The sequence below is a fragment of the Neopsephotus bourkii genome, unplaced genomic scaffold, assembly GCF_033783945.1.
Source record: "Neopsephotus bourkii isolate Nb327-2 ecotype Australia unplaced genomic scaffold, CSIRO-AGI_Nbou_v1 NB_281, whole genome shotgun sequence".
Lineage (NCBI taxonomy): Eukaryota > Metazoa > Chordata > Aves > Psittaciformes > Psittacidae > Neopsephotus > Neopsephotus bourkii.
Window position 1 is genome coordinate 2,065,656 of NW_026900790.1, and position 140,185 is coordinate 2,205,840.

At 52.3% G+C, this 140,185-nt stretch overlaps 5 protein-coding genes across 8 annotated transcripts in view; all 5 read right to left on the reverse strand.

Moving 5' to 3' along the window:
• The window catches only part of SMKR1 (small lysine rich protein 1), a 3,173-nt gene extending 689 nt beyond the window's left edge, over positions 1-2,484 (reverse strand). Inside the window, exon 1 of the mRNA XM_061346845.1 lies at positions 2,369-2,484. Within this exon, the coding sequence (XP_061202829.1) occupies positions 2,369-2,371 (3 nt within the window). The 5' untranslated portion in view covers positions 2,372-2,484. The remainder of the gene's footprint in view (positions 1-2,368) is intronic.
• A 7,065-nt stretch (positions 2,485-9,549) lies between these two features.
• On the reverse strand, positions 9,550-33,627 carry STRIP2 (striatin interacting protein 2). The gene is made up of 21 exons (XM_061346854.1): positions 33,469-33,627; positions 32,102-32,171; positions 30,744-30,818; positions 30,536-30,670; positions 30,226-30,346; positions 29,075-29,143; positions 28,871-28,977; positions 28,662-28,789; positions 27,546-27,734; positions 26,230-26,453; positions 24,931-24,996; positions 24,278-24,341; positions 22,891-22,962; positions 22,567-22,641; positions 22,003-22,100; positions 21,473-21,599; positions 19,155-19,255; positions 17,651-17,717; positions 14,445-14,549; positions 13,435-13,639; positions 9,550-10,636 (listed from the first exon to the last, which is right to left on the reverse strand). Exons 1-21 carry the CDS (start codon positions 33,625-33,627, stop codon positions 10,386-10,388), a joined length of 2,508 nt encoding a protein of 835 aa, XP_061202838.1. The 3' UTR covers positions 9,550-10,385.
• A 1,369-nt stretch (positions 33,628-34,996) lies between these two features.
• On the reverse strand, positions 34,997-114,417 carry AHCYL2 (adenosylhomocysteinase like 2). 3 transcript variants are annotated; one of them, XM_061346863.1, is made up of 17 exons: positions 113,979-114,417; positions 64,264-64,372; positions 59,771-59,914; positions 59,255-59,355; positions 58,133-58,235; positions 56,977-57,071; positions 51,896-52,002; positions 50,302-50,418; positions 45,761-45,824; positions 44,634-44,722; positions 43,090-43,160; positions 42,860-42,954; positions 41,331-41,429; positions 40,878-40,946; positions 40,724-40,802; positions 39,193-39,313; positions 34,997-37,611 (listed from the first exon to the last, which is right to left on the reverse strand). In XM_061346863.1, the coding sequence occupies exons 1-17, from the start codon at positions 114,375-114,377 to the stop codon at positions 37,605-37,607; spliced, it is 1,869 nt and encodes a 622-aa protein (XP_061202847.1). In that variant the 5' UTR covers positions 114,378-114,417; the 3' UTR covers positions 34,997-37,604. The 3 variants fall into 3 exon arrangements, with proteins under 3 accessions (XP_061202847.1, XP_061202849.1, XP_061202848.1); XM_061346865.1 differs by lacking the exon at positions 113,979-114,417 and adding an exon at positions 73,429-73,526; XM_061346864.1 differs by lacking the exon at positions 113,979-114,417 and adding an exon at positions 68,619-68,769.
• Positions 114,418-121,226: 6,809 nt separating this feature from the next.
• Positions 121,227-129,158, reverse strand: SMO (smoothened, frizzled class receptor). The gene is made up of 12 exons (XM_061346879.1): positions 128,885-129,158; positions 126,824-127,029; positions 125,816-126,025; positions 125,563-125,735; positions 125,200-125,419; positions 124,985-125,108; positions 124,810-124,902; positions 124,505-124,613; positions 124,115-124,300; positions 123,690-123,838; positions 122,905-123,039; positions 121,227-122,795 (listed from the first exon to the last, which is right to left on the reverse strand). The coding sequence occupies exons 1-12, from the start codon at positions 129,141-129,143 to the stop codon at positions 122,266-122,268; spliced, it is 2,394 nt and encodes a 797-aa protein (XP_061202863.1). The 5' UTR covers positions 129,144-129,158; the 3' UTR covers positions 121,227-122,265.
• Positions 129,159-132,433: 3,275 nt separating this feature from the next.
• TSPAN33 (tetraspanin 33) lies at positions 132,434-135,823 on the reverse strand. Of its 2 annotated transcripts, XM_061346882.1 has the most exons (8): positions 134,928-135,823; positions 134,163-134,220; positions 133,930-134,057; positions 133,754-133,828; positions 133,577-133,672; positions 133,332-133,460; positions 133,078-133,239; positions 132,434-132,889 (listed from the first exon to the last, which is right to left on the reverse strand). In XM_061346882.1, the coding sequence occupies exons 1-8, from the start codon at positions 135,030-135,032 to the stop codon at positions 132,788-132,790; spliced, it is 855 nt and encodes a 284-aa protein (XP_061202866.1). In that variant the 5' UTR covers positions 135,033-135,823; the 3' UTR covers positions 132,434-132,787. The 2 variants fall into 2 exon arrangements, with proteins under 2 accessions (XP_061202866.1, XP_061202865.1); XM_061346881.1 differs by lacking the exon at positions 132,434-132,889 and having other exon boundaries at positions 132,929-133,239.
• Positions 135,824-140,185: the final 4,362 nt, after the last annotated feature.

A 140,185-nucleotide genomic window follows, 5' to 3' on the forward strand; every position in this document is an offset into this window, starting at 1 on the left:
AGCCCGTCACCACAGACTCCTGTATTTTGTGCAATTTTATACACAGACTCACAAGTATTAATACATTTTCACCAAATCCATATTTGCTCTATAGGCTGTAATAATGTTTAAAGGCATCAGACAGAGCTAATAAGTATTGCCTTGTGCTTCTCTCTGGCTAAAAAAAGCCTTTTGCACAATGAAAATCATCCATTCTTCCCAATAGCTTTTGTAATTAATGCATTAAGATACGATCCTGATGCAAACTAAGCCTATATTCATCCATTACTACGTGTCTACTTGTGGCTCTGGATCATAAACCAGAAAAGCAGGTCTCCTTTCCACAGCTGTGGCCTTTCCAAGGCTCTGTGATACAGTTGCTCTGTGCCATTAGCAGTACCACAAATAGTACTCCGCCACTCTATGTAGGAAGGTGTTGCCAAGACTCACCAAAGCCCTAAAGCAGGGCAAAAGAATGCTCCTGTTAACTCCAGGTGATTAGTGCTGGTGCCTGAAAGTCCAGCCTCTTGCTTCCAGTAGGGAATTGCCAGAGCCCAATTCACTCCCTGGATTGTTCTCTCATCCACACTGGACACTCCTCACAACAAGCCCAGAGTGTGTCCATGTGGAAGATGCCGCTGCAGGTACTGAGCAACAGAAAGCAGGGTGAGGGACCCAAAGGGATCTCCCACTGCTGCTGTGATGGCGATGGCAATGGCAACACGGAGCCAGGAGGTGGGCAGCATCCCAGGAATGTTGAGGATGGAGCCAGAGCCCAGAGAAAAGGCTGAACAGGAGTATTTACACACTGTAAGTGACTGGAAGTATTTGATCTCTGGTCCAATGTCAAGAGCACTTTCAATACACACCAAGTCACTCAATGCATCTGCCCAGCTACTGTTGTTACTTGCCTTGTTTGCACACTGTAATTAAACAGATCCAAGCACTTCATTAGGAAGAATTAGCACAGGCACAGCCAGAAAGGCCACAGGTAACTACCAGCTGGGCATGAACTAGGAGAAAGCCATATACATGGCATTTTTCATGGCATCAGTTTTAACAAGTCCCTTACAGCTCAGGAGAGTGCAAAAAGAGACAAACATCTGTGCTATGAAAACAGTCAGGGTACAACCTTCAGAGTCAGCCAGGAACAGAATGCGAAGACACATGTACAGATAAAGAAACAAAGTCAAGATTTCCATATAAAACACATAGAAGCACTATCCACAGGAGGGAAAATGAAGAAAGAAACTAGAGTGTGTGCTGCAGCAGAGGTCAGATTGTTCCCCAAACCTGCAGCCCTCCAGCCTGCAAACCACCTGAACCCAGACATGCACTGGCGAAGGTGACAAGCCTTTTTTGCAGACCTCAACTGGGTAGAATGTGTTGAATACTCCATGTGCTGGAATGTGCACACTTCATAGAGTAGATGCTTATGTCAGATGGTCCAGCCAGTCACCTGAATCCTGTTCATGTGCTTCCAGCAGGGCCTCTGGTGGATTCTGTGAGCACAGGGCTGCTCCTGCTCACAATCTGGTTGCAGCTCATCTTTCCAAAGAATGAAGGTGCTTACAAGTAAGGACAAACTGTCCAAGTCTGCAGTGAGGAGCAGGGAATGCCTTTTGCCTACAGCACCCTCACTACTCCTGCTGCCCCTCTGCAGCAGGTACCTCCAACTTCCAGGCTTGAAATGGTCTCCAGCACTGCCAGCAACTCCCTTGTCTTCCCTTTGCCATCTCCCATGGGATGTGGCATCTGTAAGCTGTAATCTGCAGTCAGCTCACACATGGGAGCAACAACCTAAGAGCAGGGGTTCAAGCAATACAGGAAGCCAACAAGCTACAGCATCACACAGCCTGTCAGAAATAACACCTTGCGGGTGTTCATGCACCTTCAGAGGTGCCAGAGCCAAATTGGTGCTACAGCTCTTTAAGGAATTCCAATTCCATAAGGAATCCCAGTATTCCTTAAGGATTTATCAGGCAGCCAGAGGGTGTGTGATGCTGAACAGAGTGTGGTTCCTTTTCAGTGTATAGAGATGGTAGTCATACATACAAGACTTCTCACCCTGATCTCTTATGAGTTTTAAACTATAGACCAGTGTGACATCTGAACACTCTTCAAATGTACTGGGAAAGCCATGTGTGTGCAGCACCTTCATTCCCATACAAACATTAGGATTTGAGGTTTTACGGGATTTGTGTTACATTTTACAGCCTGTAACCAAGAGCAACAAAAGCTGCTCATTCAGTGCATATTTGCACACAAAAGTGAATCTGGGCAGGTCAGTTTATGCACTGCAGCCCTGGGAAGGAACCTTTTGGATGTTAATTTCCATTTCCTTAAAAAGCAGTATCAATAGTCTTGAGAAGAATCAAACCTGCATTACCATGGCTAAGTCTTTACTGAGTGGTGGGACTCCACATCAAGCTCTGAAGATGGACCCTGCAACACATAATCATGCAGCAGGTTACATCTTGTACAAAGCACTGGTGTCATACCTCTTAAACTTGAAAGAGGGGAAATTAAAACTACTTAAAGCTAGTCGTTACAACAGCAGGTCAAGGTGAGCCACACCATATCAGCTGTGAAACCATAGCATCAGGGAATGGTTTGGGTTGAAGGGAACTTAACTTAAAGCTCATCCAGCTCCAATCCCCTGCCACGGGCAGGGACACCTTCCACTAGAGCAGCTTGCTCCAAGCCCCTGTGTCCAACCTGGCCTTGAACACTGCCAGGGATGGGGCAGCCACAGCTTCTCTGGGCACACTGTGCCAGTGCCTCAGCACCCTCACAGGGAAGAGCTTCTGCCTAAGAGCTCAGCTCAGTCTCCCCTCGGGCAGGTTCAAGCCATTCCCCTTGGCCTGTCCCTACAGGCCCTTGTCCCAAGCCCCTCTCCAGCTTTCCTGCAGCCCCTTTAGGCACTGGAGCTGCTCTAAGGTCTCCCCTTCAGGAGCCTTCTCTTCTCCAGGCTGCCCTAGCCCAGCTCTCTCAGCCTGGCTCCAGAGCAGAGCTGCTCCAGCCCTCTTAACTTTCAGATTCCAGAACCCTGGAGCTTTCCAAGGAAACTGTTGAGATTTCCCTTAACAAAACAAGACACCACAAAAAGCACACCCTGAACCTCAACCCGGTGTCAGGACCTGCCAAAGCCCCACTCTCAGGGCTGCTCCAGGCCCACCTCACCCACCGGCCCCATCCCTGCGGGACACCCCGTGTACCACAGGCAGGACCTTCCCTCCCTTCCACAGCACCCACCGCCGCATCCTCCCCTTTGAGTGGGAAAGCTTCCCCCACGTCCAAATACAACGAATCATCCCTTCCCCTCTCCCCCCTCAGGGCTGCGGCCATTGCGGCCTCACCCTCCTTTACCTCCCGCGTCGCGTTGCCATGGCAGCCACATCCGGGTTCTCACGCAGGCGCAGCGGGAAGCCCGTAAAGGGGCGGGGCTTGCCCCTGACGGACGTCCCCTCTTCCAATCAGCTGCAGGATTGAGCGGAGGGGGCGGTGCTCGCTGTGACTTGGGGGGAAAAGCCTTTCCGGGTTAGACGGGAGCAGAGCCGTGGCCCGGCCGGGTGGGATCAGAGCCGAAAGGGGGTCCCCGGGAGGGCTCCTTGTGGGACCTGACCCAGGGCCCTTTGGAATCATGGAACGGTTTGGTTTGGAGGGGACCTTAAAGTTCCTCCAGGGACACCTTCCACCTGAGCAGCTTGCTCCAAGCCCCTGCGTCCAACCTGGCCTTGAACACCGCCAGGGATGGGGCATAGACCACATTGACATTTCAAACCCAGCTTGTGCTTCCTTTGAGAGCCGCGGTTCTGTACAACAAGCACTGAAAACAACGCGTGGTAGGGCTGGGGTGTTTTCAAATAAGCCCCGTGCAGCGGTTACAGTTCATCTCTATGGTTAGTGCTGGTGGTAGAGGGGTGGGAGGGAGGAAGCAGCCAAAAGGTTCATCCCATTGCCCCTTGTCTTGTTTCAGACACAACCAATGTATTAATGCTTATAAATACCCCTTTAATGGAAGCAAACTTTGGAGAAGGATAGGATATGGGTGTCCTGTCTGCATTCTTCTGTGTCATAGTGAAGAAGCTCTTCCCTGTGAGGGTGCTGAGGCGCTGGCACAGGGTGCCCAGAGAAGCTGTGGCTGCCCCATCCCTGGCAGTGCTCAAGGCCATTGTAAATCTGATCCCCCAAAACACCCAACCATCTTTCCCACTCTCCCTGGCAGCCACAGGGACTGGTTTACTACAAATACTGATTTACATCTAACAGAATTACAACCATTAACAAGGATTCAGCCGTTGCTTTGAACACTGAAGTGATGCAGTGGTGAGAACACATGGACCCTAAAGGAGCTTTCTTAATACTGATGATAAAAGTGTGGATGTAGTTGGCTATGAATGTACAGAAGGGGAATGGAACAACTCTGAAGTGGTGCAAATGTTTGCAGGGGCAGTATTTCAGCATGAAAATATAATTGTATGTAGAGAATAAGTGGGGTCAGTGACTGGGTAAAATGCATTTTAATGAAGAATGAATGGTCAGAAAACCCATAAATGAGAATGAATGAAGAGGTGAGACCAACAAAGAAAACAAGAGCCTCATAAAACATGGAGAGAAATAAAGGTATCAGTGAAAGAAAAAAGGAAACCATTGAAGGAAAATAATTATCACTACATATAGACTAGGTATCAGAAGAAGGCTAAATGGCTGGGATGAGCAACAGCAAAATGTACCACTTGATGTTGCGAGGAGCTCGGGAATAAAGCAAAGAGTAAAGGCATTCCTTGGGAAAATACAGTGTGGGGGTTGGAATGTATCGAAACTGTCAGAGACCATAGGAAGGAAGAACCACAGCAGGCAATTAAGTGTGACCTGTCCCTGACTGGCACTTGGAAGATGTTGGAACTGGCAAGGAACAAGGACGTCGGAACTGGGAGGATGTCGGTAAGAAAATCGGATAGACCTTTCAGCTGATGTAACCGCAAGGCAAACACAGATGTGTTTGGCTAATTGCTTGGAAGCATATAAATACCGTGTAATCTTTGCTATAAATGATCCAGCTTGCACTCTGTCTCTGGGTCCATGCCTCCATCCTCACAATACAGGTCTAATTATTATCTCCTACCAGAAGGGAATGTTGAGCACAGGTTGGATGGAGAAATGAGACCAGGAATATTGGGAATAATACAGTCGGATCATCACCCAACACTGAAGGTGAGTGTGGGTGTTGGTGGGGAGCAGGGTGCTGCTGAGGAGGGTGCTCTGGAACAGAGTGGAAACCATCGGACTTATTTGCCTTGAGCAGAAATGGATTGTGTTCATGGAAACACCATTTTATGTGTCCAAACTCATGTGTCTGAGTGCCTCACCAGCTCAGTGCCGTTACCACCAATACCATGCAGACCTCTCAATCCAGTGGAATATCGGCTGCAGTCGGGACAACTGCCATGTTGTCAGGAGCAAGCGATAAGACGGTAGGAAACACATCCCAGAGGCTTTTGCTTATCATGGATATTTTGGTTTCTGTGGAAGATACCAGCCCTTTCTCTCCTGTTCTCTGCTGCTGTGAGTGGGATCCAGCAGAATGTGCTATATCCAGAGGGAATTGCATTCCAAGCAGTGAGGATCTGAACCTTGCTAAGGCTGGTGAGCACATCAGCTCTCTTCTACACAGAGTAAAGTTGAAGGAAAACAAGGGGGAGTTACCCTGTCCGCAGGCCATTGTCAGGGCCATGGGGAGGAGGAATTATAAAGAGGATTTTGCCATTTGAAAGGGCCTTGATCTCTGGCTGTCCAAGGCACGTCTGTGGTTTGGGTCTTGCTTTTCAGAGGCCAAGTTTACCACAGCAGCTCCTGTTCTTCCTTTCATCTCCCTTCCCTGTCTCTACAAGGCCACAGGCAATGGATTCAGCTATTTGAGATTAAAATAGCCCTCCCAGAAGGACATTCAGTGCCGAGGGAAACCTCCAAGGAATGCTGGTACCTGATCAGAAGGAACCAAAAAAGACAGCGAAAGAAGCAAAAGACAAAGAGAGAATAGGGGAAGCCTTGGTAGTGTAGCTCAGAAAGAAGGTCTGCAGGTTTTCTAACCCCTTTGAACGAGTCTTGGGATGGATAAGGAGCACTGAAATAAAGAATAGCTCATTTCTGTTGTGTTCAGGGAAAAACTGTTTTGCGTGATTTTCATGAACAAGCCACATTGGCATAGAAGGAACAATCCTGATTATAGTCATTATCTCCAGTCAGCAAAAACAACTGGCAAGGGACCGCATTATAGCGACTATGGAGGCTGAAAAGAAGCAACAACAGTGACAAGTGTGTCTCAAATATTAGATCAGTCACGGTTGTATTCTGTAAGGATGCTTGGACCCGGCTACAAAACCAGCCACTGCTTACAGACACAGGGCTTTTGATGAAGAATGAAGGGGGTTTCTCCAAGCTATGAGCATAATAAACCTGGCCTCATAACATCACTGCTGTAGTTACAACGGGGTCAATAATGAGTGCTTTAGCTCTGGCAGTTGTCAGGGCCAGGACATCTCAGTATCAATATGGCAATATTCACATAAGAGAAAGGAGGGATGTTTGGTTATGCTCATCCTTTGCTCAGATTTGTATGAAAGCTTTCTTTTCCTCCTTTCTTCCTTTCTATCTTCCTTCCTTTCCTTTCTTTCTCTTTCCCCTTGAAGTTTGATGTTGCATATAGAGGATGAAGAACATATTAGTGTGATAGCATGTGCCTTTTATCCCTGGAAAACCGGAGCATTCCTGGAATCAACAGGCGTGTTTGGGTAAGATAACACACGTTCCTTCAGCTGCACAGAAACCTTGTTCTGAAGCTTTCTTGCTATGCAGCACAATGATTATTCCCGAATTGCTGACTCCTGCTCCTTTTGTGATTATTCTGTGAAGAAGAAAATCCTCACCATGAAGCAAAGAAGCTTTACACTGTGACCTGCTGCAGCTTGAGAAGTGAAGGCGTAGAACCATGGAGTGCTTTGGGTTGGAAGGGATCTTAAAGCTTCTTCCTTATCACCAACCGGAACTTCCCGTGTTTCAGTTTGAGCCCATCACCCCTTGTCCCATTGTTTATAATGAAGACAGGAGGATGGAGCCTTCTGGCACTGCCAGAGACGCAGCATCTGAGACTGCCCACTACCAGTAAGGGAGTTTCCCACTGGGGCCTCAGTTAATGCACTGCTCACACACCTCGAGGGGAAGTATTTGAGTCCCCCACATCTGTCTGGCAGTGGGACGAGCTCCTTATGAGAGAAGCTCCCTCTGTTCCTGCTCTACTGGCACTGCAACCCCTCAGCTGCTCCACAGAGCACTGGGCTGCCCCACATGGGGCCAGCAGGGTTTATCAGCAAGAACCAAACCCCACGGCTTCTGGATGAAACCCTCACCCAATGTGGCACATCTCACCAGTGCAGACTTGGTGGCAAACAGGTGATGGGACACAAACAGTTTAGGTAAGAGGTGTGCATTTCCTTAGTTACTTTTGCATACAGAGGTTCACACTTTGTATAGAGCTGTATCTAGGAAGCATAACTTGTAGTGGGGGTGGAAATAAGTAGCATTCAGAGGTGACACTTTATACCATCCTCTACCATATACACATTCAGGTATGATTTGTATTTCAAGCTTTACCGCAGTAAAAGCAGCAGGCAATGGAAAGCCACGGAAACCTGTGAAGCACAGGTTCAATATGAAATATAGATACAAGTGCTGGTTATCCTTCTCTGCTTTAAACATAGGGGGAAAAAAGGTTTGAGCCAATTACCAAGGGGTTTCCTAAGTTTCTGAGTCTTTCATCATTCATTCATTCATCATTCGTTCATTCATCATTCATTCATTCATCATTCATTCATTCCCTTTTCCTCTTGAAGAAACACCTCCATGACCTCTGTTTATTAAGATTAACAGGATTTGGATATACTGATGGTACTTCCTTTACATTCACTTGGTTGGTGGGCACTTAGGTTGTTTTCTATGTCACCCTAAACCAGAGGATAGCAGAGGAGTCACAAAGCAAGGGGGGTGATGTGGTTAACCAGAAAAAGACACTCCAGACTCTTGCAGTGTGGGGTCACCATGTGAAGGAAGGAAAGAAAGGAAGGAAAAAATGAACCAACATTCCTCCTATGAAGGATGGTGAGGCACTGGCATGGGTTGCCCAGGGAGGTTGTGAATGCTCCATCCCTGGTGTTGCTCAAGGCCATGGGTGCCATGGTTTAGTGTGAGGTGTCCCTGCACATGACAAGGGGTTGGAACTGGATGATGTTAAGGTCCTTTCCAACCCTAACTGTTCTATGATTCTATGATACTATAAGGAAACAAGGAACCAACAGTGCTGGAGGGGTGTCCCCTGTGCCAGGATGCACGAGAGCACACAGGGATACTGCTACCTTCCCAGGACCCTGGTCTAAAGGGGAAATCATGCATTTGGTAGGGAAATAGGAGACAAAAATAGCACAGAGACAATCCCAAACATTCCAGCCCTTCCTGAGCTCTGGACCCCACAACATGCTGAAAATCACAGTAGTTATACTGTGCTTCTACCACTTCATTACTTCACAGACCCTTCGGGTGGCTGCCATCCTTACCTGGGGTTTGCCAACTTACTTCTCTGTCTTCAGTCTTGACTTCATTTACTCCCAGTGGGCTCTGGGGAGCAGAGGGCAATGCTGGGTGCTGTATGTTAGGGAGCTGAAGTCGATACTGAAATGACCCATCCGGAGCTGCAGAGCTCACCCAGCTCTGGGATCCCCTAAGGGCAGCACCATGCTTCCATTATGGATTATATGTGTGTCTGGTTTCCATATGGGCTTTATTTAGTTTGAAATAACATTTTCCTTTTTAACAAGCACAAGCACTGTGTGAAACACCCACAGCCCATAAACCTGCTCTTCTACAGCTACGTCACAACACAACATCCAGAGTGTGGCAGACAGATGCCCCTCACAGCAGAGGCAGGAGCAGGGGTGAGAGCCGCGTTTATGGGTTGGTTTGTGAGGGATGGGTTTGTCCTTTAGAAACACCAAAAGCAGCAAAGGAAGCACTGAAATTAAGGCACAGGGAGAGAAAACTGAAGTAAATGTGTGTGCTTGAGAAGTTGCTCTGATTGTGAGCAAAAGCACATTTAAAGAGGGAATGGACTTACTAATGCTAAAAACAAAAGCGTCCTCAGTTTAATTCCACAGCAATAAGCACAAATCCTGTCCTAACAAATACTGATGGGCTCATCCCTTGTGTGCTCAATATAGTGATAACCGTAGCCAAAGTGTTTGCCTGCACTGTATTACCACACACGCCTTTGACAAAAGCCAGACTCCTGGTTTCATGGCTGGGGAGGGATGTTTGATCCAGGATTCCCTGTTCTGGACTGATATAAGATTTTGTAGAGAAAGATAGAGTTTTCATAAGGACAAACTACAAAGCCAAACCTCCCATTTCAGTGTGGCCAAGGAGAAGGGAACGTCACCCTGCTCGGTACCAAGGGCTGAGATTCATTCAGCAGGTCAGTCCGTAAGCAATTACCCTTCCAAAACCCTGGAAACCTAATGATCCTTCCAAAACAACCAGGTGGAAAGAAATGTGGCAAGCAACCTCTATCCTAACACTGCCCAACTTCCTGATCCTTTCACTCCAATACAAATGGCAAGTGAATGGAATGGTGGAGGGAAGCGGAGCAGTGGAAAGGTGATGGACTGCTATGAATGATGCATAGACTGTCAGTTGTGGAAGCACAGCTCTGTACACTGGGTTGTGTAATCCCAGCAGCAGCAGCGATGCCAGACTGGGGATGCAAAGCAATGTCATCTCCTTTGGCCATGTCAGCCTGTGGCCTCTGATTGAGCCTTGCAGACAGCACCATGGCTTATTTTCAGCTTCAGTAGGGAGGCAGAGCAGGTTGCTTATGTTTTGGGTGTCTGAAGCACGTTAGCAGACAGCCACGAGTGAATGAACCAAACCAAACTATGCACAGCCAGGGGCATTCAGGAGAGATGAGAACCTTCCACAGCTGAGATGCTCTTAAACCCAACTTACATGCACGAACCAGGCAGAGGCAGACCTGGACTCTGAGCTCTCATACACTGGCATCAATCTGCACTAAAGACCAGAGAAGCTCACTCAACACTGCCACTAGTGTAACCCTGAAACCTGCTCCATGGCCTCTGGGTGGTCTCTGGTCTCCAAGCAGTCACAATGAAGGGGTGACCTCCAAAGAGATGGGAATTGCACACTCTGGAGTAGACACAACGAGGCTTGGTCTCTTTGGAACCACTCTTCTGTTTGACCATCAAGAACGCCCAGGTCCAGAACACTCTTCCCTTCTTCCACAGGCTGTAGCAGCCTGAGTCCTTCCCAAGGTGGGTCTGGGGCAGATGGAGGTGTTGCTCTCACTGATAGTGCAGCAGCTCCTCCCAGCGAATGGGCTGGGAAAACACCTCCCGCTCCAGCCACAGTTCATAGGAGTACTGGAAGTCCCTGGGGAGCTCCAGCCTCTGTCCCAGCACGCTCTGCAGGCAGTTGTCCACCGGCGCAAACTCCGAGTCCTGAGGCTTGTCGTACCTCCGGCTGTTGAAGGCTTCAATGTTGGCTCTCAGGGTGCATTCTTCCGCCTGGAAATCCCATGGTCTTGCATCAATATCTGCCTCGAAGGGGAAACAAGACCAAAGGGTTGTGGAAAAAACAACTCTGGTCAGGTTAGAGCAAAAGTAGTGATAGGACAAGGGGTGATGGGTTCAGACTGAAACAGGGGAGGTTCAGGTTGGAGATAAGGCAGAAGTTCTTCCCTGTGAGGGTGCTGAGGCGCTGGCACAGGGTGCCCAGAGAAGTGGCAAATACCCCATCCCTGGCAGTGTTCAAGGCCAGGTTGGACAGAGCTTTGGACATGGACTAGTGTGAGGCATCCCTGCCCATGCCAGGGCCTTGGAACTGGATGATGTTAAGGTCCTTTCCAACCCAAACCATTCTGTGAGCCTGTGATTCTACCAAAAGAAAGGTTGAAGATTTTACAGCAACCACATGAATTGACCAGAGCATTAGCCAGTTATTCCTAATTATTATTCCTAATCATTCCCATCATGTATACATTATAATTTAAGGTATTTAAATACAATATGTTTAAAATCATCTGTAAATTAAGCAGTCGGAAAGCTTCCTATAGAAATGCAATGATTCCTGCTCTGCTTTAAACACTCTCCATCATTACCAACCTCCTGCTTTTTGCAGGAAAGGCCCCAGCACTATTCCTGAAAATCTCCATAAATATCTGAAGCAGAGACTGGGATTTAATGCTAAAACCTGGTGAGCTCATCATGAGCTACTGACAACACATTTTGCTTAGATTTGGGCAACTAGAACTATGCATGATGCTGAAAAGCTGATAACTGCCTGCAGTAGCCACGATGCCTTAAACCTATAACATTAAGTACATGTACAATGTGGCAACAACATTAGTATTTCCAAAGCTGGCCTTTCTGAGCTCTAAATCTATATGGAACAGTCCTTTGCTCCGTAAAGGCTCAGTACATTCATTGGTAAAGCTCAGCCATGCTCGATAGAGGGGAAGGTCCGAGCTGAATCCAGATACAAATAAATACAGCAGGAAAACCCCTTCCAGCTCATGCCTCTGAGAGCCTGGCAGTGTCCAGCTCAGGAGGCAGTCTCCATGCATTGAGCTGTTCCATTCAGTGCTGCATTACATTGGGGATCAACTCCTTTAGGTGAAGAGGGACACACGGAGCACTTTATGCTTTGCATCTGCCTTAACATCGCAGTATTCCCAGTATCGCCACGTCAGTTCTGTTCAGGCAGACCCTTGCTCCAGGGCAGCTGACGTGGGTGAGTCTTCTCCTGCTGCTTTGGCACATGCAGAGCTCAAGCTATTTAAGTCACAGAGGACAGGTGGGATCCCCTAGCTGTATCCTGTTAGTGGCAAAAAGAAGCCCTTCTGCTGTGCTGTGTCACCAGCATGTGAGAAAGGCAGGACAGAAATCCCAGTAGAAGGACAGAAGGAAGTCCCCAGACTGGTTTGTGCTGGGAGGGACCTTAAAGCTCATCTCAGTCTCCCCTCTGGCAGGTTCAAGCCATTCCCCTTGGCCTGTCCCTACAGGCCCTGGTGCAGAGTTCTTCTCTGGAATCTCCAGAGTCAGTCCCTTCATATGGGGAACTCCACCATCCTGAAAGTGAAATTAAAGATATCAAGTCTAATGTCTAACTCTATTAATCAGTGGTATCATTGGTACCAAAAGCACAGAGGGCTTCAAACACTGATTTCTATCTTTTACAGTTGAGCACCCTAACATAGTGCTTTTCTCTCTTGTAAAGAAGATATGAGGCTTTTAATTCTGCTTTCTTCTGAAGCAGGAATGCTGCCCAAGTTTTCTAGTTAATCCTTATTAAGTAGGAGATACAGAGCAGAAATGTAGGTCTGTCTTATTGAGGTACAAAGATATTTTAATACTTTCTATTCCTGTCTTACAAAATCATAGAACAGTTTGGGTTGGAAAGGACCTTGAGATCACCCAGTTCCAACCCCCCTGCCATGGGCAGGGACACCTCGCTCTAAACCATATCACCCAAGGCCTCATCCAACCTGGCCTTGAACACTGCCAGGGATGGAGCATTCACAACCTCCCTGGGCAACCCATTCCAGTGCCTCACCACCCTAACAGGAAAGAATTTCCTCCTTATATCCAATCTAAACTTCCCCTGTTTCAGTTTTAACCCATCACCCCTTGTCCTATCACTACAGTCCCTAATGAAGAGTTCATCCCCAGCATCCTTGTAGCCCCTTTCAGATACTGGAAGGCTGCTATGAGGTCTCTGCACAGCCTTCTCTTCCTAAATTTGGGTCTATTGTTGCAGCAGTGGGTGTACCTACATGGGGAATACAGGTACGTGGTCTGATGCATCCCATGGATTAATACATGAGGAACATCAGAAACTGCATCGAGCCCCACTGCTTTAGACTAGGTAAGAGCTGTTTAAACAGACCAGCACATCTAGGCTGAGCTCAAGGATTCTGAGTACCCACAGTGCTGGGACACAAACTCTGTTGTTTCTCAGGTGTGATCTGCAGGGCCATCAGTCAGATTATCACCCCATGGCCATCATAAGCACACACACGTGGTGGGAATACCAACGTCATTTAGCATCCTGATGGCCAAAGTGAGTTGGGAATGCAAAAAGCACAGGCCTGGCCTTGGTAGAAACTCATCTTGGAGACCCAAACTGACTGTGTCCATCCTGATCCAATCATTCCCACCTTTCATCATGCCAGCAATTTGTTCCTTCCTGATGGTGCTGAAAGGTGCCTTAAAGCTTCAGAAATCAATCCCCAACATTGACCCAAACACGTTTATGGGATCCAAACCACACCAAAGCCCCTGTGATCCAACTGCAGCTCCACATGCAGGGGGGATGCTCCCCAGCGCTACTCACCGTTGCCGTAAGCCCAGTCATCGTTCATGCGGTGCCGCACCTTCTGGTAGATGGCTGACATGGTTTTCATGTTGCTCTTCCTCCACTGGCGGCCCAGGTATTTGGTCTGGATTTTCAACAGCTTGAGGACATAGAGCTGCATCATGGCCTGCTTCACCTTCAGAGCTCGCTTCAGTATCGGGGCTGACTTAAAGACTACCAGCATCTGTCAACACATCAGCACGGATTGATGCAGTGTGGTCAAGGAAGCCATGGGAGCACTGCCTGGGAGGCTTTGGGCATGAACACCTGGGACACAAATGGTCCAGAGCCCTAGCAGGAGAGGGTTGGAGCAGCTCTGCTCTGGAGCCAGGCTGAGAGAGCTGGGCTGGGGCAGCCTGGAGAAGAGAAGGCTCCTGAAGGGGAGACCTTAGAGCAGCTCCAGTGCCTAAAGGGGCTGCAGGAAAGCTGGAGAGGGGCTTGGGACAAGGGCCTGTAGGGACAGGCCAAGGGGAATGGCTTGAACCTGCCCAAGGGGAGACTGAGCTGAGCTCTTAGGCAGAAGCTCTTCCCTGTGAGGGTGCTGAGGCGCTGGCACAGGGTGCCCAGAGAAGCTGTGGCTGCCCCATCCCTGGCAGTGTTCAAGGCCAGGTTGGACACAGGGGCTTGGAGCAAGCTGCTCCAGTGGAAGGGGTCCCTACTCGTGGCAGGGGTTGGGACTGGAGGAGCTTTAAGGTCCCTTCCAACACAAACCACCCTGGGATTCTATAAACATAACCACCATTTGCTGCCTGCAGCTTACAGGCCATAGAAACCAGTGTTGTCTGCAGACCAAAACCTACTTCTGCATTTACAGCTCAATCTGCGACAGAAAACTGAGCACATGATGAAGCAGCCGAAGCTCCAGCAGTGCCAGAACAAGCTCTCAGCAGGGAGGCTGGGCTGAAGCCCACAGCACAGAGCCAGGACACGCGTGAGGTTCAACACTGGCAGCACAGAGCAGGGCTCAGGAAGGTTGGACATCCCCTCACCATCGTCCTTGAGTGCTTCCACTTGGTCAGCTTGTTGAGAATCCTCAGCAAGTTAATGCAGGAGAATAAGTTTCTCCAGCAGAACTGGTTGTTGTCTCCAGCTTCCTGCAAGAGGAGAAGGAAAAGCTTAACCCTAATGCAGGGTTCAACAAGATGCCCTTGTGCAGAAACCCTTCCTTTTCACTGCCTGCACAAGCCTTGTTTCTGCTGGAGAGGAGCAGAGGAGCTGCCTCCTCGCTTGGCTTCCCATCAGGCTGCTGAGAAGCCAGGAGATTCCAAGGAAACCCATTCAGAAAGGCTGGGATGCAATCAGCGTTGTGGGTCAGAGCTCAGATAAATAGGTATAAATGGAATAGGTTGTCCAGGGAGGTTGTGAATGCTCCATCCCTGGCAGTGTTTAAGGCCAGGTTGGACGAGGCCTTGGGTGATATGGTTTAGAGCGAGGTGTCCCTGCCCATGGTAGGGGGGGTTGGAACTGGATGATCTTAAGCTCCTTTCCAACCCTAACTATTCTATGATTCTATGATTCTAAATCCCATTATCCCAGCATGGGAAACCTCCATTGTGGTACATTTGGATTCCTTGTTCACAGCCACAGGGCACTTTACAGCGCTCAGCACTGCTTAGAGGGCAGGTTTGGTCAATGATATAGCATCAATTCATGAATTACCACATGCTTTGTGGACATGTTACAGCCAAATGGAGTGGAATCACACAACCACACAGGGTGACACAGCAGGACAAGGCTTTGCTGTAACAAAGATCCCCTCCAGCTTGAGGGCAGCTGATGGATTGCTTTAGATACTGGTTTAATAGAAGCACCCCACGCTCCAGCTTGTATTAGAGCCTGTGAGCAGCAGTTCCATCCCTGCAGCAACTCACTTTATATCTGAGCAGCGCCGAGCACAGCACAGGGGTCCCTTCTTTGGGGATGAGGCTGGGGGCAAGTTCCAGCAAGCTCCAGCCCTTAACAACGCATGGCAATCAGCATCCCTCGGGAGGAGCATGGGGATGACCCCCGAGAGCCCCTTCCATCAGTGTCAAACCCAGCTTTGAAACACGATTCACCCACCATAAACCTGCCTGCTTGCTGCCTTTGTTCTTAAGCACCGACCCATCCCTTCAGTGAGCTGGTAAAATGCTTTTGTACCTAGAAGGCTTAGAGGCAAACTAAGGCAGAGGAACCCCTTGTTCGCTTAATGGGAGCTGGTAGAAGCCACTCTGAGCAAGCACCTTCCTGCCAGCAGAGGCTGTGCCTGTGCTGGGGCTCCTGTGCATAGGAGTGGGGATGTCACCGAGGTGCTCATGGGTGCTGCATGGGGCCCTGGGGGCCCAGCTCAGGAGCAGGGGCTGTGCAGTTTCATACCTGTACCCAGCCCTAATCTGCTCCCTCTGCACCAAGTAGGTTTCCAGACAGACCCCAGGAGAACAAGAGGATTCCCATCTCAGGGTTTCTTTCTGTCGCCCGTGTCACGTTGTCTCTATAGCTTCAAGTGAGATCCTTCCCATCTGCTGCCTAAGAGCTCAGCTCAGTCTCCCCTCGGGCAGGTTCAAGCCATTCCCCTTGGCCTGTCCCTACAGGCCCTTGTCCCAAGCCCCTCTCCAGCTTTCCTGCAGCCCCTTTAGGCACTGGAGCTGCTCTAAGGTCTCCCCTTCAGGAGCCTTCTCTTCTCCAGGCTGCCCCAGCCCAGCTCTCTCAGCCTGTTTTAACCATCAGCTAAGAAACGATTTACATTTGTGGTGTTAAAATCGCTGCATCAGTGTTCAAACCCCACTAAAACACCACCTAAAACGCTGGCTGAAGAAACACAAATACATGCACAAGCGCATCCCCCTTCCTAACTCCTGCATCGTTCATGGTCTCCCTTCCCTCTGATCCTCCTCCCTATTAACTCCAAAGCTTGTCCTTGCTTTATGTTTAGCTTTTAATGTCTATTAAATCCTTACATTCATGAGTGTCCTCCCAAAGATGGGCGCAGGAGGTAAAATTCAAGTTGACTTCCTCGTATTTCCTCATTAAATCAGTCTCCCATGAGGCTGACACCTCGGTGAGCCCACGAGGCACTGCCCGTTAATGCCACAGCTCCCAAACTGGGAACCAGGCCCTACTGGGAAGGGAGAACTGGGAATATTTTCCCTAAAAACTTCAGTCCTGCACAGCCATAAAGCTGATTGTAAACGTCAGGGTTAGCGTGGGGCACCGGAGCAGGCAGCGATGTGTCACTAGATGTCCCCATCGGGCCAGGAGAGGGTTGATGGGAGCCTGGGCAGGACACCCAGCCGCTTTGGGGTCCCTTGCAACCCCAACCATTCCGTGGTTCCATGGTCCCACACCTATCCACAGCCACAACGGGGTTCTGTATAAGGCTGATGTGACATAATGAGCTCACAGCAGGGATGTGCATCACAGCGGCACATCAGAAATGCTGGGGTTACCGATCCAATGAAGCCAGTTTGGCTCTGTGGGCTGAGCTCTGCCTTGAAGGGATTCAGGAGTAACTTTGACTCATAGGAACAAGGGAAACTCACTCATTGTAATGATTTTTGCCCTTATGCTGCTAAGGGAAACAGCACAGGATGAAGATGTTTGCAGCCAGGCAAGATGAGAGCATCCCTGTAGAGACTGGCTTGGCCTTTCCTAACGATCCCTGCATCATTTATGCTCTCCTTCCCTCTGCTCCCTCTCCCCATTAACCCCAAAGCTTGTCCTCCTTTCTCTGCACTTGAATTACAGCAGGTAGGAACCTGCCAGCATTAAAGTCTCCTCTGTAGTGTGTCTATCCACACAGCCCATTGCGCTGCCCGGTGTCCATAACACTTAGGCTCTTCTCTATAACACTCACACTCCTCTCCATAGGGAATGTGCTTCATTCCTTAATCTACCGGCCTCTAAGGAGCACTCACAGCAATTTAAACCTGGGAGGCAATGGCCTCTGGGCAAAGCCTTTTCAAAGCTGGTTCTCTCTTGGAGAAGCCGAAGGGGAAACTCTAAACCCAACCATTGCCTGGGGTGCACACCATGGGCACTGCCTCCTCCTCATAGTGAGTGATGGGAGGAACTGTCAGGGATGGAGGGGAAAAAAGTCTAAGTTTGGGGATGTCTGGGATTACAGTAAAAGGACGAGAGAAAAGAGGACGCAGAAATCCTTCCTCACCCTTCCCCATAGAGCAGGGCTAGTTAATAGGACCCTGTCTGTGCCGCTTACCAGGCTTTCTGCAGTGAGCTCGGGCAGATCACAGACTGTGCAATGAGGATAATCCAGGACAGAGATGCTGTGGAAGATGGGAAAGAAGGGACTTGTTAAAACCAGGTACAACTTCTGATGGTCTCCATGACTGTGCCCAGCAATGTGTAACTTCACCGTCCCTGCGGCTGGAATCGCAATGGCAGCGCTGCCTTATGCAGCAAGGAGTTTGGACTGGGAGGAATCCCATCTCCACATGGGGCACGTGAAGCATCCTGAAGCCAACACCATGGATGTGCTTCCCTCCGCATTCCAACGGCACGGATGGCATCCAAATGGGCTCCCAGCCTCACCACTGCCTCGTGGCTCAGCTTAATGGAGCATCTTGATTCCTCCTGGCTCTGATGCGCATCCCGAGTGCATTAATAGGGACTCGAAGGATTCGGATCCATTAAGACATCATCGATCAGTTTTTCATATGCATATTTAACAAAAGGAAGGAAAACCAACAACAAAGCAGATGTTAGGATACCCCGGAGACATCTGGTTTCCAGCAGGAGCAGTTGAACCTCCCTGGATCAGAGCATCCAGCAGCAAACCCAACCTCATTTTCCAGGTGTGTATCCTGCCTGTGCAGCCTCCATCAGGAAGCAGAGGGAGCAAAGCGCTCCTGAGCTATGTCCCCTCATCACTTACATGATGTTAAGGCACAGAACTGAAAGCAGAAGTTATTATTACCAAGTGAATGAATATATTGCTGTCTGTTTTTCATCCCCGCACATACACAGCCGCAGCATGCAGGAGACACACCAGGGTACACAGGCAGCTTGAAAAGCAACCAGAAGAGCATCAAAAAGAAGCAGAAAGGATCTTTTCATCATCCCAATAGCAACATCCCCTGCAGGGCTCCCTTCTGAGCAGGGAAATCCAACCCAGTCCTCCTGAGGTTCATGGAATCCCAGGATGGATCCATACAGAGAATCCCAGAGGGGCAGGATCCCCTTCCTGAGCTGATGCTCACGCTCTGGGGGTGCAGCCCAGCACACACTGAAGCCAGGACCTGCAGTAACCAAGCCAGCCCCTTAACACGGCCAGAGGTAAGAGACATTGCCATGTATGCAAAACCTAAAGAAGCCAGGAAGGAGGAATTATAGGCAGTACAAAGGACCTAGAACACTCCATCCCATCCGGCCTTTTGGAAGCTGTGGCCCACAGATGCCCATTGGCACTGGGCTGCTCTCCAGGAGTCCATGTAAAGACTAAAACAAGCCCCCTGCAGCAAGGGAGATGGGTCTGTGTGTATTGTAATAGTCCAGTGAGAACTGGGAACACCAATCCAGTCCTCCCCATTAAGCAGATGGGATTTGCTCCCCTACAGCACATTCCTGCAGTGGAGAGTGTATGTCCCAAAGCCACGCTAGGGACCAGAGGTCACTTGGTCCCACCACACATGCACACGTTAGGGTTCCTCATGCACAAAGCCCCCCTTCTCCATCACCTCCCTGTTCCCCAGAGGTGGCTGTACCTGTTCTTGGCAGTGATATAAGACATGATGTTTTGGTTGAAGAACTTCAGGATCAGCGGGATGCAGTTGGCAAACACCAGATGTTGGGACACGTACTCAAACTGAGGAGGAGAAGTGAAATGGGTCAACGGTTAGCTAGAATAAGTGGGAGCATCACTTGGGAATGGAAACCTGGGAATGGAAACCCATTTCCAGCCAGGAGTAAAGGAGTCTTGGTGGTTTTCTCTAGAACCTCACAGACCATCTGCCCCTTGCAGAAGCTGCTGTATAAGGTTTGCATCAGGGACAGCAGAGCCAACCAGATGGAAAACTCTTCCTGCAGAGAGTGGGCACACAGACTTTATGGAAGTAGTTTGGAATCCCAGACTGGTTTGGGTTGGAAGGGACCTTAAAGCTGATTCAGTTCCAGCCCCTGCCATGGGCAGGGACCCCTTCCACTGGAGCAGCTTGCTCCAAGCCCCTGTGTCCAACCTGGCCTTGAGCACTGCCAGGGATGGGGCAGCCACAGCTTCTCTGGGCACCCTGTGCCAGCGCCTCAGCACCCTCACAGGGAAGAGCTTCTCCCTTATCTCTAACCTGAACTCCCCTGTTTCAGTGTGAACCCATCACCCCTTGTCCTATCACTGCAGTCCCTGATGAAGAGCCCCTCTCCAGCATCCTTGTAGCCCCCTTCAGACACTGGAAGCTGCTGACAGCTCACCCAAAAGTAGACACAAAAGCAGAATCAGGGGCCCACAGCCTTCTCCAGACTTAGCCACAGACTGCCAGGGTCCTGCCACGGAGGAACAATGAGAGGGGCTGGTTTGGGACTGAAGTGAGACAAATCAGTGAAGGCATCTGGGGCACCCAGAGCCAATGTAGGGTTGTGAAGAAGTGGGGGCTTGTTTCATTTACCCAATTCAATATGTAATATTTATCTATCAATATATAATATTTAAGCAATCCCAGGCACAGCTACAGGCTGGGCAGAGAAGAGATTCAGAGCAGCCCTGCAGAGAAGGACTTGGGGGTGCTGCTCCATGAGAAAATGAACATGAGCCGGCTTCAGTGTGTGCTTGCAGCCCAGGAAGCAACCGTATCCTGGGCTGCATCAAAAGCAGTGTGACCAGCAGGTCGAAGGAGGTGATCCTGCCCCTTTATTCTGCTCTCGTGAGACCTCACCTGGAGTATTGTGTACAGTTCTGGTGTCCTCAACATAAAAAGGACATGGATCTGTTGGAACAAGCCCAGAGGAGGCCACAAGGATGATCAGGGGACTGGAGCACCTCCCATATGAAGATAGGCTGAGAAAGTTGGGGCTGTTCAGCCTGGAGAAGAGAAGGCTGCGTGGAGACCTCATAGCAGCCTTCCAGTATCTGAAGGGGGCCTATAGGGATGCTGGGGAGGGACTCTTCATTAGGGACTGTAGTGATAGGACAAGGGGTAATGGGTTAAAACTTAAACAGGGGAAGTTTAGATTGGATATAAGGAGGAAATTCTTTCCTGTTAGGGTGGTGAGGCACTGGAATGGGTTGCCCAGGGAGGTTGTGAATGCTCCATCCCTGGCAGTGTTCAAGGCCAGGTTGGACGAGGCCTTGGGTGATATGGTTTAGTGTGAGGTGTCCCTGCCCATGGCAGGGGGGTTGGAACTGGATGATCTTAAGGTCCTTTCCAACCCTAACTATTCTATGATTCTATGATTCTATCAATGGGCCTCCCAACACACGTGGGTTTGCACCACACCGGAACCTTTACAAGAAAGGCAAAACCATTAAAAACTCCTTGTTTGACTTGGAAAATGGTGGGAAGTGGGCCCAGGCCACAGCTGCAAGCCCTCATGTGGGTGCAGGTCAATGGGTGCCATGCAGATGAACCAGAAATCAGACTGCACCTCGGAGCCTGTGTTGAAACCGGAGCCCAAGAACTTGATCCCGCCGAGGGACCCAGGACCAGATTAGCTGACCCCATGAGCTCCTGCCCAGCTCTATTTCTGGTCACTGGAGATGACAGAGCAAAAGGCAGCCTCGTCTCACCCCAGTCCCCTTCCCCCTCCATCAGGGTTGTTTGTGCTTGTGGGAGCTCCCAAAGCACCACAGGGTTCTTCCAGAAGCTGGAAAACTCCTTCCATGTGAGTGGAAACAATCCTGTCACAACACAGCCTAAGCTATCCCTGCCTGCAACCCTATCCCTAACACAAACCCTGGCCCACAACCAGGATTCACTGCTATGGAACGTGATCTGCGGCTCCTCATGGAAACCCAGCCCGGAGAGGTCTCTTTAGAACAGGGTCTATCAGGTCCCACTGGCTTCAAGATGACCTGGTGGTGGCTGAGCCTCACCTGGTAGATGTGGTTCAGCTTGAAGTGCTTGAGGAGCAGCAGCAGCAAAGCCGAGATGCTTTTCACGATGATCTCTTTGTGTCTGTTCACGTCGATGCCCAGCTTCATGCTCTGGAGCACGGTGATGCTGGGATGGAGGGGAGAAGGCAACAGCACAGTGGGAAATGGGAGCGAGGAGGACAAAGGGACTGAGAGTTCATATTCATCTGGACAAGCTCCAAGGAAACAGGGACCTTTGCTTCCCCCTTGGAGTCTCATTCCAGAGAATCCCAGACTGGTTTGGGTTGGAAGAGACCTTAAAGCTCATCCAGGGACCCCTTCCACTGGAGCAGCTTGCTCCAAGCCCCTGTGTCCAACCTGGCCTTGAACACTGCCAGGGATGGGGCATTTCCCACTATCCAAGCTTATCCAAAGAGCTATCCCCAGATCTGGAGCCTCCCAAACCTACTGGCAAACCCCAGCTCTCCTGCTGTGCCCAAGACCTGGTGGCAGAGCTGGGATGGATGGTGACCACCCCATCAGGGACTTACGGCATCTCTTCAGGCAACACGTCTGCCAGGATGTTGATGGAGTCAGTCTTGGCTTTGGAGGTGGGAGCTGCAGCCAGGAGGATCTTCAGCAATGCTATCTGTAGGGGAGGGCAGGCAGAGAGGGATGGGACATTCCTTCCTTCTCCTTCCCTTGCTGGACCCACACAGCTTCAACCCAACTCAGTCGGGCTTCACCAGCCCAAGCTCTGCTCACCATGATGGACCAACTAAGCCAAGGTTCATCCTCTCTGTTCATACCCTGCACAGCCAGGTCAGAAAGATCATCTAATACCAGCCCCCTGCCATAGGTCAGCATTGTTCCCACTCCTCTGCACACATCCCATTTTCCAACCACTGACCAGTCTCCAACCATCTGACCGTGTCCCTGTGTATCTGCACCCCTTCACCCTCTGAATCCCTCCTCTTGGCCTGTGCTTTCCACCCAGCTCTGCTCTGGATATGCACCAGAATCCCACCCCTCCAGGCCATTCAGCCCCATGCTAGGCTCTAAATTGCATCATTCCCCATTCAAAAGCTCTTTGCTTGTAAGAACCACGGTCTTACCATATACTGGGGCAGGTTGTACAACATTGCTCGATACAAGACCTCGCAGGGGGTTTCCTGGACTTCCTCTTCCCCCTGTAGCACAGGGGAACATGAGAAACAAGGGAAGATGGAGCACTTCCAGCCCAGACCTGGGGTATGACAGAAACTCCATCAAACCCAGCCTGAGGACTGGACAGGGAGCTCCACTGCTACACTGACCAAGATATGGACCCCTAGAATAAAGAGCATCCAAAGTGTGTCCTAAGGATCATGGAGACATATGGGTTTCTGTGACACCTTGGAAACACATCTATCTAGCGCTGGGGTGCAGCAGATTCTTACCAGAGACATGGGGCACTTCTCCAGCTCCTCCTCGTTCTTGATCTGGATGTCTGAGATGGAAACGTATTTGTGCTGGCAAAACACACAGACAGGGGCAGAGGAACACCACAGGTGAGGGATGGGACACAGGCAGTGAGGACAAGAGTTGCTCATTCACCTATATCTTGAGGTAGGTGTGTGAAGAACTCATCTTTGTGTGGACATCCCTGTCCCTGAAGCCCCTCACACGATGCCTTTGATTACTTCCACCTACTCCTAGCATCTCCCTGTAAGCAAATGGAGAGGGACAGTCTCCTCCAAAAGGCAAGCCAGAGCTTAGATAGGGCCAGTAGGCAACTGGAGGTGTCTCATTCCATGTGGAGCGCTCCAGGAGCCAAGGCTGGACATGCTTCCCCTTGGGAACAGCACGACTCTGGGAGTGTATGTCCAAAACCAGTCTGTCACCTTCAAAGCACGTGGTGACTGCTCACCAGGACACAGCAATGCTATATCCCTATACAAAGGGGAAGTCCAAGTGCTGGATGATCCACTTGGAATTGCAGTGAGGACTCAAGTTTCCTTTGCCCCAGTTCCTGCAAGAGCTCCAGAAGCTTTTCCTGGGATAATGAACTAGAAGGGATTTTCTTACATGGGATCATGAGGATCCCACACTGCATGTGCTGGGCATCCAGCCCCTCTCAAGCCATTCAGACCTTGACTGGATTCAGATGGACTGCCCAGGGCAGGGAGAGGAAGAGCTCAGACTGAATGAAGAGGAGTAGAAGACTAAATTCCCATGAAATTCCCATGTACTGTGGGCTGAGAACCTGCATCCTCAGAAGATGAAACTCCTTCTAAGTCCTGTATCACTGAGTTGATGTGGGTAAGACCTGATGCCCTACAATTCCCCTAGGAGCTTCGTGACCTTGGCCAACGATCGCCATGGGTCTGATAGAATCATAGAATCATAGAATAGTTAGGGTTGGAAAGGACCTTAAGATCATCCAGTTCCAACCCCCCTGCCATGGGCAGGGACACCTCACACTAAACCATATCACCCAATGCTTCATCCAACCTGGCCTTGAACACTGCCAGGGATGGAGCATTCACAACCTCCCTGGACAACCCATTCCAGTGCCTCACCACCCTAACAGGGAAGAATTTCCTCCTTATATCCAATCTAAACTTCCCCTGTTTCAGTTTTAACCCATTACCCCTTGTCCTATCACTACAGTCCCTAATGAAGAGTCCATCCCCAGCATCCCTATAGGCCCCCTTCAGGCTGCTATGAACATCTCCTCAGAGAGTGCCAGGGAGCACAGCTAGCAGGGAATGGGGTTAGAGAAGCTGAGTGCTGCTCAGCGAGGCTTTTTGTGCTGCTGCACCATGCATGGAGCCACCGGCTCACCTGCTTCAGGGTCTTCACACTCTCATGGATGGGCCGTGGGAGCCCTATGAGGGTCTCAGTGTCTCTGTGGAGGAAGGAAACAGTCAATCCAAGGCTGGGAAGGGGATCTGTGTTCCAACAATCCCATGGCAGGCAGGGTGAAAGAGGGAACCTGGGGTTTACTGAATGCATCCCAGATGGGGCAGGGGATGGGAGAGGTGGCCGGAGCTGCCCAGCCTCCTCCCAGCAAAGCCTGCACTGGAGAAGAGGACATCAGGGTGAAGAACTGGGGTGAAAGCAGCTCTCTGCACAGAGACCTATAAAGGGTCACACCAGGATGATCCAATGCATTCAAACTGGGGTATCTGCCGTGGGTACCGGATTGTCCCGACCCCATCACACATGAAACCAGGCTCAGGCGTGGGCCAGGGGTCACCTATTGTGGGCTAGGCCTCACTTCTAATAGCAAGAGGTGCTTTGGGGACCAACATCTCCAAGAACACGTTTCTATAACCCCAAGTGCATTGCTGCAGTGAACCCAGCTCTGCCTCATCCCACCCGTGCCTTGGGCTGGTTGGGGTCATAAACCCATTGGTGGACACCTCTCACCAGTCACACTGCACTGATGGGAGCCATGGGGCAGCCTTGGCTGGACCCACACATGAAACACTCACTGTCCCAGCGTGAACCCGATGAATTTGTTCCTGCTTGACTCCAGGAAATGCTCGATGTCTTTCTGCCTGATGGAGCAAACACAAGGAGAAGGTTGGACCCGGAGCACATCGCAGCCTCCACTGCTCACAAAGGACAGTGTGGGGCCAGCAAAGAGCCTCGGAGCTGTCTAGGGTTGATTTCTAGAGGTCTTAATAGCAGTGGCACAGAACCCCCATTGCTCTCATGGGTTGGGATCAATGTGAACCGAAACCAGTTGTGTTTGGTGTGCAACCACACGGGAGCTGCACGCAAACTGGGAGGAGCTCTCTACCACCAGCTCCTTCTAATCCACCCTCTCTCCTCCTAGCACATAGAATGAACCAGGCTGGAAGAGACCTTTAAGACCATGGAATCCAAGCTGCCAAGGCCTCCAGTGCATGCACCTCCAAGCAGCATCTGCTCCCTCTGAGTGACCAAATGTTGTCCCTGCAGTGTATCACAGCACGAGCTGCTCCCAGAGCCACCGGGCACCGTGTCCACCTTGAGCATCATTCATGAGACCCAGCCAAGGGCCTCAGCAGGACACAGAACCAGAGCCAAGGCTCCCAAAGGCAGAGAGAACCCAGCTGGGCTTCAGGCACCAAACAAGCATGAAGTTACATGGAGTGACAGCACCACGTGTACGGAGAGCAGCTCTTGCTGTGTCCATGCGAGGAGGGCTCTGGGTGCACACGCTTGACCCCAGCTCTGCTCCCACCTCAGAACGATGCTTTTGTGGGTTAAAGATATTGGATTAAATCCATCCAGGGGTTGGATCAACAGCCAAAAAGCTCACTTGGATCAGAGGGAAAGGGGCAGAGGTTGTCACCTCCTTTTCCCAGTGCGCCCCCATATCATGTGCAGCAGGACTGGTCTTAGGAAGGGGAAGCACCGACTTCTTTATCCTTTAAAGATCCTCTTTATCTTTTCTCTCCCATTTTCCACCTTAGAGCAAGGCCACTTCCCCTGGCAACACAAGAGTGCCCTCAACGAGCAAGAGGCAAAGTCCTGCACCACTTCCCAAGATGAACGGTCCACAACCTTACCCTACCAAAACCCACTGGTGCCGACTGGGAAAGCTGACCCTGCTCCCATAGCGCTCCAGCACAAGGCTCCTTCCCAGTGCAGCTGGGATGCCCAAGGTGGGATTGCCACTTAATGCCTTGGCTTGTAAAACATGGGGAGGAGCTCAGCCAAACCCCATCCTGAAAGGCCACAGTGGTTGGGCCCCACTTGCCACAGCCTGACCCCCACCTCAAGGAGCCCCCAGAGGCTTTCACCTGACTTTGGGGGCCCAGGGGAGCCCTTTGGGGAATGACACCCGTTCCATGGGCAGGCGCTGGGCCGGCATGGCGGGCATCCCCGCATCCCGCTCCATCAGGTCCAGCTCCCCCTCGAGCCCGCTCTCCACGTCATCCGTCTCCTCTTCATCCACCCCTGCTTCATCCTGCTTGAAGGGGTCTCTCTCGTTGTACATGTCCAGGCTGTCCTGCTTCACCAGGGGCTGCAGCACAAGGGGAAGGGGACATTCAGGTCACTCCATGGGTGTTATTTCCCTCCCGGATGATTCCATACTGGAAGGATCTAACCTTGATGAGCTTTCCCTCCGAGCTCTTGCCCCCAGAGCCTGGACAAGGAATAACCCTCTCTGTACCTCTAACATTGCTGTTCTAAGAGCTCTGACCTCATTTTCCACCTTAACTCTTGTATCTACCATCCCACATCTCTCCCCTAGCAGGAGGCCCTTGCATCCTCAGCCCATAGCAGCACAGCAACTCGGAGAGTGGAGCTAAATAAAGACGAGCTTGCTGGGAGCGGTTTGCTTCTTGGTGCTTATCACCCTTTGCCATAAGGTCAGGATGTCCTCTTGCATCCTCTGGATCAAAAGCACCACAGGACTGAGCGGCTGCAACTGAAACTGGGTGAGGAGAGGCTCCCCATGACCCAGCTTCAGTGTGTGCTTGAGCCCAGACCCCCCCCGTGTGCTGGGCTGCACCCCCAGAGCGTGAGCAGCAGCTCAGGGAGGGGATCCTGCCCCTCTGCTGTGCTCTGGGGAGACCCCCCCTGCAGCCCTGATCCAGCTCTGGGGCAGCAGCACAAGAGGGATGTGGAGCTGTTGGAGCGAGTGCAGAGGAGGCCATGGAGATGCTGCGAGGGCTGGAGCAGCTCTGCTCTGGAGCCAGGCTGAGAGAGCTGGGCTGGGGCAGCCTGGAGAAGAGAAGGCTCCTGAAGGGGAGACCTTAGAGCAGCTCCAGTGCCTAAAGGGGCTGCAGGGAAGCTGGAGAGGGGCTTGGGACAAGGGCCTGTAGGGACAGGCCAAGGGGAATGGCTTGAACCTGCCCGAGGGGAGACTGAGCTGAGCTCTTAGGCAGAAGCTCTTCCCTGTGAGGGTGCTGAGGCGCTGGCACAGGGTGCCCAGAGAAGCTGTGGCTGCCCCATCCCTGGCAGTGTTCAAGGCCAGGTTGGACACAGGGGCTTGGAGCAAGCTGCTCCAGTGGAAGGGGTCCCTGCCGGCAGGGGTTGGATGGGGTTTGGTGTTGGTTTTGGGTGGGGGGGGGTGGTTTGTTGGGTGCCAGGAGGCCGCGGCCGCTCTCACCCTCCGGCTGCGGTGTCCTCCGCGCTTGTGCTGCTGCTGCTCCAGCAGCTCCATGGAGCAGGCGGGGGGTGAGGCCGCTCTCATGCTGCGCATCACCTGGATGCTGTCCTCCGGCAGCGGCGCCAGCCCCAGCTCCGCGCGCTTCCGCACCTTCAGCTCCTGCAGGGCTCCAAATCCACCCAGCGTGAACTAGGGACCAAGGGGAGGTGTGAGCGAGCAGGGGCACAGAGAGCCCCCTTGCAGGGCAGCAGCACACCAACACCACTGAAGTAGATGGATGAAACCTGTGCCATAGCTGAGGATGAAGACACCATGCACTGGGTCATGGAATCAACACAACCATAGAAACACATAGGGTGGAAAAGGCCTTCAAGATCTGCCCCCAAAAGTGTTCAATGCCCCATCCCTGGCAGTGCTCAAGGCCAGGTTGGACACAGGGGCTTGGAGCAAGCTGCTCCAGTGGAAGGGGTCCCTGCCCCTGACCTTACATGATCTTAAGGTCTCTTCCAACCCAAACCATTCCATGATTCTATGACTCCAAATCATTGAGGCCAACCATTCATTCTCCACGCTTCTCCCCAGCCCCACATCCCCTGCGTGGTTCATCCCACCCCCATCCCAGAAGAAACCGGTGTCAGCTTCCTGTGCCATCCCAAATAACCTCAGTGGGGTTGCACAGTGGGGAACATCCAAGCTGCATATTCCCAACAGGAGAAGAGAAGGCTGCGTGGAGACCTCATAGCAGCCTTCCAGTATCTGAAGGGGGCCTATAGGGATGCTGGGGAGGGACTCTTCATTAGGGACTGTAGTGATAGGACAAGGGGTAATGGGTTAAAACTGAAACAGGGGAAGTTTAGATTGGATATAAGGAGGAAATTCTTTCCTGTTAGGGTGGTGAGGCACTGGAATGGGTTGCCCAGGGAGGTTGTGAATGCTCCATCCCTGGCAGTGTTCAAGGCCAGGTTGGATGAGGCCTTGGGTGAGATGGTTTAGAGTGAGGTGTCCCTGCCCATGGCAGGGGGTTGGAACTTGATGATCTCAAGGTCCTTTCCAACCCTAACTATTCTATGATTCTATGGTTGGTTTCTGGGAAGAAAAGGAAGGGTTTGCACCCACCAGCAGCACCTTCCAGAGCAGGAGCAGAACCTTCCTCATGGGGAAGTGCGGAGCGTGGCCACTGCAGAACTTGGTCACCATCGTGAAGAGCAGCAGAGCAAAGGGCTCTTCGGTGTGCACCGGGAAACCTGGTGGGGAGAGGGAGCGGGGTCAGAGCGGGTTCCCCATCCCCACTGATCCACACACCCGAGGGCACCCCCAGGGCTCACTCAGCTCCATCCTGAAGGTCTCCCGGCAGGTTTTCCACTCGGGGGGATCCGTGTCCTGCTCCACGCGGATGTTCTCCACCAGCAGGTACATGACGCTGAGCAGCACCCTGCCGGGGCAGCGCCGCACTGGGTGATGCTGCCGGCCCCATGGGGCTCCCTTTGTCCCCACGGCCTCCCCACTTCGTGTGGGGCGGAGGTGGGTACCTGAGCTCCGTGCTGTCGGCCAGTGAGATGGCCGGCTTCCGCAGAGCGCTGCTGCAGGCCTGGCTGTTGCTGCGGGGAAGGGGGCACGGTCAGAGCCGGCCATGGGCACAGGGTGATCCTCACCCCCCCAGGGCCAGTGTGGGTCTGAAGCGGTGGGGACACTGCTGGGGCTGTGGCACCTCCCTGGTCCTCAGTGAGGAGGAGGAAGGGGAAAGAAGAGGGGGAGAGAGGAGCATCAGGAGGATGGAAGGAGTGTGAAGAGGATGGGGAGATGAGAAGGAAGGTGATGAGGATGGGGAGAAAGAAGATGAGGAGAAGGAGGGTGAAGGAGACAGAAGAGGAAGGTGAGGAGTATAGGGAGAAAGATGAAGAGGAGGGCAAAGAGGAAGGGAGAAGATGGTGAGGAGGATGGAGAGAAAGAAGATGAAGGAGGAGGAGGAGAATGGAGAAAGAGGAGGGTGAGAAGATGAAGAAGAGGAGCATCAGGAGGATGGGAGAAGAGGAGCATCAGGAGGATGGGAGAAGAGGAGCATCAGGAGGATGGGGAGAAGATGAGGAGGACGAAAAGGAGAGGCAGAAAGAAGAGGAAGAGGATGAAGAAGAGGACGAGGAGTATAGGGACAAAGAGAATGGAAGAAGAGGGCCAGAAGGATAGGGAGAAAGACAATGAAGAGATGAGGGTGAGGAAGACAGAAGAAGAAGGTGAGGAGTATAGGGAGAAAGAAGATGAAGAGGAGGGCAAAGAGGAAGGGAGAAGAGGATGAGGAGGATGGGGAGAAAGAAGATGAAGGAAGAGGAGGAGAATGGAGAAAGAGGAGGGTGAGAAGATGAAGGAGCATCAGGAGGATGGAAGGGAAGGTGAGGAGTATAGGGAGAAGGATGAAGAGGAGGGCAAAGAGGAAGGGGGGGGGGGGGTGGAAGATGAAGACGAGGAGCATCAAGAGGTTGGGGAGAAGATGAGGAGGGTGGAGAGGCAGAAAGAAGAGGAAGAAGATGAAGAAGAGGGTGAGGAGTATAGGGACAAAGAGAATGGAAGAAGAGGGCCAGAAGGATAGGGAGAAAGACAATGAAGAGATGAGGGTGAGGAGAAAGAGTGAGATGAAGCAGAGGACAGGGAGGGTGAGGAGAGCACGGGCAATGGGGCCTCTCACTCGATCTCCATGTTGAGGAGCTCCAGGAAGGCAGTGAAGGTTCCCAGCTGGTACAGGAGGAAGCAGTTGTGCCGAGACCAGTGCAGGACATCACCTTCCTTATCGCAGTCTCCAAAGACCCCTGGGGAGGCCCAAAGGGAGATGCTGGTAAGGGGAAAGCTGCCTTTGAGCCCCTGGAGCACACGGGACCACCATGAAGGGGCTTCATTGCAATGACCAAACCCAACAGAAGGCTTCTCCCAAGCCCCCATGCCAAAGGGGCAGGGAGTGGATACCCATCGCATCCAGACCGGGGCAATGCGGTCCTTACCCTGTGCCAGGTACAGGATGGCTCGCGCCACCTTGAGCCTCTTGTCCCTGTTGACCACCTCCAGCCCGTCCAGCAGGCGCATCACATAGGCCCTCTGCTGAGCCCCAGTCAGCTCCAGCCACCTCCTGCCCTGCACTGGGAAAGGGACACCACAACCAGGGGTGCCCCCTGCGGGTCCCCTCGCACCCCGAGCCCCCCGAGCTGGTACCTTGGCCATGGAAATCCTCCTCGAAGCATCTCCTGTTGCTGCCGAGCTCGGGCTCCTCGGTGTAGCTGTAGAGCTCTGGTGGAGGGAGGGCTCAGCAGGGACCGGGAGGAGCTTCACCCTCCTCCTCATGGCCAAGCTCCTTGGGGGGCCCTGAAGCACCCAAGGAGATGGGGGGCAGAGACCTGAGCTGATCCCTGAGCCCTTCTGCAGATCCAAAGGGGAACCTGGGGCACCCAGTGCTGCCAAACCCCTCGTTTTCATCCCTGTCTCCTCCTTAGAATCATGGAATCAGCCAGGCTGGAAAAGCCCTTTAAGCTCATCCAGCCCAACCGTTCCCAGCACTGCCAAGGCCACCACTGACCCATGGCACTGAGGCCTCGTCTCCACGCTGTGTGAACACTTGCAGGGATGGTGCCTGCAGCCCTGCCCTGGGCAGCCTGTTCCAATGCCTGAGCACCCTCTGGGGCAGGAATTGTTCCTCAGCTCCATCTAAACCTGCCCTGGTGCAGCTTGAGGCCGGTTCCTCTTGTCCCATCCCTTGTTCCTTGGGAGCAGAGCCCAGCCCCTCCTGGCTCCATCCTCCTGTCAGGCAGTTGGAGGCAGCCATCAGGTCCCCCCTGAGCCTTCTCTTCTCCACACTGAACCCCCAGGTCCCTCAGCCCTTCCCCATCACCCCTGTGCTCCAGGCCCTGCACCAGCTCCGTGCCCTTCTCTGGCCCCACTCCAGCCCCTCAATGTCTCTCTTGGCCCCACAGTGATGATGCTTGAGCTGCATCTCCAAGGGGATTTTTAGGGGGCACTTTTCTGTCCCAGTTTGCACAGGGAGGGACCACAGGAGCCCCCAGGCTCCCATTTCACATCCACCGACTTGGACATTTTGGGGCTGGACTTGGAGGGCCCCAACACTGTGCCTGTTCCTATAAATTCCTATACAATCCCCATAGTCCTACAGCGCTGAGCAGCACCGGAACGGTCCCAAAACAGCAGAGGAAGGATCCCTCATAGAGCAAGGCCAGGGAGCACAGCCCCGACACTCCCAGCTATAAATAACCCTTTGCTGGGGGGGGCACAGGGTGATGGGGCAGTCCCACAGCGCGAGGATGCAGGATGAGGCCTCTGCCCATCGCGACACCCACGATAACGGGTGACATTCCCCAGCCTGGACACGTCACCCCTGCAGCATCCCCATGCGTCCCTTGTGCTCATTCCCTCTATTAATAAACGCCTCCTGCTCTGTTATCACCAGGATGGTACCACCCCGCATCCAGCCCCCATCCCGGGAGCCCAATTCCCTATGGGAACCCTCCCTCCCCAGCAGGCACCTATTAACAGCAGCACGGCACCAAAGCCCATCTCACCTCCTAACTCGGCGCCGTGGCCGTCAGCATCCCCGTATTCAAACTCCAGGTTGGGACAATCCACGGAACCCTGCGGAGATTGGGAACAGCACGGGGGGGGCTGGCACATCCCTATGGGTATTTCGGGAGGGGGATGGCTGCTGATGCTCCCTGCTCTGCGGTAAAGCTCCTCCAGCCTCTGGAGCAGCCGCTGGGGCAGGGATGATCCCGATCTGGGTGCTTAAAACCCAGTGTGAATCTGGGATGCGAGTGGAAAACCAGCGCTGGGCAAACCCCCAGGGAAGCAGAGGCAGGGTCCAAAGGGGATCCGTGGGGTGTTTCAGAGCCTTAAAAGCAAAGCCTGGGGCTGGGTGGATGCAGCAGTGCCCCACGGACACCACCCGTGCTCTGTCGTCGGCATCCCACATCCAACAGCTTTCCAGCCCTTTCCCAGCCCATGGAATGGTTTGGGTTGGAAGGGACCTTAAAGCTCCTCCAGTCCCAACGCTGCCACTAGAGCACGAAGCGTGTTGGGGATCTCTCCCCCCTTTCCCTGCGGAGGAGGAACTGGAGCATGAAACTTCACCGGAGGATGAAGCGGGGCCAGGAGCAGCCGCAGCACCGGGAGCCCATGAATGGGTGATCACGGAATGAGCATCATTCCTCAGCCTGAATCCCTGCATCCCCCCCCCCGGGCAGCCCGGCAGGGAGCGATGCGCATCGGCCCCATTAATATTGATGACCCCGGGCTCCGGCTCGCTCAGAAGCGCTGGTTTCTGAGCCCCGTTCTTGCAGCCGGGCCCGTGGGGAGCTGAAGCCGGTGAGGAATTCGGTGCTAACCCGCTTGGAGAGCCGGGGCCAGGGGAAACAACCCCGCAATTCCCGGGCAGGGCGCAGGGGCCGCCGCTCGGACATCGCCCCCTGGGGAAACGGGACCCGTTTGGGGACACGGAGCCCCTCGGTGGGGGGGGTAACATCTTCCCATCCCCGTGGCCTCACGGCGGCCGCGGCATCAGCCCGGGGTTGGGTCCTTATGACCCGAGCCCGGTCCTGCTTCCAGAGCCGGGCACCAAGAGGCCGGTGCGGGGCAGTGGCAGCGAGCAGCGGGGCGGAGAGGTTGGAGGGATGAGGGGTGGCGGGGACCCCAGACCCTGAAGGGGGGCAGTGGGTGCCTGGAGCAGCCCAGGACCTGTTGGGACCCCAAACCCTGCTGCAGGCTCTGGGAGTGGGGCAGGGAGGTGCCTGTGACAGCGGCGGGGATAGGGAACCCGTTAGCCCCGCACCGGGCTTCTTCCAACCACGGCAACGCAGGGACCCGAGCACTGAGCAGGGACCCCCCGCACCCCCTCCCGCCCGATCACGGTGGCACCGCCGCCTCCAGCCCTCACCTCGGACTCCTTGCGCTGGCTCCTGAAGAGGTCCCGGCTCTTGGGCTGGGGCTGGGGCTGGGGCTGGGGCTGGGGCTGGGGCTGGGGCTGGGGCTGGGGCTGGGCCGGCAGAGCCCGGACCGGGACCGGGGCCGGGCCCCCGCCTGCCGCCGCCTCCATCCGCCGCAGCGCCGCCGAGCACGTGTGTGACGGAACCCCGCGGCCCGGCCACGCCCCTCCCCGCCGCGCCCATTGGTCTGCAGCGACAGGGGGCGTGGCCTGAGGACACACCCCCGGCTCGCCATTGGGCGAGGGGCGGGGCCAGACGGGGGCTTGGTGGGGGGGGGGCGAGCTCATGGGGTGCTGGGACGGGGGGTGTTGGGGTACCCTCGGGATGGGGGGGTGCTGGGAACAGGGGGATTTGGGGTGGGAATGTGGAGGTGGCAGGTTTTGGGGGGGTCCCTGGGGGTGCTGGGAGCTAGAAATGCAACAAAGGGGGGTTATGGGGTGTCCTTAGGGATGATGGGAACAGGGGGGTCCCATGGAGGGTGAGGGGTGTCCCTAGGGGTGATGGGTTGGGGATTATGGGGGTGGTGGATGTAAGAGCTGCCCATGGGGCACATGAGGGGGTCCTGCTGGCATCAGGGGGTGCCCAGCATCACCCACTGAGTTGGTTTGTCCAAATCCTGGGTGAAAGCAGCTCCTGGGGGCCTGGAAACTGGGAAGCGGCAGAAACTGGGAGTCCCAATCCCCCCTGCTCCTCCCTCTGCACCCCATACAGGGAGCAATTGCTTTGGGGGTCACTGTGTGGATGGGGGGGAATGGACATCCCAGTTCAGTGTCACTCGTGTCCTTCACCACCACTGGACAGTGTTTGGGTGTTTCCCTCCCAGCACCCAGCGAGGAACCGCGTCAGGAGCAGGGCAGATAACGGGATGGTTTCCCAACCCCGCTCATCCCACTTCCCCCAAGGACACATCGGCAGCAAGAGCTCAAAGAGCAGCCCCAAGGACACCCAGCCCCAGAGCAGCGCTCCCCGATGAATTCACACGGCAGCAGTGGGAGCTGTTGGAGCGAGTGCAGAGGAGGCCATGGAGATGCTGCGAGGGCTGGAGCAGCTCTGCTCTGGAGCCAGGCTGAGAGAGCTGGGCTGGGGCAGCCTGGAGAAGAGAAGGCTCCTGAAGGGGAGACCTTAGAGCAGCTCCAGTGCCTAAAGGGGCTGCAGGAAACCTGGAGAGGGGCTTGGGACAAGGGCCTGTAGGGACAGGCCAAGGGGAATGGCTTGAACCTGCCCGAGGGGAGACTGAGCTGAGCTCTTAGGCAGAAGCTCTTCCCTGTGAGGGTGCTGAGGCGCTGGCACAGGGTGCCCAGAGAAGCTGTGGCTGCCCCATCCCTGGCAGTGTTCAAGGCCAGGTTGGACACAGGGGCTTGGAGCAAGCTGCTCCAGTGGAAGGGGTCCCTGCCCATGGCAGGGGTTGGGACTGGGGGAGCTTTAAGGTCCCTCTCAACCCCGTCATCCCATGGCTCTATGCAAAGACCCCACAGAGCCGCCGAGTTTCCCACTGTTTTATTGGTGGTTTGGGATTATAGTTTATTGCTGATCTAATACAATCACTCAGACATGAATAATTCAAACATCCTTTGAACATGTGACGCTGGCGAAGGTCTCGTCTCGCCGATGGCGGCTTCGGTCTCACTGTTTCCCATGTTCAGAACCGTTTCCTTACACAATTTTGCTGGTGTTGCCTAAATCTCCTTTTCTTTTTAATTCCTATTTCTTTAAAAACGTGTTACATTAAAAAAAGACAATCTTCCCAACCCAACCCCGACACGCTTAATTTCGAGATGATCATGGAATCCGATTCCACATTGATCAGGAATAAGCCAAGCAAGGCCAACAGCTTACAGAAGAAGCAGGACATGGAGGAGAGCGTTGAAATCGAGGTGGGAAAAGCCACTTGGGAGCTTCTTATTCTGATGATGATTTCCCGTTCCTCCTATCAGCTACCTGGAAGATAAACTGGGATTAAAATGGGCACAAAGGACTTCACGGATGGGTCAGCACCAGCGAATGCTGCACAAGCGATGGGCACAGGGTAGGTCAAGCACTGCGTGAGCGGTTCCAAAGGGTCTTGTGGCTGCAAAGGGATGTTCCCGGGGGCAGGAGTGGCTGTGGTTGGGATGAGCCTGTTTTCCAACGGCTGCTCTGCTCCAGGGGATCCCACAACCGTGTTCCACCTCGACCAGGAGTGGGATTTCAGGCTGGGGAGCACAACAGGAACCCCAGGTTCAGTGGCTGGTGCAGACAGAGGTCATCCAGTGGCATCTCCAATAGCTCCAGGGACTCATCCCAAAATCTCAGGATCTGGGTGAAATTGATGAGTGAGAGATGATTTCCGGTTTGTGGTTAGTGATGGATGATGAAGTCTTCTTGAAGCCCTACCAAATCCTGAAGGCCTTAAGGTCGTCTTGAGATCTTCTCAAGGTCCTTTCTCAAAGCCCTAAGGTCTTCCCAAAGCCCTGAGGTCTCCCAAAGGTCTTCCCAAGGTTTTCCTTCCAGGCTTTGAGAAATGTCAAAGAGAAACTTGGAAGAAGTGAGCAGACGAGAACATCTGCTCTGCACATGAGCAGCTTCCAGTCAAGCTGAGCAGCCCTCAGCAGCAACAGCTCTGAGGACGTGGCTTCCAAGACCATAATCCCCCAGTTTTCCTTTCTTGTGCGTGAAGGAGCTGCCACTAAAGAGCTTTTTCCATGATGGCCAAGTCCATGAGGACAAAACAAGAACCTGCAGCTGATGAGGGACTCGGGTACCAACGCAGCCACCATAGGATAAAGGCTTTTGCGCTCACGGGGGTTGGGTGATTCTATTTTAGAAGGACCATGTTCTCCATGTGAACCATTAAAGTGACTCTGATGGGACACAAGAGACTTGGAAAGTCACCTTGGGAAGTGTTCCAGTGGGACAGCCTGGGCTAAACCAGGTAACTCTGGCAGATCTGCTCTCCATTGGGTCTGATGCATCAAGAGCCGAGTCAACTGAAGGGGCTCAGTGATGCTGAACCCTTCCCCAGGCAGAAGATCAGTGTGGGGTTACTCTGGTGTTCATCTCATACACTCAAAGGGGGGTTCCAGATTTTATCCTAGAAATATGACTGGAAAATAAAACTCCTAAGATTCCCATTAAGGGCTGAAATTCAGCTGGAGAAAGACCTCACATGGACACGGGTCCTCCCAGCGGGATGGCTGACGAGCTCTGCTTGGGTTGGGAAGAGCTCCCCGACACGTGAGCAGCATTTGTTGGGTGAGGATCCAGGGCTCTTCCAGCAGCACCCCGTAGCCCCACCGGGATCATGACTTTGGTTGCACCATGGGAGGTTGGCACTGGTTAACGTGAGCAGCAGGAGAACACTGTGGAGCTGGGATGGAGGGAGAAGTGATGGGTCCTACCCCACCACCACCATGGCTACCTCCAAGTGGGCACCGCTCCTGTCCTCCCAGCTCCTGCTATGGGCTGACACTGACAACCAGACCCTTCGTTACAGCTTTCAGCAGTGCTAAGGCAAAGTTCATCCACTCGCTGATGGAACCATCCCTTGGGAAGCTCAGTGGAACTAGGAGAGGTTCCTCCAGTGAGGCGGCACCCGGCTGGTCGGCAGCGCTTGGAGCATGGATTAAGCTGTGTTGGCATGAGAAACACAAACCCAGCCCCCTTTCATCCAACCCTCGTGGCTTGTGAGATCCTGGAAGAAGCATTGGGATGTGAAGGAACCCGCAAGCAACAACCTCCAAGTGGGATCCCTGTTGCATGTGTCGGACGGATGAAGGGTGCGTACAGGCTGTTCCAAGTCCATCACAGCCATCCCATTGCAACAGCTTCTTCCTCACCTCCTTCCTCATCCTCTCAGCCCCGAAAAGAAGAACAACCCAAAAGAGTAAAATGAAAGAAATGGAAAGAAATCCAGCGTCTCCCTCAGTGCGGCGGCAGAGCCCGCATGGAGAGTGTTCTATTCAATAAATAAATAACCTAACACACTGTCTACTACGAGAGCAAGCCCGGCTCTAGCTTAGGGAGCTGGAGCTGATTAATCCTGTACAGTAGTTGAGAAAAGACTTGGGGTCTTGTTCCTCACAATTCTCCGGGATACAGCGGCACGAACTTAGTATCTGGGGAAGAGAAGAGAAAAGGAGGTTTGTGGGAGGTGCTGTGGAAGAGACACGGAGCTGCCCCAGCACTGACATGGTGTGTTCTGGGAAGGGTAGACACCAAGGAAGGAAATGGTTTAGAAAAGGACACAGTCTTTTATCTCCCACCCCATAAATACCACATATAGGGACAGGCTGAGAGAGCTGGGCTGGGGCAGCCTGGAGAAGAGAAGGCTCCTGAAGGGGAGACCTTAGAGCAGCTCCAGTGCCTAAAGGGGCTGCAGGAAAGCTGGAGAGGGGCTTGGGACAAGGGCCTGTAGGGACAGGCCAAGGGGAATGGCTTGAACCTGCCCGAGGGGAGACTGAGCTGAGCTCTTAGGCAGAAGCTCTTCCCTGTGAGGGTGCTGAGGCGCTGGCACAGGGTGCCCAGAGAAGCTGTGGCTGCCCCATCCCTGGCAGTGTTCAAGGCCAGGTTGGACACAGGGGCTTGGAGCAGCCTGGAACTGGATGAGCTTTAAGGTCCCTTTTAACCTAAACCAGTCTTGGATTCCATGATATTTACATATCAAAATACAAAACTTGGGAAAACTCAAGTCTCCTTTTTGTATCTGGAGGCTTCAGTTCCTGCAGGACACCAAGCTGAAGCTGTCTGAGTACATCTCCACCCCATGGTGCATGGGAGGGTGTTTGAGTCATCGTGGCTCTTCCTCAATGCAGGGAATTTGCTATGACCCTCAACTTATCCCAGCTTCCCCACATGTGGGATGAACCACCCTCCCCACGGGGTTGTAACTACAGCCAGGCACTGAAACTGGGCAATGAGAATGGGACTGGAGGAGATTCCTCCACAGGAATGGTGACTGCACATCACACAGGGCAGGAACAAGAAATAAAGCTCAGGATCTGTCCAATCCCACTGCACCCCCCAAATCTGAGCTCTTGTGTGAGTGCTGAACAATCTGCACACCAAAATACCTTTTCCTGCAAGAAATGGATCACTGAATCATGGAATGGGGTTGGAAAGGCCCTTAAAGCTCATCCAGTTCCAACACCCTGCCACAGGCAGGGACACCTCCTATTAAAGCAGGTTGCGAAAGGATCTGGGCTTCAACCCCCCAAAAGCTGATGTGTGCTTGTGCAAATTCACTTTCAGGATAAAAAATGCTTTGGAGTGCTGGCTGCAAACGTAAGCCTGGAAAGGGAAGTGATCCAGGGGCTCAGACTGGGAATTAGTGTTGGGTTTTGGGATCAGCCCGTGCTGAGGGATGAGAACCATGGAGCTGAGCCCGTCCCAGCAGCTCCCAGGGCTCGGAGCCATCTCGTCCTTCATTCCCCTGTTAAAAATAAAGCTGTCACCTGAGTAGGGGGTGGCATCTCTGCCATTTGTCACCTCCAGTGACAGCTGCTGCCATGTACAAAGGGCTCGTGTCCTGCCAAGGGCTCCGTGGCACAGCTCCAAACACGCTGACCCCTTCCCGCTTTCCACGTGGCAATGGGAATGAGCAGGGTATCTTCCCAGTGGGATTAAACCCCATCCCCTCAGCACCCCTAATGTGTACCCCTCCTCCTGGCAGAAGAAGGGGAGAGGGTGAGGAGCAGCACCTGTAGTAGTTTGGTTTGAAAGGTCCGTTCTTATTCAGTCCCAGGTATTTTGCTTGTTCATCCGTGAGCTCTGTCAGGTGGGCATCAAACGTTGGGAGGTGGAGGCTTGCCACGTACTCATCTGGAATCACAGAATCCCAAGGGTTGGAAGGGACCTCAAGAGATCATCTGGTCCAACCCCCCTGCAAGAGCAGGGTAACCTAGAGTACATCACACAGGAACTTGTCCAGGCCTTGAATATCTCCAATGTGGGAGACTCCACAACCCCCTGGGCAACCTGTTCCAGTGCTCTGGCACTCTCACAGTAAAGAAGTTCTTCCTGATGTTCACATGGAACCTCCTATGCTCCAGTTTACACCCATTGCCCCTTGTCCTATCACTGGACATCACTGAAAAAAGCCTAGCTCCATCATCCTGACACCCACCCTTTACATATTTGTAACCATTGATGAGGTCACCCCTCAGTCTCCTCTTCTCCAAGCTGAAGAGACCCAGCTCCTTCAGCCTCTCCTCATAAGGGAGGTGTTCCACTCCCTTCATCATCTTTGTGGCTCTGCTCTGGACTCTTTCAAGCAGTTCCCTGTCCTTCTTGAACTGAGGGGCCCAGAACTAGATGTAATATTCCAGATGTGGCCTCACCAAGGCAGAATAGAGGGGGAGGAGAACCTCTCTTGACCTACAAACCACCCCCTTTCTAATGCACCCCAGGATGACATTTGCCTTCTTGGCCACAAGGGCACATTGCTGGCTCATGGTCATCCTCCTATCCACCAGGACCCCCAGGTCCCTTTCCCCTTCACTACTTTCCAGCAGGTCAGTCCCCAACCTGCACTGGTACATGGGGTTGCTCTTCCCCAGATGCAAGACTCTACACTTAGTATGGGTGAGGAGAAGGCAACGAGTGCCCTCTGTGCAGCAGGTCCTCCTGTGCAGCACTCCTCTGGTCTTTGCTGCTAAACTGATTTCACCCTGAGTGAGGAAAACCAAAGTCTCTCGCGTGTTTGGGGCAAACCTTCCTCAAATACCCTTCTAGAGGGGTCCTGGACCTGCTGCTGTGCCCAGGAGCCAGTGGACATTCCTGGTAGGTGACATCTACCACCCAAGCTAGGGATGAGCTGCGCCTTGTTCCATAAAAATACAATTAACACCAATAAGTCTCAGTTTTGCAGCAAAAAAACTGTGGTCATTGCAGCCTGTGTCCTCAGCAGGGGGGTTCTGCTGGCAGAGCTGTTGGGCAGGGATGTCTTCAGAGCCATCAGAGGCAGCTCTGCTGGCAGAAGCCCTGCATCAGCACAGGCAGACTGCTGTGGTCAGCCACATGCTTCAGCCTGTTTCCCCTGTTGGGATGGAGAAACAACACATCCAGCCTATTGAAGAGCCCAGACCCAGTGGGAAGAACTTGCTGGAAGTGACTGAGCGTGGCAGAGCCCAGGAGGCTGCAATGCCCCCTTGTCCCCAACCCAGCCCAGCAAAACCTCCCTTCTGTTCAATCTCAACACCAAGGAAGAGAAGACAAGGAGAGCATTTTTACCCATCTTCTTAGGCAGCAGGTACACGTCTTGCTTGTAGCGGCCTTCAGGAGCGTTGTACAGCTCTATCAAAGCCAAAGCCTGGACAGAGAAGACACTGAGGTAAGTGACTGCTGCCCACTATGGAGCTTTAGGCTCAGCCCAAACCCTACTCACCTGCGTGGTGGCAGTGATGGAGAGCACAAAGGTGGGGACAGTGGAGCAGCTCAGGTTCAGCAGGCGGCCCTGGGAAGCAAAGACTGGTGTTATCTCAATGTGGCACCAAAACCAGCTCACAACCCTTGAGAAGGTACAAGAACCACTAGAAGATACAAAACCCACAAGTGAAGTGTGTCCCTTTATCATATGCACTTGAAGCCCAAGATGTTGGTTGGTTTTATAACTCTGTAAAACTATTTAGAAGGGAGAAATCTGATAAAATACCCTGGAGTAATTCATGAACCAAACCAGGGCTACACTAAGCCCTTCAACCAGACACTCTTGAGCTGCTGAGGGCCCAAGGAGGTGATGTCTGGATCCTCTTCAGCTCCATCGCTCATCCAGCCCTTGGTTTCCTCCTCCATAAGCAGAGAACAGGCTGCAGTTCCTGCTCCTTCACCCTCAACTCACCTCTGCCAGAAGGACTATTCTCTTCCCATCTGGCCAGATGACATGGTCCACCTGGGACCTCACCCTCTCCCATGTCAGCTCAGGTGTGCGCAGGCTGGCCTGAAACATGATGTTAAAGCAGTTAAAGCACTGGTAAAAGACCATAAACCAAAAGCTACATAACAGGAATGAAAAGAGGAAGCACTCTCACTGACATCATCATGGAATCCCAGCCTGGTCTGTGTTGGAAGGGGCCTTAAACTCACCCAGTCCCAACCCCTGCCACAGGCAGGGACCCCTTCCACTGGAGCAGCTTGCTCCAAGCCCCTGTGTCCAACCTGGCCTTGAACACTGCCAGGGATGGGGCAGCCACAGCTTCTCTGGGCACCCTGTGCCAGCGCCTCAGCACCCTCACAGGGAAGAGCTTCTGCCTAAGAGCTCAGCTCAGTCTCCCCTCTGGCAGGTTCAAGCCATTCCCCTTGCCCTGTCCCTACAGGCCCTTGTCCCAAGCCCCTCTCCAGGTTTCCTGCAGCCCCTTTAGGCACTGGAGCTGCTCTAAGGTCTCCCCTTCAGGAGCCTTCTCTTCTCCAGGCTGCCCCAGCCCAGCTCTCTCAGCCTGGCTCCAGAGCAGAGCTGCTCCAGCCCTCGCAGCATCTCCGTGGCCTCCTCTGGCCTCCCTCCAGCAGTGTCCAACATGTTCCTGGGTTTGTATCTTCCTTTGGATCTGGTCACAGTCCCAGACCAACAAAACCTTTATGAATCATAGCCTGGAACTATTTTTATGATTACAATACATCAAAGCTCCAGCATCAGCTATTGTGGTTCAAGGTCTTCTGGCTGAAGAGGATTCAGTCACCAACTCTGCATGGCTGGGATCACTTCTTTAAATGGCTTTAAACCCACGGGTCTGGTGAAGCAATTCTCCACTGACCTTGAGACAAGATTCTCTTGTTTTTCTACTCATGTCAAACCACGGAGGAGCAGATTTTGGTGCTGCTCCACAAAGCATAAGCTGTTGCGCTGCACCAAGCTGAACTCCTGGTTGGGTTGGACTGGGCTGGAGAGGGCAATCCACTGACTCTCAAGGGGGAGTAATAATGCTGGTGGGCACCAAACACTATGCTGGAGGCTGGAGCAGTTCTTCTGTCTCACTGGCATGCTTTGGGACTACAGGAATGATGGAGGCATGTCTGACAATGTCTACTGAGACAGAGGCAGGCAGTTATTTGGTCTCCCCCACATGCTTGCTAAGACAACCCAGGTCACACAGAGCTGCTGAAGGGGAGACTGAGCTGAGCTCTTAGGCAGAAGCTCTTCCCTGTGAGGGTGCTGAGGCGCTGGCACAGGGTGCCCAGAGAAGCTGTGGCTGCCCCATCCCTGGCAGTGTTCAAGGCCAGGTTGGACACAGGGGCTTGGAGCAAGCTGCTCCAGTGGAAGGGGTCCCTGACCATGGCAGGGGTTGGAGCTGGAGGAGCTTTGAGGTCCCTTCCAACCCAAACCACTCTGTGACTCTATCACCCACCATCATCCCATGCCCATCCTGCACTCACCACGTCGATCTCGGTGTTGGAGTGCCCCATGTTGCAGACGATGCAACTGTTCTTCATCCGATCCAAGTGTTCCCTGGTCACCACATTCTTGTTGCCTGCCAGACAGCAAAAGCCATAACAAACACCCTGTTTGCCTTCCCCAGCCTTCCACCTTCTCCTTTGGGAACAGATGGACCCAGTTATGGGTGTGCATCCCTGAGGACCCATCCCCAGCATTGGGGACCACGTACCTGTGCAGGTGATGACAATGTCAACCTGTCTGATGACCTCATTGAGCTTCACCAGCCGGAATCCATCCATGCTAGGAGAAGAGGGAGGAAAAAGTAGACTGAGAAACAGCAAAGCCATGCCCAAAATAGAAAACCACCCCATTAAGTCATTCTTAGATACTCCCTTGAACTTTCTAATGCCACAAACAGCAAGGCAGAACTTGAACAGCCACTTCCCCCACAGCATTAGGAGGGGTTTTGGAGGATTTGGGACTGTTGTGGGGAGAAGTGAAAAGAGATTTGGGGGAGTTCACATTTTCTGTCCGGGCCCCCACAACTGCAAAGAGAGATTTTCCATCGAGATGGCTTTTTTAATGCTGCAAAGTACATCCAGAAGCTGCAGATCCCCCTCCTGCTGCAGGAGCCTTTCTGATACGGATTTAGAGCATCTTCAGAAACATAAAACCCAAACAGCCCCAGCCCACAGATGTCTGTCATCCACGCTGCAGTCCAGATTTAGGCACTTACAGCATCTTTAGGCGTGCTGGGTGCTCAGCAGGTCTCTCCTGACTTCACCCAGCAAGGTGTGTTCAGCACATAACAGGGGCAGGAGGGGTGTTTTTTAGGGTTTGTTGACATTGCTCCTGAGAACTGATTCCTGTGGCTCTCACAAGCTGCAGAATTGTAGGTGCTAGAAAAGGAGTCCTTTTTCCTGCTTTATGCCCCATTTATTGTGTTTTTCCTCCCTCCCACTGTACAATCCTTATGAGCAGGGCTGCACGGTGCTGCCTTGGGCAGAGGCAGGGCTGGGGTTGTTGCAACCACCAAAGTCACCATGAAAGCTTTGGGACCAGTTGTGGAGGTCACAAAGCAAACTGGAAGTTGATCAGCCCTGCTCGTGAGCTTCCTCACTGTGACAGGCCTTCGAAAGCTGGCTGTGAGGAAGAGGTTGAAGGTTTAATAAGGCTCTGTGTGGTTTTGGGACTCTGCCTTCATGTCCCTTTTCACACCTTGAGCTGCAGAAGCAGCATCTCTGCACCAGAACAACCTTTACCTGGAAGAAATGAGGTTGGGTTTAACCCCAGTGTGCCCATGTGAGGGGGCAGCCACGTGCTTTCAGCCCTGTGTTGGGGTACCAGTGTTAGCAAGGAGAGGCTTGTGAGGGGTGGGTGATCACAGGACCCCAAATATCCCTTGGGTGAGGTGTGTGCACAGCCCAGTAAAGCCTGAGTTTGCGCTCCAAAGGTTGCAGTTCACTCCCAACATCCTTCCAAGCCATTATCATTAAACTCTTTCAAGCCATTATCATTAAACTCTTGGCCACTGTAGTGATGATCATGCAAGTTGGCACATGGGATACAGATAAACTGGGTGAGGCTTTAGTGCAGGAACTCTTTTCTGCTGTAGGACAGAGCTGTGGGTCCCTCCAAGGGTATGGAGAAGCCACAAACCCCCCCACCAGTGTCTCCCTGGGTAAGGAGCACTGCTGAGTGGTTTCTGGCCATGGTTTTCCTGGGGGAATAAAAGAAGCTAAAGAAGCAGCTGGGCTCAGTGCAAGTGCTTACCAGGCCTGGAGGGCACAGATTGGATCGATCTCTGTCACATACACTATGGAGCCCATGGCCTTCAGAGCAGCACAACAGCCCTTTCCAACCTGGGGAGGGAGAAGAGCACAGAGGAAGAGTGAGATGCTGAGGGCTCAGGAGATGCTGAGCATCAATATGGCCAAGGGGGATGTACAACTCCACGTGTCTCCTGCAGCCCCAAGAGCCCTCTGGTTGCATATACTCAGCTTCTGGGTGCATGAAATTCATGGATTTGGAGTCATTTAGGACCCAGCTTAGATACGAGGCACTGAAACATGTAAAAGTGATGTTGATTTTGGCCCCAGGGAGTTGTTTTTCCTTCCCCATATCTAGAAAGTACTATGAAAACAAGAGATTACCCTTATCTCAGGGAAAGTTTGAGTCTCTTGTAACCTTTCCTCTGTTTAGGAAGCTTAATGGTTTAATCTCTGATGGTTAAAGAGCTTTAACCTTTACAGAGCACACAGTGAAGCTCACAGGGGGAATTGAGGGCAATGGTTAAATGACCAAGAGCTCCCAAAAAATGTGATTACACACCAAGAAATAATCCCATTGCATCTTTTGGGGGAAAAAAACAGTCTCAGTGCAGCTCCCACAGCACAGCCCACTATAGCTGGTGTGAACTGGTCCTGACAAGGGTGGTTATTCCCATCCTTCAGAGAGGACCATTCTGTTTGGGGATGAAAGCATGGGGGTAGGTCAAGATTAACTTCCCTATCTTGACCACGTTTCAGCATGCATCACTGTGGCTGCACAGTACAGCTGCAGAACCCAGCCTCCAAATGTCTTAAGATTACATTACAAAGAAGAGAATATAAAAGATATGATCTATTAATGTCTGGATGTGCCAATATTCAGATATTAAAGCTATTCAGAACACTCCATATTCACGTCTCTTAAGATTCAGGTTTGTCATCTGTTGAATAGTAAAGACATACAGTGCAAATGAGGAAAATCTTCCAGTTTGGGCCAACCCAATCAGGTCTGAAGGTGCCTGCAGATGCAGAGACAAGCCCCAAGGATGGGAAAGCCCCGTGGGATAAAGCCATGCAAAGGATGTGCCAGTTTTACATGCAAAACCTGCAGGTAAGCTGCGATCCCCTTACCTCTCCATAGCCACAAACCACTACTTGCTTCCCTCCAAACATCATGTCTGTTGTCCTCTTAAGGCTGAGGAAAAAGAAGACGACTTCATTAAAGGCCAGCAGTAAGATCTATTCCATTGCTGAGGCTGGGAAGGGCAGTGCATTCCTGGTTTGCTCCTCCTAAACACCACAGCTGTACCCTGTATCCCTGAAGACACACAGCAATTCTGGGTGCAGAAGAGGACCCAAAGGGCTCTTAAAACCTGACTTTTTCCTTTGGTCATTGTGGAAACACAACAAAGATGGAAGAATTGGGGGTTGGATCCTTATTTTATTTAGCTCTATTGTTGTATCCCTTTGTTTTGGACTCTAGAAATATTTAAGATTGCATCCAGAAATATTTCCTTCTTCTTTTTGTTGTTTTACATTCCAAACACCCCCAGAAATAGCTCCAGAAGCAGCAGGAAAGTGGTAATTTATTGCCCGAATCCCAGGGCTTTCCACAAATAAAGCTCTCCCTTCCACTCGGATTCCTTCTGCTTTCTCCCTAAGAGTGCCCTACATTGCAGGCTATTTTTAGCACAGCAGTAAATAGGTTAGCAGTGCAGGGAAGGTGAAATTCCCTCACATTTCCAAGAGAAGAGAGATAAAACCCACAGCACCTCTGCTCAGGCTTCCCTTGACCCAGTTTTAGATGCCTAGGCCAGAGTTAGCTCAGATCCCAACTGCCCAGCCCCTGAGGTCCATCATCCATCACAACAGGATAAAGAAGATATAAAGATTTTCATGTTTTTAAGCCATGGAGAGCATCTGGTGGGACATGGAGCTAAAAGCTGTGCCTTTAGCTCAGAAGCTGGGGGTAACTCTTCACTGGGCAGCTGACCCCCATCTTCCAGTGTCTGAAGGGAGCTACAAGGATGCTGGAGAGGGGCTCTTCATCAGGGACTGGAGTGATAGGACAAGGGGTGATGGGTTCAAACTGAAACAGGGGAAGTTCAGGTTGTAGATAAGGCAGAAGCTCTTCCCTGTGAGGGTGCTGAGGCGCTGGCACAGGGTGCCCAGAGAAGCTGTGGCTGCCCCATCCCTGGCAGTGTTCAAGGCCAGGTTGGACACAGGGGCTTGGAGCAAGCTGCTCTAGGGGAAGGGGTCCCTGCCTATGGTAGGGGTTGGAACTGGAGGAGCTTTAAGGTCCCTTCCAACCCAAACCATTCCATGGCTCTATGACGGAGGCTGCCTTGTGCAGCTTGAATCCTGTAACACTGAGCAGAGACATGGCCATGAAAAAGAAGGAAGGGCTATGTAATTAGAAGAATTACTGCATCAAGTTGCTTTTATAGAATCCCAGACTGGTTTGGGTTGGAAGGGACCGTAAAGCTCACCCAGTTCCAACCTCTTGCCACAGGCAGGGACACCTTCCACTAGAGCAGGTTGTTCATAACACAACATCTTGGCAGGGAAGAGCCAGGTTCCATCACTGCTGAGCTCAACAAGGAGCCCAGAAGTTAGTCTTCTAGAACAACACGTGATGGAAACGTGGAGAAGAAATTGCACATGCAGTGGATCATCCTGAGAAGCACATTTGGTGGTTCACTAACCCACATGGCACTTGCACACGTTTTAAAGGTCATCTTCACGCCCCTGTATCTGGACAAACATGAGACTACTTCACTTCTCCTGGTCAAGATGACCACTGCCAGGAAGACTGCTTCAAAGCCAAGGTGATGAGTGAGGCACAAAGATCTGGGAGAAAGATGTTAGAGCAGAGGCTACCATTGACAGGGAAGCATATGGTGGGTGTCTGAGCTCTGGTGCCAGCAGACTGAAGGCAGCAGGAGCCCAGCTGAACACCAAGAGACTGCCAGATGGACTTTGATGAGACAGAAGGAGACACCCCTGCGTTGGTGAGGAGCTGACAACTGCAGCTCAAAGCTTGTTTAAACCATGAAAACAGTCCTTTTGCTTGAAGCAGGCTGTCTTCTCCATGGTGGGTTCCTCCTCTGCACCATACTACGTGGCACAGAGCAGGTGACCTTCCCTCTGTGTCCATCTCAGCAGCATCAGCACCAGCCTGGAAAGACTACTTTGTCCCTGCTCTGTGCTTACTTGTCTACTGGGACCACTACTTGGTGCAGTATCTCATAGCCTTAAGTGTGGGAATAAGCCTTCCTAATGTCACTTGGCTTTGACAAGATTTGGTGCTGGAGGTGGTGGGGACATTGGCACCCAATTCCATCAAAGCAAGGAAAATAAAGGGAGGCAGAGAGGAAAAAATATCCCTGAGATGAGATTTACACTCTCTAGATCACAACTTCAAGCAGCTTGCACTGCATCTCAAGAGCAACAGTCACAGAAGATACATCATGTTCCCGGTGCCCACGTATCCGTCAGCAACTCATTCCCATCCAATCCTGAAAAGAACAGCACCATCAGGTTGCTGCAGAGCTGCTCCCAGTCCCATAGGCTGCCCACTGGGATTCTAGGGGGGAGGGAGCCCCGAGGGAAGCAAACACTCTTCTGCTTGCTTGTATGGCATGTGACTGGAGATCCTGCAGGAGCAAGGAGGGGAGAGGTGGATAAAGGATTCAGAATACCTATTTATGGTCAGATGAACAGAAGGTTCATTGGGGTTGGAAGGGAGCTCTGGAGATCATCCAGTTCAAACCCTTGCCAATGCAGGGCCACCCAGAGCAGGTCACAGAGGAACATGTCCCAGTGGGTTTTGGGTATCTCCAGAGAGGGAGACATCCACAAACCCCCATGGCAGCCTGTGCCACTACTCAAATGTATAGAAGTTTTTCCTTGTGTTGAGGTGACGCTCATGTTTCAGTTGTTGGCCATTGCTCCTCATCCTGTCACTGGGCACCACTGAGAAGAGTTTGGCACCATCCTTCTGGCACCACCTTTGAGCTACTGGCCTGCATTGATGAGATCATAGAATCATAGAATAGTAGGGGTGGTAAGGACCTTAAGATCATCAAGCTCCAAGCCCCCTGCCGTGGGCAGGGACACCTCACACTAAACCATGACACCCAAGGCCTCGTCCAACCTGGCCTTGAACACTGCCAGGGATGGAGCATTCACAACCTCCCTGGGCAACCCATTCCAGTGCCTCACCACCCTAACAGGAAAGAATTTCTTCCTTATATCCAATCTAAACTTCCCCTGTTTAAGTTTTAATCCATTACCCCTTGTCCTAGCACTACAGTCCCTAATGAAGAGTCCATCCCCAGCATCCCTATAGGCCCCCTTCAGATACTGGAAGGCTGCTATGAGGTCTCCATGCAGCCTTCTCTTCTCCAGGCTGAACAGCCTCAACTTTCTCAGCCTGTCTTCATACGGGAGGTGCTCCAGTCCCCTGATCCTCCTCGTGGCCTCCTCTGGGCTTGTTCCAACAGATCCATGTCCTTTTTATGTTAAGGACACCAGAACTGCACACAATGCTCCAAGTGAGGTCTCACGAGAGCAGAATAAAGGGCCAGGATCACCTCCTTCGACCTGCTGGTCACGCTCCTTTTGATGCAGCCCAGGATACGGTTGCTTTCTGGGCTGCAAGTGCACACTGAAGCCGGCTCATGTTCATTTTCTCATCGACCAGCACCCCCAAGTCCTTCTCCTCAGGGTCTGCTCTTCTCCAGACCGACCAGGCCCAGCTCCTGCAGTCTCTCCTCATAAGAGAGATGCTCCAGACTCTGAGCATCCTTGTGGCCTCTGCTGGACCCTCTCCAGTAGCTCCTTGTCTTTCTTGTACTGAGGAGCCCAGCACTGGACACAGTGCTCCAGATGTGGCCTCAGCAGGGTCAAGCAGAGAAAGAAGATGTTGTGATGAAGGAGCTGGATGACTCACACACACCCCTCAGACACAGATGGGTTTTACCCTGATGCCACAAAAGTTAAGAGGAACGAGAAGGAGTATTGTAGCCATACATGAAGACTTCTGAAGTCCTCACACAGGGAAGCTGCAGGGTTTGAACACAGCTCCAGCCACACTCACTGAGAAGGGAAAATGCACACGACTCACCTACATAAAGGGTAACATCACCCTGAGAGCACAAATCATCACCACAGAACTTCTAGAGACCTAAAGTCTTTGTTGCAAGATCATTCTCTTACGCACACAAGATTCAAGGTTGGTTTTCTGTGGTGTGTTTGTAGAGCTTTATGACCAATAGTAAAAGTCCTAGGGTCTTCGGACCCACAGAGACACAGCTGCTGTCTCAAAATGCCTTCCAGGTTCTCATCTTTGATAGGATGGACAAGAGGTAATAAAGGGTCTTTGTTCTCCTTTAACACATCAACTCATAGAATCACAGACTATCAGGTTGGAAGAGACCTCGAGGGTCATCTGGTCCAGACAAAAATGTCCCAGCACCCTGTCCAGCCCAATCTTAGGAGTGTCCAGCATCAGGGAGCCCATCACTTCCCTGGGGACCTTATTCCAACGGCTCATTGTTTTCATTGACCTAAAATGATCTCAAGTGGGATGCAGGACAGACCCATGGACCCAGGGATCCAATGTGACATGAGCAAGGAGCACAGCCCTTTGTTGGTGGCCGTGTACTTACCCATCCAGGATGGACTCTCTGCAGCAGTACAGGTTGTCAAACTTCTGCTTTGTGACCGAGTCGTTGACATTCATGGCTGGCACACAGAGCTTCCCTGCTTTGGACAACTGGTACAGCCTGGAAGGAATACAGGAACAAACAGGTCATCAGTGGAGAAGTCTTTCCCTGTGCTCTACTGTTGTGTGCTCTTGAGGTCTTTGTTTCACTGGGGTGAGCAGTAGACATCTGGGGGGGTCAAAGATAACCTCTTACTGGGAGCTCCTCATTTCAGGAGGAGCTTTCACAGATGTTTGCATCTGTTTTCCTTCCCTACTGCATAACAATGGCAAATAGCAGACTGGAAGGCATTCTGGGCTTAATCTGCCTCATAACCATTGGTATTACAATAATCCTTTGATGTCCTCAACATGACAAAACTTCCAAATCCTGTTTCAGATACTGTAAAATGGGAGCTCCTGTAATTCCTCAAGCTCTTCCAGCTCGTGACAAATAGGAATGGCCACAGGAGAGTAACATCACAGCAGTGTGAAGCTGCTGGGACCAACTCCTGCAGCAAAGCATCAGTTTGAACAGCAGCAGGAGCGTTATCACTGAGTTGTAGAGCAAGAATTACCCAGGGTGGGAACACATCGACCTGACCTCCTGCTCCTGAGAGCAGACTCAACTCCTGACAGCAGCAAAACCACTAGGAAGGGATCTCAGCTCTACACTGTGGCTACAAAGAGAACCTGGACATCACCTCCCTGCTCCAGACCTCGGGAAGGAGAACATGCTCCCTTGCTCAGGCCATCTGGGGGGCCTCAGTCGCCACGTTGTCTGTCCCCTGGAGGTAAGGAGCACGCATGCATCAACACCACCAACCTCAGACACAACCTTGCTCCTGGCACAAGACCATGGGGAGCAGTTTTGACCGTTGCTTTGCTTTTGCACATCTCTTTTGCCCATCTTGGGAAAATTGCCAGTACCAAAAATACGACCGAGTCCTTTTCTTTGACCCCTGTGGCTGCAAAACTGAATCAGTCACTTCCTTACTCCAAACATCCCATTTCTCTGTTCTGAGCAGCCCCTTCTCCCATCACAATTCTGCTTCTGCCACACGATGGATGGATCTCAGTCATTTGTGGTTCTCCCTTCCTGGACTCTCATCTCAACTAGAGACTCACTTCCTCTTCCCAAAACTCACTTCTCTCCATAGATTTAGTTTAGGATGATGCTGTTGACCTTCTCCAGAGCCCTTCTTGTGCAACACCCTCACCCCTTCCTTTTTCCATGCAAAAGGAGGTGAGATAACCATTGCCCCTTGGGAAAACAAGGCCTTGTGCACTTTCTCTACCCAGGCAATGGTCAGCAGATGCTTCTGCTCCTCATCTGGAATTCAGAGCAGTAGTTCCAAGTCTATTGCTTTCACTATATGAGAGTTAAACCACCTCTCAAGGGAAAGCCAAACCCATGCTGAAGGAAAAGCACAGAGCATGTTTTATGAGGTTCAGCACTCATCTCTGGCATCTTAGAGCTTGGAGATCTTGTGTTATGAGTGCCAGAAGATGCTTTGGTCCACTCATCTCCATGCTCAGCGTCCAGCCTGTCCCATTACCTGTGGACACCGGTCACGCTCTCCTCTACTATCCCCTTGATCTTCTTAAACATGTTGGGGTATTTCTTGTAAATCCAGTGAGTGAGATCTCCTCCATCATCCAAGATCTGTAATCAAAGTAACCACAAAGTCACTGCTCTGGAGATCCAGGAAGGTCTGCTGGGACCAAAAAGGGATAAATCACAAACTCAAATCACTCCTAAGCAAGTCCCTGGTTTGGCACATCACATAGCACATCCTGACAGTGTAGGTGAGACTGTTCTGCTTGGCAGTTCAGAGCAGGAGCACTGCTTCGTTGAAGGTGTGCTGGAAAGGCAACGGTCAAACATGGCAGAACTTGAGGTTTATGACACCAGAAGAAACATCAAAGCTAGAAAGCACAGGTGGAAAAGCCTTTGAATCATGAAGAGTCATCAGCTTGTCTAATATAGCTGCTAATGGAGAAGAATGGAGGAGGATAAGGGTGGAGAAGGAAGAAAATGGGGGAGTAGGAAAATGGAAGAGGAGGAAGATGGAGAAAGGAGGAAGATGGAGGAGAATGGAGGAGGAATAGAATGGAGGAGGAGGAGAATGGAAGAGGAAGATGTAGAAGAATGGAGAAAGAGGAGGATGAAGGAGAATGGAGGAGGAGGAGAATGGAGAAAGAAGAGAATGGAGGAGGAAGAGAACGGAGGAGGAAGAGAATGGAGGAGGAGGATGTAGAAGAATGGAGAAAGAGGAGGATGGAGGAGAATGGAGGAGGAGGAGAAGGATGGAGAAGGATGGAGAAGGATGGAGAAGGATGGAGAAGGATGGAGAAGGATGGAGAAGGAGGATCATTCGGGTAATTCCTTCCTGCATCTCAACACACAGCTGTACCCATGGAGGGTGCTGAGCTCTGAATGCTTCAGAGACCCACTGGGGTACCATAAAGAGGTGTCTGGGAAAGAAGGCACAAGGAAAGGAAAAATCCCAAACACGTGTATTTCCCCAGGTCCTTCTGCCATCCAGATGGCCACAGGTGGCCCAAGCAGGTGGGAAGTGTGACACCCCCTGTTAAACCTAGAGTCAAGAAAAGACAGGGAGCAGATTTCAACAAGCGGCTGGTGAAGTGCCAAGGACCTGAGCTTGCTGAGACCACACTGCCCCATATCATCATCATCATCATCATCACCATCATCCTCTTTGACACACAAAGATTTCTGACTGAATCATCACCATCATCATCATTCTACTTACATGTTCCCCATCATCATTAGTGTCTTCTTTGCATATCCCCTCCTCCACCACCAAAGACTTTTGACCATGTCAAAATCATGCTCCTCTTTCCATTATCCCTATATCAACTCCAAGACATCTGACTGAATCATCACCATCCCCTTTCCATGTTCCCTATCATCATTAGCATCTTCTTTGCATATTCCCTACACCAACGTCAAAGACTTCCACACCAGCCCTTATTAACCCACTGGTGTGTTGTGTGTGTCCTAAAATGCAAGTGTCAAACCTGGGCAGAAGCATCTCTGCTCACTGGTTGGTACTGGAGCTCAGCAGGACCTCCTACAGCCCATGCCTGCAGCCCTGCCACCAGCATCTGCAGCCAGCCAGGAAACATTAATACTCTCTCCATGGTCCTGCAGTAGAAGCCCCTTTGTGGGCACAAAGATGATGTTCCTGAGCTTTGGATGCTGGAGAGGGGCTCTTCATCAGGGACTGGAGTGACAGGACAAGGGGTGATGGGTTCAGACTGAAACAGGGGAAGTTCAGGTTGGAGATAAGGCAGAAGCTCTTCCCTGTGAGGGTGCTGAGGCGCTGGCACAGGGTGCCCAGAGAAGCTGTGGCTGCCCCATCCCTGGCAGTGTTCAAGGCCAGGTTGGACACAGGGGCTTGGAGCAAGCTGCTCCAGTGGAAGGGGTCCCTGCCCGTGGCAGGGGTTGGAACTGGGTGAGCTCTAAGCTCCCTTCCAACACAAACCAGTCTGGGATTCTATGATTTGTCACGACATGACATGGTGGTTTCATGGAGCCACCACACTGACATCCATGGGCAAAGATTGAAATGCTTTGTACCATTACAACCCTTTTCTCTCTAAACAGCAGGATTTTCCACTGAAGGCACATGCTATGGTTTCCAGTTGTTCCTCCATGAGTGTCTGAAGACCATGTGCTGTCCTGCCAGAGCAGAGCACACATCTTCCACACAGACCCAACCCCTGAGTCTCCAGGATCCCCCAGATCCACTCCCATTCACAGGTTGGGAAGCGCAGGCAGTGAAGGGTTAAGTGAGCTGAGCAGCTCTCCTGGGCAGGAACACAGCAGCCTGGCTCCCAGGATGTCTTCATTTCATTAATCCCCATTTAATAGGACCCATAATCCTCTTTCCAAGAGAGAATTCAGGGTTGGCAGTTTCCTCTTTCCTAGGAGGGCAGGAGATGAGAAAACCCAGCCCAAATCAGTGCAGGAACCAGTTCTGGATAGGAGGTCACCTTCATGTAGCAGCCCCAAACAGCCAAAGGCAAATCCCCTTCATTCCAGTTCTTCTCATGCAGAGTTTTTTGGGGATAAAGCACTTATTTGATGTGCAAAGAGTATTTTGTGCAGAAAAGCAGCAGTTACAGGCGTGGGCTTTGCTCTGCCTCTGGGTGCTGCTGCCTGACACCCACCCTGAGAGGCACCATCTGCAAACCAATGTTCCCAGTGGTGGTTTATCAACCTCCCTCTTGATTTTGGCACTTCCATCTGGGAGCAGAGCATGCTGGAGTCAGCACACATGTGAAAGCATCCTCCTGTCACCCCAGGGCTGCAGGGACATCTCTGTTTGGAGACGGGACCATGCTCTGACCCACTAGCAGGAGGTATCCACAGCACTACTCACCATGAACTGTTATGACAGATTTGGTGTCTCCCTATCTCCTTGGTAGATGTTTCCCTCAATGCTTTTCTCTCTAAGTCACCAATTTCATGCAGCACAGAAGGGCTGTGATGTTTTCTCCAGCAGAAAATCTCTGGCTCTTCCATGAAAGCAACTGGTGTCCCAAGGTGCCATTTACAACCTCCTTAAACCCATCTAAGACCCAGCTGCCATCAAATGTCTCACCCTGTTCCGCTTCCAGCTCTGTTGGAGCAACAGCCAGCACCGCATGGTTGATCTTCCCAAACCCAAGATCATTGAAATTAGCTGGGATTGGCTCAGCAGCATGGTTGAAAATAACTTGGTATAGAAAATGAACTGGTGGAAACACAGGGAGATGCAGGAAGACCTGGATGGAGGTGGCATCAAAAACCCTCAGTGCTCCTAGATTAGTTTATGCTGCCAAGGAAACCAAACTGATTCCAAGGAATCCAACTCTGAACCATCTCTGTTCACACAGACAGGAATCTGCTTCCTCTGAAGGTCTGTAATCCCATCAGGAAACCCAAGGTGACTTTTAGATTGGATATAAGGAGGAAATTCTTTCCTGTTAGGGTGGTGAGGCACTGGAATGGGTTGCCCAGGGAGGCTGTGAATGCTCCATCCCTGGCAGTGTTCAAGGCCAGGTTGGATGAAGCCTTGGGTGATATGGTTTAGTGTGAGGTGTCCCTGCCCATGGCAGGGGGGTTGGAACTGGATGAGCTTTAAGCTCCCTTCCAACTGAAATTATTCCACGGCTCTATGAAAAGAGATCAGATTTAGGTTTATAGAAAGGACGTGGACTGTCAGGAGCACCAGCTCAGGCTCAGTCCTACAACCTGGGAACATACCTCCTTGATCCAGGATATTTGGGCAAACTCTGTCTCAACAGGAGAGAAAAAATATGATCCATGCTCTATAGAGCTGCCACCAGCACAAGGAGCAGAGCAGGTCCATGGTGCTTCAGCCTTGAGACCAGATGGACAAGAGAGGCAGATTTCCCCTTGCTTCTTTGGCCACGTTTGCCAGCTCCTCTCTTCTGAGGATCCATATGAAGAAGATCCTTTCCACATCTCTTCACCAAGTGTCCAACATCCTATTTCTTAATCTAATAATGTGGGCCTCCAAAAATCCAGTGTGCATATATTCGGGAACTGTTAGATCCAAGGTCTTTGGTGCTCCCCATCTTCTGTGCTCCAGAAGCAGGTCCGAAAATACACTAATGGCTGAAGACACATCCCAGAATCAAGAGGTCCGAAGAGATGCTGTGAATGTATACTATGTGTATTCTGGTACCCTGACCTCTTTAATTACTGTCATTTTTGAGGACAAATCACTCCTCAATAGTAATAAGAAAGCTGTTACTGTGTCTAGGCTCAGAGTTGTAGCTTAGGGGTGCATTTCTTGACATTCCATGAGGAAATGGGCAGGTGGAGAGCAGAAGGGACAGAAAACCCACCTCAAACAAGCTGATTTTGGCAAACAAACCATGCAGATACTCCCCTGTCTTCCACCTTTCAGTACTTGTCATCTAATGTAGGTCATAAGGCTCAAAACCTGTCAGGAAGCATGATGAAAGCAGCACATTTGACTGCTGCAGATTCCTCCACTCACCCTGTTTTCCCTAGAAACAAGGGCAGAATCAAGCAGCAAAATACAGAGTTGGGTATCTGAGGCTTTGGTTTTCTACAGTAAGAGCAGGCTTGAAGTGTAGAAATCACTTCAAAATCCAATTTTTGTTCAGAGAGACCTTAAGGAAAATCACCTCGAGCAAAGCTGTGAATTGAATGGAATATGGTGAAAAAGGTTCGAGCCCTTTTCAGTACACACTGAGTTTGAGTTGCTTGCAGTAAAGTGAGTTTGGTTGTAAACTGGAAGCAAAGCAAGCACCTGATAAGCTTTGCCACTACCACAGCTGTGCTTATGTATAAAGTAGTTCAGCTTATGTATGAAGTAGTTCAGCAAAACCTTGCTTGATAGCAAGATCCACATGCAGCAGTTGTTGAACCCACCTTCTCCATCTGAGGTAAGTTAATCTCTGGCAATGCACAGCTAATTGTAAAGCACTTTGAATGTTAGTGCTGTGTTCGAACCAAGCCTGAACTGCTAAGTGAGGTCTAGATTCACATTTAGACCAGCACTAAACCCTCCTCCTCTTCTTTAGATGAGAGCTACCCATGGTTCAAAGCATCTTACAGCCAGCCTCGTCTCACCATGTTGGGCTGCCATCCTTCCACGTTAACGCAGCGATCGATGCACCACCAGAAGTCATCTTCAGATTCTCCCTTCCAGGCGAAGACAGGGAACCCTGGCACAGAGAAGAAGATGGGTGCTAACACAGCCTTAGCCAATCCCTTGGGATCAGCTCTCCCCTATGTCCATGTGTGAGGAACCAGGCTCCTGACACGACTGCAGTACTTGCTTGCAGTCTGACTTTTCAACATCGGAGACACTGAAGGCAGCAGAGAGGAGCCAGCTTCAGCCTTCCTACATTTCTTCATCTCCCCCAAGGAAAAGCTCTGGCCACCAGCTGGGAGGACAACGTGACCTCAAGGGTAACAGCTGCCCAGAGGAGCTGTGGCTGCCCCATCCCTGGCAGTGTTCAACGCCAGGTTGGACACAGGGGCTTGGAGCAAGCTGCTCCAGTGGAAGGGGTCCCTGCCCATAGCAGGGGTTGGAACTGGAGGAGCTTTAAGGTCCCTTCCAACCCAAACCAGTCTGGGATTCTATCTGTTTGCAATTCAAGCTTCCACTTCAAGTTAGATGTTTTACCTTCCTCTCAGGCACACTGCCCATAGATTAATTTTAATGTATTCTAATTCACAAACAACTGTTATTCAGCTTCAATGAATACATGGAAGCTGGTGGCTTTGGCTTCTTCTGTGTCTCCATCTCTCAGGGTAAAACCCCTACCCTGACCCAGGCAAAACAGGATTTGGATTAAGGCACCTCTGAGGTGAGCAGGAGCAAGGACAACTTGTTTTGTGTATTATATCCCCCCAAAATTCTCTCATTACCCAAAGTTATGACTCAAATGGGCAGAACTGAAATCAAATTGAGCTTTGTTTCTCTTAGCAAAAGAACTCCCAGGTTCATGTAGCACATTCAGCAGATAACGTGCATCAGGATCATTTGTACTATGTATACTCATGCTCCAGAGAAAATTCATTCTAAGATTTCCAGATCAGGATGGTCTGAACGGACCATCTGGAAGGACCGATCTTGAGCTTTCTATCCCCTACAGCTTTATTCAAAATCAATTAAAATGAAAGGAAAAAGAATTTAAGCACTGATAAATGGACTAAATATGATGGGAGACAAAGAAATCCTTTTAAACCCAGAAAGACGCGAGTGGGAGATGTTTCCTACCGCTCTCAGCAAGGGCAGCAGCCACTTCATTGAGGGTAGAGTAGATGTTGCAGGCAGCCCATCGGCACTGAGCACCCAATGCGCCAAGAGTCTCCATCAGGACCTGGATTTGAACAAAAATAACCAGAAAGAACAATGTAAAGAGCAATATATAGTGCACAGAGCATCACACAACTGGGATTTCTACCTGATATTTATGGGAGAGCTCCTGGGGGTATCAAAAGTTGGGTTTAAGGAGCATCAGGGTTGCTGGGAGTTGCACAGCAAACATTTTTGCCATTACTTCCCGTTTTTTTACAGTTTTAACTGGATAAGTAAGTCAGAATTCAAAGTATATTCTCTATACAGCATATATATGTGCATGGGGAAATGTAAGTATACATTTACGTAGATTTCAATCAGCAAAGCTCCAGATCTAGTCAGGGGAAAGCACTCCTGTCCCACATTTGGAAGAGAAACCGCAGCTCTTGAGCTGTGTAAATGCACTGATCATGGACCACAACTTCTTCCTGCTGATGGGATGCAGGTAATTCGATTTCCTTAGTTATCACTACTCCAACAATGCCAACAATGCCTACAGAATCATGGAATGGTTTGGGTTGGAACAGATCATCCAGTCCCAACCCCTGCCATGGGCAGGGACCCCTTCCACTGGAGCAGCTTGCTCCAAGCCCCTGTGTCCAACCTGGCCTTGAGCACTGCCAGGGATGGGGCAGCCACAGCTTCTCTGGGCACCCTGTGCCAGCGCCTCAGCACCCTCACAGGGAAGAGCTTCTGCCTAAGAGCTCAGCTCAGTCTCCCCTCGGGCAGGTTCAAGCCATTCCCCTTGGCCTGTCCCTACAGGCCCTTGTCCCAAGCCCCTCTCCAGCTTTCCTGCAGCCCCTTTAGGCACTGGAGCTGCTCTAAGGTCTCCCCTTAAGCAGTTTTCTCTTCTGCAGGCTGAACATGCTTTACATCACCCTTAAGCTTAGGCTTAGAAACATTCACATAATTGACCATCCTCTTTTAGTTGGTGTAAGCAACTGGACTCAGAGCCCCCATCTCCCTGTGAACCACTTAGGGTCTATTTTGGAGAAGCAGCAGTGGGAAATCCCTGTCTGGAATTCATGGATGGGGTCTTACAGCTGTCTGTGCTGTAATGTGCGTGCAGCCCACAATCTTGGCACCAGACAGTGGCTTCTCTCCCTGAGCTCTCTTCCTCAAAGCCATCAGTGCAGGCATTTCTGAAAGGGAAAACAAAGAAGGAAGTCCATCAGTGGGATGGGAAGAGGGATGAGCAGACAATAAAGACCCAGCATAATTTCTTGCCATCCAACTTCCTCAACGTGCACTGCCTTTGCTATGGATTTCTGGACACTACCATGCTAAATGAAATCTACATGATGGGTTTCATCTTCTCTACTGCTCTTAAGAACATGTATTTGACTATAATGTGTCCTTCAGGAGTTGGTTGTTTGGAGCTACATGACAGAACCCTGCAACTCCTTCCCATCCCACAAAATCCCTTAGAAGCTTCCCATCTCCAACAGGAATGGTGTCAAGGGAATCACCAGTACACTGACCCTCACAAGAAGAGGATATGGGGGAAAGAGGACAAGTGTAGGACAAGGTGGAGCTTGAGGAATGTTCCCCTTTTACCTTGCTCAGCGATTTCAATCTCCCGGCGCCCAAATTCGGCCTGCTTGATGTTCTTCACACAGAAATCACTGCTGCCTTTGGAGTTCTTCTGCTGCTTGTCTCGGGGGGAGGTCTCATCATCAGAGCTGTCTGTGTAGGAGGCAGCTGGAGGAGGAAAAGGAGGTCAGCAACAGAACACAGCATTCCCTAAAGCAGTGGAAGGACACAGAGATCTACTGAATGCATCCATGGATGTGCTTCTCCATGGGCACACTGCAGCTCCCTCCATCCTCAGCTGGGATCTCCCTTTCTCCTTACAATGAATGTATCTCCACAGTCAGCTTTTACCTGTAGCGAGTTCTTCACTCCCATCTACCTCTAGTTCAACACCACACCAGAGGTAATGAGATTGAGCACTGCCCATGTCCTCCACAGGCTCATCTCCTCATGCTTTGCAGCTCTTCTGTGGCCTTCTCCCATCTCCCTTCCCAAATTCGAAGCCTTTACGGCTTTAACATAAGTTATCAAAAATGCCTGTTCCTGTTCTGAGTACTTCCAAAGCACGGTGGCATTCCCAGTTCCTGGATTTGCTCAATTTCAACACTCCTCAATAAGGGCAATGGCTGCTTTGGAGGCTCATGTGGGATGCTGGGAAGAAACTTCTTCATCAGGAGGATAGCACATTATCAGAGGTTACCTGGAGAGGTGGTGGCTCCATCCTTGGAGGACTTCAGGAACTGGTTAGGGAGATCCATGGCTCAGCTGATGCTGTGCTGGCAATGCTCTGCTCTGAGTCGTTCCTTCCAACCAGCATCTCTGCACATCGACAGACAGCTCTATCCAGCCCCCCTTGGATTTTCCACCCCAACTCAAAGCCTCATCCACACAATCACAGAATCACAGAATCATAGAATAGTTAGGGTTGGAAAGGGCCCTAAGATCATCCAGTTCCAACCCCCTGCCATGGGCAGGGACACCTCACACTAAACCATATCACCCAAGGCCTCATCCAACCTGGCCTTGAACACTGCCAGGGATGGAGCATTCACAGCCTCCCTGGGCAACCCATTCCAGTGCCTCACCACCCTAACAGGAAAGAATTTCCTCCTTATATCCAATCTAAACTTCCCCTGTTTCAGTTTTAACCCATTATCCCTTGTCCTATCACTACAGTCCCTAATGAAGAGTCCATCCCCAGCATCCCTATAGGCCCCCTTCAGATACTGGAAGGCTGCTATGAGGTCTCCATGCAGCCTTCTCTTCTCCAGGCTGAACAGCCCCAGCTTTCTCAGCCTATCTCCATACGGGAGGTGCTCCAGTCCCCTGATCATCCTTGTGGCCTCCTCTGGACTTGTTCCAACAGTTCCATGTCCTTTTTATGCTGAGGACACCAGAACTGCACACAATACTCCAGGTGAGGTCTCAGGAGAGCAGAATAAAGGGGCAGGATCACCTCCTTCGACCTGCTGGTCACACTCCTTTTGATGCAGCCCAGGATATGGTTGCTTTCTGGGCTGCAAGCACACACTGAAGCCGGCTCATGTTCATTTTCTCATCATCCCCCATTCCTCCTGAAACTGCCCTGAAGTTTTACTCCAAGTCTTTACTTTCTGCCTCCTGTGGTACTTCTGCACTGGACATGAGAGACCTGGCATCAATTTGTCATAGCTGAAGAGGACCACCTTTGCAGAGCAGCACTATCACTGGAGGTAGCCAATATTACACATCACTACCAAGTGAGGTGCAGATGATGATGAGTTCTCCTTCTTCCACAACACCAGGAAAGAAATGGTTGAAACTTCACTTAGGAAACATTGCAGAGCCAAACTCAACAGCTATTGGATGGAGTTGCTCCATGTGTGAGCTAGCTCCATTCCCAGGCAGTCTCCAAGAGGGAATGATCTACACCAAACACCCAAGGGATTTGTCAGTAGAGATTCCCAACCTTCTACCCCAATTCTGTGCCAAGGGAATTAACAGGAAGGGTGAACATGGGAAAAACAGCATGGACCCATGGATAGGACCTACCATAGGATAGGATCCTATCAACTACCCACCAGCACTCCCAAAGAGCTGCAGCTCTCCAGGGGCATACAGACCTCAGATCTGATACCAAGAGAACCTGGAGTAGAGGCAGACCACCTCTACCCAGCATTTCAACGGCTCTGGTGGCATTTTCACACCAGAGAACCCCAAACCAAGGAGGTAACCTTTCCCCCAGCATGGCCATAGGTTTATCATTCCCACAGCACCCACCAAGCCGATTACTTTCTCCTCTGGCTTGCATGAAGCACTGGAATGATGCCAAGGAACGACAGCATAGCGCTGCTGCTGTCGGTGTGCCAGGCTCCAAGGGACCTGCTCACATCATAATCTGCTCAGGGAGGAGAATAAGACATTGCTGGAATTCCTCTCCAGAGGCTCCATCCTCACCAGCATGGGCAAGTCCAACCCTGCAAACCACACACTCAGTTTGGGTTCAGAGTCCCACAGCACCTTTGGAAGGACCAGGAGCCTGGCTTAAGGACAAAAGAGCACCTTGTATAATACCAAGCTCTTGTCTATTGAGGACTCCAGAGGAAAGGATGAATTAGCTAAAAGAAAATTGTTTCCTTGAAGACAGCTGATCTGGGCAGAGGCTTCTTTAAAACCACAGATCTTGAACCACTGATCTAAGATTCAAACTTAAACATGGGAGATTTAGGTTAGAGATAAGGAGTCAGACTGGAGAAGAGAAGGCTCAGGGGGGACCTGATGGCTGCCTCCAACTGCCTGACAGGAGGATGGAGCCAGGAGGGGCTGGGCTCTGCTCCCAAGGAACAAGGGATGGGACAAGAGGAACCGGCCTCAAGCTGCACCAGGGCAGGTTTAGATGGAGCTGAGGAACAATTCCTGCCCCAGAGGGTGCTCAGGCATTGGAACAGGCTGCCCAGGGCAGGGCTGCAGGCACCGTCCCTGCAAGTGTTCACACAGCGTGGAGACGAGGCCTCAGTGCCATGGGTCAGTGGTGGCCTTGGCACTGCTGGGAATGGTTGGGATGGATGATGTGAGTGTTTATTTCCAATCTAAATGATTCTTCCCCTCCATTATCACCTCTATGCTCTTCCTTCTTCTTTTCCAACCTTTTCCCATCCCAGGAGGGCTTAATGTGTTATTCTGACTGAGCTACTGCTCAGCCCTGAAAGGAGAATGACAAATATCCATGCCAAGAGGTACTAATGGGATTTATCTACCCATCCTACAACTGCTGTGGGGCTGCAGGTCTCCCATCCTGACTGCCAGCCTAGCAGCTTCATTAGGAGGGAGTGATAACACTTTCAGGAGCTAATTAATTGCAATTGCTGATGCTTTAATGGGAGATGTGAAGTATAATGGGTGGAGAACTCCCCCAGGTTGCTCCAAGTTCTTCCAGCTGTGAATTAAGAGCCAACAAGATGACATGAGCCAGGCTAATCCGTCTTCAAACATGACAGTCAGAAACCGTGTCCTGCTGATCAGGTATCAGATGGAGCTGGAAAATCTCCAGGAATGTTATATCAATCCCAGACTTTGTTAAAGAAGTCTAACCATGAACTCCAGCTTGAAGCAGGCTACCCAAGATGACGTTACAAACACAAGCCAAGTAGATTACAAAGTGCATACGAAGCCCATGCTGATGTCTCTATGAAAAGGAGGCTTCTCCTAAAAGCCCTTTGGGTGGGAATGCAGCCAATGTTACCCAGCTTTTCCTCAACCTTAGGGGGTTCTTCTAAGCCTTTGGAGGTTCCTCCAAGCATGCAAGGCAGCGTGAAAGAAGCAGCAACCCAAAAGGTGAGAAAGGAGACAAAGAACAGCCGTATGTTCCACAGGAACCATGGTGAAGACACCAAACTCTGTATGTGGCTTTCAATGTTCCTGTATGATGTTCAATGATCAGATCACAACCTCCAGCAGTTGTATCTAATGGAGACAAGCACCTGCCTCTGCCAGGAGCAGACAAGACCCAATAGTCACAGCTTGCCCCCTTTGCTCTTCTAAACCTGAAAACGTGAGAAGCTTGTTGGTCCTCATCTAGCATGTTCTTCATGTAGCAGGACACACGTGTGGCCTTGAAATGTCACTGCTGCCCTTCCAAAGACTCCAATTTCATGTGCAACGGTTGAGTTTAAGGCTAAACCTGTGTGGGATCCATGTGGGTTTATTCAAGAACAGAAAGGGAAGATAACATGGAAGCATAAAGACAATGGGGAAACTGTTTTGCTGTGCCTGGAAGGAAAAGGAAGGGGAAGAGAGGAGGAAAAGCAGCAGCCAACTGCACTTGAGGGTTATAAGATGTCAGAAGAGTTTAGAGCACCAGAGTAACTCAATTTTCTACCCAACTACACATGAAGATGAGGAATAAAAGCAAAACCCCCATTCCATGCCTTCCCTTTGACATCACTAACCACACCGCAGCGGTGGTTCATCCTGGAGCAAGAGGCAGGACAGGCCCAGAGGCCTGCAGAGGTGGTGTCACCAGAGCCAGCCTCACCCACCTGAGCTGTAGCTGTCTGTGGAGCTCTGGGAGATGGAGCGGGACAGCGAGCGGCGGCCGATCTTCGTCGGGCGCTTGTTGAATTCCTGCTTTTGGTCAGCAAACTGGATCTGGTCAGAGACAGGGATAGATCAGTGAGGGGTGGAAAACACAGCTGAGACACATCCATCTCTAGGTCCCAAAGCCTTGAGCAGACACTGACAATCGCAGTTCCTATAGGGACAGGGTATGCTCAATTGACTCTTTGTTTAATATCAACCCCTCCACAGATGCAGCATCCACAGACTCGGCTTCCAGATACCTTAATGCTCTCTTTTAACCATATAAATCAGAAAGCTTCTCCACACCAACTCAGAATCATAGAATCATAGAATAGTTAGGGTTGGAAAGCACCTTAAGATCATCAAGTTCCAACCCCCCTGCCATGGGCAGGGACACCTCGCTCTAAACTTAGGTTATTCAACACAAGAGAAGCTCCATTAGGGCCACCCAATATCTGCAGAACTGATGCAGACACCAACCCATCTCCCAGTATTTACTGTGGTGACCAGTTTGAGATGTTCCCTAATTGCTGCATGAAACACATAAAGCAAAAACAACACTTCAAGTAACAGATACCACTTCTGTCTTAAGAACCAGCTGAGATTAGGTACATACTCAAGGCTGCTGTGACAGTTGGGAGCATGGATGCCTGGAGAACACAAGTATTTGGGAGTATTGTATTGAAGAGGACACAACTTTATACAACAAGTTAAGACATAAAGTGGGTAAATGAAGTGATACACAGGCTGGCAAAGTGTAACCATCCAAGCTGAAGAGCACCTGCACTATCATTCACCAGCAACACCTACACTAACACCACAGCCATGGTCCTAACACCAATGTTTTGTGTCTATCCTGTTGCAGTGGAGCTCGTTTCACTGCTGTGGGTGACCAACAGCAACCTGCTCAACTGGAGATGAAGACTCAAGCCTGTTTCCATGTCAGTCATCACCAAGGAAGGAAGATTTCAGATTCCACATGAACATCTGGGAAGCCCCAAGACCAGCAGCGGGTTTAGGAGCAGCTGAGCACAACCAAGCTGATGCCCCATATAAAATGCTCTGTGTGAAGGAAAGTAAACCAAGGCACTGCTTGTGCAGGCTGATGAGCTGCCAGACCTTCCCAGCTGAGAACAGGGATCCCCATGAGCATCTGCAGTGAGATGCTACCAGCCCCACCTTCACTTCACCCTGTTTGCTTTGCAGGTAGAAACGTAGTGATGGAATCCCAAAGTGGGCTCAGAAAACAGCCAGAGGTGGCTCATGAATTCCTGAGGGTGGAATCTGTCACCTGAGAGACCTTAGAGCAGCTCCAGTGCCTAAAGGGGCTGCAGGAAAGCTGGAGAGGGGCTTGGGACAAGGGCCTGTAGGGACAGGCCAAGGGGAATGGCTTGAACCTGCCCGAGGGGAGACTGAGCTGAGCTCTTAGGCAGAAGCTCTTCCCTGTGAGGGTGCTGAGGCGCTGGCACAGGGTGCCCAGAGGAGCTGTGGCTGCCCCATCCCTTTAAGGCCCCTTCCAATACAAACCAGCCTGGGATTCTATGATTGATTTTTGGCACATCCCTGCCCGTGGGTCTTGGCTGTGGTAGTACTTTGAGAGCTCTGAATGCAATTACCAATCTTTATGTATCACTTGAAATAATTGCATTGAATGTCCTTGAAGAGGTGATGTTGGAAAGGAAAATGTTAATTATAATAGGAATTATTCCTCTTTTGTTACACTTCCAGCCCATCTCCCTTTGCCAGGAGCATCAGTTCCCACAAATACCCTGATGTTTGCTGAAGCTGCTGAGCTCTCGAGGGATTTGCTTTACATGAAGCAGAACCCAAGCTAAACCCCTCCAAAAGAAGGTGATTTCAGGCCAACAGCTTCTCAGACAAGGGGTATAAAGAAAGCTGGGGTGCGTGTGTGCAAAGACCCAGTTCCACCGGGATCAGAGGTGTTAATCCTCACCACGACTCCTGGCTGTAAGCTGAGTTTGATGTGGGGGTTTTTTTCCCTCCCCTGAGCCAGTGTCCTTCTCTTGTTTGGTTTAAGATTAGCAGGAGCAAGCCCCCATGTGCTGCTGCAAATCCTCTCCCAGGTCCTTGCTCCAGCAGCCTGGAATGGCTGTCCCTGGGCCAGCTTGCATTTGGGTTCACAGGGAACCCTGCCTTAGCCCCTCCTCACCTTTGTCCTTCACTTGGTGGCCTGAAAGCCAGGTATGAACTCTGAGCATCACCAGCCCTGCTCAAGGGCACTGTCAAGTGTCACTGCCTGAGCTTAAATTGGAGTTCCCAGAATGGAATCAAGTTATTTCTGGTTTGATGACTCCTTTAAAAAGAACTGCTCTAAATACCCCCAAGGGGTTGTTAATGGACTCAATTAATGGCTTTAGTGTTTGGGGATGTAAATACTTAACCCTGTTGGACCAGACGGAGTCAGTTTCTACTCACAGCAAAGTCCAAGGAGATTTGCAGTTGGAAGTTGTGTTTCCAATTTCACAGCATCCCAGACTGGTTTGTGTTGGAAGGGACCTTAAGACCATCCAGTCCCAACCCCTGCCACGGGCAGGGACCCCTTCCACTGGAGCAGCTTGCTCCAAGCCCCTGTGTCCAACCTGGCCTTGAACACTGCCAGGGATGGGGCAGCCACAGCTTCTCTGGGCACCCTGTGCCAGCGCCTCAGCACCCTCACAGGGAAGAGCTTCTGCCTAAGAGCTCAGCTCAGTCTCCCCTCGGGCAGGTTCAAGCCATTCCCCTTGGCCTGTCCCTACAGGCCCTTGTCCCAAGCCCCTCTCCAGCTTTCCTGCAGCCCCTTTAGGCACTGGAGCTGCTCTAAGGTCTCCCCTTCAGGAGCCTTCTCTTCTCCAGGCTGCCCCAGCCCAGCTCTCTCAGCCTGGCTCCAGAGCAGAGCTGCTCCAGCCCTCGCAGCATCTCCATGGCCTCCTCTGCACTCGCTCCAACAGCTCCACGTCCCTCTTGTGCTGCTGCCCCAGAGCTGGATCAGGACTGCAGGGGGGGTCTCCCCAGAGCACAGCAGAGGGGCAGGATCCCCTCCCTGAGCTGCTGCTCACGCTCTGGGGGTGCACCCAGCACACGGGGGGGTTCTGGGCTCAAGCTCACACTGAAGCTGGGTCATGGGGAGCCTCTCCTCACCCAGCACCCCCAAGTCCTTCTCCTCTTGAACCAGACTTTACAATAAACCCTGCCCTCACCCCTTTAAGGGTTTCAACCCTTTAAACACTGCCACAGGCCGGGCTGGCTTTAGCTGAACAAGGCACTGACTGCCAAGAGATGGAAGGAAGCCATAGAAGAGAAGGCCAGGTCAAGGCTCAGGTCTGATTTCAGGTCACCACCACCTTTTGCCTTTATCCTCTGAGTAACAAAGACAGCGTCAAGGACAACTGAATTTGATGTGTTTAGGGTCTCTACAGTACCCATGCTGAGTTTCGTCTCCCATGGACATGTGAAGGGAACAAGGTCCCAGGAGGAATAAACCCTTAAGCCAATTCTCACAGCACATCTTTGGTTTGGAGTGGCTATCTCAGCAATGCACACTCCATCCAGCCAGAAGGAGAAAACCAGACCTTGCTTACCCACACCAAAACTCTGGCTTAAATCCCTACCAAACGGCACAGGGCAAGTGATGGCACAACACAACACACCATGTTCCAGCCCTGCTTTAAAGACTGGGGCATCCAAGACACAGACCAGAAGTGTGATTTGGCTCCAGGCTGCACTCACCCAGCTCACACTGAAACATTCTGAAGGTAAAGGCAACTTTGCCCATCTAAAGCTCAAAGGAGAGGCTGCAGCAGCTTGAATTTAGGAGTCCAACCTGTTCTGCAGCTACAGAAGTGCTGCTGCTTTCAGCTTGCAGCAGGAATAAACCCAGTTGAAGCTGCAAAGCTCACCTGCAGAGGCACAAGGGGTTAATGGCTTCTAATTGCAGGTGCTCATTACATTTCACATGAGCTCAGTCTCACTTCCACCCGAGGTTCCTACCACAAAGAGCTGCTCTATGCTCCTTCGAGGCTCTCCAGGTGAGGTTTTCCTGGGTTATTTCCCTACTCACGGACTCCTCCATCACGGTGCTCTGAAGAACAACCCTGCAGCGACCTGTTTGCCTCAACACTTCATCACTTCAACCCTCCTGCTCGCAAGGGAAATGAAGAGGAGTGATGTGGGGATGGGGATTTTCTCTAGGCAGGGGGAAGTCAGCTCCAGAATGGGGGAAATAGGAAGGAAAAGAGGGGGGAAAGAAGGATACAGTGAGAAACAAATGTACTTTTAGATAGAAAAGTGCTATTTTGGTACTAAATAGTGCCCTCACCTGGGCTTTAATCCCTGAGTCCCCGTTCACGTTGTATTTCTTCTTGCTCAACATGACGGCACCAGCGCAGCGCTTCCGCACCGTGTCCCACCAGGACAAGGGCTGTCCCCCCATTTATAGCTCCCAGCCCTGCTGATCCCGATCCTGATCCTGCCCGCTCTGGTTTCAGCTGCGGGGTGGAGGGAAGGAGGGAGAGAAGGAGGGAGGAGGGATGGGGAATTGCTGGGATTTGCAAACAACCTTTCGTTTGGCAGGAAAGGACCCTAAGATGCAATGAGGCGTTACACCAAACAAGCCCTGCTTGTGTTTTAGGGTGAATTACAGAGTTTTCCTGACCTCCAAACACTCAGTGTCCGTGTTCCCGGTGGCCTGGCTGGTGTGTGCATAATAATAGCTGGTTTAGAAGGTTAGAACATTGCCCTGCTCGCTGCAATTTACTTGCTAATCAGGCTCCTTTTAACCTGGGCTCTCCCCCTCCACTTTGATTTTCCCCAATGGCAGATGGTTCCATTAACAGAGACTCATTAGGAGAAAATTAACTAATGAGCAACTAAAACAAGAAGGCATTTGTTAGATAGCAAAAGGAGGGGGAATTATGTTGGTCCCCTGTGGCAACAAGTGCAGAGTCAGTCCTTGGAAGGGTCCAGACTCATCCTGCTGTTCCCATGTTGGACCATTCCTCCTAGAATCCCAGACTGGTTTGGGTTGGAAGGGACCTTAAAGCTCCTCCAGTCCCAACCCCTGCCACGGGCAGGGACCCCTTCCACTGGAGCAGCTTGCTCCAAGCCCCTGTGTCCAACCTGGCCTTGAGCACTGCCAGGGATGGGGCAGCCACAGCTTCTCTGGGCACCCTGTGCCAGCGCCTCAGCACCCTCACAGGGAAGAGCTTCTGCCTAAGAGCTCAGCTCAGTCTCCCCTCGGGCAGGTTCAAGCCATTCCCCTTGGCCTGTCCCTACAGGCCCTTGTCCCAAGCCCCTCTCCAGCTTTCCTGCAGCCCCTTTAGGCACTGGAGCTGCTCTAAGGTCTCCCCTTCAGGAGCCTTCTCTTCTCCAGGCTGCCCCAGCCCAGCTCTCTCAGCCTGGCTCCAGAGCAGAGCTGCTCCAGCCCTCGCAGCATCTCCATGGCCTCCTCTGCACTCGCTCCAACAGCTCCACGTCCCTCTTGTGCTGCTGCCCCAGAGCTGGATCAGGGCTGCAGGGGGGGTCTCCCCAGAGCACAGCAGAGGGGCAGGATCCCCTCCCTGAGCTGCTGCTCATGCTCTGGGAGTGCAGCCCAGCACACGGGGGGGTTCTGGGCTCAAGCTCACACTCCATCACTTGAGCAACGTGCAGGAGGAACCATCTTTCTGAAAGCCTGGATTCCACAAGGCAGTGTTTCAGTAGTGCCAGTGTGTTAAATGTGTTCTTAGCCACGGATATTTGTTTGTGTTGAAGGAACAAAGGGAGAAAAGGAGAGTTTTCTGTGTGATTAAATCCCACGAGCTCTGCAGCCTTGCTTACAACTCCCAAATCCCCCTGCACCAACCTTGGGACAGAAAGGGCAAGCTCTGGAGCTGATTCAGATTTCTCAGTGTACGACAGAGCTGGTCGAGTCTGTGGTCTCCAAGAGCTGTCACTGCTGGAGTCCTCATGTGACAAACTGCCAGGGAAAACATCTCATCCATCCCTGGTGGTGTTCAAGGCCAGGTTGGACAGAGCCTTGGGTGCCATGGTCTAGTGTGAGGCGTCCCTGCCCATGGCAGGGGGGTTGGAGCTGGATGATCTTCAGGTCCTTTCCAACCCAAACCATTTCATAATTCTATGATTCTATGTCAAGTGATAAGGTGAATTTAATTATTATTTTGTTTAAATAAAGAAGCATGAAGATTGTAAGAGAAATGATTTCACAGTGTCTAGAATGGAAAGGACCAACGCAACTATTCTGATGTTCCACCAGGGCTTGCAGCTCTCAAACCAAGCCTCCTCCTGCCTTCTCATCCCTATTCATGAAGGAAAAGCTGGTTTCCTCCAGCATGTGACCTGCCCAAGCCAGATACTGCATCTCCTGCTCCACTTTCCCCTGTGAAACCGAAGATGTGCATGGAGAAATGGGGTGCTGGCATCTCAAAGGCAACTGAGGATGCTCAAGGCCAGGTTGGACACAGGGGCTTGGAGCAAGCTGCTCCAGTGGAAGGGGTCCCTGCCTGTGGTAGGGGGTTGGAATTGGATGAGCTTTAAGGTCCCTTCCAACCCAAATCAACCTGTGATTCCACGATGCTTGAAACAATTGGCAACCATCAGCCTGAACGACACAGGCAGCTCCTGCTCTGCTAATCCACCTCCCAGATCATATCACTTCAAGAAAGGGGCTGTCCCAACTCATTTGTTCTATAGTTCCACATGCCTTAAACTAATACGTAACCCTGACAGTGCTGCTCACTGAGCCAAAACTTTCACTGCAGCTCAAATGTGTTTAAGATTCCAGTTCTGCAGGCAAAAGGTCGCATGGAACCCAACGCTGGGATTAACACAAACACTTAACCCTTTGGCATCTTCCTTCTGGGAAACAGCTTGAGGAGGTGGAGTTAAGGCTGAGTTTTAACCTGCAGAGGGGAGACTGAGCTGAGCTCTTAGGCAGAAGCTCTTCCCTGTGAGGGTGCTGAGGCGCTGGCACAGGGTGCCCAGAGAAGCTGTGGCTGCCCCATCCCTGGCAGTGCTCAAGGCCAGGATCCTTGTAGCCCCCTTCTGAACCCTCTGAGGTCTCCATGCAGCTTCTCTTAGTCAGAAAGCTCAGGGTTTTACCCAAGAAGTGAAACACTCTGAGCCCATATGTGGCTCACAACACATTAAATGACTTCAGCTTGTGCTGTTGCTCAGGTCTGTAAAACCCCAAACCCCTATCACAGCCTTGATGGTGTTCTGAAGACCTAAAAGCAATCAATCTCCTCTCAACCATTAGACCCACAGAACATGGAGAACTCATACTGTATCCTCCTCTTCCAAGAAGCAATGCAGAAGGGATTATTATTATCCTTTAATAATCCGTTTTGTCAATATTTGGTTAATAACAAGAGGTGTCTGCAGTAAATGAGGTCAACCTTGGTGAGAACATCAAAAGTCCATTTGAATAATGACCTTTAAAGATAATGAACATTGTAAAGCTTAAGCTGATTCTTTGCTGCAGTGTGGCTGTTCAGAAACCCCATGAAATGCAAATGTTACAACCCTGATTAAAACCATTGCTGCAGAACATGACCTTAAGGCCTTTGAGATGGAGTTGGATGCCACAGCAGCTTTAAAGCACATATAAAGTCATATATCCATGCTGCAGGAGGAGTGCTGTGGCCATAGGGGCTATTTAATGTCATCTGGTCCTGCCCCAGCAGCGCCAGATCCATAAAGGAAAATATACAGAGGGGGACAGATCCATAGGGACAGGTTTGCTGCTTGTTTTGAAGCAGAACTCCACAGTTTTACTATTAGCACTGAGAAATCCACATTGGAAATAATAAATACGTATTTATTTCTGGGGTTTATGCAAAATGGATCAGTGCTAAGTCTGAAATGCAAAATTAATGTGAAATAAATAGGACTGAAGTTGAGTGAAGCCGCAAGAACTCAGAGAGTCCTGGACTGGTTTGGGGTGGAAGGGACCTTAAAGCTCCTCCAGTTCCAACCCCTGCCATGGGCAGAGACCCCTTCCACTGGAGCAGCTTGCTCCAAGCCCCTGTGTCCAACCTGGCCTTGAACACTGCCAGGGATGGGGCAGCCACAGCTTCTCTGGGCACCCTGTGCCAGCGCCTCAGCACCCTCACAGGGAAGAGCTTCTGCCTTATCCCAACCTGAACTTCCCCTGTTTCAGTTTTAACCCATCACCCCTTGCCCTAATTCAGTCTGTAAAAGATGAATGAAAAGCAGAATAAAGTGTAATCTTACCCAAATAAAGCTTAAAAACATGATGGGGGGGGAGGAATCAATTTGGATATAAAAGGGAATAGCGAAGTTTGAATCCCATCACCTTGCAGACTCTGCAGATAGAGATCAAAGCAGGAACACCTCTCCAGGAGCACCAGAACATCCACTTTTGGAGTGATTTCAGTATTTTTAGAACTACCAAGAGGGATGAGCTCAAAAACAGAAGTGGGAGATGAGAGCAGAGACCTGGGATGGTGCAACAAACCCTGATGGAGGAGTTCAGTGCTCCTCAAGTACCGTGAGCACAGGACACCGCAGAGAGCCTCAGGAGACCCACACAACCTCCTGCTTCCCGAGCAGCACATCCTGCTTTTTGGAGCAATGACATTGTATTTTCAGCTGCTTTGGGAATTCTTGCCACCAGAGGTGCAGAGTGAGGTTTTGTATTTGCTGGTATCTCTCAGTTTAACCACCAAATGGAAGGGAGCAGCACGCAGTGCCCTCATGGGTGTCTTGTTTTAGAGGGTTCACTCCAATGACAGGATGTAAATTGATGATCAAAATGAAAGGAGCTGAAAAAAACCCAGGATCTGCTGTGTTGTTCCTGATGAAATTCACAGTCTCATTGAGCTTTCTCCCTCTCCTGCTCCCTGCTGCTCCTGAACCACTATAAAGACCAGTTCTTAATATGGGTGGTGGGGTGGCCCCTGGGGACCATTCCTCCATCACTCCTTCACCTTCAGCTCATGCTGAAGAACGATGCTGTGCTGGCAGGGGAGGACATCTAAGGGTCCTCATAATACCAGACTTTAAGGACCCTCATTCCAGCTAAACACCACCACATCCCAAGGTGGAGATCTGAAGATCCCTCCTGACATGAAGCAGCCATCAGCTATGTAAGAAGCTAAATAACTCACCATCCACTCAGGCAGATGGAAAGCAGAGGCACTGCTGTCCCACTTCTCCATAGGTGACACCCTCCACGCTCACATTTGTTTGGTAAAGGGGATGCAGCCAAGAAAGCTCCCTGCTCTTGAGCTGCTCACCAGGAATTCACTGGACAGATCTTCCCTCAACTGAGGTCTTCGTTAGGAACCAGCCAAGTGTCCAGGGGGGAGATGAGCAGCTCAGTTCCTCATTTCTGGTCACAGTCCAGCCCTGGATGAAGAGCTCAGATCCAGCCCATTTCTGCAGCCGTCATTTCACTGTCCCCAGCTCTGCTCCATGGTTGAGTTAAGAGAAAACAGGATCAACCTCACCATGGCATGGAGGAGATGTCCATCCATCACCTGCCTCTGTCCCTAGCACTGTGACACCATCATCCTAGTGCCCTGGTCCATTTAGAAGCAAGATCTAAGAGCTATACTTAAGCCTCCTGCAATGAGGACTATCACCATCAAAACTACATGCAACTGCAAATAAAACAGCATTTGGACTCCTCTAATGCTGAAGAGCTTCCAGCTTCAAGCTCCATGGAGTTAGAAATGAACTTCAGAACCCCGTGGCCTCGCAGAGAACCAGATGAAGGATTTTAAGTGGTTCACATTTAGGTCTGAGGGACGGATCAGGGATGGAGCAGGCTGGTGGGGCTGCAGCTCCCTCTGCTGAGCACACTCAGCCCTTGCTCTGCAGAAGGCAAACAGCACAGAAAGGAAGATCTTGGGAGACAAAACGATCGCAAAGGGATCTCCTGCTCCTCCTCCAAAGGTCCAAAGCCAGCAGCTCCGCAACAGCCCGGACTGGGCTATAAACAACATGCTGCTCTTTGCAGTGCTGAAGAGCTGAGCTGAGGTTTGCAATCAACTGACACCTCTCTGGTTTATAGAATCCCAGCCTGGTTTGGGTTGGAAGGGACCTTAAAGCTCCTCCAGCTCCAACCCCTCCCACAGGCAGGGACCCCTTCCACTGGAGCAGCTTGCTCCAAGCCCCTGTGTCCAACCTGGCCTTGAACACTGCCAGGGATGGGGCAGCCACAGCTTCTCTGGGCACCCTGTGCCAGCGCCTCAGCACCCTCACAGGGAAGAGCTTCTGCCTAAGAGCTCAGCTCAGTCTCCCCTCGGGCAGGTTCAAGCCATTCCCCTTGGCCTGTCCCTACAGGCCCTTGTCCCAAGCCCCTCTCCAGCTTTCCTGCAGCCCCTTTAGGCACTGGAGCTGCTCTAAGGTCTCCCAAGTGACAGATTCCACCCTCAGGAATTCATGAGCCACTTCTGGCTGTTTTCTGAGCCCACTTTGGGATTCCATCACTACATTTCCACCTGCAAAGCAAACAGGGTGAAGTGAAGGTGGGGCTGGCAGCATCTCACTGCAGATGCTCACGGAGATCCATCCCCCTTCTGGCAGCCCCTGAGCTTGCACAAACATTGCCTTGGTTTACTTCTCTTCACTAAAAGCATTTCACTTGGGGCACCCGCTGCCACAAACCTCCCTTCAACGGCTTCCTCCTACGCTACAAAGAACTTGCTCACTTGTTTGGGAGCCACCTTCTTGCTCTCCACCAGCAGACACATCCCACTGGCCTCCCTGCACACCTGCAAGGACAGAGGCAGCTCCCAGTTCCCCCCTCACTCTCCTCTCTCATCAACTGAGCTATTCAAACACTGGAGATGTTGGAGTTGCTGCTTCTGGGTACCCAGGGTGGCAGGAGGCTGCAGGTGAGAACAAGTCCAAGAGGGGTGACTCAGCTCTGGAGGCTGAGCAGATCTGCTTTGCCTCCATCACCTCCTCGGCCCATTAGAATAAACTGAGAGGAGTTTGTTATTTTTTAGGGCCATATTTTCACTCCATTGGCAAGCTCACCCCTCCAGACTGAAAGAAGCTTCTGTTCCGTGCTGCCTTCAAGCCTTCAGGCCATGACGTTCCCATCTTCACAATGCACTGAGCTTAACTTGAGCCAGGACAAACTCTCTATGGAGGCACTCAGACAGCAGTTGAGCTGTGGAGGGTGGTAATGTCCCCTCCTGCACCGGGACATGGCACTGAACCCCGGTCCTGCATGGAGCAGACATCTCAGATGTTCCCATCAGACCCAACACACCACCAGGCACCAGATGTACTGGATTTGCACAGCACCCATATTGCCATATAACCAGCGAAGTGATTCCCAGAGCATGAGCTATGCCAGCACAAACATCCCCCAGGCTCCTCCAATACATCAGAATCATGGAATGGGTTGGGTTGGAAGGGGCCTTAAAGCTCATCCAGTTCCAACCCCTGCCACAGACAGGGACCCCTTCCACTGGAGCAGCTTGCTCCAAGCCCCTGTGTTCAACCTGGCCTTGAACACTGCCAGGGATGGGGCAGCCACAGCTTCTCTGGGCACCCTGTGCCAGCGCCTCAGCACCCTCATAAACCTTCCTGGCATTAAAGCAAACCCCATCTCAGCCCCTGCATAACAATTATGGCTTCTAAAACTTCTTTTTAAGGTTCCCCATCGGATGCTGTCTACCTGCTCTCACAGCAAAGGTTGTTCCTTACAACAGCTGCCAGCACCACCAGCTCCAGGGACCTTCAGGGCCTGGAGCTGCAACACAGTCACAGGCAGCCTTATCCCAGACACTGTCTTAGGGACAGAACAAAGGGAATGGCTTGAACCTGCCAGAGGGGAGACTGAGATGAGCTCTTAGGCAGAAGCTCTTCCCTGTGAGGGTACTGAGGCGCTGGCACAGGGTGCCCAGAGAAGCTGTGGCTGCCCCATCCCTGGCAGTGCTCAAGGCCAGGTTAGACACAGGGGCTTAAACTTTCACCTTTCTCTTCATGTGAGAGGGGAAGACACTGAAACCACACTGAAACAAACTCTACCTGATGCTCCCCAATGTTGCCTGTGGCTGGTGGCTTCCAACATCCATCACACAAATAAGTATTTGTTATTAACACTACAGGATATCAGCACGGACCTGCTTGGAATGTTGGTCTGTGCTAAGGAAAAGCTCCAGGAGAAGTGTTAACAACTAGGAAAAGCTTTGAAAAACCTCTTTCAGCAGAGATGAAATGGTCCCCAGGCCAAATGAACCTTCCAGGCACTGAAAGCTAAACAGGAGCAAAGCCCTGAGCAGAGAACCAGAATTCTTGCTCAAATACACCTAACTATGTGCTTTGATGTCCCTGCTGAGAAGCTGGGTCCAATCCAGTGACTTGCTTTGAGCGCTGTAGCAGCAGCATCATGAGAACAGGATGGGCCATGGTATGGGGGAAGAACCAGGTGGTGAGAAATCCATGCAGGATGGAGGGCTGCATGAGCCATGCTCAGACACGAGGGGGAGCGAGAGCCTGCGGAAAAGATACCAAGTTTAAGCCCTGAGATGTGAAGGGAAAAGGAAGGAAACCAAGAAGCCTTTGATTGGCTTCACGTGGGGGCATTTGTAGAAGCATCTTCAAGCATGAGCTGACTGGAGAACCAATGGAGATCGGCAAGAGGTTAGTAACCTTCACCTACGAGTCCCTGAGCTGATGGTAACACGACCTGGATGTCCCAAACTCTCCTAAATCCCCCACCCCTTGTCCCACTGTAGCACAACCCAATCAAGTGGGAGATGCCCTCACAGCAGCACCCGGAGAACATGGGATGCCTCCATTCCCCCAGTGCTGGTGTTCAAAGAGCAGGTTCTAAACTGTCCCATTGTAAGCCTTTGTGCCAAGTTAATATCAGAACTGCCCTTAAAGGAGATACATACCTGCTACAGAACTTTTGGGTTTATGGAGTATCAGTTTACCATGAATATTGCTACAGCACAGACTGTTAAGACCTTGGGCTGAGTATTTCCATTATAGAATCCCAGACTGGTTTGGGTTGGAAGGGACCTTAAAGGTCCTCCAGTCCCAACCCTGGCCATGGGCAGGGACCCCTTCCACTGGAGCAGCTTGCTCCAAGCCCCAGTGTCCAACCTGGCCTTGAACACTGCCAGGGATGGGGCAGCCACAGCTTCTCTGGGCACCCTGTGCCAGCGCCTCAGCACCCTCACAGGGAAGAGCTTCTGCCTAAGAGCTCAGCTCAGTCTCCCCTCGGGCAGGTTCAAGCCATTCCCCTTGGCCTGTCCCTACAGGCCCTTGGCCAAAGTCTCTCCCATTTTGCAAGTCTAGTGCAAAAAGCTCTTCCAAGACTCCAGCAGTGGTTTTACAACCATTTTCCACTCATCCTTGGGGCTATGTGGGTGCAGTGAAGCAGGAAACAACTCAGGGCTCCAGCACAGCACAACAGATAGAAAGATGGTTGGTATTTTTAACACAAACAGGTCACCGCCTGGCCCCACAGGCAAGAAGAGTGCAAGTTACTGCATGAGACAGGCAGCGTAAAGCAAATCCTCTTCCCCACAGGGGAAAACTACATTTGGAAGCTCTTCCCTTTTAGGCTCTTCAGTGACACCTATAGAATCTGCTCGTATCAGCTCTTCACCCTCCTCAGCTACTACAAATACTTACCAGAACTCATTTTACTGCCAACTTACTCCACTCTGGCAGCTCTGTCTCACCCTTTGCCTTGCAGAGAGCCCAATCCCTGAGTACCCATAGTTCTGTTGATTCTGTGGACCATCAACTAAGCTTAGTTAAAGAGTGTGCAGAAACTGAAGGCTGGGCTTTAGTTTTAGGTAGGAGGATCTCTAGTTAGGGCTGAAGTCCAAGCAAGGACCATCTTCACAGACAGGAGTAGCTCCTGGTATCGTATTCAGTTATAGTGGTGTAACTGGTGGGTATGCATTTAAGTATATAAAGGTCTAGGTGTTGTGTTTACAAAAGGTGTTGACTTGCACATGGGCTTCAAGGGACATGAGTTAACAGCTACAAATCTGTTACTGAATGAAGATGATGATGAGGATGCTGCGAGGGCTGGAGCAGCTCTGCTCTGGAGCCAGGCTGAGAGAGCTGGGCTGGGTCAGGCTGGAGAAGAGAAGGCTCCTGAAGGGGAGACCTTAGAGCAGCTCCAGTGCCTAAAGGGGCTGCAGGAAAGCTGGAGAGGGGCTTGGGACAAGGGGGTTGGAACTGGGTGAGCTTTAAGCTCCCTTCCAATGCAACCATTCCATGACTCCATGCAAACAGAGCCTATCTCCATGAGTAGATCCACATTCAGTCCCAGGAACATCAGCCAGCAGAGCGCGTCCCCTCCAGCTGTGAGATGACAGCAGCAGACTGATGGGGTTGTCTCACTGCAGACTCACTCCAGCTTCCTGCATCCCTGAGAAATCCCACCTCCCACACATGGATCCCGGGCTGCCGAGGGAGCTGGGAATGCCAATCCTCAGTGCTGTCAGACAAAAGAGGGAAATGAAGTGAATGAGCAAAGCTTTAAGCAGTGGACCTTGGTGTAATGAGAAACAGCTCCTGAGCACATAATGACACGGCATCCTTCCCTGGCTTTCTGTTTTCCCATGGGAAGGAAGCTATAGGGTCTGAAAAGGAAAAGCTTCAAATGCAGCTTTGCGCTAAACACTACTTCATCCTGCACAGTCTCCGAGGGCAGAAAGCAACAGGGCATGGGGAGATCCAACAGCAGGGGCTGCAGTAAGGAGAAGAAACAATCTTGCTCATTTAATACTGCTGTTCTGCTCATAGACTGACACAGAAGCACGTGAGGAACAGCTTGAGCCAAGTGTGTGGCAAATACAACCAAGGGTTTATCTGAAATCTACCCCAAACACAGGGTTTAGCCCCATGATCTCACTCAGCCTCTGCAGGCTGGCACCTCCTCAGGGCAGAGCCACAGGGCTTTGTCCAGGCAGGACGCTCATGAGCTTTACACCACTGAGTACATCCCACCCCAGTGTTAAGGAGTCTTTACTAATCCGGTTAAAGGTCCCTGATCACACGGAGATTAGAGCCTCAATCCCCAGTGATGGATGTTGGGTCTTCACTTTCCCATGGTCCAAACTGGAACCATCTCAACCCATCTTGACTATGCTCCACCACCATATGACATCTTTAATGGGTATTAAACCCAACTGACCACAGAGCTGACCCCTGTTTAGCACATCTAAGCCAGGTCTATAAGCCTGTGTTTGGCTCACACACACCTTCCTCCAGTAATTCCCTTGACTGCTTACCCTCAGGGTTAATCCCATTTAGAACTTTCCATTATAAACCACCAGATTACCAGTTTTCCTGCCTTTAGTTTGGTCTGTTGGTCCCCCTTGGCATCAAGTTCCTACTGAGTCTCCTCAATACCCTCAGCAAAATCATCCTCTTGGCATAAGGGAAGTTCTTCAGTATATGAAGACCATGTGAACCTCCTGGGACACGCTGTGGGTTAACTGCTGCTACCAGAAGTAAAGATATTTGCAGAAACCACATTATCAATACTTAAAACAAATATAAGCCATCATCCATCCATCCATCCATCCATCCATCCATCCATCCCCAGTTTGGATTCTTTATTCTTTAAGGCTCTAAGTCAAGCTTTCTGTCACAGCAGTCATTCTGGGCTGGAAGAGTGGGCTCACAAGAACCTTATGAAGTTCAGCAAGGACAAGCAGAAAGTCTTGCACCTGGGAAAACACAATCCAGGAGGGCAGCAGAGGCTGGGATCTACCTGGAGGATCAGCTCTGGGGAAAAGGATGTGGTGGTCCTGTAGGACACAAGCTCAATATAGGGGAAGAGTGTGCTGCTGCAACAAAGAAAGTCAATGGGATAATGGGGAACATCAACAAGAGCATCACCAGCAGAGATAAAGGTGTCCAATCTATTCAGTGCTTGTCACATCTGGAGTACTGTACTCAGTTTTGGTCCCTGCTATACGAAAAAGATGTGGATGGGTCAGAGAGGGTCCAGAGAAGGGACCCAAAGATGGTTCAAGGACTGGGCAGGATGTGAGGAAAGGCTGAGAGAGCTGGGCTGGGGCAGCCTGGAGAAGAGAAGGCTCCTGAAGGGGAGACCTTAGAGCAGCTCCAGTGCCTAAAGGGGCTGCAGGAAAGCTGGAGAGGGGCTTGGGACAAGGGCCTATAGGGACAGGCCAAGGGGAATGGCTTGAACCTGCCAGAGGGGAGACTGAGCTGAGCTCTTAGGCAGAAGCTCTTCCCTGTGAGGGTGCTGAGGCGCTGGCACAGGGTGCCCAGAGAAGCTGTGGCTGCCCCATCCCTGGCAGTGTTCAAGGCCAGGTTGGACACAGGGGCTTGGAGCAAGCTGCTCCAGTGGAAGGGGTCCCTGCCTATGGCAGGGGTTGGAACTGGATGAGCTTTAAGGTCCCTTCCAACCCAAACCAGTCTGTGTTTTATGAACAGAGCACAGTAAGTACAAACTCCCTTTATTAATACAGAGTTATTAGGAAGGGAAATAAAGCAAACCCCAGTGGGTACAGAACAAACGTCCTCTGAGAGGGAGGGAAGCAGCTCCAGTAAATGAAACAAGGGAGCTTTCTGCTCTGTGCTTCCTCCAGGTTAATGAGGCCTCAGTGAAATCAAGTCTGACAAGTGCCATTAACATCCATTAATTGAGGCATTCCAAGCCTTTAGCATCCAGCACAACACAGGGAGCACGTGTGTTGGCTACAACAGCCCAGAAGGAACACAGCTCTTGGTGAACAGCTCTGTTCAATGCCTCAGTCCACAGAAAGCCCTTGAGAAGCTCAAGCCTGCTCTTAAACATGAACTTTCTCTAACAGCCTCCTGTTCCCAAGGGCTGGATGTGGGATCTCCAGGCACCTCAGGGGCAGGAATGGTTTATTCAGCTTGTCTCTTCATCCCAAGCTGTCATGAACCAACTGCATCCAGCAATGATGCTACATCTAAATCCAGACCTACCTAAAACACTGCATCAAAAACCTGACTTTAACAGCAAGGGAAGTATTTTCCTCATCAGATTTATGCCCTTCTTTTGAAGACAGCTCTGGAAAACACACACAGCAGCACGTTTCCATCCCACTTACAGTGATTTTCTACCCTGTTGGTTCCTGATTTCCCTTCCCACCTGTAGCTCTCAAGGGTTGGGATACACCAGAGACTCTTCCTCTCCCACCCCTCAGTAAAACCCATCACAACCCACGCTTTGCAAGTCATTCTAACCAAATCTGACAGCAATCAGGTTGGAAATGAAGGTATTTTTTATACTTGGAATGCTTAAGGAGCCATAATCAAAACCTGCATAGTCAACAGCCCCCTGAGCTTCCCTGTGGAGACATCACCCCACTTGGTGCAAAGGGGAGCTCTCCTCATGTCACTGCAATGAGAGCCCCCAAACGCTCCAACAAAGTGTAATGAACCCAACTTTATAAGCAAAGAGGAATGAGAGGTGCAGGTAAATCAATGAAGCTTTCTTCAAGGGCATTGAAAGCTCAAGCAGAGCAGTTAAATCCACGTGGGATAGTTCCAATGAGACTAATGAGGGATTAGCAACAATTTCTCTCTCTCAACCAGAACGCTCTGACAGTTGAAAAGGAAAATGCTTTAGTCTTTGTATGTGGGTTTAGCATTTACTCCCATGCCTGGGAATGGGATGCATGAGGAGACAGGCGGTTAAAACACATGGAATGTATGGTGCAAGGACTGGGAATTCTAAAGGAAGCAACAAAATCCAGTGAAGAAACTGCCCTTTAATATTTGGAGAATCATGGAATGGTTTAGGTTAGAAGGGACCCCAAAGCTCACCCAGTTCCAACCCCTGCCACGGGCAGGGACCCCTTCCACTGGAGCAGCTTGCTCCAAGCCCCTGTGTCCAACCTGGCCTTGAGCACTGCCAGGGATGGGGCAGCCACAGCTGCCTTTATTCCCAGGAAGGGATGTGTTTCTGGGATCAGTGCTGTCACTGAGTGCAGGTTGGCTCTCACAGGACAAGTTGTATCCGACTCTGCAAAAAGCAAACCTGATCCAGCCCAGGGAACCCAAACCATCATTGGCACAGGGTGCCCAAGGAAGGGATGCATACCCCACCCCTGGCAATGTTCAAGGCCAGGTTGGACACAGGGGCTTGGAGCAAGCTGCTCCAGTGGAAGGGGTCCCTGCCCGTGGCAGGGGTTGGGACTGGAGGAGCTTTAAGGTCCCTTCCAACACAAACCAGTCTTGGATCCCATGAACTGTCGAAGACTCATCTCAGCAGAACAAGAACCGTTCCCTTCGTGACAGAAACAAGTTGCCTCCATCAGATTAAAGCTTTGCTGTCACTCACACTTGGGAAGGTTTTTAAGGATAAGCCAAGCTGTAAATTAATATTAGCTCCCAGTCCCAGGGGCATTTCATGAGTGGTTTAGGAAACACCCTCTGCAAGGACAGGTCTTTGCCCTATATAACCCCAGAGCAGCATATCAGTTTACTGCAGGTTCACGCTGCAGCACCAGAGTATGACTCTTCCCTGCCCTGGCTGCACCACCACAAAACCCAACTGATGTCTGTTCAAGAGCAGTTTTCACCCAAAGAATGACCCAAGTTGCTTCTGACCATGTGAGAGCAAAAGGCACATCACCTACGGATGCTGCATGTGCTGAAGTGCTGCTGACTTTGATCCAAGGGCTTGCTTCCAGAGTGACAGATGAGATCATAGAGCTCAGATGCTAATACTGCCTAGCAGGAATAAATAAACCATTCACAGCATATATTACAGACCATGTAAGGGGATATACCTGCAGAAGACAAGATGCCAGTGCTGTAAATCTTGAATGATCCAACAGGATATTCAGTGTCCAGGCACCACATACCCTGCCTTGTGTCCTTCAGCTGCTACCATCACTACACAGAGTAACACAGAAGCAATAACTGGATTGAGGGAGCTCTAATGACATTCTAAAACCATTTAAGCTTTACTCCCTTGGTGTGAGATCCTGGTAAACTTAGATTAAGATCTTGGAATCATGTAACCCCAGACTGGTTTGGGATGGAAGGGATCTTAAAGCTTCTCCAGTTCCACCCCCTGCAACGGGCAGGGACCCCTTCCACTGGAGCAGCTTGCTCCAAGCCCCTGTGTCCAACCTGGCCTTGAACACTGCCAGGGATGGGGCAGCCACAGCTTCTCTGGGCACCCTGTGCCAGCGCCTCAGCACCCTCACAGGGAAGAGCTTCTGCCTAAGAGCTCAGCTCAGTCTCCCCTCGGGCAGGTTCAAGGCATTCCCCTTGGCCTGTCCCTACAGGCCCTTGTCCCAAGCCCCTCTCCAGCTTTCCTGCAGCCCCTTTAGGCACTGGAGCTGCTCTAAGGTCTCCCCTTCAGGAGCCTTCTCTTCTCCAGGCTGACCCAGCCCAGCTCCATATTGGAAGCACAGGATTCCTGCTTTCACACACAGCTATTCAGCTTTGTTGGAGCAGCACCACATAGGAACACACGCTCTGGCTTTTCTGCTATGCCCCCTGTGATGGATCCCCTCATTCCACTCTCCCATCACTATCAGAGTAACCGCTACGCACGCTGGCAAGGAGCAGAGCAGAGCAGAGCAGAGCAGTGCTCACCACCTTCCCTGCCTCCTACACAGCACACAGCATCCTCCTGGCTGCCTGGAGCTCGGCATCATGCGGTTCCCAAGCAGCAGCCACACGTGCGGCAGCGGCAGTGTCTGGGTGAGGTGGTGCCTGGCACTGCATCAGAGTCCCTGCCTCCTGGAGAAAGGGGGAGCTCTGTGGGCTGGGAGCTGGGAGCGTTACACACAGGAACATCCACTGCCTTCAGGCACGTTGAGCAGCGTGTGATGGTGACTGATTTGAGTGCTGGGCACAGACTGGTTCTGAAGCATGCCCGGTGCTGAGCACTGGGTTTAATGAACTATGCATTGAAAAGCTGTTGCCATAGAACCACAGAAAGGGTTGGAAGGGACCTTAAAGCTCCCCCAGTTCCAACCCCTGCCACAGACAGGGACACCTTTCCCTAGAGCAGCTTGCTGCAAACCCCAGGGATGTGAAGAAATGGGAAACCCTGCAGTAAGGGATTGCTTTTTGTGATGACTGAGCCACTCATGGAGTATTTTTATTAGAGGGGAGACTGAGCTGAGCTCTTAGGCAGAAGCTCTTCCCTGTGAGGGTGCTGAGGCGCTGGCACAGGGTGCCCAGAGAAGCTGTGGCTGCCCCATCCCTGGCAGTGCTCAAGGCCAGGTTGGACACAGGGGCTTGGAGCAAGCTGCTCCAGTGGAAGGGGTCCCTGCCCGTGGCAGAGGTTGGAGCTGGAGGAGCTTTAAGGTCCCTTCCACCCCAAACCATTCCATGATTCTATGATTTAACTTAAAACCAACTACATCAGGTTACTGACTACACAAACCCAAACATACTATCATATCAGTAACACATTTCCTTTCTGGTGTCATCTGCAGAGTATCACGAGGCTGCAGACTCTCAAGCGACCACCACAACCCACATTACGTCCCAGTAATGTACTGCAGGAAGACGGCTCCTATAGTGCTCACAACACTACACATTCCATACACAGTTACACCTGAATTAGGGATTCCAGGGGGAATCCTAGTGTGGACAGCACTAAGATGCCCCATTCCCAGTGCTGCTGCTCTGGCTTCAGCTCCGAAGCATCACTTGGATTGAAACCTCACTGCATATCCCAGTGTGCAGCTGAACACAGCCACAGGGCTGCACGACCCAGAGTATCTGTTTCCACACATCAACACTCAACAGCTCCATTGGAAAACTCAGTGGATTCCCTATGGTTAACTCCCCTAATGCTCCACATAGGAAAACCACTGTACAGTTGGTTAGACATGGAAGGGACTGGAGCTGAAAGGAGGTACCTGATGGGACAAAGCAAAGGGTTTGTGCTGGGTGGGACGTGGTGCTCCCACACCTGCAATGGAGCACTATTCCCACAGTAAAAAGCCATACTGAGACCCAGAGCAGTTGGAATGTATTTAAATCAGAAGCTATTCTCAGCTTTCATGCCCACTTACAACTAAAAGCATGTAATAATTTAAGGGGGAAATAATGAGGAGAGTTTCAGAGCCTGGTTATCTTCACTACAAGTACTGGGTGTCCTTTTGCAGAGCTTTCCCTGTTCCTGTGGTCTCCTCAAACCTGGTGTTCTTCCATCTGCTTTCCTCTGTCAAACTGTCCCCACTCTTGTACTAATACACAGGCAATTATGAAAGCAGAAATCAAGTGGGTACTGCACGTACCAGATCCTAACCAAGAAATCACTGCTAAAAGCATCTCATTACTTAGAGAGTTTTCATTCTAACACAGCCTTAATTTATGGATTACTTCCTTGGTTTTAATGGAAAAGATGTTAAACCCCATGGGTTTTGGCAGGATTGGGGATGCACAGTGACTGCAGCTACAAGAGCTGATGTTACCACCCCTAGCCACTCATAGCAACCATCCCAGTCAATGTAACAGCCCCTCCAGTCTGCCCAGTGAAAGACTTTTGGGTGCTCCCCATGTGGTTTAGTCCAAATGAGTTGAAGTCGGGCATGGGGTGAGGAGAAGCTCCCCATGACCCAGCTTCAGTGTGTGTGCTTGAGCCCAGAACCCCCCCATGTGTTAGGCTGCACCCCCAGAGCGTGAGCAGCAGCTCAGGGAGGGGATCCTGCCCCTCTGCTGTGCTCTGGGGCCTCCATCACACCATGAAAAGGGGCTGAAGAGGAGGAGGTGATGCACTTTGTGGATTTCCTCATCCACTTACATGCACACGTGCAGGTCATGGGGAGGGAAGTGAGGCTTGAGGCATGTTGAGCCCTGAAGGAGCAGCCTGCATCACTTGTTTTCTGTGCAAGCAGAACAAGGCAGTGGCCAAGCTGGTGCTCGAGTTCCTCCTCTCTCCTCATCCCTTGCTCTGTAAAATGGCCATGTTGATCACAAGGAGAAACTCTGAGTTATTCTATTGATCCTGAGCTATGCATTTCATCACCAATAAGACTCTAAATGCCTTAAAATTACCTTGGATTCAGAACTGCCTGCTTATATAAAATACCACTTTAAAAAGACAAGATTCCAGACAATTTTGGCAGCTGTGTACAGATCTTTCGAAGACAGATATTCCAGTTAATAGCCCCTTCTCAAGCAGAACATGACTAATGCTGCAAGTCTTGCCATGCATGGCAATTTGCTGCCTTCATGTGTGCTGCTCCCCCATCCACAGCTTTCTAGACTGCAGGTTCCCTCGGGGACTGGAATGGTCTCCCCAAAGTGCTGCAGGTCTGATATGTCACCTAGGGATGGAGATACTTCCTTCAGCCCCTGTGTCCAACCTGGCCTTGAGCACTGCCAGGGATGGGGCAGCCACAGCTTCTCTGGGCACCCTGTGCCAGCGCCTCAGCACCCTCACAGGGAAGAGCTTCTGCCTAAGAGCTCATCTCAGTCTCCCCTCGGGCAGGTTCAAGCCATTCCCCTTGGCCTGTCCCTACAGGCCCTTGTCCCAAGCCCCTCTCCAGGTTTCCTGCAGCCCCTTTAGGCACTGGAGCTGCTCTAAGGTCTCCCCTTCAGGAGCCTTCTCTTCTCCAGGCTGCCCCAGCCCAGCTCTCTCAGCCTGTCAAATATACTTTGATAATCTCTGGTTTGAATGGGCATCAAAACCCCCTTCAGAACCTTGCCAAGGTCTCTCCGTTTCAGCTCCCCCATCCCTAAAGTGACAATAAAATAATAACTTCCAAGAAAATCGGAAAGCCAAAGTGTTTGGGAATTTTCATGGCTCACTGGAGAATCTGAGCCCTTTAAAAGTGCCACAGCAAAGCTCTCTGTAGCTGAACTCCAGCTCAGTCTCTGTGTTCAGCAGGGCTCATAGGAGATGCTTAGAAATGGATTTAATGAATAAGGAGATGGAAATGGGCTTTAATGAATAAGGCAGAAGCAAAATTGAAAGGAGCAATTTAAAAGACAAAGATTTCTAAGTACCACCCCTTCGAACAAAGCACCATCCACACATTTAAATGTAACCTACCAAGATAATGGAAGAGAAAGTCTGAAGCATCAAATGTGTGTGGGCTTAATAGGGACAGGGAAAGCCTGGTGAATAGCACAAGTTAATGGGGATGTGGGAAGAGGTAATCAGAACTGCCTCTGCACAGGGAGGTTAAGAGCTGAACCATTTGAATCCCAGCAAGTATCTGCCTATAATTTCCCTCACAGGAGAGAAAGCATCTGACGTTTGTGAGCTCCTTTGATGTTCCCACTTGAGATAGAGATGTGCAGAATGATGGCAGTTTAAAAAGGGCTGATTAACTATTTGTAATACACACGAGGAAAAGGCGTTACACAAATAACATCACCTCAGCAATGCCTCACATGAAATCCCAGACTGGTTTGGGTTGAAGGGACCTTAAAGCTCCTCCAGTTCCCCACAGGCAGGGACCCCTTCCACTGGAGCAGCTTGCTCCAAGCCCCTGTGTCCAACCTGGCCTTGAACACTGCCAGGGATGGGGCAGCCACAGCTTCTCTGGGCACCCTGTGCCAGCGCCTCAGCACCCTCACAGGGAAGAGTTGGACTGCACCAGGTTAAAGGTTTGCCCCCAAAACACTGCTCTAAGCTCACATCCATGTTCATTCATTTATAAATGATTTATACATTAAGAAAACAATAGTGTATTGTTTGTGGAAACAAAGCAGGAGATGCCAAAGCAAACAACAAATGAAAGAAATTAAACGGCCTTTAGATTAAAACCATCAAGAACTGGTGACAACAGTAAAAAAACCTAGGATTTCACTTGATACCACTCATTATAGCAGCAGGAATCACATGAGGTCTATGCATGAATACTCCATGTAATTACATGGTCTATTATATATATACATATTATATATAATATATATAATGGACCTCTTGGAGCGAGTGCAGAGGAGGCCATGGAGATGCTGCGAGGGCTGGAGCAGCTCTGCTCTGGAGCCAGGCTGAGAGAGCTGGGCTGGGGCAGCCTGGAGAAGAGAAGGCTCCTGAAGGGGAGACCTTAGAGCAGCTCCAGTGCCTAAAGGGGCTGCAGGAAAGCTGGAGAGGGGCTTGGGACAAGGGCCTGTAGGGACAGGCCAAGGGGAATGGCTTGAACCTGCCCGAGGGGAGACTGAGCTGAGCTCTTAGGCAGAAGCTCTTCCCTGTGAGGGTGCTGAGGTGCTGGCAGACAAGCTGTGGCACAAGTGACAATCACCCACCTCTGCCCATTGCCCCAGGGCAGCATCAGAAGAGGCTGGAGCTGAAGAAGCTCTCGAGAAGCACAGAGTGAACCAACCTCACAGGGAACACCTTACCCTTCCCTGTTCTGCACCTGCAGAGTCAAACAAAGCAGCTTCAAGAGCCTTGAAGAATAAAAGGGGGAATCTCTGGAGCAAAGGAAAGGAACAGTGAGAATGAGCCCTTCAACAACAGCAGCAGCAATTTAGCATTGAGGAGCTGTGAATAAAGACCAGCTCCAGAAGGTGTGCCCAGATTTTATCTCACTTCTCACAGCACAACCAAGTAACTCCAGTGACCCTTTCTGTGGTTAATACAGGTCCAACCTTCAGGCCCCAATGGGTTCCTTTCAAAGCAGCTCCAAATGCTTTCCCCCCTCATTGTCCCTGACTTCTCCAGTAGCTCCTGCTCTGTAGAGGAACCCGGGTGTGGGCAGCTCAGGCTGTACTGCAGCACAGAAACCTCCCTAATGACAGCTCTGAAGAGGGGATTGGAATTACACCCCACTGCTGGGGTGTAATTCACTCAGCTGGGGCTGCAGCAAGACCTTTACAGCTCACTTTCAAGACCCATTTAATCAGGATTGCTACAAAGGCTTCACTTACTTGTTAGTCCAGAAGAGAGAACAGGGTTTGGATGTGTCCTGGGAGCTCCTTTAAGATGTGGGTCCACGTCTGTACCCAATGTAAGGTTCAGATTTCAGTTTAAGTCTTTAGGATCCACCACAGTGTAAAAATACTGCTTCTATAGTGAAAAAGCAGCCAAATCCTTTAAAGAAACACCAAAATACTTTCAAGAGCCTTTATTATTTGTTCAAGGCACTCAAATCACAGGAATAGGCCCTAATCCAGACCCCAAAACTCTCTGTACAAGGACATCTGTGAATATCAGAAGCTGGTTATGACAATTTCAGTTTCTCATTAGACCAAGAGGTGATTCCCTCTTCTGAAGCCACACTTCATAAACTGCTGCTCCAAATGGCTTTGGAAGAACACTGTTTGAGGGGCTTTTACAACTGATCTCCATCCGAGCATCCCACACTGCTGCAGCACAACTGACAGCTAAAGCAGCCTGGGAAAAGGGCAGCATTCCCTCTGCATTCCCAGCCCAGGGTACAACGTGGGATGGCTCACCCCTAAGGAAGTACCCTCCTTTCTTCAGAGCTTTACAGCAGACAGCCTCAGGAAGCTGCTCTCGAGATCAGGTTTGGGTCCAAAATGCCTTTGGAAATATTTCAGAAGGAGAGAGGGATGAAGTAAGAAAGTGTGCTTCATCCTGGGAACAAGGGGATGCTCCAGATCTGAGACTAACTTCATCTTCCTCACCTGATGGAGAACAATCTCATACTTGGACCAATAACCTAAACCAAGAGTTTACACACAGCTTGGACACAGGGGCTTGGAGCAAGCTGCTCCAGTGGAAGGTGCCCCTGCCTATGGCAAGAGGTTGGAACTGGATGAGCTTTAAGGTCCCTTCCAACCCAAACCAGGCTGGGATTCTGTGATTCTCTGTTTGCAGCCTGTGCTCTGCACTGAAGAACATGCCCAGCAGTTCTATTTAACACACAGACTCTGCACCTCGGTGCTCAAAAGGTTCTGCCTGTCCCTCTATGCCAGTGCTTGGATGAGCAGGAGAAATCCAACCCCCTTTTAACCCAGGAGCTGTAAGCAAGCCTCAGATAAGAGTGGTTGGGATTAATGCACATCCCTGTTGTGCTGCTGAAGCTGGTCAGGAATCCATGGGTGAGTTAAGTAACAGGGAGTGACCCACTGCCCTCAGGGGGCTATTGCTGACAGTCATCTCTATGAAATGCAAAAGCACCAACTGCGTTTTCACTGTGGTTAATTTAAACAGAGACATATAAAACCCAAAGCAACCTTGGGATGGAGGAAGGGGAGAGAAAACAAGTTGGTTTCTTGGCCTTCTCCAGGGAAAGGAAAGCCAAAGCCTGTTTTAAAGCAGCTCTCCACCTGGGCACAGGTTATGACACCACTTTACGTTCAGCTTCCCAGTTATTTGGGGGAGGAGATGAAGGTGAAGACAACTTCAACAGTTGTCTTCTAACTAACAACAGTTCATTGGCAGTTTTCACCCTGGTATCAACTCAGCTATCAAACCCTTTGATGTCTCTTTCCCTAACACCATTGGTGACAGTCACCAATAGGAGAGAAAGGGTTCCAGTAAACAGGATTATATCAGCTCCAGATCATTGCTCATCACTGCTCCACTCTCATTTACTTACTCTGCCACCACCTTCAAAGCCAAATAGGAACTAGAAAGGAAAGTGCTCCATCCGGGGCAGCTGAACTAGTCCCATCGCTGATACTAACTTAGGGAAAGTTAACACCAAACTGCACTTGCAGAAAGAAACTTAAAGACATTTCTTTTCTGAAAGTCACCTGAAGTTATTAGAAAGCAGTGGTTATAACCTAGAGCATGAACAGAAAGCAAGGTCTGTACCCAGGTAGCCTCATGATGAATGCCTTGCACCTCTACTGCAAAACCTGGCCATCCCAGACTGGTTTGGGTTGGAAGGGACCTTAAAGCTCCTCCAGTTCCAACCCCTGCCACGGGCAGGGACCCCTTCCACTGGAGCAGCTTGCTCCAAGCCCCTGTGTCCAACCTGGCCTTGAGCACTGCCAGGGATGGGGCAGCCACAGCTTCTCTGGGCACCCTGTGCCAGCGCCTCAGCACCCTCACAGGGAAGAGCTTCTGCCTAAGAGCTCAGCTCAGTCTCCCCTCTGGCAGGTTCAAGCCATTCCCCTTGGCCTGTCCCCCTAGAGCTTTCCCTCTTGACTGCTTGGGCAAAAGATGCTGTTTCTTGGAAGAAACTAATGGATGCCTGCAGTGCAAACAGAAGCCAACCGCGTTGGAAGGTCAATATAACCCAACCACAACGAAATATCAGAAATGGACACTGGAGCAGGAGGATTAACAGTGCTGGAGCACCACCAGATCCCTTCAGCTCATGAGACTATGGAGCACAAGCTGTGTGCTCAAAGGAACAAGTGTTAAGCATCCATCCACAGATGCACAGTGAGAGGAGATGCCCACAGCTCTCCCCTGAAGGCTGCTCTCATGATGTCCTACAGCAAACACATGCCTTGCCTCTTCAGGAATTGGGGAATATCATCAAGCAAAGGTCTGCAAAGCATCAAGCCTTATCTGAGTAACTGTCATACAAGGCATGGCATCTACAGCGTGCTTCTCACCAGAGCTCTGTGCTTGCCAATAATGTGAGTTACATTTCTCCACGTCTGTCAAGTTTGTTTTCATGTTCTTCCCCAAGAACTGCATCTTGCCTTTGGCACCATCAGTAGTTTATGGATTGGTTCTGTAACTCAGATGCTGCTGTGTGTGTGCAGGAGTGGGGTTTTAATGATGCACAAGGAGCAACATGGCATCGGATCCCTAACAAAGCAGCCATCCTTACTGGAAAAGGGTTTGGTGGCACGAAAGCTCATCAAATGTTCCTTGGAGAATTCCAGGCAGGAATTTAGACATCTTGAGATCAAGCTGGGGGTTGCCATGAAGAAAAGGATCAAGACCTTAAATCTGATTTGATCTTTTATAGAGAGCTGATAAGCCAACTCAGTGCTGTCCAAGCAGACTGCATTTGTGCATCAGCTGGAACTACCTAAGGGTGGGGTTTCATGTTCAAATAAAACCTGCCATAGAATCATGGAATGCTTTGTGTTGGAAGGGACCTTAAAGCTCCTCCAGTCCCAACCCCGGCCACAGGCAGGGACCCCTTCCACTGGAGCAGCTTGCTCCAAGCCCCTGTGTCCGACCTGGCCTTGAGCACTGCCAGGGATGGGGCAGCCACAGCTTCTCTGGGCACCCTGTGCCAGCGCCTCAGCACCCTCACAGGGAAGAGCTTCTGCCTAAGAGCTCAGCTCAGTCTCCCCTCTGGCAGGTTCAAGCCATTCCCCTTGGCCTGTCCCTACAGGCCCTTGTCCCAAGCCCCTCTCCAGCTTTCCTGCAGCCCCTTTAGGCACTGGAGCTGCTCTAAGGTCTCCCCTTCAGGAGCCTTCTCTTCTCCAGGCTGCCCCAGCCCAGCTCTCTCAGCCTGGCTCCAGAGCAGAGCTGCTCCAGCCCTCGCAGCATCTCCATGGCCTCCTCTGCACTCGCTCCAACAGCTCCACATCCCTCTTGTGCTGCTGTCCCAGAGCTGGATCAGGACTGCAGGGGGGGTCTCCCCAGAGCACAGCAGAGGGGCAGGATCCCCTCCCTGAGCTGCTGCTCATGCTTCTTTCTGCTGTTTGTTGCATCAGTTGACAGCAATGAGAGCACAAGTTCCTGTGTCACAAACAGCAGCTGTGCACCTAAACTGGGGCTTATTCTGCTACTGCTTTTCCAAAGCAGTTGCCACACTGTCAGGTCTCCTTTTGATGGAGCAGCACTCTGAAATGGCAGCAGCAACACAGCTAATGCAGCCTCCCTGCTCCTATTCATCATCCCTCTATTTATCATACCCATGTGCAGCACTTACAGAACAGCCTCTGGTGAACACAGCCTGTTAGAAGGAACTGCAAAGTCATCACACTTGCAGTGATAAATAACGGCTCTGGCAGGAGCTAATGCAGGGTAACACCTTGTTTCCAAGCAGCTTTACCTCAAATCAAATAGATGGTGTTAATCCTACACAATCCTCTCTCTCTAATGGTTAAAGTGAGTTCTGGAGTGATGCTGGGCTTTAAATGAGCCTCCATGGGACAACATGAGACCACTCCGGCACTGGATAAGCTTTAAGGTCCCTTCCAAGCCAAACCATTCTGTGCTTCTCTGCTGGTTTGCTCTTTTAGAGGCAGCAAAAGGTCATTTGGCAGCAAAGCTGAAAGCAGCCCTTGAAGCAGTTAACCCAAAAGCACTGATATTTTTAGTGAGTGGAGTTTGTCAGCCTCAGTGGGCAATAGGGAGGCATGAAATGATGAGTTTGGTTTCCTCTTGCACACATCAGTGATAAATGCAGACAGAAATGATGGGCTTTATTGCAGCCTGGCAGCTCTATACTATAATAGTCTCTGCAAATGTAATTTTCAAAGGCAAAAGATTTATAGCACTGTGCATGGCAACACAAAGGGAGTCCTACAACACTGCGCAGCTCATCCTGCCCCCAAGATGCAAATGCCATCAGACCTGAACCCAACACAGAATGTGCTACAAACATGGTCTGTTCTCCTTGGAAGAAGCCCAATAAATGGCTAAAAAGGGACAGTTGACAAAGATGTGTTTGGATGATGCTGGAAAATCACCTCTGCCAGCATTAAGTTACCTGTAGAGATGAACAACGAAGGCAAAATTGCACAGAAAGATAAGAGATGCCCTGGTTTGGCTGGGATAGAGTTCATTTTCTTCCTAGGTCAGAGGAGATAGTGTGTTCTCAGGACTATGTGTGTTGGAGAGGACCCAACCAACATAGAATCATAGAATAGTTAGGGTTGGAAAGGACTTTAACATCATCCAGTTCCAACCCCCTGCCATGGGCAGGGACACCTCACACTAAACTATATCATCCAAGGCCTTGCCCAACCTGGCCTTGAACACTGCCAGGGATGGAGCATTCACAACCTCCCTGGGCAACCCATTCCAGTGCCTCACCACCCTAACAGGAAAGAATTTCCTCCTTATATCCAATCTAAACTTCCCCTGTTTCAGTTTTAACCCGTTACCCCTTGCGTGTCACCTGAATTTCTATACACTCCATCTCATTTCTCATCCCTTTCCAGCCTCCCTGGGGGGTACCACTCACTTCAACACCAAACTTGGGAACACAAGTGGAATATTCAAACTTTCTCCTTGTCCCCATGAAGAACACTCAACTCCTTCACCTGTGGTAGCAGCAAGTAAGATGACAGAAGATAAGAAACTGGGGTCTTTAAAACATAAAGATCTCATCAAAATAGAGTCACGGAATTATATGCAAATACCCCAAAATAATCAAACCCACAACTGTTCTTGAAGTCCCCTCCAGTGTATTGCCCACCACCATCTTCCAGAGCTGCAATCTGCACCTGCTATTACAAAAATGTGAAGGAAAATGTGAAACTGGATGCTCAACCATTATGGTCTAAATGCATTACAATGGCTTGAACCTGCCAGAGGGGAGACTGAGCTGAGCTCTTAGGCAGAAGCTCTTCCCTGTGAGGGTGCTGAGGCGCTGGCACAGGGTGCCCAGAGAAGCTGTGGCTGCCCCATCCCTGGCAGTGTTCAAGGCCAGGTTGGACACAGGGGCTTGGAGCAAGCTGCTCCAGTGGAAGGGGTCCCTGCCTGTGGCAGGGGTTGGAGCTGGATGGGCTTTACGGCCCCTTCAACACAAACCAGTCTGGGATTCTATTAGAGAAACGCCATCACTCATTTTCAGGTTAGAGGACAGCCAAGCGGAGGGACAATAGGGATCTGGACTTGTCAAAGAGGCAAAAGGATCCATCTCGAGAAGAAACACATTTTGGTTCAGAACTCCATTCAAATGCTATCTGCTGTGCACAGAATCAAGAGGGGCTTTAATACAGGTGCTCTTCAATCACCTGGGTGCAGGCATGCACAGTGAACTGCTACTTCTTGAAAGGGCTTCACAGAACCATTAAGCCCTGGCCGCTGTGTTGGTGGATTTAAGGATTATCCAGTTTCTTCAGAGGCTTCTCAAAACCTGTTTCTCAGAATACCAGGGCATCTTCAGCAGTTCTTCACCTTCTTGCTCACACCTAAATATAGGTGCTGTGGAACGTAAATCACTGAGTCCCTGAGCTCCTCAGCAATGGGGTGACATTTATTAGAGAGCTCCAACGCTCAGAACCTTCCCCAACAGCCTTTCAAAGCTCACAACACCCTCACTCCATTGTAATGGGAGAGCTCTTCCAGCACTTGATATTAATAAACTTGATGAAGTTATGAGGCTGCTTGACCCAATCCACCAGCTCTATGGCACCGAAAGGGAACAGTTCCTCCTCCTCTTCTCCTGAGTAGCTCTGCATCCAACAGAGCCTTCTATAAACCCGTTCAACTCAGCCCAGCTCCAGTGACATCCTCCCCACCAAGTCTCCAATGCCTTTTTGAAGCAAGGAGCAATGAAGCAATGAGGAAGGGTGTGGAGCCACACAAGTAGGAGCAAGGTCTCCTTCGGGCAGTAGAGTAAGGGATTGAGATGATTCACACTCTTGCCTAACCCTGAGGTGAAGAGGGGAGGTTCTCACTGGCACAATAGTGGTTATAACAACGATTCCTACCTCACCCTTCCACCTGAGGTCACCATTTCTACAGGAGACTCAGCAGAAGCTGATGGCAGCACTTCACCAGCATGCTAAGTTAATAACATGTAGGCAAAGTGAATTTAACACAGTCTGCTGTAAGTCAGAGGCAAAGACAGATCCAGCCTTCACGATGCCTGCAGCAAGGTCGAGGGATGGACAGTTAAAGGCAGTTATGTGTCTGAGTGCTTCACAAAGAAAGGCAAAGCTGAGTTCTCAGAGACACAGGGATGCTCATCCTCTGCCTACAAAACTACATACAAACTAAAACACCCACAACTTGGCACCAACCACCCCCAGAGCGTGAGCAGCAGCTCAGGGAGGGGATCCTGCCCCTCTGCTGTGCTCTGGGGAGACCCCCCCTGCAGCCCTGATCCAGCTCTGGGGCAGCAGCACAAGAGGGACGTGGAGCTGTTGGAGCGAGTGCAGAGGAGGCCATGGAGATGCTGCGAGGGCTGGAGCAGCTCTGCTCTGGAGCCAGGCTGAGAGAGCTGGGCTGGGGCAGCCTGGGGAAGAGAAGGCTCCTGAAGGGGAGACCTTAGAGCAGCTCCAGTGCCTAAAGGGGCTGCAGGAAAGCTGGAGAGGGGCTTGGGACAAGGGCCTGTAGGGACAGGCCAAGGGGATGGCTTGAACCTGCCCGAGGGGAGACTGAGCTGAGCTCTTAGGCAGAAGCTCTTCCCTGTGAGGGTGCTGAGGCGCTGGCACAGGGTGCCCAGAGAAGCTGTGGCTGCCCCATCCCTGGCAGTGCTCAAGGCCAGGTTGGACACAGGGGCTTGGAGCAAGCTGCTCCAGTGGAAGGGGTCCCTGACCGTGGCAGGGGTTGGGACTGGATGAGCTTTAAGGTCCCTTCCAACTCAAACCAGTCTGAGAAGAAGTTACCATAGAAACCTAAATCCAGTTATGGAAGTCCAGAGAAACCACTGAAAGAGCACAATTCAGATGATCTCAAAAACAAGGTCATTTAATATAACCCATAACAGCTTCCATCTGATGAATGAAGATGAAGGCCTCATTCCAAGATATTTTCTAGGGTATCTTTTAAACTCATTTGTGGATCACCTGAGCCCCACCTGATGCAGTCCCCTGGCTGTGTGCGTAAATGCAGCGATGCTGCCTCAGTAACGCTACCAAATGGTCCCTTGAATCCATGCCACCAGCAGTAACGTTCTGTTCCTTCAGACAAACGACACAGAGCAGGAAACAAGGAACAAATAAACAAGAGGAAAAAAAGCAGCTCAGAGTCCCTGAAGCATAAAGAGACCATTGTCTGGGTTCAGCTTCGGCCAGGAAGCTCTCAGCAGGTCCACACACACCTCCCCAGCTTTGCCACTGGGTTATTTGAGGCGGAGAATCCTAAAATCATGCCCCAAAATCACTTGGTGCATCAGTCAGAGCGTTGTTACTGTCCAAACTTCCCTAGAAGTGCTCCCCAAACACGCGCTGGTTGGAGCTGTCATGGGACTGAGCAGAGAAGCAGCATCTCTGGTGTGTATTAATCACTGAGTTAGCAACTAACATCTCTTTAAAGCCAGCTGAGACACCAGAACACATAGCATGGAGGTTGTATCATGAAGAACATTGAGTGAAAATGCATGTTCAGGCAGCCTCGTGACTCATTTGTGGTCGTTTTGCTGCATCCGCCCCAGAGAAACCAGAAAACGTGGCAGCTTATTTAGATTAACAATAAAAAGTGAAGGAAAACTGAAGAGCAAACCCAAAGGCCTTGTATCTTGAGGTGCTGAGCAGCATCTTTGCTGTGGTGAGCAGATAAGCAGGTTCCTAACCCAAAAGCCTCTAGGGAACAGTGGCTGGGCACCACATTCCTGCAGTCAAAGGGTATGAAACCTCCACATCATCCTTCTATCAGTGCAGCAACACTGTGCTCCACATAGGGCACTTCACAGGCTGCCTCAAAGACACCGATTCCACTTTGAGCCCCATTAAAATGACTTCTATAAGCAATAAACTGCACAGCTTCAGGGGTGGAGATTTATCACAGACACTTTTATAGATGTTTGAGTCATCCCCAATTAATGTAACTGGTTTAGAACTCAAATCTTTGGAATTCAGGGGGCTGCTCCCTATTAAAAGCTCAAAAGATATCCTGGAACAGCATGGGCACAGGGCAGCTGAGAGCAAAGTGTCTCCACACCCTAATGCTCCTTCCTATCCCTTCAGGATACATTTACCCTTCCCTTAACTCCTTGGATGTCCGGAAATGAGGCCCAAAGCCTGTGTTGGCCTGGTGGTGGTGGAAGAGGAGAACTGGCTGGGGTCCAGGCGAAACAGGAACAGGCAGGAAGCAATCTGGAGTGTGGAATAATTCAGCAGACACATAAGTGTTTCAGGAGACAGAGCTGGGAAAGCACACGGAGATGCCAGATAAAAATGAAGCATCAAGTGGATTTATCACTTCATCGCTCTTGTAATTGCAAATGGTCTTCAACCAGCAGCGTACAGAGCACAGGGAAAGCGCTCATCCAGCCTCCCCTCTGCTTGTAAGAGATAACTGATACCATCTTATCTTGTGATAACAGAAAGGTGCACACAGCTAAAGCAATTTGGACAAGGTCATCCCAAAACCATAAGACAGCAAAGTTTGGAGGCACAGGAAGATTCTCTCCTTCTCACTTCTTTACTTTCCCATTTCCAAGAGCCTCTTCATACCCCTGAGGTCAGCAGCAGGTTCCAGTCCTCAACAGCAAGAGTTTAAATCTATCTCTTCATAGAATCAAGGAATGGTTTGAGTTGGAAGGGATCCTAAAGCTCATCCAGTCCCAACCCCTGCCACGGGCAGGGACCCCTTCCACTGGAGCAGCTTGCTCCAAGCCCCTGTGTCCAACCTGGCCTTGAACACTGCCAGGGATGGGGCAGCCACAGCTTCTCTGGGCACCCTGTGCCAGCGCCTCAGCACCCTCACAGGGAAGAGCTTCTGCCTAAGAGCTCAGCTCAATCTCCCCTTGGCAGGTTCAAGCCATTCCCCTTGGCCTGTGCCAGTGCCCCACCACCCTCACAGCAATTCCTCTCTGTGCCATTTGGCTGCGAACCGATGCTGCAGGTCCAGCCTCAGACCACAGCGAAGTACAGGCCACAGCAAGCTCTTTCTTGCATCCCACCTCGCAAGTGAGCTGAACAGCACAGGAACAAAAGGCTTTCAGTGCTTTGCTCATGAGTGAGCCAGGAAAACACTGAGGGAAGTGAGGCTTGTGAAGGCTCCTTCCCTCAGGAACTGACACTTCAGCCCTTCTGTGCTGGTCACTGAGGGAGAAGGAACAACCCCAAGCAACCCCTTGAAGCAGTTCCCTTCACAGCGCTGCAGTTCTCCTTTCATTCTCTTTCTTTCCCCCTCCTCTGAGGCTTCTCAACTTCTGCTTCCCAGGTCTTCTGCTCCTTGGCCATCTGAAGGCACCTGGAGGTCTCTCTAGCCATGAACATCTGTAGCCAGGCAGGCCTTTCTCCAGCCCACGTCTTCCCACCAATGAGCCTCCTGTGCTCTGTTACTTGCTGTGCCTTTGTCTGATCCTGTTTGCTCTGTAACCACAGAAACAGTTTTCAAACTACATGAGCAGAGACACAACCTTCAGCAACCAATGCTTCAGGCTTTGTTTCCACTTAAAGACCCATTTGGCACCCACTCCTCTGCTCCTCTCTTTGTTAACTGCAGGATGAAGGATGCACTTACCTCTTATGATGCTTCTCCCTTAGGAATTCCGCACAGCCCTCCTTTAAAGGGAAATGCTGCTTGTTTTCCAGTGTGACACACACCTAGCTCCCTGCTGCAGCTCTCAGCACTGCTCAGACACGCCTCAGCTACGACCCAACACTATTCCACAGCACAGTTTGATTACCAGTGGTCACTCAGGGGTCAGAAAACCAGAGCTGGAACATGAGGACTGCAGCACCTCACCCCCGAAATGCCATTAACAACAGCCTGCTCTGCTCGAACCTCAGCTCTTTTGCACCCACGACACGCACAGAGCTGCTCCTGATAGCAGTACCAACACAGGCTGCAGCCACACAAACACATCCATCAACAAAACAGGACTTGTTCCTGCACTGCTGCTCACTTCAAGTTGTTCTCATTGCTGAAGTCTCCCCAGGGATCCATTCCAGCCTCCCACCTCTTCCCCACCAATGCAATTCCCTGATCCCTCCACACCACCCAGCAACTGCTCTTAAAACAGCCCTCACCACACAGGAGGCTTTCCCAGGCTTCTCCTCCTCTCAGATGATGGGGATTTAACATAAGAACAAGTGAGACTTGAAGCTAGTTTAGAGCTGGGGGTTTATTTTCTCCTTTTCTTTTCCTCCCTCTGCTGTATCGATTTGGAGCATATTCAGCTTAAACATTATGGGAGACAATCTGTGTGAAAGGTGTTAACAGAGTGGTTTGTGTGCAAAGCAATTCCCAGTGATGAAGGCAAAATGTGCCAGAGCCTCAGCACCCTCACAGGGAAGAGCTCATCTCAGTCTCCCCTCGGGCAGGTTCAAGCCATTCCCCTTGGCCTGTCCCTACATTTACCATGAGGGTGCTGGGGGGGCCCAGAGAAGCTGTGGCTGCCCCATCCCTGGCAGTGTTCAAGGCCAGGTTGGACACAGGGGCTTGGAGCAAGCTGCTCTAGGGGAAGGGGTCCCTGCCTGTGGCAGGGGTTGGAACTGGGGGAGCTTTAAGGTCCCTTCCAACCCAACCCATTCCATGGTTCTGTGATTCTATGAAGCTAGCAAACTCCCTGCTCCATAAACAGAAGAACGTTTCAATATCAACCAGTGAGGAACACTGGTCAATAAAGAAAAGGAAGAAGGAGCCATTGAACATGTCGAAGGCATTAAGAGAGATCTCCAGGTGATTTTTCACTTGTAAATAACACAAGCTGCACATGAACAACAGGTTAAAAAACACAGAAAAGAAGTTTTGGGGTTTGAAAGCACACTGTAGCATGACAACATTCAATGCTATGAGGCTACCCCAAAAAATCAGATAACCTTTGACATTTCAGGATTTCTCCATCATTATTGTGCTGCTCCTCCACTTTGCAGCCCTATGGCAACAACCACTTCAGATGGTTGAACTCGCCAAACAACAGCACCAAACCTCTGTTGTGTGTTTTCACAATGCCAGAAGATGGGATCATTGGCCTCAATTACACAAGCTAAAGGAGCCTTTAAGCATGAGTGAGCTGTGCTCACCACCTTAAACCCACACACTGATCCTCACCGTTACAACACTCGTAGGCTTTGGTAGACACTGAGCTCATTCCAACAAGCTGGACTCAAGGGTTGGAATATCCCAGATATAATCATTCCAAATGGGAATTGGAAGGAGGTGGAATGGGGAAAAAGCAGCAGAGGAGCAGAAGGCAGCTCACAAAGGATGCACTCAAACACCAGCACGGTCACCCCAAGCACCAACCACTTCACAGTCAGGGCAGGAGGGAATGGAGCCAACACAGGGACACACACTCCTGCTTCCCAAGGAAGCCTATTTTCATTACAATGGTTGCCACGGTGACTTTAATTCCATCCTAGCTCCAAGTAGTCTCCCAACTCCACACCAGTAATCAGGAATCTTGCATCCCATTAGCGCTGAATAACCCGATTTAAACCAACTTCAAAGCTTCATTATTGCAAAGGATGTTGATGCAAAAAGAAGGAAAAGGAGGGGGGAACCACCCCAAACCTGTTTCATTCAAGGCAGATGTTTCTTTTGCCTCTGTCTCCAGCCAGTGCTCCATCACTCTTATCTATGTGGAACATGGCTGAGCCCAAGGCAGAGCAGAACCAGGATTAAATACTATTTAGTCAGACATGGTCCCCTCACTTTTCTTACAAAGAAAACAAAGTACAATGACATCCTATCAAGTCAAAATTGCCAAAATATCTACCCTGGTTATCAGCAGAACCAACATGGCAACCCTGGAGCATCAAGCATAGGATCATAGAACAGCTAGGGTTGAAAAGGACCTTAAGATCACCTAGTTCCAACCTCCTACCATGGGCAGGGACCATGGAATGATTGGCACAAGAGTCTATGAGCTGCAGGAAGAGGTTTCCAACTGCAATGCCAGTTTCTTCTTTGCTCCACAGCATGGCTGGAAAAGTTGTTTGGAAGATATTCCTGTAACTAAAATGCAATTGCAATGAGCAACACTGAGCTTAGTGTGGACAAAGAAACCCCCCAAGATCTATTCTAGTCTAGCTTTGGGGCCTCAGGTCTGTAAAAGCAGCACAAGAGGGACGTGGAGCTGTTGGAGCGAGTGCAGAGGAGGCCATGGAGCTGCTGCGAGGGCTGGAGCAGCTCTGCTCTGGAGCCAGGCTGAGAGAGCTGGGCTGGGGCAGCCTGGAGAAGAGAAGGCTCCTGAAGGGGAGACCTTAGAGCAGCTCCAGTGCCTAAAGGGGCTGCAGGAAAGCTGGAGAGGGGCTTGGGACAAGGGCCTGTAGGGACAGGCCAAGGGGAATGGCTTGAACCTGCCCGAGGGGAGACTGAGATGAGCTCTTAGGCAGAAGCTCTTCCCTGTGAGGGTGCTGAGGCGCTGGCACAGGGTGCCCAGAGAAGCTGTGGCTGCCCCATCCCTGGCAATGCTCAAGGCCAGGTTGGACACAGGGGCTTGGAGCAAGCTGCTCCAGTGGAAGGGGTCCCTGCCCGTGGCAGGGGCTGGAGCTGGAGGAGCTTTATGGTCCCGTCCAACACAAACTCTCCTGGGATTCTATGAAGAAATTCAAAAGCATTGATAGAATGAGTAGGTCCCATTAACCTGAGAGGAGTCCTGAACTCCAGCAGCACCGGGGATGTTACCTGGAGACTGTTCCAGCAAGGAGGAAAACAGCAGTTTATGAGACTTCCCCTCCCACAAGCTTGCACTGAAGCCTTATTTGTTCTGCTCATGTTGTGCTCATCTATGCATTATTCAAACACATTACAAAGACAACAAAACCAGGCACAGTCTGATATTCAGTACTTCTTGCACTGTGTTCTGTTCCCTGGTTTTTCTCCTCTCCAGAGCTGTTTGTTTTCCCCACCAGCTAAACCTGACACTGAGGTTAGGAAATAATGATGGCAGCAGGAAGCCAAAGTGGTACCAAAACCACCCGAGTCCTCTCTTCATGCTTTAAATAACATTTTCCATGTAGATCTCTCAGCAGTGTTTAAAACACTGCAGTCTGAAACACCTGCCTCTAAGCTGCAGCTCTGCAGTCATTAGCCTCAGTGGCTGCAGGTTAGATCCCAACACACATCAGAGCACAGGGAATAGATCACAGAGGAAGGAAGCAGAGGGAAAGAGGTGGTATTGCTGCAGAGCTCTGGGATGCTGTTCGTGCTTTGGCACATGGAAGCTCGGAATCTTTCACTTCTGGCCACATTCAAAGTAATTTCTAGCTCTAACAGGTAAGTTATGAGGACTTTGATCCAAATGCAGTAAAAGGAATGCTGCTTTGGAAGAAGGATCCAGGCCTGGGATACTGCAATAAAGTCACTGCTTTACAAGGAGAAAGTGTTGCTTGTTTGGCCTTTGCAGCAGTGCTGAGCCCACCAACTTCAGGTCCTAGAGAAGAAAAATAGCTGGGTTAAAGCTGAAAGAGGAAATGGGAAAAGGGCATTAGTTGATATTGCAGCCCTTGGGAGCTGCATCCTGGTGTGAACACCTCGGCACTGCAGGATCTTCAACCAAATCCTCCATATCTGAGCAGACCAGGATATCAACCACATTGTCTATCCTCTCCTTTCCAAGCCAAGACCTTCTGTGTCCATACCTCATCTCCTCCAGCAGGAAAAGGCTGGAATGTCTCAGTGCCCAAGGTCAGCTTAACAAGTGATGGGACAAGAGGAAACGGGCTCAAGTTGTGCCGGGGAAGGTTTAGACTGGAGATTGGGAAGCATTGCTTCACCCAAAGGGCTGTCAGGCATTAGAACAGGCTGCCCTGGGCAGTGGTGGAGTCACCGTCCATGGAGGATGGGAAGATGTGGATGTGGCATTAGTGACATGGTTTAGTGGTGACCTTGGTGGTGCTGGGTTAACAACTGGACTCGATCTTAAGGGTCTTTTCTAACCTAAGTGATTCTTCCCTGTGAGGGTGCTGAGGCGCTGGCACAGGGTGCCCAGAGAAGCTGTGGCTGCCCCATCCCTGGCAGTGTTCAAGGCCAGGTTGGACACAGGGGCTTGGAGCAAGCTGCTCCAGTGGAAGGGGTCCCTGCCCGTGGCAGGGGTTGGGACTGGAGGAGCTTTAAGGTCCCTTCAAACCCAAACCAGTCTGGGATTCTATGATTTTATTATCTACTCAGATAATAACAGCAGACACCAAGTCAGGAGTGGGATTTAATGCCAGTGAAGAACACAAAGATCAAGACAGTTTAGTATTACAGAAAGCCACTTCCATTAACACGCAGCCGGTGGATGTGAAATGCTGGGAGTTACAGCAGCAATCCCTCATCCTGGAATGTAGAAATTGGGGGTTTAAAGGAAGAAATAAAGAAATCCACAAACCCATGTTAGCGCATTCTGCAACCAATAAAAACGCTCTTGTCTGATGCTGAAAGGGATCCAAGCAGATTTCCCCACCTCCCTAAACACTGAGGTCATGGAGAGAACTCCAAATCTGAGTCAGCAAGCTTTTGGGTAGCTGGGAACAAAGCCTGCTGGGAACAGATACCAACATGGAACAGATACCAGCATGGACCACATTAAAGTTGGTTTGTCAAATTGGTCTTTGAGTCATTTTTATGGAAACGGACCATTCCCAGGGTTTTCTCAGACAACTTGAGTATTCAGCATCAATCACTTCACCTCTGAAAGCAAACAGCAAAGCTTCCTAACTGCCAGTTGAAGGCATGGTCAGGCTGCTTCTGTTTTTAAGGACATGCTTTTGGAATAAAATTGGGAATAAGAGTGGTTCAGCACTTCTGGGAAAGCAGCTCATTTTTCAACTGACTTCCCTCCTCCTTCTGACTCTCATGAAAAATGCAGTTGCCTGTCAGGAGAAAGGAAAAAATACCTGGAGTTCCAATGCTGCCACCCCTGCAATTTAAAGCAAGGTTGGAACACTGCAGTACTCAACATTTCACACAGGAAAACGCTGAAGTGCTTTTGGAAAACTATTAAAGCTGACCAAAAACACAGGATGGAGGTTAATCATTCAGCCTGAAGTCACACACACAGAAGAACTCTTCCCCATCAGCGGACAGAACACTAGGGCTGGATTTGCTGATGCTTTGCTGTTGGGGAGCTGCAAAGGGGCAGAGAGAAAGAGGCAGGAGGCTTCAAGAAGAACAAGGCGGTTGATTAAGCTGTTAAATGCTGATCCATGTAATTAAATTCTCTATTTTAATTTGCCAGAGTTGTTATAGACAAGTCTATGCAGGGAGGTGCAGACAGACTGGAGCTGGAGATGGATGGACAGATGCCAGTTCTAGTCCAGAAGCAGCAGAGTGCTGCTGTGGGCTCACAGTGAGTGTTGCACTGATGCATCCCGAAGGGAACAAGACACAAAGTGACTCATCTGGGACCAATTCAGCATGTGCAGCTGAACTGCTCTGGCTGCATCTGTTTGGGCATGTCTGAGGCAACAGCAGGCAGAGAAGTCCACCCTCCGCCAGCTTCTCACATCAGACCACGAACACCATCACGTCATGGCTGGGTCGGAGCAATCCCAGGCACAGCTACAGGCTGGGCAGAGAAGAGATTCAGAGCAGCCCAAGGAGAAGGACTTGGGGGTGCTGCTCCATGAGAAAATGAACATGAGCTGGCTTCAGTGTGCACTTGCAGCCCAGAAAGCAACCGTATCCTGGGCTGCATCAAAAGGAGCGTGACCAGCAGGTCGAAGGAAGTGATCCTGCCTCTCTGCTCTGCTCCTGTGAGACCTCACTTGGAGTATTGTGTGCAGTTCTGGTGTCCTCAACATAAAAAGGACATGGAACTGTTGGAACAAGTCCAGAGGAGGCCACGAGGATGATCAGGGGACTGGAGAACCTCCCATATGAAGACAGGCTGAGAAAGTTGGGGCTGTTCAGCCTGGAGAAGAGAAGGCTGCGTGGAGACCTCATAGCAGCCTTCCAGTATCTGAAGGGGGCCTATAGGGATGCTGGGGAGGGACTCTTCATTAGGGACTGTAGTGACAGGACAAAGGGTAATGTATTTAAACTCAGGCAGGGGAGGTTTAGATTGGATATAAGGAGGAAGTGGTTTACTGTTGGGGGGTGAGGCACTGGAATGGGTTGCCCAGGGAGGTTGTGAATGCTCCATCCCTGGCAGTGTTCAAGGCCAGGTTGGATGAGGCCTTGGGTGACATGGTTTAGTGTGAGGTGTCCCTGCCCATGGCAGGGGGGTTGGAACTTGATGATCTTAAGGTCCTTTCCAACCCTAACTGTTCTATGATTCTATGGCTCCCCATCCAGGAGTTGGGCACAAGTGAAGCACTTGCAGCTCCAAGTGAAGCTGTTGGGAACTATCCTTCAACGACAGAGGTATTTAATAGTGATACACATGGGGAAAAAGGCCGCAGCATCTCCACTTCATAATCAAATCTCAAACACATGGACAAAGGTATTTCAGTGCATTGATCAATTCAGTGCTACAAACCTGAGATGAAGCAGCACCATGTCTATAAAGGCTGGAAAACACTTCACACAGTCAGCATTCCTGAGCTTCTCAAGGGGGCAGAGGAATGTTAATTCCAGGCTCTTACCCATCCTGGCTGCTTCTGCAGCCCTCCAGTATTACATGTGCAGCCTTTTGTCTTGGGCAGAAACAGACCACAAGCCTGACCATTTGATTCTGGGGAAAGAGCCTGGAAACATCCTTCACTTCAGGGACTGTTCTGCTGGTCACTGAGTCTGTGGAAAGCCACACGAGTCAGGTTCAACCCATTCCCCTTGTCCTGTCCCTACAGGCCCTTGGCCAAAGCCCCTCTTCAGGTTTCTTGTAGCCCCTTTAGGCACTGGAAGGCTCCTGCTTTGCTATTTGCTCTCTTCTTCAGTTTTGCAGGTTGAAAGCAGAGGCCCATGAGTATAACCTCAGTCACGTCAAGGAAACATCCTCCTTGAAGTGCAATAGCTGGGCTCTTAAATCCCAATGCACAGACAGGAGCTGCAGGCAAGATATGAACCTGAATGATGAATGGAAGGGAGACAGCCCAGAAATAAGGCCCAGCCTCTAAATAAAAACACTGGAGGTTGCTTCCTTTGAGTCCCAACAGAACTGTCAGGTTCCAGGGCTTCAAGTGAGCAACAGACTGACGAGGAGGAAAAGGGTGAATTAAGGATAAAAGAGGCTTTAAATATTCTTGCATGAAATCCTCTGTGTTCAGGTCTGCAGTTAAAGGCAAAAAGAAGCCCACTGAAATGCCTCAATTTCTATCTTGAGAAACCACAGAACAAAATGGAAGTGCTCAAGGCCAGGTTGGACACAGGGGCTTGGAGCAAGCTGCTCTAGTGGAAGGTGTCCCTGCCCATGGCAGGGGGCTGGAAATGAATGAGCTGTAAGGGCCCTTCCAACCCAAACCATTCCATAATTGCCCAATCTATAACATAATGATGTGGCTGAGTTTGTGCCCTTCTGCTGCAGCAGCTCTGCACAACATTTGGAGCACTTCCATCCTTTCAATCTTTGGTTTCCTTCAGTGTAACCAGCACTGCAGGTCCAAACTGCCTGTCCCAGCTGAACTCGCTCCTTCCTTTGCAGTTTTACCTCCTTCTCTCCCCATGTTTGAGTTAAATCACCACACTGGTTTACAATTCACCGGAGTATAAAAGAAAACCTAAAAAGTCAAACATGGCTCTGAAAGTCCCAATTGTTTTCCCTTGCTCATCTTTCATGCACCAAGTGAAGGGCAAAGCTAAGACAAGACCTTTAATGGTAAATTCAAACAGCAGGTTCTGTCCCTCCAGGAAAGATAGGGACACAAAGATCATGATGTGCTTCAACACCTGAGAAGGACACAGAGCTACAGTGCCACAGCCTCTTGGCAAACATGAGCTTGCCACTGACAGTGGGAAGGTCTGAGATGACCTGGACTGCACCCAGCCTCTCAGTTCAGTGCCACTGAAGTGTTACAGCCTGGCATTTACTCCCATTTACAGCCATTGTCTGCCTATCCTTTTCTCCCCCCTCAACATCTGCCTCCATCCCAAAGGTTGATGTATTGATCTCTCCACAACCCCAAGCAGTCACCTTCTAAAATTAAGCTGCACGCTCTTACAAGGAGACAGACCCTAAGCATTAGAGGAAATAAAAGCATATGGCCTCCAATGATAAGATTTTCCTAAATGGAATTCAAACCACACTCATCACGAGCACCTCTTGGGAATTAAGCCTCAGGGGAGGCATTTATTACCCAGCAGAAGCGATCACTAGGGGTTAGAGTGAAACAGAGCAAATAGAGAACCAATGCACAAGCACGGAGCCAAACTAACCCCTCTGCTCCATAAAACAACATGGGAATGTCACAAGGAATTTCTATTCACAAGGGAAAAAGCTCCGTTTTCATTGCAGGCAATGAAACCTGCTGGGAGGCAAGGTCAGAATCAGCATTTAGACAAGCCACAGGAGAGTCACGGCTTGTCTTAGTGGAATGAGCCCTCCCAGCAGCTTTCAGTCAGCTGATGCACCAGTCTGGTGAGCAGCAGGCATTTAGTGTGCTGTAATCCCTTCTCCAAAGGCTCTTCCAGTGAGGAGTTTCAGGAAGGTTATCCTCCAGCAGTGACATTAGGCACCTCATGAGCCTGCACCTCACTTTTCCACAGCCATTGGCACTGCAGAGGAGGCGGAGCACTGGGGAAACAACAGCAAATGAATCCCTTCCAGTGCTAAACCCTCTGCTTCAATGATGCCAAGGAGCAAAGGGACACAGCTGGAAATTCAAAGAGTTGCCTGAGCTTTCCATATGGAGTGGCTGGGACAATAAAATAATAACCTTTTGCTTTTAACTGGTATGTGTTTAATACACAACTCACAGCCACACAACTGCTATCCCAGGAGTGTTCAGCAACCCTCACTTGCCAAGTAGTTAAGAATCATTAAACCAAGAAGTGCATCTGGTTGAGTGCATATGTTCTTCTTACGGGGGCAGAGTGTCATTACAAGGTTAAGACCTCCCAGCTAATCACTTTGGGAGGCTTAATTACAGCTCCTTGCTGGCTCCCATCCCACACATACCAGTGTTTCCACAAGTTCTGTGGCTTTTGGATGCTTTGATCTGGGAATGCCCCAAGAATCAGCCCAAAACCTACATGGCCACCACCCCCTAAAGCGAATGAATGATCATCTCACCATCAAAACCCTATTCAAATCTAAAGCACTGAACGATTCATGTGCCCCAGGGCTTTGACTCACAACAAGAATGAGTTTAGCCCCAGACACCTGGAACTGTTACTCAGCTCCATGGCTGCCCTGGCTCCAGGAATGAGGACGCATCTCCTGAGTCACCCCAGGCGGTTGCTGCAGCATCCCATCACACAGACTGGTGTCCTGACCAAGCCAAATCAGCATCCAGCCGCTGCTGGAGAGGCCTTTCCATCCCTCTCATCTCCATCCCACTTCTCCTGCACCATTCTCGGCTCCTCCTTGACCCTGCATTGGAAGGAATCATACCAAGAGAAAACTAACCCCAAGTGAGAAGGTTAATGCAGTTTGAGCTGCCTCATCTTGGAGCCATGTGAGGCCTTGGCAGGAGGGGAAGAAGGGAGGGTCAGGATATGCAGCCAGAGTGGAGAAGATCTGAGCCACCCCTGAAGCTCAGGCCATGAGCCCACACCTCAGTTACAGGTCTCAGAGCCTCTCACCAGCCCACGTCAGAGGCTGCGAGCTCCGAGGCAGCAGCAGACAACCAGCGGCTGGCTAAATCTACCTGTGTCGATGCACGTAAAGGTCAGAGCCACATCCATTAGTCAGAGATGGCTGTAAAAGTCAAGTCCAATGTCATCTCAGAAATGAGGCCTTCTAGCCATTTCCTGAGAGAGCAGAGCTACAGCAGGAACACAAAGAGAACAAAAAAGGTGATTACAGAGATCTTGTTTCCAAGGAAAACTACAGGCTGGGGGAGACTGGATGGAGCAGCCCTGAGAAGAAAGACTTGGGGATGCTGGGTGAGGAGAAGCTCCCCATGACCCAGCTTCAGTGTGTGCTTGAGCCCAGAACCCCCCCATGTGCTGGGCTGCACCCCCAGAGCGTGAGCAGCAGCTCAGGGAGGGGATCCTGCCCCTCTGCTGTGCTCTGGGGAGACCCCCCCTGCAGCCCTGATCCAGCTCTGGGGCAGCAGCACAAGAGGGACGTGGAGCTGTTGGAGCGAGTGCAGAGGAGGCCATGGAGATGCTGCGAGGGCTGGAGCAGCTCTGCTCTGGAGCCAGGCTGAGAGAGCTGGGCTGGGGCAGCCTGGAGAAGAGAAGGCTCCTGAAGGGGAGACCTTAGAGCAGCTCCAGTGCCTAAAGGGGCTGCAGGAAAGCTGGAGAGGGGCTTGGGACAAGGGCCTGTAGGGACAGGACAACATACAGTTTTCAACTGGGAGTGGTATAAGAAAGAACAATCACAGCTATTCACTGGCAACTCTGTGCGGGTGTCCGACCTATGAAATAAACATTTGGTCACACAGTTCTCCTAGAACACGTGTTATAACTTCAAGGAAAGGGATAAAACACACAACACAAACCCTCAGTATTTTAAATCTATTAACCAGTCAAGAAAAAAAATAGAGAAATTTTGTTTTCCAGGCATACACTGTGAAGAACTACAGCTCAATTCATTTCACTACCAAGCTGAGATGACCTTCTCTCTTTTAAACTGACTTTTACCTTTATCCCAGGTCCTAAAGATCTATTGGATCCAACTGATAGGAAATTTATCTGCTTCTTTGAGACTTATTTTTGTACTGAAACTTCTCCCAACAGATGCTTCAGCTCCACGTGCCCAATTTTCAGGCACAGGGATGGGAACAATTTCATGGCAACCGAATATGATGGTGTATTTAAATAACAGGACTTCCTAAGGAACAGCAGAAAGGACTCGGGACTCATAAACCTGGTAAATGAGGTGCCCAACAGCCTGTCCTGTTTCTGGAACACACACAGGAAAGCAGCAGTAGGGAGGAGAAGGAGAGGGAACAGTATGTCCTCCCAGATACCCTCCATCAACACATCCCGCTTCCTCCAGCGACCAGATTGTGGGCTCGGAACCAAACCCAGCACCCACCGCAGCGGGAGCCAGCTGGGAGCTGTGCTGCTCCATCAGCTTCCTGGCTGCTCCTCCCGCACCCAGGCTTCTCCTGGAAGTCTGGCATCCACCACTTCTCTTAACAAGGCACCCTCTGCTGCTGCCAGGGGTAACCAGGGAGAGGGATGCACATTGCTTCAAGATGTTTGAAGACAACGGCCCCATCACAGAATCATAGAATAGTCAGGGTTGGAAAGGACTTTAAAGCTCATCCAGTTCCAACCCCCTGCCACGGACAGGGACACCTCACACTAAACCATATCACCCAAGGCTCTGCCCAGCCTGGCCTTGAACACCACCAGGGATGGAGCATTCACAACTTCCCTTGGCAACCCATTCCAGTGCCTCACCACCCTAACAGGAAAGAATTTCCTCCTTATATCCAATCTAAACTTTCCCTGTTTAAGTTTTAACCCATTACCCCTTGTCCTATCACTACAGTCCCTAATGAAGAGTCCCTCCCCAGCATCCCTATAGGCCCCCTTCAGATACTGGAAGGCTGCTATGAGGTCTCCACGCAGCCTTCTCTTCTCCAGGCTCAACAGCCCCAACTCTCTCAGCCTGTCTCCATACGGGAGGTGCTCCAGCCCCTGATCATCCTTGTGGCCCTTCTCTGGACTTGCTCCAACAGTTCCATGTCCTTTTTATGTTGAGGACACCAGAACTGCACACAATACTCCAGGTGAGGTCTCACAAGAGCAGAGTAGAGCATCAGGATCACCTCCTTCAAACCCACTATCACAAAATGTTTTGGGTTGGAAGGGACCTTAAAGCTCATCCAGTTCCAACTCCTGCCACGGGCAGGGACCCCTTCCACTGGAGCAGCTTGCTCCAAGCCCCTGTGTCCAACCTGGCCTTGAACACTGCCAGGGATGGGGCAGCCACAGCTTCTCTGGGCACCCTGTGCCAGCGCCTCAGCACCCTCACAGGGAAGAGCTTCTGCCTAAGAGCTCAGCTCAGTCTCCCCTCTGGCAGGTTCAAGCCATTCCCCTTGGCCTGTCCCTACAGGCCCTTGTCCCAAGCCCCTCTCCAGCTTTCCTGCAGCCCCTTTAGGCACTGGAGCTGCTCTAAGGTCTCCCCTTCAGGAGCCTTCTCTTCTCCAGGCTGCCCCAGCCCAGCTCTCTCAGCCTGGCTCCAGAGCAGAGCTGCTCCAGCCCTCGCAGCATCTCCATGGCCTCCTCTGTACTCGCTCCAACAGCTCCCCATGTTGTTGCTCCCAGTGCTGGATGCAGTAGTATCCCTCTGTATCCCATCCCTTCCCACCAGTGTGTTGACAACACCACACAGCTCGGTGTCACCAGCAAACCTGCTGAGGGTGCTCAATCCCATCAATGCACCCCTTCACTCCTAGAGTCAGCGATGCAAACGTCTCGTCTGATGTTGGGCTCCCCTCACCAGAGGTGTGCTGGACTCCAGGACGGGGTGCAAGGAGAAACCCCTTTTGGTTGTTTTACCATAGAAAAAGAGAAGACTGAGGGTTTAGAAGTATTAAAGACACTTGAGGAGAAGTATGAATACCCTGAGCATCTCTGAAAATAGAGATGGGATTAGTGTATCAAATGGAGAGAGCTCCAGACACCAGGGGTGGAAATCACAGTCTCAGAGGAAAAACATCCTTTACCAAGGAACTGACCCCCCAGCAGGGAGTTCTAAACAGATGAAGCAGCCCTTGATTCAGTCCCCTCTTACAGGGACACATTCCTCCCTACAGAGCCTGTACAAGATACTCCAGTTTCAGGCAAGCCACAGGCCTTCAGAAGGGAGAGGAAATATTAGGGTGATGGTGAAAGAAGGTGGAAGTTCACCCAGGTGTCCATGATGTCTTCACCTCAAAGTTTCCCAAGTAGGTAGGCTCCCATCACAACACTTTTCCCCCTATATTCCCCAAAAGTTTCTTTCACCATGGTGGAGAAACCGTTCTCCCAAGATTTCCAAAGGGAGAGGTGCTCTCAGGTTGCTTCCACTCTGTGGAAAACATGAGTTTCTCTACAGCCATCAATGGAAGGATGTATGGCTGTATCTGCAGGAGAGTACATGCACACCCCTGCTACAGGGAGCATCTCCATCCATGGGAACATCCACTTGAGATACGTGTGGATGCATCCACACAAACAGCTCACAGCATGGACATCATCTGCCTACACATGACACAGGGCTGTCTGTGCACGTCTGAACCCATCTGTGTCCGTGAGGATACGGCAACACGCAGACATATGTGTCAAGGCACAAGCACACGCCTGAGCATGCACATACGTGTGCCTGTATGCACAGAGGTGCTGCTCTGCCACGTCCATAGGTGCACAGTCACCGGGCAGACAATGATCTATGTGTTCTCTATGCACACCAAGACATGGGCACCCCTGGGTGGGTGCACACAGCGATACACACAGCCTGTACACACATATATCCACACCGGAACCTCATTATCGCCCATGTACCAGTGGCACAGGCAGCTCTATCTGGCACATATCTCTATTTCCAAGCAAGCAGATAACCCCAGGGACATGAACCCAACGTGAACCCACACACACCCCGGAGCTCACGTACCTGGCACCGGCGCTTCCCACAACCCACACACACCCAGAGCAGGGTGTGCACACAACCACTGTGCACCTACACTCCGCTGTGTAAGGAAGCAAGCACGCACCCTACAAGGGAAGCGGATCTCCATGCACACATATAGCTAACACAGATCCCTATGCCGGTCATATATGTCATTGGGCACATCCAGAGCCCACGTTTGCAGGTGCACCCCACAAGGGCAGAAGCACACAAAGAGCAGATGGGACCCCATGGCCACGGAGGAGCACGTCCCCAAAGCACAGCCACAGCTTAGAAGCAACCCACGGCCACAGGGTGCAGCCCGGGGCACACCAACACCCCATACCCACGTACCGGGACCCCCGCACCGTGCCAGGCCCTATGGGGAAGGAGGCAACACCGCGTCCCCATGCACCGGTGTGTGTGTAGGGGTGTCCCCCGGGGATGGCCCGGTGCGGGTGCGGGTTCTCCCTCCCATCCCTCCCCGTTACCTTCTTGACGGTGCGCGGCGCCTCGCTGACGGTGCCGTCGGGACTGACAAGCGCCTCGGCCGCGGCCCCGCTGCTGTCGTTGCCGTCGCGGTGCCGGTGCTGGGGGTGATGCGGGTCGCTCCGCTTCATAGCCGAAGCTTGCGGCACCTTGGCGGCCCCCGGAGGGAGCCCGGCGGCGGAGGACGACAGCCCGGGGCAGCCGCTCCCGGGAGGCCGCTCGCTGCAGGACGGCGCCAGGGCCGCCTCACGCTCGGTGGCCGGCAGCGGGCAGGGAGCCGCGGCCACGCCGTGCCCGGGAGGGTGAGCGGTCACCGGCTCACACGGCGGCCCCGCCGCTTTATCCATGGGGCCGCTCAGCTCCTTCAGCTCCACCGCCGGGGCCGCCACCTGCACCGACATCGCCGCCACCGCCTCCGGCTCTCCCGAGCACGGACCGCCCCTCGCCCGCCCCTCAGCGCCGCGGGATATGCCGGGACCCGCAGTCCTCCCGCCCGCCACCGCGCCGGGACTACAACTCCCGGCAGCCTCCGCGCCGCAGCCCCAGCGCCCTGCCTGCCCGCCCTGCACCGCGGGGGCTTCTGGGAAATGTAGTTCTGAGGGGAGGGCCGCCCGCTGAGGAGGGGGCAGGGGCGCAAAATGGCGGCGGCGGCAGGAGGTGCAGCCGAGGATAGGATTTGTCCTCACCGCCCTCTGTCCTGTGGAGAAGCTTGGGTGTTTTTTCACGTTTTAATGGGTTTTTACGTGTTTTGGCTGCCGCAGGTCTGTGAGCACCGAACAGGGGTCTGGCACTGCTCCTCCACAAGGGAAACTCGTGGAAACCAAGAGGTGTTCACACTGGAGAGCTGGGAAAGGTGGTGCCCTGCCACAGGGCCCCTCTGTGGGTCCGGGGCACAAGGACAGATAAATGTCACTAATGCCCCGCGTTGGCCTAAATCCAGTTCATCAGGAAAGCTTCATTTAGGGAAAAGGAAGTCAAACACATCCTCTTTTTCTTATTTTTATCGTATTAGGATTAATGTGGTCTCTAGGCACAAGCCAAGGACTGGAATCTTGCGCGTTTTGGGCTGTGCTCCATGTTCCTATCTCGTTTGAAGGGCAGGAGCTCGTGTCCAATGTATTGGGATGGTTGGAAGCAAAAGGAAAGTTTCTTGATATCAAAGGGGACGCGATTGGCCAAGCAGGAGAGATGTGGAAGATATGGAATCATAGAATCAGCCAGGTTGGAAAACCCCTTTAAGCTCATCCACCCCAACCGTTCCCAGCACTGCCAAGGCCACCACTGACCCATGGCACTGAGGCCTCGTCTCCACGCTGTGTGAACACTTGCAGGGACGGTGCCTGCAGCCCTGCCCTGGGCAGCCTGTTCCAATGCCTGAGCACCCTCTGGGGCAGGAATTGTTCCTCAGCTCCATCTAAACCTGCCCTGGTGCAGCTTGAGGCCGGTTCCTCTTGTCCCATCCCTTGTTCCTTGGGAGCAGAGCCCAGCCCCTCCTGGCTCCATCCTCCTGTCAGGCAGTTGGAGGCAGCCATCAGGTCCCCCTTGAGCCTTCTCTTCTCCACACTGAACCCCCCAGGTCCCTCAGCCCTTCCCCATCACCCCTGTGCTCCAGGCCCTGCACCAGCTCCGTGCCCTTCTCTGTCCCTGCTCCAGCCCCTCAATGTCTCTCTTGCAGTGAGGGGCCCAGAGCTGAACACAGGATTCAAGGTGCGGCCTCACCAGCGCCCAGTGCAGGGGCACCATCACTGCCCTGGCCCTGCTGCCGCACTGGTGCTGGTACAGGCCAGGATGCTGGTGGCTTCCTGACTGCCTGGGCACAAGCTGCTCACGTTCAGCTCCATCAATCCAGGTTGTTTCCCATGAGCAGTTTCCAGCCGCTCTTCCCCAAGCCTGGAGCATTGCAGGGGGTTGGTGTGGCCCAAGTGCAACAAGAGGATGCTGTTAAAGGGAGAAGCACCAGGATCAACCAGAACCCCCATGAGGCAGAAACATGAAGGATAAAATTAAGGCTGCAATGACCAGGAGAGTTTCTGATTCCCAAGTTACCACCTGCTGCCCGGAACCTTTGAGTTGAGCTGTGGCTGGGATGAGCTGGCTGTGAGATGAGGCACACAGAGAGGAGGAACCCAAAGAAGCACCCTCTAAATCAGGACGCAGCAATCAAAGGGCAGCATAACCCGAGAAGCCAAAGGAGGGTTTGATGCTTGGAGAGAAAGAACCTTTAGGCTGAGAAAGTTGGGGCTGTTCAGCCTGGAGAAGAGAAGCTGCGTGGAGACCTCATAGCAGCCTTCCAGTATCTGAAGGGGGCCTATAGGGATGCTGGGGAGGGACTCTTCATTAGGGACTGCAGTGATAGGACAAGGGGTAATGGGTTAAAACTTAAACAGGGGAAGTTTAGATTGGATATAAGGAGGAAATTCTTTCCTGTTAGGGTGGTGAGGCACTGGAATGGGTTGCCCAGGGAGGTTGTGAATGCTCCATCCCTGGCAGTGTTCAAGGCCAGGTTGGACGAGGCCTTGGGTGAGATGGTTTAGGGCGAGGTGTCCCTGCCCATGGCAGGGGGGGTGGAACTTGATGATCTTAAGGTCCTTTCCAACCCTAACTGTTCTATGGTTCTATGGGTGGGAGCTGGTGACCAGTTCATAAAAACTCACTGGGAACAGGAGGAAAAAGGGTTTCAATATATATGTTACATATTATATATCATATATATGAGTATTATATCTAATATGGATTATATCCAGGTAGCAGCTGAACTGGATGGAGGTGAGGAGAATAATACCAGAGACAGGGAGAGGATGAAGGAAGGAATATGTGAAGGGGATTGAAGTTAAAGAAGCAGCAGCACATCCCTTTGTGCATGGAAGGTTTGACTTTATCCAACTAATGCCATTTCCTTACGGTGGTGAAACCAGAACGTGTGTGCGGGTCTCGCAGCACAGCATTCCCTAGGATCAGAAAGCTGTCTCAGGCAGATTGAAGGCTCAGAAGGGGTTTTAAAAGCTGCTGTGGGAGGGATATGGAGTGGAAGCAGATATCCCTCCCCCTAGAGACACACTTGAGCCATGCGAGAGAGCAGGGTCCATGTATAGCCGCAGCTCCTGCAGCATTGTGTTTCTGCTAGTGTGGCTTGTCCTGATGCCCAAGGCAGAAATCCTCCAGGTATTACCATTTCCTAGTGCTGTGGATCCCAGTTTGACCAAAACCTGCCTGACTGGGGCAGGGGGGGAACTGCTGCTTGGGCAAAATCCTGCGTTTGGTCCTGGCTCAGTACAGGATATCCCGCTCTCCTTTTGGAGTGATAAAGCTATCATAGCGTGCCAAAGCTCCAGCAAACACCCCACACAACCAGAGCAATGTGCTGGGCTGGGCTGGGCTGGGCTGGAGGGTTTATCTGGGAAAACAAGGGCTATCAGGAGAGGAAGGAGGAGGCCGTTTGGTTTGAGGGAGGATGGAGCGGTTGGAACAATCGGGGCTCTGTGAGAGCCTGGCTCCCTCCCCGTGTGCAGCACGGCACAGGGACCGGAGAGGGCAGCAGGGCAGGAGTGCTGCTGCCTGGGAGAGGTGGGACGCGTTCACACAGAGCAGCCTTTGAGAGGCGAGTCTGTGCCGTGAGAGACGTGGCTGCCAGTAGGTCTGCATGGGCGACGGGCTGCTTTCTGCTGCCAACGGTAGAATCATAGGATCATGGAATGGGTTGGGTTGAAGAAACCTTAAAGCTCCTCCAGTTCCAACCCCTGCCACAGGCAGGGACCCCTTCCACTGGAGCAGCTTGCTCCAAGCCCCTGTGTCCAACCTGGCCTTGAGCACTGCCAGGGATGGGGCAGCCACAGCTTCTCTGGGCACCCTGTGCCAGCGCCTCAGCACCCTCACAGGGAAGAGCTTCTGCCTTATCTCCAACCTGAACTTCCCCTGTTTCAGTCTGAACCCATCACCCCTTGTCCTATCACTCCAGTCCCTGATGAAGAGCCCCTCTCCAGCATCCTTGTAGCCCCCTTCAGACACCAGAAGCTGCTCTGATGTCTCCATGCAGCTTCTCTTCTCCAGGCTGAACAGCCCCAATGTTCTCAGCCTAAGGACGACCACAGCAATGAAGATAGAAAGGAGTCAGATAGCTGCAGGATCCTGGAACACAGGCAGGGCACCTGGGGTGTGTGGTGAGGCTGGGCACCTGACTGGGAGGTGACCAGGCTAGTTACTGGGTCAGCAGAGCCCAAACAGACCTTCCCAGTCTGAATTTGCCCATTCTTGTGATGTTCAATCCTAAAAGCAGCCCTGGAACATGGAGCCAGCAGCCAGATATGTGCTGGGGTTCGGGATGGAGGGCAGGAGTGCTCGTGTGGATCCTTTGTGTCTTCTTGATCCCATTTCAAGGGAACAGAACAGCCCTGTGGCATATGGAGATCCAGCTGCAGAGCTCACCCAGCACCACTACAAAGGCTGAAGCTTCCAGACACAAAGGAAAGAGGGAGAAAGGCTATTTCTATGGAAGTTTCTCAATTCAAGACTCCAGTACCCCACCATAAGATGAAAGACACGGTTGTGCTCTCACTGTGATATATACAATCCCAAACCAGAAGTCAACACCACCCTACATCACTTCTTCTAACTACACCTCTGGGATAACAGATAGGAGTATCAGCTGATTCAGCCCATCCCCACCTAATGGCATTTGGGTATTTGATAGGAGCAATCCCATTTTCCTGCAGTTATTGATTTGTTCCGGCCACGTCCCCAGGACCAGCCCATGCTGTAGTAGTTTTGACTCATTTAATTACAGCAAAGGCAATCAGATGGACAGACAGTGCCAACATCTGTCCCCAGGGGGGAATGGTTAAATGGATTCCTCATGAAGAGTATCCACACTCCTTTGAAACTTCCTGCCTGGCCCTGATGAACACTCTTGGGCTGTTCAGGAGGTGGGAGACCCTCTGTGGTTTCATCTCCCACACCTCCAAAACCACTTAAAGGCACAACACTGGGATAGGGATGCCCACGAGTGTGGAATTCCTCTCACCACACTTAATTTATATGAAGTCTTTGCAGTCTTCACCTGTGAGTTACAGCCTCTCACTGAGCACAGCACAGGGGATGCCTGACAGACAGACAGACTCATGCACAACACTTTGGGGGTGTTGGGTGAGGAGAAGCTCCCCATGACCCAGCTTCAGTGTGCACCTGAGCCCAGAACCCCCCCATGTGCTGGGCTGCACCCCCAGAGCGTGAGCAGCAGCTCAGGGAGGGGATCCTGCCCCTCTGCTGTGCTCTGGGGAGACCCCCCCTGCAGCCCTGATCCAGCTCTGGGGCAGCAGCACAAGAGGGACGTGGAGCTGTTGGAGCGAGTGCAGAGGAGGCCATGGAGATGCTGCGAGGGCTGGAGCAGCTCTGCTCTGGAGCCAGGCTGAGAGAGCTGGGCTGGGGAAGCCTGGAGAAGAGAAGGCTCCTGGGGGAGACCTCAGAGCAGCTCCAGTGCCTAAAGGGGCTGCAGGGAAGCTGGAGAGGGGCTTGGGACAAGGGTGTAGGGACAGGCCAAGGGGAATGGCTTGAAACTGAAAGAGGGGAGATTGAGCTTAGATGTTAGGCAGAAGCTCTTCCCTGTGAGGGTGCTGAGGCGCTGGCACAGGGTGCCCAGAGAAGCTGTGGCTGCCCCATCCCTGGCAGTGTTCAAGGCCAGGTTGGACACAGGGGCTTGGAGCAAGCTGCTCCAGTGGAAGGGGTCCCTGCCTGTGGCAGGGGTTGGGACTGGAGGAGCTTTAAGGTCCCTTTCAACCCAAACCAGTCTGGGATACTGTTATTCCATGTATCCCTGCAGGTTTCACCTGCTCAGCCTCTTCGTTGGCCAAACCCATTAATTTCCTCAGCTGTACATGGAGTATCCTCAGGTAGGAAAGGGAAGAGCTCAAATGATCACATGTAAATAGCATCCTCCTGCTTATTATCCTTTTCCCTTTCAGTTGTGAGCAGTATTTGAGGATCCACTTTACATTACAAAGGAGCAAACAGCCCTTCCCCCTGCCTCCCTCCCAGTATGCAACAGCTTTAGTATGTTCCAGTTATTATCTGAAGCCAATTTCATACGGAAACAAAGACTGTATGATTCCATGCCTAAGCATAGGGTCACAGAGTCATAGAATCATGGATGGTTTGGGCTGGAAGGGACCCTAAAGCTCATCCCTTTAGGTTTTGGAAGGCTGTTACCAGATTTATCCCTCAGGTCCTTAAAACGTCCCAACACTGAGATGGCAAGGGATGAGATGCTCTTTGGGAGAGGTTCAGAGGACACAGTGCAAAGCCGTATTGTCCCCTGTACCCCATCCCCTTCCCGGTCCCACATCGTGTGCCCGAGCCAAATCCAGGTTGTTTTTTTGATACCTGGGATGAAAAGAAGGAATGTGGTGGGGTTGGGATGTCTCCTTTTCTTTCCAGAATTAAGGATTTTAGCTGTTTGTCTCAAAAGACCATTAGCAGTGAGGAGCAGCTGCTACAAACCCGTTTTGCTTTTCATAGACAAACCCATTAAAAATAAAACAGAGATGGAGAAAGAAGATAAAGTCCTTAAAAATAAAATATAGATAAAAAGGGGAGGGAAGATGGCCCCAAAATTAGAATATAGGTAAAGAGAGGTTAAAGAATGTCCACAAAAACAAAGACAGAAAACCATTTAGCTTCACCCTGGATGAACCCCTCTGGCTTCCCACTGCTCACCCACCCCAGCACAGAGCAAAAGGGGCCAAATCCCTTGGGAAATGCAACTTTCAGGGCCCAATTCCACCCAAATCTCAAAAGAGGTTCCTGGTCTCTGCGATAACCACGTGAAATCAGACAAGGACCTTCCGAAAAGCAGATGTTCTGTCCCCAAAAGCACCATGTACACAGCATGGGGGATGCCCCTGTGGGACCATGTTCTGCCTGAGGCACCCACAGCACCCCAAATGCGGGGTATCCAGGGTGGGTGTGGGGATATCTAAACTCCTAGTGCCATCTGCTGGCAATGGGACCCCCCCACCTCCCCAGTTTGCTGCCATAACCCATTAACTGTCCCCTCAAACAGTCCTCACAGCACCCACAGGCACTTCCAGCCCCTCACATGTCCCTTCTGCTGGCAAGATAGCCAGGATCGGGTGTTAAAGCCGGTTTTAAAGCAGTTTAAAGCTGGGTTTAAACAGTTCAAGGTCACTTTTAGGCCATCTGGAGCTCTTTTAGGAGTCAGCAACGTTTCCCCTCCCCAAAGAGCCCAGGGCAGTCGCTGGCACTGGAAATGTGGTGAATTTAATACTGATACAGGAGGGTTTTCCTTTACACAGCAAACAAAAGGCACCCATGGAGGTCACTGGGATAGAGGGAACACCAGGAGCTTACTGGGGTTTGATAAAGATGGTTTGGGGGATAATGGACAGATAGAAAACACCAGCAGGGACTGGAGCCCTCCTACCTCAGCACTTGGATGGGTTTAGTGTAAATTGGGGGAGGTTTAGTTAAAAACATAACAAAAAGCTTTGCTCAGGGGGTGGGGGCACCCCAAGAGCACCTGGTTTGGGTCCTGGTGTAGGCATCATGGCTCAGGGAGCACCCCAAAGTGACTCCCCACCTCCCCTGCTCGGGGATCACCAGCCCACCAACCCTGTGGTATGGGTCTGGTGCAGCTCTCTGGGGAGCTGGAAGGCACTTTTGGACCCCTGAAGGAATGAGGGGTGCACCCAGAGGAATGGGTGCACCCCAGGGTGCTGCTACACCTTGTGAGCAGGGATCAGCTCATCCCACTCAGCTGCAGCACCATGGCTCGGTGTATTACACAACTATTGGCACACGTGTGTGGAAGCTCTACGTACCATCTACTCACAGTGGGGGCAGAGAGTGAGTGAGGGGTGGCAGCAGGTCCCAGCACCCCAAGGTGTGGGGTGCAGCTCCCCAGAATCCACCCTGAGCTGTGCTCACCCGCTGCCTGGTACCGCTGTCCTGGGGGGTAAAGGCAGTGTTCCCCTTCTCCATAGATCCCTGCAGGACCTGGATGGGGTTTGTTCCATCAACATGCAGTTTCTCTTCTCACAGTGATGCCGTGGGGACACCCCAAAACCTTTCTTTTGGCACCTCGCTGGGCCGGGATGTGAATTGAGTCTGCCTGGGGAGCGACACAGTCCTCCAAGGGGAGAAATCAGCAGTGGCCAGGCTGGAGGGATGCTCAGGGCGAGCTCAATGGGTCAGGATGGGTTCCCAAGTCTCCTCACAAGCTGCTGGCACTGGATGAGGCTTCAGGGCCACCCCCATCCGCTCACAACATCCCACCAAGGCTCAAAAGTCCGAATCAGCATCCAGCAGCTCTGCATCCACCAGGTTGGTCCGGGAGTGGATGGGGCCCAAGGCGGCCCGACGGCCCTGAGTCCTCACCCCCCCAGCACGGGGGTCCGGCCTGGGGGGCCACAGCGGAACCCCATTGTGCTGCTGGTGCCCAGCGCTGGGGCTGGGCCTCTCCTCCTCCGGGGAGCTGCCCTCAGGGCAGAAGGGGTTGCTGATGAGGTGCAGGACGTTGGCTCTGTGGCGGTTGTCCCATGGTCGCCCGGCGAAGGCGGCTTCAGGTGAGAGCCCCGGGAGCATGTCGGGGGCAAAGGCGACCAGGCAGGGCTGGGGGGGCAGGCGGGGCAGGCGGGGGACGGTGCTGGGTGCTAAGGGGGCTGCAGAACCCCCTAGGCAGCGCTCGGGGTCCGGGCTCACCTCCTTCTTCTTCTTCTTCCTCCTCTTCTTCCTGCGGCCGCTGCGCTTCTGCAGCTCGGGGGAGATGTCGGCTTCAACCACCCAGAGGTTGGCTCTCTCCTCTGGTGGCACTGTGGGATGTGCAATGGGGTGAGAGCGGCCACATCCTGCCCTGTGTCCCCCCAGCACCTCCCAGCCCTGCTCATCACCCCCCCCCCCCCCCAGTCCCCAAGGACTTGCCAGGTGTTGCCACGGGTGTCACGGAGATGTCCTGGGGCAGGATGGCTCCCCTCCTGGCCACCATCTTGGTGACGTGCTGGGCCCACGCTGAGGACACGTCAGCTGAGGGCTCGTTGATGTCAAATGCTAAACCGGCTGCAAGGACAACAGAGAGCCTGGTCAATGGGGGACAACGGGGACAGCAGGGAGCTGCTGAGATGTGCCCCTCCCACACAGACTCATGGAATGGTTTGGGTTGGAAGGGACCTTAAAGCTCCTCCAGTTCCAACCCCTGCCATGAGCAGGGACCCCTTCCACTGGAGCAGCTTGCTCCAAGCCCCTGTGTCCAACCTGGCCTTGAGCACTGCCAGGGATGGGGCAGCCACAGCTTCTCTGGGCACCCTGTGCCAGCGCCTCAGCACCCTCACAGGGAAGAGCTTCTGCCTTATCTCCAACCTGAACTTCCCCTGTTTCAGTTTGAACCCATCACCCCTTGTCCTATCACTCCAGTCCCTGATGAAGAGCCCCTCTCCAGCATCCTTGGAGCCCCCTTCAGACACTGGAAGCTGCTCTGAGGTCTCCACGCAGCTTCTCCAGGCTCAACAGCCCCAACTCTCTCAGCCTGTCTCCATACAGGAGCTGCTCCAGCCCCTGAGCATCCTTGTGTCCTCCTCTGCACTTGCTCCAACAGCTCCATGTCCTTCTGATGTTGAGGACACCAGAACTGCACCCAGTGCTGCAGGTGGGGTCTCAGAGGTCTCCCTGGACCTTCTGCTCACACTCCTGATGCAGCCCAGCCCACATACCCACAGGGCCATCGTGTGTCACGGTGTGCATGCTGAAGGACAGCTCCTGGCCTGGGTCACGCAGCAGCTCCTTGCGCTTGGAGAAGGCCTTTGCGATCATCTTGCTCTTCTTGATCCTCTTGGGTTGGTCATCGCTCTGCCCTGTCAGCCTGAGGACACAGCAGGGACATGGGGTGGCCCAGGCACAAGAGACCCTCCCCATCTCCCTCTGGACAGGGACACTAAGTAATAGGACTGAGCTGGATGGGTCCCCTGCGGATGGAGGTGTCCCACAAGGAGGACATGAGATGCCTGCAGAGTGAGAGAGGCCACCCCATTCCTACACTGCCACCTACTGTGAGCCCACAACTCATTGAGGGACAAAAGAGCTCCAGCGCCTCAGGATGTTGGATGGGACAGGAAGGGCTGACATCTTGGGGTCCTACCTGCACCATGTGCGCCTCCAGATGAGCAGCGTGGCCTTGGTCCAGACCCACGTGCTCATGGAGATGCCTGTGCCAAACATGGCAAAGAGGTTGATCTTCTCCACCAGCAGGCTCGGCCGGTTCTTGATCTCACAGTCAGGGATGGGCTTGTTGGTCTGCGTGGCAATGGTCACGTTGGCCTCACACCTGTGGGGACAGACAGGGGACACTGGCCATAAGGAGGGGACACCCAGTGACACACCTCTGCAAAGTGAGGTGTGCTGGGAATGCTGGTGGGGGACATGGGACTCCTTCACTTCTCCATGTCCACCACTAAAATCAAGGTCCTAGGATGCCACTTGCCCTCCTGTTCCCATCCACATTCCCCATCCTTGTCCCTGCCCCACTCACAGGACGTATTCCCGAAAGCTGCGTTCCCACTCTGCCTGGTTGAAGAAGTCATAGAAGTGGCAACCAAAAGTGATGAAGACGAAGCCAAAGGCCAAGAAGCCAAAGATGCCTGGAAGAGAAGTGGGACAGCCCCAGTTTAGCTGGACCCCAGTGACAACAGGAGCCATGCTCTATCACTACAGCTTCATCCCCCACTGAAGGCACCCGCAGGATGTGGGATGGGACCGTTGGGGTTTCCAGGGAGCACGATGTCCCCATTCCCACTCCAATCCCCATGGAAACAGTGCCAGTGGAGCAGCACTCACCCAGGCGCAGCATGGTCTCATTGATCTTGCTGGCTGCCTTCTCGCTGAGCAGCCCAGGGTGGTTGCTCTTGATGGAGAAGAGCGTCATGACCCCTGTGGGGGAGGGATGAGGCGGTCAGGGTTGGGGGACACCCACAGTCACCCCATCCCCATGGCACGGTGAGCCCAAACCTACCCTGGATGAGGAAGTAGCCACCCACGATGAGGACAAGCCCGATGGGCGCCAGGACAAAGCCGGCCCGGTACCGGTAGTTCTTGTACCCCACAAAGCAGATGCCACTGACAGAGTCACCGTCCACCTGGGGAGATGGGCACAGAAGGAGTGAGGTGGCTGTGGCCACCTCTCCCTGCACATGTCACCACCAGGATGTGTGATCACGGTGCCGGTACCTGCGCCACGGCCAGGATGGCCACGGTGAGGACGAAGGGAATGGACCAGGTGATGAGGTGGAAGTAGGAGGTCTTGCCCACCAGCGGCTGGTAGGTGGTGCCCAGTGCCTTGAAGGAGGTGTGCCAGGCGTAGGTCAGCATGACAAACCAGATGACCCCCGACATCAGCGAGTAGTAAACGATGACGAAGATGATGACGCAGGAGAGCGTCTCGTTGGAGCTATGGGTGAGGTGAGACAAGAGCATCACAACTGCACAAGGAGGAGGAAGGAGATCTCCATCCCCTTCCAAGAGGCATGGAGGATCCAGAGGACACCTTCTGGAACGTGGTACTGGTGGGATGGGGATGGAGGTGACACATACGTGGGTTCTCCCAGGCGCATGGTGCCATCAGCGCGGCACACGATCTCATCACGGGCTCCATCCATGAACTGCGCCAACCAACCGATGCTGCCCACGAAGAAGCAGGCGTTGACGTAGAAGAGGATGACGGCCGGGTAGCGGTTGGAGTTCCTCCAGTCAGCAACAAAGGTGGCCTGGTGGAGGAGGACAAAGGGCCAGCTTGGAGCCTGGTCCACTTTTGGGGACCCCCACCTCATGTCGCCCCATGTCTCACCAGGGTGAAGAAGGTGCAGAAGATGGTGACGGAGCTGAAGGCCGCGATGTAGACGTGCATCTCGCGGTGCTCCTTCTCGGTGAAGAGCGGGTTCTGGCACTGGATGCCACAACCCTCCACGTCCTCGTACCAGCTCTTGGGGTTGTCCGTCCTCACCAGCGGTGCCTCGCACTGCCCCGAGCTGTTGAACTTGATGTTCTGCACCTCATTCTGCCGGAGGAGAAGTGAAGCCATGAGGAGGAGGCAGCACCCTCATGGTGAAGGCTGTGGACATCAGTCCCCCATGGAGGGCTGGGAACAAGTGGCACTTCCCTGCTCCTACTGCTCCCTGAGAATCATGGAATCAGCCAGGCTGGAAAAGCCCTTTAAGCTCATCCAGCCCAACCGTTCCCAGCACTGCCAAGGCCACCACTGCCCCATGGCACTGAGGCCTCGTCTCCACGCTGTGTGAACACTTGCAGGGACGGTGCCTGCAGCCCTGCCCTGGGCAGCCTGTTCCAATGCCTGAGCACCCTCTGGGGCAGGAATTGTTCCTCAGCTCCATCTAAACCTGCCCTGGTGCAGCTTGAGGCCGGTTCCTCTTGTCCCATCCCTTGTTCCTTGGGAGCAGAGCCCAGCCCCTCCTGGCTCCATCCTCCTGTCAGGCAGTTGGAGGCAGCCATCAGGTCCCCCCTGAGCCTTCTCTTCTCCACACTGAACCCCCCAGGTCCCTCAGCCCTTCCCCATCACCCCTGTGCTCCAGGCCCTGCACCAGCTCCGTGCCCTTCTCTGTCCCTGCTCCATCCCCTCAATGTCTCTCTTGCAGTGAGGGGCCCAGAGCTGAACACAGTGTTCGAGGTGCGGCCTCACCAGTGCCCAGTGCAGGGGCACCATCACTGCCCTGGCCCTGCTGCCGCCCTGGTGCTGGTACAGGCCAGGATGCTGGTGGCTCCTTGGCCACCTGAGCACAAGCTCGTGTTCAGTTCTGTCACTAAATGGGATATGGAGCCTGTGGTATGCCCCCCGTACCGGGCATCCCTCAGGGAAGCGGTCTGTGGTGCACTTGAGGAAGTCTGGCCATCCGCGCTCGCGCTCCACGATGGTGCATGGTGCCCGGGTGGCCTGGCACAGGGTCTGGCTGGGCAGCTCCACCTGCCCATCCTCACACTTGGGCATGTAGACAGCACAGAGCAGGGGCTGGATGACGTCCCAGCAGCGCGGGGCGTTGCGCAGGCCTGTGGGGACAACGCTGTCACCACCCTGCGTGGACACCGCCCCTGTGGCCCCACACATGGGGATGGGATGGGGCAGGCCCCACCATGCGCCCATCAGCTCAGCACCAGGACCCTTCTATAATATATCTGGGGTGCTGCTCCCCTGCCACATGGACTCAGCCCTGGTCCCTGCTATACTGCTGCCCTCCATACTGTACCCATCCCCGGCCCATTGCTGTACAGGTATATGTACAGTACCCCTTCGTGGTCCCCCATTATACTGCTCCCCTCCATACTGTCCCCATCCCTGGTCCCCCTCCCCTTTATACTGTGCCCACGTCCAAGCCTCACCTATACTGTACCCTGCTATGCTGCTCCTCTATACTGTACCTAGTTCCCTGCTATACTGCTCTCCTATATGCTATACCCCATCCCCCCTATTCCCCACTATACTGCTCCCCTCTGTACTGTACCTATCCACAGTCCCCTGCTGTACTGCTCCTCTCTATACTGTACCCATCTCCAGGCCCATTTTATACAGCCTTCTGTCATACTCATGCCCTATCCCCTGATATACTGCTCCCTCTCTATATTGTACCCAGACCATACCCCTACTATACTGCCCCTGTCTACACTGTACCCATTCCCATAACCCTGCTATACAGATTTCTATACTGTACCCATCCCAAATCCCCCACTATACAGCTCTCCTCTACACTGTACCCATCTTCTGCCCTTACTATAGTTTTCTGTACTGTACTCATCCCCAATCCCCTGCTATGCTACTCCCCCCTATACTGCACCCATCTCTGTCCCCTATTAGTTTCCTGTATCACACCCTGCTATACTGCTCCCCTCTACTCCGTACCCAGCTGCAGTCCCTTTCCACACACCTTTCTATACCATACTCATCCCTTATCCCCCATTACACAGCTCCCTTCTATACTGTCTCCATCCCCAATCTGCTGCTATACAGCTATCTGTACTGCACCCACCCCCTGTACCCTGCTATACTGTATGTGTCCCCAATCCCTGCTATACTGCTCCTGTCTATCATCTCTAGTCCCCTTCTATACACCTTCCTAGACTGTACGCACCTCCTGTTCCCCACTATACTGCTCCTCTCTACACTGCACCCATCTCCAGCCCCATCCCATACAGCCTCCTGTGAGATACTCGTATCTCCCACTCTACAGCTCCCCTCTGCACTGTCCCCATCCCCAATTCCCTGCTATACAGCTATGTGTACTTCACCCACCCCCTGTCCCCTGCTATACCGCTCCTCTCTACACTGCACCCATCTGCAGCCCATTCCATACAGCCTCCTGTAGGATACTCCTATCTCCCACTATACAGCTCCCCTCTGCACTGTCCCAAACCCCAATTCCCTGCTATACAGCTATCTGTATTGCACCCATCTCCTGTCCCCTGCTATACTGCTCCTCTACACTGCACCCATCTGCAGCCCATTCCATACAGCCTCATGTAGGATACTCCTATCTCCCACTATACAGCTCCCCTCTGTACTGTCCCCAACCCCAATTCCCTGCTATACAGCTATCTGTATTGCACCCATCTCCTGTCCCCTGCTATACTGCTCCCTCTCTGTACTATCCCCCATTATACAGCTCCCCTCTATACCGTCCCCATCTCCAGGCCCCTGTTACCGAGGTTCCTATGCTGCACCCATCCCAATCCCGCTCTGTACAGCCCCCCCACACACACACCCCGCACCCATCCCCATGCCCCTACCACGCTTCCCTGCACCGCATTCCACCCCCTGCGCCCCTCCACACCGCTCCGGGCTCCCCTTTACCCACTCCCCGCCAGCGCCCGGCCCGGCCCGGCGCGGGCCTCGCCCCGGTGCGTCCCGTACCGGACCAGAGCAGGAGCTTCCCGTGCGCCTCCTCCTGCGAAGCCGAGTCCGTGGCCAACAACGTGGAGGTGGCGGCGTAGGGCAGCGCCGAGCCCAGGCAGGACCCGAACCGCAGCTGCTCGCAGGACGCGGCGCGGCGGCACCGCTCGGGCACGGCCGAAGAGTTGAGGAGCGGGGCGGCGGGGCAGCGGCGGCCGCCCAGGGCCAGCGCCATGCCCAGCGCCAGCGCCCACCGCCACCCGCCGCCCTGCGCCGCCATCCCGGCCCGCACCGGCGCTACGCGGCCCCGCCGCCCGCCATGCCCCGCCGCCCTTTGTTGAGCTCGCCGGGAGCGGAGCGGCCCCGCTCCTCCTCCTCCTCCTCCTTCCCCCTTCAGCGCGGCCCGGCCCGGCCCGCCACGGCCCCGCGCCCCCCGCCGGGGCGGGCTGAGGAGACCGGGGCGGGGACCGGGTGTTTGTGAGGAAAAAAAGTGCCTTTTTGTGAGGAAAAAGTTACTTTTTCTTGCAGCGGGCAGGGAAGGGGAGGGGTTTTGGGGAGGAAAGTGGAGTTTGAGGCGGGGGATCGCGTTCGGGGAGAAGGGAAAGGGGTGGTCTCCCAAGGGGGAAAGTTGGGGCTTGAGGGGTAAAGGATGGGGTTTGTGAGGGAAAAGTGGGGTTTGGAGGGGGAAATGTTGGGGTTTGTGAGGGAAAGTTGGGATTTGAGGGATAAAGGATGGGGTTTGTGAGGGGAAAGTGGGGTTTGGAGGGGGAAATGTTGGGGTTTGTGAGGGAAAGTTGGGATTTGAGGGATAAAGGATGGGGTTTGTGAGGGGAAAGTGGGGTTTGAGGGATAAAGGATGGGGTTTGTGAGGGGAAAGTGGGGTTTGGAGGGGGAAATGTCGGGGTTTGTGAGGGAAAGTTGGGGTTTGAGGGATAAACGATGGGGTTTGTGAGGGGAAAGTGGGGGTTTGAGGGATAAAGGATGGGGTTTGTGAGGGAAAGTTGGGGTTTGAGGGATAAAGGATGGGGTTTGAGGGATAAAGGATGGGGTTTGTGAGGAGAAAGTGGGGGCTTGAGGGATAAAGGATGGGGTTTGTGAGGGGAAAGTGGGGTTTGGAGGGGGAAATGTCGGGGTTTGTGAGTGGAAAGTGGAGATTCGTGATGGGGAAGTGGGTTTTTGAGGGGAAATGTTGGGGTTTTGGAAGGGGAAAGTGGGGTTTTGAGGGATAAATATTAGGTTTTGTGAGGGGAAAGCTGACTTGGGGGGAGGGAGAAGGCATTTTGGGGCGGGGAAGAGCGGCTTTGGAAGGGGAGGAGTTTGGGATCGGAGGAGAAGCGTTTACTTTTGGGAGAGGAGAGGTTAGGGACAGGGGAGCTGATTTTGAGGGGAAAAATTGCTTTTTTAGGGCGATAAAAGTTGTTTTGGAGACCAAAAAGTTACGTTTAGGGGGTAAAGTTGCTTTCTGGGGCGGAAAAGTCACTTTTCCAGAGGAGAAAAGTTGTTTTCAAGGGGGAGAAGTCACTTCTAGGGGAGGAAAGTTAGACTTGGGAAGGGGAAGCTCACTTTTTTCAGAGGGAGAGTTAGTTTTGGGGAAGAAAAAGTTGTTTTTTGGATGAGAAAACGGACTTTGGGAGTGAAAAGTCAACTTTTGGGGACAAAAGTAGCTCTTTGGGGAACAAAAGGTGCTTTATTGGTTGAGAAAAGTTTCTTTTTGGGGCAAAAAGTAACTTTTTTGGGGGTGGAATGTTACTTTGGGGGAGGAATGGCTTCTGCTTAGAGGGGAAAAATTGCATTTGGGAATGAGAAGTTACTTTGGTGGGAGAAAAGCCACTTTTTGGCGATGAAAGTTGCTTTTTAGGAAACAGAAGGTACTTTTGGGGGTGAGCAAGGTTTCTTTTTACTCAAAAAGTAACTTTTGGGGAGGAAGGTTCTTTTTGGGGGAGGAAAAGTTGCTTTTTTGGAGTAGAAAAGTCGCCTTTGGGAGGGGAGAAAAGTCAGGTTTAGGGGACAAAAGGCACTTTATTGGGAGAGAAGGGACTCTTGGGTGAGAAAAGTTACTTAGAGGGGAGAAAGCTACTTTTAGGGGAAGAAAAATCACATTTTGGGGGTAACAGTCACTGTTGCAGGGGGAAAAGTTGGTTGGGGAGAAAGTTACTTTTGGGGGACAAAAGGCTGGGGATGAAAAGTCCCTTTTGAGGGCAGAAAAGTTACTTTTAGGGGAAGAAAAGTCAGTTCTGAGGGACAAAAGTAGCTTTTCAGGGAGAAGAGATAACTTGGTTTTGAGGGGGAAGTTACTTTTGGGAGAGGAAAACGCATTTTGGGGTGAAGAAAAGCCACTTAGGAGGAGAAAAGTTGCTTTTGGGGGACAAACATCCGGTTTTTTGGGGAGAGGAAAGTTATGTTGGGAAATAAAAGCCAATTTTGTGGGGGAAAAAGTTTTATTTGGGAGAGAAGTCCCTTTTGGGGGGGAGGAAACTATTTGGGGATAGAGACAAGTTATTTTGGGGGAAGGAAAAGTCACTTTTGGGGGGATAAAAGCAACTTCTGGGGGGAGAAAAGTTCTTTTCTAGTGACAAAAGTCGCTCTTTGGGGAGAGCAAAGTTGCTTTGGGGGAGAAAAGTCACTTTCTGGAAACAAAAGTAAGTTGGGAGGGGGATCATTCTTGGAGAGCAGCTACTTTTTAGTGAGAACTCACTGTTTTTGGCAGAAAAGTCACTTTTTGGGGGGAAGAAACCTCCCCACTCTTTGGAGGGGGTGTCCTTCAGAGAAGTGATCCCTTTTGGGGGTGAAATTGCTCTTTTGGGTGCCAAGTCACATTTAGCTTTTAGGTGGGGAGGGAGAACAACTGCTTTGTGGGAAGTTGCTGGGGAGGGAGGGGGAACCTTTTAGAAGGTGCTCTTTGGGGTGAAACCCCCTTTTGGGGGGGAACATCATCCAGGGGCACAGTTTGGGATAGTTTTCCTGCAGCACGCGGACAGGGGATCAGGGACAGGCGGGAGCCAGCACTTGGCAGCTCCCAGACACATCCCAATATCCTGACACCCCTCGCAATGGGACCACCCAGCCCGAGGAGGAGGAAAAGAACTAAACAGGCAAACCCTCCTCACACAGTTTGTGACTGCCTCTCTGATGTCTGCTCCCTGGCTGTGCTGCCCCTTGTCCCCTTCATCCCCCTTCTTTTTGAGGTGCTGCAGCCATAACGCTGCTGAGATGATGGGGGTGATGCATGGGAAGGACCTTGTCCCCCAGTGCCATGGTGCTGTGTCCCCCCTGTGCCATTGTCCCTGTCACCACCACACAGCCACACAGGACCGCAGGGTCCAGCCTCATCTCTTTATTCCCCCTTCCACAGGGGGTTCATCACCCCATTGAGGGGTTTGAGCCCCCCTGGGGGCAGAGATGGGACCCCAGCCCCAGGCTATGGAAGCACCCACGGGTCAGCACTGGGCAGGACACCCTCCTCTTCCTCTTTCTTCCAGACAGACACACTGCTGATGGCTCCTGCTCCCAGCCAGCAAGCAAAGCCCTCGACTGTCTCATGGGTCACCCCCCATGATGCCAATGGATTGGAAGAACTTCCCCAGTTCTGGAGCCAGCACTGACCTGGCTAAAGGCAGCTCAGGGCATGGACGGACAGACAGGCAACTGCCCACCTCCAGAGGGCACGGGAGATGGGAAGCACATCCCAGTGCTTCAAGCACAATAGGAACACCAGCTTGGAGTCCCCTGGGACAGACAGACAGACAGCAGTCTCGTCCCCTAAACAGGGCACGGCAGCTTGGTACGTCCCAGGAAAGCCTGGCCACAGTGCACAGATCCAGCATCCAGAGCTCCAACCTTCCTCTTCTCCAGCAAAGTCCCTTCAGCTCTTCCTATGGATCCTATGGAAGTCCCGGTGGGGACAGACACTGCGATGCACCAGGATCAGTACAAGGGGTCTGCCCGGTGCTGCTGGTTGTAGAGCTGCAGCTTGATCTGGTCTCTGATCTGGTTGATAAGGATCTGAGCCAGCAGGATGCCCACCAGCTGTAGGTGAGGAAAAAGGATGACAGGAGTACAACAGGAGGATATCACCCCACTGTCCTACAAGTGGGTGACATGGCTCCTGGCAAGGACAACATCCCACCACCCCAAACCCTGCCTCCCCTGCGCCTCCAGTGTGACCCATCATTAAGGTGTCTTCCAAATGCCCCTTCTCCCCCCCTCCCCATTACCTGTGGGGCTGCCAGCCCCAGCGCAATGCCCCCCAGCAGGAAGAGGTTCCTGTTGATCCAGTTGACCAAGCTGTCGATGCAGCCATGGGTGTAGATGACAGCGCTGGCCTCCACGTAGCCCATGGCCTGTATGCCATGTCCACACATGGTGTTGATGACAACCTGGGGGCAAAAACCACACCTGGCTGGACTGGGGGGTCCTTGCCTCTTCTGGAAGAGGAGGAGCAGATCCCCCAGGAGGACACCAGCCTCACCTCGTCATCATCCGGCAGGCAGCAGGAGAAGGGGACAGAGCAGCGCTCCCGGCTGGGGTTGTCCATGGTGCAGTTGAAGTACATGTTCTGGGACCAGTCCTTGTAGGAGACACCCCCACAGCAGCTGAACTGTGATGGAGAGAGGACACAGGGCTTCACCACGACCCCAAATCCCCGCAGAGAAGTCACTTGACATCCCCGACCCCACAGATTTCAGCCTGAGCCATGAGCTCCACACCACGCACCTCCTTCTGCCCAAAGTCAATGAGGTTCTGCAGGTCCAGGTCATCCCGGTAGTGCATGATGGCACCATTGATGATCTCGCTGACCTTCCCGCGTGCCTGCAACAGGGACATCAGTGATGCCACCACCCAGTGGGACAGGCTTGGGGTCCCTCAGCCCCTGACCCCTCCAGCAGTCACCTTATCGGAGAAGACAAATCCCAGCACGCCAGCGACCAGCTGCAGGAGGAAGATGATGGCCAGGCAGATAGAGAACTGCGGGTGAGAGGAGTGTGATGGCCAGGGAGGATCACAGCAAAGTGGCCCCAGTCCCATGGGGTGGCCCAAGGGAGGTCCCCACGTGCCCATGGACTCACCGCCTGCAGCAGGATGATGTTCTCCCGTAAGGAGCCAATGCAACCACAGAAGGCAATGAGGAAGGTGAGGACGCCGACCACGATGAGGAGGATGGCGGGGTCCACCACCAGGCACGCCATGGTCGCCTCTGCCATGGGGAGCCATCACCACCGGCCCTCCAACACCCCCTCCAGAGCAGGAGGGGCACTGAGGAGCCTCAGTGTTGTGTCCCCCCCGAGCCCCCCAACCTCACCTGCGTGCTTCAGCAGCCAGGCATAGACTCCCACTGCCACCATCACCATGGAGATCACCTGCAGAGCAAGACCATGGGTGGGCACCATCAGCTGCCATCCCCATGGATTCAGGGCTGGAAGTGGGCCCTCACGGTCGGACCTGCTGCCTCAGTTTCCCCTTGTTACCCCATACGGAGCTGGCTGGGGAGGGGACACAGAGCCCAACACAGGGATGTGGTTTGTCGGAAGCAAGAAGCTTCCTCAAAGATGGGATCTGAAACACGGAAACATCCTTCCAAAAAGTCCCCACCTCCAAAAAAAACCCCAAACCTATAAAAATAACCATTAAAACATTAAAATATACCCCCAAAATATGAAAAAAACCCAAAATGTATACCCCCCACCCACCCACGGCAAATTGCTCATGGGGGGCCCAAAGGTGCCCCAAGGGATGTGGTTTGGGTGTCGATGGCACCTAGTGGGTGACAGCCACTCATCCCAGTGGCCCTGTTTTGGATGGGGGCCACCCTCAAAAGGGCTGTGGCATCCCAAAGGGTGCAGAAAGCAACAGGTTTGGGGGGCACCCATGGGTGATAGCATGAGCATGAGGTACCCCAAAAGCCCCAGTGATAAAGAGGGTCGTGGGATGGGGGGAATCCTGGGATGGGGGTGTCCCATGGGGTGCAGCAATTGGGACAGCCTTAAGGGGGAGGGTCCCTGGCGAGCCCCCGAGATGGGGGGTCCTGGTGGGTACCTCGGTATGGGGGGGTCCCGGTGTCACTCACCCAGAAGAGCATGTTGAAGAAGAAGAGCACGAACTTCACTATGGGGCTCACGAAGGAGAAATCCTCCTCGGGGGACACCGTGCACCCCTCCTCCGTACTCTCCATGGCCGAGCCGAGGGAAGCTGAACCGGACCGAACGGAATCGAGCCGAGCCGAACGGAGCCGAACTAGGCCGAATGGAGCCGAACGAAGCCGAACCAGGCCGAATGGAGCCGAACGAAACCGAACCGGCTCCTGAGCCTACAGACACCGCAGCACTAAGGAGCCCGAGGGCCCGCCTCCTCCCTCGGCCGCTCCGCTCATTGGTCTGTCCAGCCCATTCTGCTTTCCCATTGGTTCTTCGAGCCGTCGCTCAGCCGCCACCGGTCTCACACACACAGACCCCCGCCGCACCTGTTCACGGGTTAAAGGGCCAGCGCACCTCCGCCTTAAAGGGCCAGCGCACCCTGTTTGTCCATCCTTGCTGACTGACAAGCTGAATCCCTCCTGGCTGATCCCGCAGACCCAAAACTGCCCGAATCGTGCTGTCCCTGCCCCAGAGACCCCCGTCCTGGCAGGATGGCTTTGGTGACAGCCCTCAGGGGGACACAAGGGGGACAGGTGGGATGCAGGAGATCCTTCAGCCCTGAAACACACCCGGATGGGGAGATTTGGGAGTGCCCTGAAAGGGCAAAGCCGAGTCTCTAACCCCAGATTTGCAGAAATCACCCCAAACCCAACAGTGCTGATGCTCTGCCCCCAGTGACCTCACAGATGTGGGGAATTTGGAGGCCAAATCCCGGCACTTCCTCTCCCTGCTGCTAAAATCTATGAGCTGAGTTTAAAATGGGAAGTTTTGGTGGTTTTCTTACCATTTCCCTTAATTTGGTGTGTCTGCTGTGACACCATCACACCCCTATACCCCCTCACCCCCGTTGCCCCATCCCCGAGGCACATGGGACAGGTCCTCTTTGCCTAGGGGAGAGTCGCCTTGCATTGTTATCTATTATCCTATTTATTATCCTATTACTGTTACTCTTCTCCCCCAAGGTTCATTAGGGCTGGAAATCCCCAAGGACCAGCCGCTGGTGCCAGCATGGCCCTTCCCAGAGGAAGGATGGAGCTTGGGGCAAAGGAACTGAAACCAAAACCCCTCTTCTCGCTCTTAGGGTCACTAAAGCCACCAGTGATGACATCCACCACATGTCACCAAGGAGCCACCCCCTGGCCCCACCACCCCAGGAGGTGTTTGCTATGGATGCTGCTGGAAGAGCCCCCCATGGCCCCAGAATGCCATGGCTGATGGCTGGGGGTCTCCAAAGAGCCACCTCGGGTAACCCATGAGGTCCTGGTGGGGCTGAACATGCCCTGGTCCTCACAGCACTGGTTCTGCCCCTGTGATGAAGGTGCCCGTGTTGGCACAAGGAGGCACTGTCCTCATCACACCTATCCGTTCATCCATCAGACCTGTACCTCCACTTGTGATATCTGTGTACCCCTCATCACATCTATGTGCCTGCCCATTGTATTTATGTGTCCACCCACCAGCTCTCTGTGTCCATCCATCAGATCTAGATCTCCGCTCCCAAGGAACAAGGGATGGGACAAGAGGAACCGGCCTCAAGCTGCACCAGGGCAGGTTTAGATGGAGCTGAGGAACAATTCCTGCCCCAGAGGGTGCTCAGGCATTGGAACAGGCTGCCCAGGGCAGGGCTGCAGGCACCGTCCCTGCAAGTGTTCACACAGCGTGGAGACGAGGCCTCAGTGCCATGGGTCAGTGGTGGCCTTGGCACTGCTGGGAACGGTTGGGCTGGATGAGCTTAAAGGGCTTTTCCAGCCTGGCTGATTCCGTGATCCTGTGTTTCTATGACTGCGTCCACCCGTTAGACCCGTACATCCCCGGGAGCTGGCTGGCCGTGGGGCGGGAGGTGCCTGCACACACGTGTGTGCCTGTCCATGCATGTGCCTGCACACGTGTGTGCCCAGGGACGGGGCCGCTGAACGGACGGGCCTGTGCATCCCGCTGCGGGACGGAGGGACCGGCTGCTGGGGCCGGGCCGGCAATGGGATGGAGCCGGGGCCGAGAGGGGACACTGGGGGGACACGGACAGAAACGCTCCGCTGCCGCCACCGCGCTGCGGGACACGGGCAAGGACGGGGGCGTGGCCAACGCGGAGGGGGCGTGGTCAACGGAGCGTGATCACGGATGTGATTGGATAGAGCGGGGACATGGGCGTGGCCATCCCTGCCGTCGTCAGCGCCGCTCTGCGGGCGCGGGGTTTCGGGGGAGCGTGGGGACACCCCCATCAACAGGACCCCCGCACTCCCTCCCAGTACCGGGACCCCCCGTCTCGTATCCCCACCCCCGGGATCCCCACAGCCCTTCCCGACCCAGCTCCCCCCTTCCCCATCCCTGCTCCAGGAGCTCCATGTCCTGCTCCTGCCCCCGGACCCATATACCTGCTGGAATGTGGGGTGTAGGCAGGGGTGCTCCGGTAAGGAGGGGTCACCCCCCTCTCCAGAGCAATGGCTTTATTTGGGGACTGCCCCTACATCCCCCCCCCTCAGCACCCATCCTGCCACCCACCCGGGGTCCTTGTCCCCCCAGATCCTATTGGAGGAGCCGGGCCCCATGCTGTCCTGGGCACACGGGAGCTGCTGGGGCTCAGGCGCTGGAACTCTTCATGTCACCCAGAGCCACCGGTGCTGCTCCTGCTCCTGCTCCTCCTGCTCCCACCCACGATGGGGATGATGGTGAGACGGGACCATGGGACCCCCATGTGCCACTCATGGGTGCCCCACGCAGAGCTGCTCCCACCCACATCCCTGTCCTGTTTCCGTCCCCATCCCAGTTCCGATTCCTAATCCCATCCTTGTCCCCAGTCCCATCCCTACCTGCATCCCCATCTCATTCCCATCCCACCCCATACCCATCCCAATCCCATCTCCATCGAGCCCATCTCCATTCCCATCCTGTCCCCATCCCAAATCCATCCCATTCCCCCCCTGTACATTTGTTAACCCTTTGCATCACTATCACAGGTCCATCCCCATGCCAACCTCATCCCTATCCTGCCCCCATCCAAATCCCAACCTGCTCCCATCCCCATCCCTTCCCCATCCCTGTCCCCATCCCAGCCTCCCCGTACCCATCCCTATCCTATTCCCATTCATACTGCAGCCCATCCCCATCCCAATCTCATCCCCATCCCAATCTCATCCCCATCCAAATCCCGTCCCCATCTCTGTCCTCATCCCATCCCACCCCATCTCCATCCCAATCCCATCTCCATCGAGCCCACCTCCATTCCCATCCTGTCCCCATCCCAAATCCATCCCATCCCCCCCTGTACATTTGTTAACCCTTTGCATCACTATCACAGGTCCATCCCCATGCCAGTCTCATCCCCATCGTGCCCCCATCCAAATCCCAGCCTGCTCCCATTCCCATCCCTTCCCCATCCCAGCCTCCCCGTACCCATCCCTATCCTATTCCCATTCATACCGCAGCCCATCCCCATCCCAATCTCATCCCCCCACTTCTCCACTCCCCCTTCCCCAGATCCCACCCCAACCAAACGGGACGTCCCCCGCAGCACCCACCTCTCCTCCCGCAGCACCCGCAGCGGCAGCACATCACCACCCCGATGGCCACCGCCGTGAACGCAGCCACGAGGACGCACACCACTGTGATCATGTCCGGCTCCGCGCCCCTGGGCACCTCTACGGAGCATCACAGGGACAGGATGGGAGCCCCCCCCCCAAAGCGTGGGGGACCCCCAAAGTGCAGATCCCACCCAGCGGCTGCACCCTCCCCAGCCCCAGCCCCGCTCACCGTCCGCCGTGGGCTGCAGGACCAGGCTGCAGAGGAGCTGCGGGGGGGCAGCACCGGCCACGTAGCAGGAGTAATTCCCGAAGTCGGGATCGCTGAGGTTCCTCAGGAGCAGGGCCAGGCCGGCGCCCCCCGGCCCCCCGGTACAGAAGGACACCCGGCCCCTAAAGCGGTTGTCGGGCTCCTCCGGTGGGCTCCAGCCCGGCTCCGGTGGGAGCCAGCCCAAGCGGTGCCGGAGGACGGGAATGGGGTGGTGGGACCCATTGTAGTGGGTGCAGCTGAGGGTGACCCCCCGCAGGTGACCCCAAGGCTGGGTGCTGCAGGGCAGGCAGGCGTCATCCCCGATGGATGCGGTGATGGTGACGGGGGGCTGGTCTGTGGGGTGGGGGAACACAGTGGGGTCACACATCCCATGATCCGGTCAACCAGGAGCCCTGGGATTGGGATATGGGGTGGGATAGAGCCCCATGGGATAGTGAGATAGGGGTGTCCCTGTTGGATCCTGGGTGCTGGCATTGTGTTAGGGGGACACAGTGGGGTCACGATGCTCCAGGTATGGGGATATAGGGGTGGGATGGATCCGGACACCCCATAGGATAGCAGGACATGGGGGTCCCTGTTGGATTCTGAGTGCTGGCACAGGGTTGGAACAGAGGCAACATTGATGCTGGGTCCTGGCACAGGGTTGGGGGTACACCATGGGGTCACCCATCCCATGCCGCCAGGAGGCCAGGTATGGGGATATAGGGGTGGGATGGAGCCGGACACCCCATAGGATAGCAGGACATGGGGGTCCCTGTTGGATCCTGAGTGCTGGCACAGGGTTGGAACAGAGGCAACATTGATGCTGGGTCCTGGCACAGGGTTGGGAGAACACAGTGGGGTCACCCATCCCATGCCGCCAGGAGGCCAGGTATGGGGATATAGTGGTGGGATGGAGCTGGACACCCCATGGGGTAGCAGGACACAGAGGATCCTGGGTCCTGGCACTGGGCTGGGACAGGGCACCCGTTAAAGCCAGATGCTGGCACATGGGGCTGAGCAGCGGCTCCTGCCAAGGCCGAGAGCCCGGGGGATGCCAAGAGCCGCCCCGTGAGTCACCACCGTGTCGGGAACATCCCCCCTGCCTGCGGCCGCCTCGGCCCTGCCCATGGGACTCCATTGTGCCCACATATGGGGGTCCCCAGGGAGGGGTGATGGGGGGGGGGGCTCTGTCCTGGACCCCCCACCCCACTGCGCCGGGGGTACCTGCAGCAGCCAGGGCCCAGAGCAGCACGATGGGGACCAGCATCATCCTGCTGGCATCCGGACCCGCCACCTGAGAAGCCGAATGTGTCACCCCCATCAGTGGGACACCCCGAAACCAGAGCCCCATGGTGGAGGGGGGACCTGCTGGGGTGGGCAGGGGCAGGGTATGGCTGGAGAAGGCAGGGGAGGTGCTTGTAGG

What these genes read in the sequence shown, in the direction of transcription:
- STRIP2 (XM_061346854.1), bottom strand. Translation starts at nt 33,627, where the DNA reads ATGGAGGCGGCGGCAGGCGGGGGCCCGGCCCCGGTCCCGGTCCGGGCT. An exon ending in AGCTGAACCACATCTACCAG is followed by an intron (nt 19,256 to 21,472) that starts GTGAGGCTCAGC and finishes TCTCCTCCTCAG; the next exon opens with TTTGAGTACGTGTCCCAACA. An exon ending in AGCTCACTGCAGAAAGCCTG is followed by an intron (nt 14,550 to 17,650) that starts GTAAGCGGCACA and finishes CTCCTCTTGCAG; the next exon opens with GAAGCTGGAGACAACAACCA.
- AHCYL2 (XM_061346863.1), bottom strand. Translation starts at nt 114,377, where the DNA reads ATGTCGGTGCAGGTGGCGGCCCCGGCGGTGGAGCTGAAGGAGCTGAGC. An exon ending in TGGTTTGTGGCTATGGAGAG is followed by an intron (nt 44,723 to 45,760) that starts GTAAGGGGATCG and finishes CTCCCTCCCCAG; the next exon opens with GTTGGAAAGGGCTGTTGTGC. An exon ending in GAATAGTCCTTCTGGCAGAG is followed by an intron (nt 40,947 to 41,330) that starts GTGAGTTGAGGG and finishes TTTGCTTCCCAG; the next exon opens with GGCCGCCTGCTGAACCTGAG.
- SMO (XM_061346879.1), bottom strand. Translation starts at nt 129,143, where the DNA reads ATGGCGGCGCAGGGCGGCGGGTGGCGGTGGGCGCTGGCGCTGGGCATG. An exon ending in CCATCCTGGCCGTGGCGCAG is followed by an intron (nt 125,109 to 125,199) that starts GTACCGGCACCG and finishes CCATCTCCCCAG; the next exon opens with GTGGACGGTGACTCTGTCAG. An exon ending in TGAGACCATGCTGCGCCTGG is followed by an intron (nt 124,614 to 124,809) that starts GTGAGTGCTGCT and finishes CTTCTCTTCCAG; the next exon opens with GCATCTTTGGCTTCTTGGCC.
- TSPAN33 (XM_061346881.1), bottom strand. Translation starts at nt 135,032, where the DNA reads ATGGAGAGTACGGAGGAGGGGTGCACGGTGTCCCCCGAGGAGGATTTC. An exon ending in ACATCATCCTGCTGCAGGCG is followed by an intron (nt 133,829 to 133,929) that starts GTGAGTCCATGG and finishes TCTCACCCGCAG; the next exon opens with TTCTCTATCTGCCTGGCCAT. An exon ending in GCCTGCCGGATGATGACGAG is followed by an intron (nt 133,240 to 133,331) that starts GTGAGGCTGGTG and finishes TTTTGCCCCCAG; the next exon opens with GTTGTCATCAACACCATGTG.